The sequence below is a fragment of the Achroia grisella genome, unplaced genomic scaffold (assembly GCF_030625045.1).
Source record: "Achroia grisella isolate CSIRO2021 unplaced genomic scaffold, CSIRO_AGI_Agris_v1 utg862, whole genome shotgun sequence".
In the NCBI taxonomy this organism is placed as follows: domain Eukaryota; kingdom Metazoa; phylum Arthropoda; class Insecta; order Lepidoptera; family Pyralidae; genus Achroia; species Achroia grisella.
The window spans coordinates 685,263-829,441 of NW_026713046.1; the positions used below are offsets into that span (position 1 = coordinate 685,263).

The 144,179-nt window shown below is 35.5% G+C and overlaps 2 protein-coding genes across 5 annotated transcripts; both read right to left on the reverse strand.

Annotated features, from left to right (window-relative positions):
- Positions 1-12,791: 12,791 nt before the first annotated feature.
- Positions 12,792-46,059, reverse strand: LOC131852773 (cholinephosphotransferase 1). Of its 4 annotated transcripts, XM_059203492.1 has the most exons (9): positions 45,723-46,059; positions 41,057-41,297; positions 30,332-30,490; positions 29,608-29,736; positions 27,132-27,263; positions 25,358-25,516; positions 23,590-23,715; positions 22,499-22,619; positions 12,792-13,692 (listed from the first exon to the last, which is right to left on the reverse strand). In XM_059203492.1, exons 1-9 carry the CDS (start codon positions 45,935-45,937, stop codon positions 13,619-13,621), a joined length of 1,356 nt encoding a protein of 451 aa, XP_059059475.1. In that variant the 5' UTR covers positions 45,938-46,059; the 3' UTR covers positions 12,792-13,618. The 4 variants fall into 4 exon arrangements, with proteins under 4 accessions (XP_059059475.1, XP_059059476.1, XP_059059477.1 ...); XM_059203493.1 differs by lacking the exon at positions 29,608-29,736; XM_059203494.1 differs by lacking the exons at positions 27,132-27,263; positions 29,608-29,736 and adding an exon at positions 28,223-28,354.
- Positions 46,060-47,042: 983 nt separating this feature from the next.
- On the reverse strand, positions 47,043-90,934 carry LOC131852783 (ankyrin repeat and BTB/POZ domain-containing protein 2). The gene is made up of 24 exons (XM_059203512.1): positions 89,694-90,934; positions 75,011-75,198; positions 74,596-74,792; positions 67,549-67,701; positions 66,448-66,592; positions 65,471-65,594; positions 64,399-64,530; positions 63,246-63,372; positions 62,295-62,440; positions 61,383-61,570; positions 60,694-60,822; positions 59,889-60,088; positions 58,710-58,927; positions 57,387-57,612; positions 56,282-56,414; positions 55,531-55,700; positions 54,133-54,260; positions 53,788-54,008; positions 52,437-52,564; positions 51,838-51,924; positions 50,992-51,254; positions 50,176-50,341; positions 49,391-49,573; positions 47,043-48,793 (listed from the first exon to the last, which is right to left on the reverse strand). Exons 1-24 carry the CDS (start codon positions 90,911-90,913, stop codon positions 48,596-48,598), a joined length of 5,070 nt encoding a protein of 1,689 aa, XP_059059495.1. The 5' UTR covers positions 90,914-90,934; the 3' UTR covers positions 47,043-48,595.
- Between the last annotated feature and the right edge of the window lie 53,245 nt (positions 90,935-144,179).

Sequence of the window (144,179 nt, forward strand, 5' to 3'; positions counted from 1 at the left end):
TTTTTATTTTTTTGTAAAATTTTTAGTTGGGCTAAAAAGAACTTGTATTCAGAGCCGTAAAATAAATTAATAAAAAAAATGCCAAATTTGTAGCGCAATTGGCCAATTTCAGGTTTAAAGAAAAAACACATACTCTTTTTTAGCATAAAAAAGTGTCAAAAACAATATTTTCGTGAAACGTCAACGACCGAAGAAAATGCTAGTGAAATGAAAAGATGGCGACTGCGGTTTGTTTGTCAGTGTCATTAGAATTTAACGAAATACTCCATAATCCGAATTTTGCGGATATATGTCGTCGACTCGAAATCAATATTTTTTTATGTTTTGTTATTCACATAAGGTTTCGTTCGAGTCTACCGTACCTCTTGATGTAATTATTAATATAGATAAGTAATTTTATAGTGTTAATTTGTTTTTTGGTAAGGAAGAGTGTTTTTAAATGAAACTTGTGACCTTTTCTCGTGAAGCGTCTATTACAACAACATTAAATTTTAATATTACATAGGGGTGGAGTATCCACCCTTTTTATTACTCATGATGTCGCGTGATGAGCGGAGCTTCTCACTGGTCGATTGTGTGATGCCGTTATAGACGCAACGTTTGACGTAGACCAGTGGTGGTTTTTTTTTGTGTATGATAATGGAATGGCGCACCCACCTGCGCTAACGGTTTACGCTGGCGGGGCACCAGTGGAGGATGATAAGATGAGCATGAGGTCAGGTCAGTTAGCCCATCGTGACAAATTCACCAAGAATTCATCACGATGGTTTCCAGGGAGAACCACGTGGAGGTCGACCTAACATGGTACATTGCTAGCAATGGGAGTTACTAGTTCCCATTGCTAACAATCCCCTTCCCCCATGACCAGTGGTGGTTGAGGATGGCGCGTGTGGTATTGAGCCTTATACTGCTCACAGCAGATTTGCTACTACTGTTTTAACAATAGTCTAAAATTAGATCTGTAACATCGAAATGTATACGTATTACGTATGTACAGTAAGTACCTACGCCATGAAACTCATCTAAACGTACAGCGCATGCGCGTCGACCGACCAATAGGAGCGCGCCTCTCGCGCTTCCATAAAGTTCGCGACCAACGGACGATAAAGTAGTACGGCGATCAGTGTTCCAGTGACATTATAATGTTGTTTATTGTTAAGTTTTATTGTAATATACACAATTTCATAATAAATAACGTGTTCCCCCGTTACACATCTTATTAATCGACATTATTCATATTATTAACCGGGTCTTAACTCGAATATTTTTTTGACAAATAAAGGAATCTCGACGTCTCGACCAAAAAATACTATATTAGGTGACATCGGCCAATGAGTATACGGCTATAAAATAACAATGGTTTAAAGTTTGCACTTTCTTAATTGTGGACCAATTAGAATAAAACAAACAAAAAAAATTTTGTCTGTCATGTTAGACTAGACATCCAGACTGGTTGAATATTAACAATAATTTCATTAAAGTTTAGCGCTTAACAAACGCACAGACAAACAGATGAAGTATTTAACAATACTTGTTTTGGGTTGACAGGCCTCTTCCCTAATAGTAGGTATATCTTCATATATCTTTCATGTGAGTGCGACCTATAATATTTTAATATCTTAAATATATATAACTCAAAGGTGACTGACATAGTGATCTATCAACGCACAGCCCAAACCACTGGACGGATCGGGCTGAAATTTGGCATGCAGGTAGATGTTATGACGTAGGCATCCGCTAAGAAAGGATTTTGATTACTTCTACCCCCAAGGGGATGAAAGTTTGTATGAAACTTCGTCAATTTTAAACCGATCGGGCTGAGACTTTGCTTGCATAAAGCTACTATGACGTAGGCTAAGAAAGGATTTTGATAAATTCTACCCCCAGGCTATAAAATAGGGGATGAAAGTTTGTATGAAACTTCGTCAATTTTAAACCGATCGGGCTGAGACTTTGCTTGCATAAAGCTACTATGACGTACGCTAAGAAAGGATTACGATAAATTCCACTCTTAAAGGGATAAATTAACGCGAGCGAAGCCGCGAGCAAAAGCAAGTATGTACATATATATGTAGCGGAGTGTACGTCCGGCTCGTACTACCTCGCCCCTAACGGCCGTCGTCATCGTAAACATAAACTATTGGGGTCACCAGTGTTTATTGTGTGTGTACAACCTTACATTCAGGGGGGAAAGGGATTGTTATTAATGTGGATTGATAACCCCATTGCTAGCAATGTAACATGTCAGGTCGACCTCCACGCGGTTCCCCCTGGAAACCATCGTGTTAAATTCCTGGTGAATTTGTCACGATGGGCTAACTGACCTGACCTCATGATCATCTTATCATCCTCCACTGGTGCCCCGCCAGCGTAAACCGTTAGCGCAGGCGAGTGCACCATTCCATTATCATCCACAAAAAAAAAAACCTTACATTCAACCGACTTCAAAAGCAGCTGGTGCGCAATTCAAATTTGTTTTTATATAAAAAAAATATACTCACCTATTTTAGACCGATGTTGATACGCTTTTATTTACTCAAGCCTTATTCTAATTAAATACAAATTTGATATCATGTATTTTTTCTAAAATAGATAATGAATTTCTCAAATTTGATAATAAGTAAATTCGACCTTCAAATTCAAATAAAAAAATCATCATTACATAGTATAAAACAAAGTCGCTGTCGCTGTCTGTCCGTCCCTATGTATGCTTAAATCTTTAAAACTACGCAACGGATTTTGAAGCGATTTTTTAATAGATAGAGAGATTCAAGAGGAAGGTTTATATGTATAATATTGATAATAAGTAAATTATCAAATTTGAGAAATTCAAATTAAAAAATCATCATTACATCGACCGTCAAATTCAAATTAAAAAATCATCATTAGGTACATAGTATAAAACAAAGTCGCTGTCGCTGTCTGTCCGTCCCTATGTATGCTGTATCTTGTTTTATTTATTTCAGGCAACGGATTTTGAAGCGCATTTTTAATAGATAGAGTGATTTAAGAGGAAGGTTTATATATATAATACATGTACACCCGGACGAAGTCGGGGCGAGTAGCTAGTTGATTCATGTAGGACATTTTAGCCGCTTATGAACAGTAAATTTTTTGTATTATAATTTTTTCTCTACCGTCCAGTTCAGTATAAACATCTGACCTCATGCCCATCTTATCATCCTCCACTGGTACTCCACCAGCTTAAACCGTTAGAGCAGGCTGATGTATCATCCAGAGTGGAATGCACATGCGAAACTCCCAGCTCCGGCATAGGGGCTTGAAGGTACATCGTGTGGTTTTTAGTGGATAAAAATCTTATACACTACTCCGCCATCCCTCCAGCGGAGTAAAGGTCTTTTGAAGATTTTCTACAAGTTAAAAAAAAAGGGATGTACCATTCTATTAAAAAAAAAGGTTAACCTATTTTTTCCCCTACAGTATGACTAAGAATGACATCACTGACTGATTGCTTCGAACTTACCTGCTTTGCAGCACTACGTTATATTTCATTTGATCAAAGCCTTTGTTTCGACGTGGTCTTGTCTATGACAGCAAATATTAATGAGTTTTTATGTCTGTCTGTGTATTTTATCCAACAATAGACTACAATTTTATAACGCGGCTTGTTCTCATAGAAACAATTTTTTTTAGAATAGAATAGAATAACATTTATTACATCACACATCACAACACAATAAAAACGATGCTGACAGCTGCACATAAATTATTATATAAGATAAACGTAAATAAAAAACAATTCATTAAATTAGAGATGAAATCATTATATACAGAAAAAAAAGAGCAAAATAGTAACAAACAAATAAATAATAATAATAATAATAAACCAATACTAAGTAATAATGATAAAGTAAAATGCATTTCCTATCCACCACTGCGGAGCATCGCCACCGCGTCACTGTACTGATGTGTGTGTAAGGGGCCCATCTCAGCATTATGCCATGACAAAAGCCACGACGCTGATTTTCAGTGGAACCCCGAATAAGTGATTCATGGACATATAATGTAATTAATTTAATACAATATCATACATAGTTTAAAGGGGTATGTATAATTAAGTAGAATATGCTGTGTGGATCACATGATTCAATAGCTTATTTCATAGTGAGTGAATGAGTAACCAAAATATTAAATGAAGAAACTGTATAATTAGAGGTATGCAGGCACAAATAAAGGGGTATAAATGCGAGCTAGCAGTATTTATATAGTAATATTTATTCTAATGATATATTGCGCCGACCCCCAAATAATGTTATAAAGGCAAGGCAATGATGATGATGTTGATTTATTATAATCAATCTTTTTGATTATAAAATAACGGTTAACCGTTAACCCTTTTGCAGTTTCCGAGAAAATTATTGTAAAAAAATATTGTAATGGTAAATTGAAGTTTTAGAAATAGTTATAGAGGTTCAAGAGGAAGGTTTATATGAATAGAATAGAAGATAATAGAATAGAATAGAATATCATTTATTCAAATAAACCTAATTTAAGCACTTTTGTGCACGATAGTCATAACATTTTTTTTAATCTACCGCTCATTCGGAAAGCTGTGTCATCACAAGACGAACGAACGAGAAACTTGCGTGTTGCTGTTGTTCACATTTTACAAGTCGAAACGTGTGAATACAAACTACCAACCAGCACTAATTTATTAGGGTCAAATATAAAAACACAATAAGATTAAATCAGTCGTAGTGATAAGAGCAGACCAGTCTCTACAAGCAGCACTCGTTCACGAGTATGACAGATGAGCCAGCCATCACTGCACTCGACCATATTTTAGGGAGCCCAATGACCCGGCCCACCATATATAGGTATGTTTAATACATGCGTGTTTTTTTTTTTTTTTTTATATTTAAATACATTTGCCCACAGACATATTCGTCCGTGCCTTTTTTAATTTACTTTAATATTATTATATTTATTTAATTTCCATTTTTGTACAACTCCAGCCGAGATGTTACAATTTGCCTAACAGTGACACCGAGGCAGACCTTATCCGTCTGGCCCAGAACCACCGCTGGCCGGCCGGGTGAGTTGACAACATGCAGTGTCACCCATCTTTATTTGGAAGATTAGATTTATCAATATGCATATACAATTATATAAATCTTACACTACTAAATACATGCGTGTTATATAGTACAGAACAGAAAACAAAGATTTGTAATGCATCCGTGCGTAGCCGGGCGACTCGCTAGTTTATATTAAGAGATAAATAAAAATTACTCACCTCTGTCCGCTTTCCTCTGAGATTTCGGATGTCTCAGCGTCTCTAGTATACAGAGACACTTTAGCAAGGATTTCGATACCAAGTCTCTTGACCACTTCCATGGTACGTTATCTGAGGGTCAGAAAAAACCGTTACAGATAAGCAATTCTATGAATATGATGTATATTCAGATAATCTAAATATTGTTGGTTTAGATAAAATATAATATGTTGGTCTATATATATATATATATATACAAATTTAAATTCAAAATATCTTTATTCATGTAGGTCTATTACAGACTCTTATGATATGTCAAATCTACCGTCAGTTCGGAATGATATCGAGATGAGAACAACTGACAAGAAACTCAGCTCGTATTCTTTTCAAATTAATATTATATATTATAATAATACAGATTGGTTTATATGTATATATAGTTATTAGTTGTTCCCGAGACTTCGTCCGGTGGAATTTTACTTTTTTTTCCTAAAATAAAAGTAGACTAAGTTACTCCTTATTACATCAGCTACCTGCCAATAAAAATCCCGTCAAAATCGGTCCAGCCATTTTTGACAGACAGATAAAAATTGTAAAAAATGATATTTTGGTACGTAATATTTATATTGATATGCATGTAGTAAAAAACGATTATTTCAATATTACAAACAGACACTTCAATTTAATTTATATGTATAGATTGATAAATCATAAATACTTATACTATAAATGAAGAATATATTGTCATAATTTAAGCACCTTTAAATAGTCATAGTTGTTCTTCTAATCTACCGCTCATTCAAAAAGCTGTCTCATCACAAGAAGGACAAGCAAGAAACCTTGCGTGTTGCTCTTTTAATTGTTGTAAATTTACATTTTTAAGCTGAAATGCGTGAATACAAAATAACAATTATCACTAATATGCTACAGAAAGAACATATGGGACACAGTTACCTAGAAATAATAATTGCATTTAATAATGTCTAGTAAGACAAATCCAATATTGTGTACTAAGCACTGCCGTGTCTAAACTGTGTCACCCCACCTTACATTTTCCTATTGTCATTTAGTATATAAGATCAATATTTATATGTACATATTGTCAGTTAATTATCATCTGTAATATACATCGTCTCAACCAACAACATAGTATTCATTTACCCGCAACAAATATACAATAAGATGAATATCTATTGTATTATCCATGAGCATATATATTCTGGTTATTTATCTAAATATGAGAACACATTTGCATATATAAATTTTCGCGAATGAATCTGTATACTCAATTAGATAGAAAAAACTATTATAATACAAAAAATTAGACGTTCATGAGTGGCTAAAATGTTCTACATGAATAAATTATTTCTAATTTGATTTAGTACATATATAATAGGCCGGGGCGGGTCACTTGTTTTTCATAAATTATAAACTAACCGACTATACAAAGTTATGCAATGTGCGCCTGATGAAATAAATTAGCAATAACAATATACGAATTATTTGCTCTACTATAAATTATTATTATAATTTAATGATAATTTGAGGGGAGAGGTCATTGTAGATCTGTGAGAATTTATTGAGTCAAAGGTTAGGTTATAATAAACATTTTACTCGGAATAGATATAATTCCAATATGTTCCTACAGTCTCAGACGCAAATAAGTACCTACTTCTTTGTACACAACAATTCTGTGACTCAGATAATTAATTTATCACTTGAAATGATTCGTTGTTTTTTCTACATTATTTAAAGTAACTCGAATAAAAATGTAGCGGTCTCAATGGTTTAGTATATTTTTATTTCCGATGGTCGCGGGTTTGATTCCTCGTACGATGCAAACATTTGAATTCATGACCATGATTGTTTGTATTGATTTAGGTGTTTTCTATATATATTATGTATTCAAGTTCCTCAGTTTTTTTATTATATGCTTATTACCTATTACATTCTACTTATTGTACGTTACCCATATATAATTATACATTATTATTTACACTACCTACTAATTCTTATTATTTATTGTTTTCAATTCTTGTACTCCTGTTTTTTTATGGATAATAATGGAATGTTGCACCTGCCCTGGGCTAACAGTTTACGCTGACTCATGCTCATCTTATCATCCTCCACTGGTACCCCAGTGGAAGATGATAAGATGAGGATGAGGTCAGGTCAGTTAGCCCATCGTGACAAATTTACCAAGAATTTATGACGATGGTTTCCAGGGGGAACCGCGTGGAGGTCAACCTGACATGGTACGTTGCTCGCAATCCGATTTCCCTCCTCAGTACTCCTGTTGTATAATCTAAAAGTATTCGTCTATCGTGAATTTGTGGGGCCCAGGGCTAAATCTTAGGAAGCCCACCAACAGTCCCTAATTATATTACTCAAGTAAAAAAATACACCGACCAAAAATAAGCGACCAGAAATTCCCCGTTCCTTTCGCTAGACGCGCACTTGCATGGGTTGATTGATCTCAGGGTTGCCAACCTTATAAAAGTTTTTTAACGTTCTAGATATTTTTTTATATTCTAAATATCGTTTCAGTGGGGACTGGGGGCCCTTTGTATCCACAGGGCCCTGGGCTGCCCAAACAGCCCTTAGGTAGATCCGCCCCTGTTTAGATACCATTATATTTGCGAAATTATCTAATTTTATTTCCATATCTAACTTAATAATTAGGTGTGTACTCAGATTAAAAAAATCAATTTTAGTAGGTCAGATACTGCAAATGGAATGTATGTTAATATTGTACGGTACGGTACAATGTACCTACAGTAGTATGCCACAACGTTAGTTATCATATTCCAAGTACCTACAAGTAATTATAAGAATTTCCACTACTACAGATATAAGTGATATATTAACAGGCGAGATAGGGGACTGTTAGTAATGTAGACTGATGATCTTATTGCTAGCAATGTACCATGGCAGGTTGACCTCCAAGCGGTTCCCCTGGAAACCATCTTCTAAGTGTTGTTTCTTTTACACACAATATCTAACTTGATCTTGATAAAATTATACAGTAATATAAATTATACTCCAGAATAAGACGTAGGCTATAAATTAAAAATATATTATGTAATTTGGGCAAAATATAAAGAGAACTGTTAAGTAACTATACAGACGAAGTTGCGCGGGTGAGGTAGTATTAAACTTACGTAGCAACATTTTATAAAATAGGTAAGCATAGGACTTGTATCCAGAGCCGTAAATTATTAATAAATAAAAACTAAATAACAATGAACATAAAGAATAGAAAATAATTTATTCAAATCTTTTGAATACACAAACAATTTTTTTAAATCTACAGCTTATTCGAAAAGCTGTCTCATAACAAGAAGAATAAGAAGAAACTTGTGTGTTGCTCTTTTAAACAATCCTTGTAAGTTCACATTTTACAAGTCGAAGCGTGTGAATACAAACTACCAACCAGCACTAATTTATTTACGCTCAAATGGAAAAACACAATAAGTCGTAATAATAATAGTAATATATAAAGTCAATAGTCGTAAGTCGTAGTGATAATAGCAGACCAGTCCCTACAAGCAGCACTCGTTCACGAGTATGACGGATGAGCCAGCCATCATTGTACTCGACTATATTTTAGATGGCCCAATGACCCGACCTACCACGCCGCCGCGCTGCCACATGTCTGGACATTTTAGTGAGCATGACTACTCATTCCACTCGACCTTGTCATAGCTACTTAAATTTATTAAATGGTAGTTACAGTATTCATATAGTATAGCGGCTACGTTGGATCATTTACTATATTGGAGTGGCGGTGTATATATATATATATATATAATGTGTTTTGTAGCCGTGTCATATTTATTGTCCATTGATTGTCAAAAATTGGTATATTAATAGCAGTAGAATTTTTAGTAAATTAAAACCATTTATTTAGTAATATGCGGTTTTATCTTATCAATACTGCAAAATTAATTTAATGTAGGTATGCTAATGTTAACTTTTTTGTTAAATAAATTTATATAGTATATATATATATATATATTTTTTATATCTCCCTTTTTACGGGGGTAATACATTCAAACACGCGGGCCTTAACCAAGCGTGGACGAGTTTAAAAGTCATATGAGGATGATAAAAGTGAAGACGACAGAAATTTCCGTACAATACGGCATGTGTTGAGAATGACGGCTTTTTGTAATAGGTCTATTGTAGAGGACTGCAACGTGTCTACGTGTTTGATAAGACTTTTTGGTATAATTCCTGTGGATGACAAAACTATGGGTACTATGTGGATGGTGTGTGCTTTCCATTGTTTTTTTAATTCTGTTGCTAGGTCTGTGTACTTTGTTAGTTCTTCATTGACGGTGCTTTGTATATTGTGTGTGTTTGGGATGGCTATATCTACAGGATATACTTTTTTGTTGAATATGTCTTAATTTATTATTATTATATATTTATATATAATAATTACTCACACTTTGAATATATTTCAGTTACATATGTGTAGTTGTATCCGTAGTAAACTTGATAAGTTATCAGTGTATGTTACATTTAAACCAACAACAAACAGCCCGTATCTACCGAATGATATAGTTAACAGTTTTTATAATAGTAATAATGTAAGTATTTATAGTGAACCGAAAAATGTTTAATGAAATACAACGTAAATGTACTAAACAAAAGGCGGTTTTAGTCAGACATACAGATAACTCGGGAGATCGAAGTTTTGAGTAAAGAAAGGTTGGTGTCACACTATAGTCAAAAATCATTTTATTCATATAGCGCCTGTAATTACCCGCTCATGAACGTCTAGTTTTTGTATTAATATTTTTTCCCTACCGTCCACTTCAGTATAAAAATTCAATTGAAAAAATCTGGCAAGACTCAAAATTTTTTTTTTTTTAAGTTAGATTACTTACATTATTTATTATTTAGGTGTCTATGTCTGACATTAAATTAAAATCCCGTGCATGAACAACTATTGATATGTTCGTTTGTCATTTGTAATCGTTTAGTGAGTAATAGGCTTTGTTCAGTAAACAATTTTTTATCAGATGTTTTAAATTTATTTACTGATAATTCCAGTATACCTTTAATAGAAACATATATAAATACCAAAGTTAAACTAAAATAAGATGCCTCAGTTATTAAATAACTTATCTGAGACTAAACTGACAACGGTTATTTTATGCATTAAACGTCAAAATATCGATTGAAATACGTACTTTTATCGATGTCTTCGTAGCCAGATCTAAAGGCTATCATTGTCACAGATTTTTATATATTAATGTTCAGTAAAACTCACTAGCGACATTACAAACTGTTGGTATACCGACGCCGCGCACTGTACTATGTCACTTTATCAGTATAAGTAATTGTTATTATGTTATGTTAGTTTATTTAAACTTCGGGCTCCCCGAAGGATTGATAATGGAGTCCTGAAGGACGGATAAGCGGTGAATAAGGTGCTTGAGTTGTGATCTCGTATAGGAAACGCATCTTTTATGAGAAATGGAAATGGGCAGGTCACGTAGGTCACAAAGACAAAAGGTAGGCTCACCAATTAACAAAGTGGCTGGGACCGACAGGGAAAAGGCGAGTTGGTAGTCAGAGAAAAAGATGGTCTGATGATATCAAAGAATTTATAATATATTGAATTTGTAATATTGAAATAACCATTTTTACTACATGAATATAAATACTGTACATACACCAAAATAACATATGTTACAATGTTTGTCTGTCTGTCTGTTTGTTCCGGCTAATCTCTGTAATGGCCGAACCGATTTTGAAGGGACTTTTATTAGCAGGTAGCTGATGTAATAAGGAGTAACTTGGGCTACTTTTATTTTAGAAATATAAACATAAATTCCATGCGGAAGAAGTCGCGGGTACAGCTAGTTTATTAAAATAAAACCAATAAACAAGAGTTAATAATCATTTATTCATAAGCAATGATGATAATCAACAGTAAACCAATTGCGGTAAATAACGTCATCGACAGTTAACCGCTGGTAACTTTAATCTGAAGGGCTCGGTGGTATAGAGGTTTACCACCCCACCTTACTTCCGGTGGTCGCGGGTTCGATTCTCGCACGGTACATTTGCATCGATGAGTATGTACCGGCCTGGTTGTTTCCTATGTAAATTTTGTATTTACAAAAAATGTATTTAATTATTTCTATCAGTAGTCTAGTACACTTGTAGATTTTTAATTGTGACGTCACGAAATTTAGTAACCCTTCCACCCCTATTTACAAAATGCCTCTTTGTCCACCATCATCCCTTCCCTTACAACAAGTGAGTAGTTTATGAATGGTCCCATACAAAAAGTCTGGACAGAATTTTCCTTTATTGTTTATGAATGGTCCCATATAAAGTCTGGACAGAATTTTCCTTTATTGTTTATGAATGGTCCCATATAAAGTCTGGACAGAATTTTCCTTTATTGTTTATGAATGGTCCCATACAAAGTCTGGACAGAATTTTCCTTTATTGGTACGTCCGTGTGAAGCCGAGGTGAGCAGCTAGTATTAATTATTTCTGTCAGTCTATTTTATTATTTAGTATATAAGATAGTTGGTTCACTATTAATTTGGAAATATCTTTTAATTAACATTAATTAAGAATAAAAATTTGGGGCACTAGTACGACACGACGGTATCTACACATCTATACATATAAATAAAATTGGAGTGTCTATTTGTAATATTGAAATAACCGTTCTTACTACATGCATATGAATATAAACACGGTACATACAACAAAATAACATTTTTTACAATTTTTGTCTATCTGTATGTTCCGGCTAATCTCAGAAATGGCTGGACCGATTTTGACGGGACTTTTATTGACAGGTAGCTGATGTAGTAAGGAGTAACTTAGGTTACTTATATTTTAGAAAAACAAAGTTAAATTCCACGCGAACGAAGTCGCGGGTACAGCTAGTAGGTATATATAAATAATAAAAAACACTAAAAATACTGAACTTGTAATACCACATATTGAAAGTGCATAACAACTATTATTTTAAACTATCTCAGTGTACGAGGTCTGTGAGGCATATTTTGCACTTGTTACACTTAGATTAAAACAAACACTAGAAAAACATCGCATGCTTACATTCTGGTCAATGTTCTGTTCAACTCAATAGTTTTATTTCAATTAATATCTTATATATAAAATTCTCGTGTCACAATGTCAGTTACCATACTCCTCTGAAACGGCTTGACCGATTTTTATGAAATTTTTATATGCATATTCAGTAGGTCTGAGAATCGGCTACTATTTTTCATACTCCAAGTGATAGTGGTTGTCCACCCCTAACATTATTTTTTTATTTTTTGGGCAATTTTTTTATTTATATTTATTTATAATGTTAAATAAATATAACACTAAATTTTCGCCCTTCTACCATCAACCCCTATTTTCTACCAGCGATTTTAATTTATATAACAAAACAACATTCGCAGGGTCAACTAGTTGTATATAGTTTTTGTATATGACGACTAAAGAAGATAACAATTCGGCTATATTCTTTCATTCTCCACTCCCAAGACGAATGAGGGGCACCGAACAAGTGACCCCGGGACCTAGAGATCCCGGCACTATGGCAGAGAAATACCGTAGTAATTTTTATCCAGTAAAAAACCTACAGTATACGTTTAAACCTCGCGGACATGCCGCAAGGGTCGCGGTAGAAAGTACAAGTGACCCCGGGACCTCGAGATCCCTGCACTATGTCAGAGGAATACTTAGTAATTTTTATACAGTAGAAAACCTGCAGTACACATTTAAGCCTCGTGGACATGCCGCAAGGGTTGCGGTAGACAGCACTAGTGACCCCGGGACCCCGAGATCCCGGCACTATGGCAGAGGGATACTGCTGTTGTTTTTAGCTAGTAGACAACCTGCAGTACACATTTAACCCTCGCGGACATATCTCCTTGATGGATCTTATCCATATTAAATAACCAATTCGAGGTTGGTGGGTCGTGGTAGAAAGCACAAGTGACACCGGGACCCCGAGATCACGGCACTATAGAAGAGGAGTACTGTAGTTGTTTTTAACCAGTAGAAAACCTGCAGTACACGTTTTACCCTTGTGGACATGCCGCAAGGGTCGTGGTAGAAAGCAGAACTGACCCCGGGACCCCGAGATCCCGGCACAATGATAAAGGACTACTGTAGTTTTTAGCCAGTCCAAAAACCAGTACTCGTTCAACCCTCGCGGACATGTCTGCTTGAAGGATATTATCCATATTAAATAACAAGTGATAGATTTTTCCATCATGTGGTCCTTATTGTTTTTTAGTTAGAATGAGAATATGCCGTATGCCTTTCTTTTTGTTTCAATCCAAGGTGTTACATATATTAATTTATCTATTAATATATACCTATATACCATTAACTAACACTTGTGTTGTTGTTAAGCAACGGAGCAGAGTCCTCAGCGTCTGATTTCTCGCTGTCACTCGTCACTGTAAAAAAACAATATTTAACATTACATTTAGTTAAAAAAAAACAAAAAAGCTAGTTTGAAACGTATAAAAAAAGTTAAACGAAAAAAGCGTGTCAATTAAAAAAAAAACAGTTATAAAGCATAAAAAAAAGTTGAACGAAAATAAAAGCGTGTCAGTTAAGAAATACAACGAAACCAGTTAATTAAAGCATGCAGAAAACTATAGCGATAGGATTGGAAACATAGAAGCTGCCCATTTAGTAAGGTGTATCTATAAATTGCGTCACAAGTTAGGAACTGACATCAGTCATTAAGAAGTTACGTTATACGGGCCCATCCCTTAGAACGTAACTCGACAGAGTGTGACAAGGAGTTTCTTAATAACATTTACAAATATGTTTTGTTGACGGGTTTACAGTCTATTATTGTAAAATACCTAAATATATTATTTTTCGGACTACTCTAATGCTGTTGGCCGCAGCTGGCATGGCACTCCAAACGCGCGGAAGGACTATACGACTTTAGTCTGAGGGCACCGCTAGGGGTTCGAACCTCGGCTCAGGCCGTCGTAATATCGATACCCGTTTGAATTGGACGGGGGATCGATCGTGTGAGTGTATAATATACAAGTATGTGATATGTATGCTATTATGCCAGCAGTTGTGACAAAAATGAGTAAAATACCATGGATATTGTGACGAAAATAATATATAAATATAACTTATGCATGGCCTCTAATAAATGTATAAATTAGAAATAGTTACATACAAGTGCCAATTTTTAGGTACGTCTAAGTGCTCCCATATATTTCCGATAAGAGTCGGACGAACCGTGACGTCATCGTAGGATTCGAGCATAGAGCATCGGTTGTTACTCCCTGCCCTGTATGAAAATTCGCCAATCGAACGGCTTCGTCAGCACGGTTCGTCAGGACTGAACCTAATAATCGTTTGATTTTATTAAGATTAAAAAAATTAAACGATTATTTTAAATTTCTCAGCTCAATATTTCAACACTAACATTTCTATTAAAAAAATTACTAACAGTTTGTGCCAAAAAAAATTTTCAAAATGTGTGCCTGCACTTATTTATTATTTGAGCGACCAACAAGACGTATAGACTATGAGGTTACAATTATTATAACTTGCAAAAAGTTCAGGTATATAGTGTTGACTTCAGTACTGGTTGCCACGGCATGCGTAAATGTTTACAGAAGTTTATATATATATATATTTGTTTTTATATTTTATTTTACTTTGTTTATATATTTATTAATTTATTACACTTATTTAGATTAAATTCTCATTTTGTTTAGAAATAATTTATTACCACGGTTGCTTACAATTATCTACGCCTATTTAATGTGCATACAAAATTGCTATATTGCTACAAACATCCAAAGACTTCATTATGGATGTTGTTGCGAATAAAGTAATTAAAAATTGTATATCATGTCAGATTTCAGACAAATCCTGTTACAAAAAATATGTTATTTTACAATAATTCTATATTAACCATAAATTAATATGGTAATTAAAAAAAATTGTAACAAATAATGTAATAGTAAATCCATAAACAATATAAACCAGTCCATATCATGATCTATTTCTTTGTTTACTTCTTCTAAGGTCACAAATGATTGATGAAATGATGAGACGATTTTCACTATGATTTTAAGATATTCTTTACGGCAGGTTTATATTTATAATACATGCATATTTATACAATATTCGTTTCACATACTATACATCCATGCTACGTCTAGTTGGATCGAGAGTTCATAAATAAATTTTCAAACAGCAATCCCAAAATGTAAAAAGTGATAGTCACAAATACGTGTAATGTTAATAATTGTCACAAAAAAAAAAACAATTAAAACTTACTATGTAATATTATGAAAAAAATTTACCATTATATGGAAAATAGCGTGCTTAAAAAATAACGTAAACTATACTGTTTAAAGTGTAACAAAAACCCAAAAATTCACACGTGAAAAAAAAACAACTATAGCACAAACATAGCACTAACCTTAGCCTCCTCACACCTTGTTGCTTAATTATTAATTGGACAATGTTTCTGAAACATTACACACCCAAACCATATATAATTACATTGAATTTAAATTCTATGTACAACGAAAGCTGTTCCAAAAAAATGGCGGGAATTTAAAAATTATGTTATTTGTCAAATGTACCAGAGACAATTTTATTTTATTTCTGTTAAGTGTTAAATGAATATATTATTGAGTCATTAAAAATAGAAAATAAACAGTATTTTATATCTATAAAAAACGGAGTTACCTTGTTCCTAAAATTACGAAAGTACTAAAAATTAAGGAAAACAATTTAAAATTTAAGCATATTTTTTCATCTGATTCCGGTGATTTCTTATCTACAGCCTTATTTAGTACAATTAGAAAATTATAATTATTATCTATTCCAGCAAAGCAATAAAGATAAAAAAAAAATACAGAAAGTGAAAGTAATGATTTTGATAATGGCAATTTAATAGTACTAAAATTTAATGGACAGCTTTCGTAAGTCAGATTATAAATTCCTTAATTTTTATAATGTCACGGCAGGATTGCTAACTGCTTTATTGTTTTAATTGTCTGTAAATAATTAAACAGTGTATTATATTAAACAGCTAACTAGCTAGTACATTTTATTTTCTATTTGTTTTGTACTGAAACATAATTCCCATTCAGAACTATTTATTCTCTGATAAAAATAATATTATAAAATAAAATGTACATCAATGAAAATTTTGTGATTATTTTTTATAAAATCTGGTATACAATGCCTACTGCCAAACAGACCAATACTATGGAGAGACACCTGGCACTGATATAGAAAATGTGTTTTATCGATGGTTATAAATAACAATTTCATTATTTCTATCATAATCATCGTATCATCAAAGGACCAATTAATAATCAATTAAATATATATATATATTAAATATATTGGTAACATTTTAATTATATATTCACAGTATTTAGTAATGAAACATAAAAACATAAAAATCCTTCGGTATGCAAGATGACAATGGTTATCGCACGGAAAAAAAAACAAAAAGTTATTTTTTAAGATACCATCTTTTTAAAATAGTAATTATAATTAGCTTCTGTTAAAATAATATTAATATTAAGGTATAATATTGTATGCCGTGTCTTTTAGCCATGGTCATCCTACTCTATTTTAGGAGGATATTCAAATAATCTAATATTTAATGTAATTGTAGTTTGAGTACATAAATTACTTTATCGCACTCCAAGTAAAATATCAATTAACTCAAAAGTTACAACCTTTGTAATATCCACTCTAAAGCATTAGCATTAAAGTCTAATTTAAAATAAACATATATATATAATTCGAACCTTGGAATATGCACTCAAAATCTTCACTATTAACGTCCAATTTAAAAAATGAGACATACCGATATTTTGGATGATATAAAAAAAAATTACATTACTGAATCAACTCAAAACCTTGGAATATCCACTCAAAAGCTTTAAGGTTAAGGTCTAATTTGATTATTTTATAAATATTAATAAACAAAGTGCAACAATCTTATTTTAAATTCGACTTTAAAGGTAAAGCAATAGAGTGCTATATCATATACATGTCGTAATTTTTTCCGAACGGTAAAAACTGTCATCCGGTACATTAAGCAGGTAATAACATAAAACTGTAACATAACAATGAATGAATGAAACAAATATTCAAAATGTACATCAGTTTATATTTTACATTCATAGAAAATACACGTCAACTATATTATTTGCTCGTGCGCAACATTTCATGTTATTATGCCTAATTATTTACAAACTTACACTACAATCCTAACAAATTACATATACACCTTCCATTCTATACAATACTAATAAACGTGGTCGTCCCTAATGAGAGACTTACAGACCAAGCGCACTACTATGTTAAGGGTCATGTTTGAGTGTAGTATATGTGGGAAAGAGAAGGAAGCATTATGTCGTCTCAGATATACACTACTGATCTGTATAAAAAGTAAAATCAATGAAAAACTAAAACAAGGGATGTAGTATATGTGGGAATGAGAAGGAAATATAATGTCGTCTCTAGCGCACACTGCTGGCATCATGCGTGCATTAAGTTGTGAACGGCGTGTGAGAACAGTGGTCTGAGACGACATTATGCTTTCTTCTCTTTCCCACATATACTACAGTGGGACTGATGTATAAACTGCTTCTTCAGGATTTAAGTTACAATCAGCAGATAAAGATGAACAATGTCTTAATAACAATACATCGAGAAGCTTCCGATGGGAATTAGGTTTAATCCACCGAAATTAAATCCGCCGTTCTTTAATGGCTGTTTCGTAAAATTGTAAGTTTCTATTAATTTTAGATTGTTACAAATACATTATTTATTTATATAATTAAATAATTTGCAGCAGTTGGATTATTAAAAAAAGTATTTTAAGAATTGGATTTGACTGACATTAAATAACTGATTTTAGGTAATTGCTATTTATGAACGTAGTTTTTACTTCGTTTAATGTACTGTCAAAACTGAAACTGGTTTAAAATCACTCCGAAAATTCGGCCGGTCACTAAAACTGAAGAGAGAGCCCGCCTACTTACACTAGTACTCGACATATTTTATTATTAAGGTTTTTAATTTTGCGGAAGTCCATTTCATTACTTAATGGATTTATATTATTTTTTTTAAACCCATATATCGACAAGTTTTTTTTTTCAGACTACTCTATTGCTGTTGGCCGCAGCTGGCCTTTACAGCTTCACCGGACGATAAGGAGCGAGTGCAGATGGCACTCCAAACCCGCGGAAGGACCTATGGAGCGACTAAATGCCAACTCCCGCCTGACGGATACGACTTTAATCTGAGGGACCACTAAGGGTTCGATTCTCGGCTCAGGTCGTAATTTCGATCCGCGCTTGAATTGGACGGGGGATCGACCGCTGGAGATATCGACACGTACTTCGGCGACTAAACGTACAATGCAACTATCGCAGTTTGATCTCCAACAGTCAATACCAGGCTTCGAAGCTGTATTCATTTCCTGATGATGCCTCGTTTAAAGGCGAAACACGTGTCGCAATATGGGTACAGATACAATAACAGTAGGAATTTGATCACCAATAGAAAAGGTCGTAACGCTTCCAGTAGCGGCGGTCAGATTTCCGCGCCGAATATTTGTGTTCTCACACATGCTGAACACAAAATGATATAAATCCATTAAATAACAGTACCCGATACTCCGTAATAACTAAGCGAGTAGTTACATAAACAAAAACAAGTAACACATCTGCAGGGCGTGGGAAGACACGTTTACCTACCTATAGACAATAAATACCACAGAATAATCTTTATACATAAAAATTACGTGTCACGTTGTTCGTTTGCGATGGACTCCTAAACTGAACGGATTGCAAATTTGATTTGCACATTGTGTGCAATTTCATCCAACTTGAAAGATAGGATAGCTTACATCTCAATTTATAGTCGCAATATTATTTTTATATATAAAGAAACTGTCAGCCAGCAAAGCGTGGCCGGGTCTGCTAGTACATATATAGAGTATAAATTTGAGCACTGGCTCAATAAAGATGTAATATTATCATAATTATCACTAACATTCCAAAATGAGCACTGACTGAACTTTCACTCTGTCATATATATAATCCTGTGATCGCTCACACTTACATTTACACTAGAGGGCGTACTAACTTGAGTTACAAATCTATCACCAACATATAATTTACAATCACCATTAGTCAAGTACATCATCAATGACAAGCTGGTAATCATCGCTAGTGATGTCCCGACAAGAGTTTGACAGTGCAGTAATAGTAGATATAGAGAAAGTTAGTTGAAGCCAACACCGAGTTAACGATAGTTATTCATTTTGAGCTTTAAGAAAACGACCATTTTATTCATTTATTATCTAGGAATTATTTTAAAAAATCTAAGTTGTTATATCAGTTATCTAGTACCCATAACACAAGCTCTGCTTACTATAGACTTGATGGGGCTGTGTTAATTGTCCAGAGTTATTTGTTATTATTAATTTGTACAATGTTGTAATTATATAAATTTATAATCTAATATATAAAATTCTCGTGTCATAATGTTTGTAACAAAACTACAAAATAGCTTATTCATTTTTATGAAATTTTGTGAATATTCAGTAGGTCTGTGAATAGGATTGTAAAGCCATTGAAATGGTTAGATGTAATGTAATGGCAAACAAACGGACAATACGTTACGATCTCGTCAAATCTAATATGTGCTTTTTACGAGCTTGGGATTTTACTTTTATTTAGTTAAAATAAATTTTACTATATTTTGCTAAATAACATTTTTTATAATATAAATGTTTACTTACTATATCCTATAAGACTAGCTCAAAAAAAATCGCGTGTTTTTAATTTACCTAATGAATCAGACAGAAGAGACTGTGAGAGTGAGAAGGTAGAGATTTTATAATGCAATTATTAAGCTATCTTCTCAAATTATTATTGAACCAAAATGGGCATAATAATAACAATGTAGCAACATATACATTCAAATATATACATAATTAAGTACGTAATAAAGTTTAGAATGCTGTGAAAAATAAAACGATTCTTAAAGCTCAAAACGGCAAGTATAAAATAGATGAAAAACTTATTACTAGTTTAATAAATTATAGATATCATTTCTCTGTCCGTTAGCATCTCATTGCGATGGAGCTGTGAATATTAAACTATTAAAATTGTCTAGCCACACTATCTACGTACTCTAGCTTCATTAGATTCCAAAGAAATTTCATTTCGTAGGAATTGTGAAAACACTAGAAATATTATAATAATTAATACATTTACAAATTTAACAACCTATCTACATATAGACAATTGAATAAGACTGTTTTGTCAAGTCGTATTCATGGTAATCAGATTATCAGTACGATGGGACTCTTGGTACAATGTCATTTAATTTCTAACAAACCATTTGTTTCAATCAACATCGTTTGTTTTAATTTATACCGTTCACGATTGATGTCATCCAAACAGACATGTGGTACACTTTATCGAAGAGACAAACACCTGCTTTTGTCATATGAATATGTTACCAATAATCAAAATATATAACAATTACTATAGTTTAGCTAAAACACACGAAAAATATAGCGTATAATGTACATTGGTAGGTCCAATTAAAAGGGCATCTATGCAGACTTGGTTTTGTATGAATCTGTTACCAATAATCAAAATATATAACAATTATTATCATTTCGCTAAACACATAAAAACTATAGCGTACATTGTCCATTGGTAGGTCCAATTAAAAGGGCATCTATGCAGACTTAGTGGACTGTGGGAAACTGGAGGCAAAAACTAAGTACCTTAATTCATACACGTTATGTAATCAGTTAATGATTATTTCGGTTTTCACATAAAATTATTTGGCACAATTTTTTCATAAACAACACACTCTCTCCGTCTTTTTTCAACTGGCAATACCGTTGCATAGGTGCCCTGTTAACGTGTAAATTTCATCTGCATATTGCATCTCAACTAAATATTTATAGCTCGTAATACGCCACTTACTGACCCATGTTCCCTATGCATAATTTATGACATCCTAAAACTGGTCGATGACCTACAACAATATACGACATTTTAATTTCATAAGGTCTATAAAAACATTGCAGTTTTTATGAAACAAAGTATAATTTAGCTTGTTCGTATTTGTCAACTGACAGAATGGAGAATAAATAAGATACGGTCAATTCTATGATCTGACACATATTTTCATTATAGTATATTTATTATTTTTAATATAATCTCAACTATTAAGTTAAAGACGATACAACACTGGTAGTCTTCGCTGCCTCTATCAGAGGTGTCACTTTCTATTTTCTCTCATTCAGACCCTTAAGAGAAACCGGCTTATCATTGGGGCAGTATCTAAGATCATAGTTCTCTGTTCCCTCTATCCTATTAATAAATGATTCCCTCTATTCGAACTGCCTCGGAAACTAAGCGATTCAGCTCTAAAAGAAGCTGGCTTATCATGGGGGCAGTATCTAAGATCATAGTTCTCTGCATATTCCCTTAATAAGAACTGCTCCAAAAACGAAGTGTTTCAGATGAGTTTCAGACTGTTTGATAAGGCAACACGACTGTGATGATTTCAGATAGATCGAGGTGACAGTTCCACATTTCAGTCAGCTTATGAGGCAAATGAAACTTCCTTCTTCGTTTCGGGTATAAACATTTATATCGAACCAAAGTAGAAATTGGGTACTCGGGTACGGAGGGAGAGAACGAGAGACAGAGAACGTAGTCCAGATAGAGTGAAGTGACGACTACATTTCGAAGCAGAACTTTCTTCTCTGTTTTGACAATCAACGTTTATATCGAACTATAGTAGAAATTGGGTACTCGGGTACGGAGGGAGAGAACGAGAGACAGAGAATGTAGTCCAGATAGAGTGAAGTGACATTTCGAAGCAGAATTTTCTTCTCTGTTTTGACAATCGACGTTTATATCGAATCATGTTCTGTTTCGGCTATTGACGTTGATATTGTATCAAAGTCGAAGTTGGGTACTCGGTTACGGGGAGAGATTAAAATGACGACTCTACATTTCTGTCATCTTATGAAGCAAAACTTTCTTCTCTATTTCGGCTATTGACGTTAATATTGGATCAAAGTCAATCGAGCATGTACGTACGTTGAAAGAGAAAGAAGGAGAGAGACAGAGAGAGAATGGTAGGTGCGTGTCTCCTAGGAGTAGTGTCGCTTGGCATGTCTGGGAGGCTGCCTGCGCGCGTTCGTACCGTTTCTGTCGGGCGGCGCGGCGCTGGGCGGCGAGATGCGGAACAACTGTATCTTGAGGTGGTCGCAGATCTCCAGGCAGATCTGGCCGCAGTACCTCACCAGGTCTATGCATACCCATATCTGGAAGCATAATTAAGAATATTTCTTAAGTATATATATTTTTGTTCTGTTTATATTTTGTTGCATTTTGTTTACATTTATAATTTTGCACCGCCAACAATTATTCTCTGCACCACCTATGGTTGACTGGTAGAAAATGCCGCATGGTGTTAATTCCGCCAAATGTACTGTACTATATATTATATTGTGTGCATTAATGTTAAATAAATAAATAAATATTTCAACAGAGGTAGGCTGTAGAGTCTTGACACTGAGGTAACATATAACCTGGAGAAGTTACACAACGTCACCTAGTATAAGATATATAGAACTTGTGTTATGAATACTAGAAAACTGATATAAAAATTTAGTTATTTTATTGGTAAACACATTATTACATGGTATAAAACAAAGTCGCTGTCGCTGTCTGTCCGTCCCATATATAGGGATAAAATAGGCTTAAATAGGTAGGTTATATAAATAAAAAGTAGAAGTTATGACATTTTTAACCGTTCTTTATTACACTATGTTTAAAAAAACCTGTCGACATGTTCGGGTTCGGAACTCTAAAAACCTTAGTTTTTGTGTGTCTGGTCATTCTAAAATTTAGAGATGGCAACCCTATATATAGGCGGCAGTTACCACTTACCACCAGCCCTCAGCCACGTGGGCCGTGGCCGGTGACCACTGGAAGAAAAAAGTTTGGGAACCTCTGGTTTAGCGTATCGCCTATACGCTAAACCAGATGTTCCCAAACTTTATTGTGTCGTAGACATCTTGCCATGTTTTTCATGTTTGCCATTAGTTAGAAACTAAACGTAAAGTTTAGTGTTGAAAACATAAAGTAAAAACAACAAGATAATCGCTATCGTAGACCCCTTGCAGTTTGTCATAGACCCCTGGGGGTCGATATAGACCACTTTGGGAATCACTGCCCTAAACAATACATGTTTTATTTGTGGTCGTTTAAGTTGACTATACTTGCACATACCGTACATAACCAGAGTACGTAGTACTCAGGTATTGCGTTATTAAAGTACTGGTTGAGGAACAGCATCGAGGGTCCCAGCAGCGACCAGTCGTAGTACTCCATCTCGCTTTTTGTCATGTGAGCCACCTGGAATATATATACTTATGTTAAAATATTTTATCTTAAAGAAAACTTGTGATAAATCAGATTTGTGACCTCTTCTCGTGAAGCGTTTATTGCAACATTATACTTTAAAATTTAGGAGTTCAGTATCCTTTTGGTTGGTGTTCAAATATAAATAGGATAGAAAATCATTTATTCAAATAAACTTGATTTAAGCACTTTTGAATAGTCATAAAAATTTTTTTATCTACCGCTCGTTCGGAAAGCTGTCTCATCACAAGATGAACGAGCAAGAAACTTGTGTGTTGCTCTTTTAAGTGATCCTTGTAAATCAGCGCTGGAAACCGTTTCCAGCATTGTGCTGTGTTGTGGTCCACATTGACTCTGTTTTGTAATGTGTAAATTGTTGTTTACATTTTTTTTAGGTCATTAGAAATAGAAATAGAAATAATCTTTATTCAAATAAACTTAATATGAGCACTTTTGAATAGTCAAGTTTTTTTTATTCTACCGCTTATTCGGAATGCAGATTCATCACAAGAAGAATAAGCAAGATACTTGTGTGTTGCTCTTTTAAATAATTGTTTTAAATCATTGTTATGTGGAGTTTATAAATTCTTTTCTATTCTATATCGCGCAATGAACGGTGCTTCTTACTCGATACTCGGATAATAAAGGTTTCGTATTTATACTCTTGCGAAACGGCTTGACTAATTTTGATGAAATTTTATATGTATATTCAGTAATCCTCGGAACGGTGAGGTCGCTCCGTGAAGCCTGTGAAGACACCAGGAGCCTTCTGCGCTTTTGGGAGGAGCTTGGCTGGGTACTTTAGTAGTCTGGCTCTGCACGCACAACGGCCCGAATGAGAGGTTAATTGCGGAGACTGGAGTCCAACATACATACATACATATGTATATTCAGTAGGTCTTACAATAGATTTATAACTAATTTTTACACACCTAAGTGTTAAGAGTTTCTCAACGCAATTTTTTTTTTAATTTTCTCGCCAAATTTTCACCCTTAAATCGCCAACCCCTATTTTTTAATAGCAATAGAAAATTTCAATTCTAACACCTTACAATTTTTTTTTTATTTTGTTCTTGCGATGATATGTGCATAGTCTATTAAATTACTCAAATTATACGCTGTTCTTATTAAATTATTGATTGTTGGCTAATAAAGTTTATTATTATTATAATTCAATCACAACAAAATTATATTAATTAAAATAAAAAAGTTATTTTCCACATGGACAAAGTCACTGCTAAAACTTTTTAACTGTATACCCTGAAAAATATTTTTTTTGTTTTAGACAATGTTTTTTTTTGTGGAAAATAAATTTAAAATAAAAAAGTTATTTTCCACATGGACAAATATTCAATTTCAGCAAAATTTTATGAAAACAAAAAAAAAACTTAATTTCCACTTGGACAAAGTCACTGCTAAAACTTTTTAACTGTATACCCTCAAAAATATTTGTTTTGTTTTATACAATTTTTTTTTTTAGTGGAAAATAAATAATTTTCATATTATTAAAAGAAGAGTATGTTTAGATATGACGACCGATAGAGAGCAGTGGAAGAGAATGACATACTGCGCCGACCCCAAATAATGGGATAAAGGCAAGGCAATGATGATTATTAAAAGTAAAAAATACACTCACCACAAGTCTGTTGGTGACTTTCGCAGCTACCATACCGAACGCCATAATATAGAGGGCGGGATGGTTCTCATACACTTGCGACTCGCTCTTTTGGAAGATGATGAAAGCTGGCACCACGACCAGCGAGAACGGTATCACCGGCGATAGGATGCTGGTACCCTGCGAGCAGAGTTATGGGATGTAACTAGCTCTAATTACGTACATATGTTGAAGCGAAATAAAAAACTTTGCACAGATTGAATAAAAAATAGATGTTGCAATTAAGTATAGTTTTATTTTAAGTTTGAGTGTATTTTCTTAGCTAAATTTTTGGGTTCTTGGTTTTGCATATCATCATCTGCTTCTTCCTTATCCCATTTATTTGGTCGGCGTGATATGTTTTTCTCTTCCATTCATCCCTGTTCGCAGTCATCTCGTTATTAGCTTCCTTTCTTATTATATATATATTTATATATAGGTTTTTAAAATACCAAGTGTTAATAATAATAATCTTAGGACAATTCACACAGCGCCATCTAGACCCAAGTTAAGCTAGCTAAAGCTTCTGTTATGGGTACTAGATAACTAATACAAGTACATAGATAATTTTTTTTCGTAAATACATACATATTATACATAGAAAACACCCAGACCGATAAAAACAATCATACTTCATACTCATGAATACAAATGTTTGTGCCGTGCGAGGAATCGAACCCGCGACCATCGGTCGTAAAGTGGCGCGCTAGACCGCTAGACTACCGAGGTCGTCGTCAAGTGTTACTATAATATAACTTTCTGAATAAATTATAACAAATTTATTTTTATTCGTCCTTACTAATATTATACATTCGAACGTAACTCTGTCTGGTTGTCTGTCTGTCGTGCTTTCACCCCAAAACTATTGAACCGATATAAATGAAATTTGGTACATAGATAGTCTAAACCCTGAGAAAGGTCATAGACCTCTTTTCAATGCGAAAAAAAGGACTCGAATGGGTTGAAAGGGGAAATGAAAGGTTGTATGGGTTAATCGCCATTTATAAATGTAGTAACTTATTTTTTAATTAAATATAAATATTTATAACATTCAAAGTTTGTAAAATGTTACCCTTAAAGGGGTAAAATAAAATAGATGAGGAAAGTTTGTATGAAAATTCGTCATTTTGAAGTTAGAACGACGAAACTTATTTTTTTGGCTTTTTTGGCCAAAGAAATAAGTTTCGTCATTACTACGTAATGATGAACTTGTTGCTAATGAAAATATTATTAAATATTTTCATTAGCAACTAATTCATCATTACATAGTATAAAACAAAGTCGCTGTCGCTGTCGGTCCGTCCCTATGTATGCTTAAATCTTTAAAACGGAAACGGATTTTGAATCGGTTTTTTTAATAGATAAAGTGATTCAAGAGGAAGGTTTATACACCCGTGCGAAGGGGTGTACCCGTACCCGGGGCGAGTAGCTAGTTATACTATATATATACAAGTGTGTTTGCAACATCTATTTCTTTCTATGTCTGTGCACAAATAATATAAAAAAAAAAATCAAGCTACAATCAAAGCATGCGCTACATTACAAGCGAAAGTTAGTGAAACGAACTACACGTATGAAAACAGCACAATCACAACACAAACGTTATTGCCGATGATGATGATTGACAGGGAGCGTGTGGGCCCGTCGCTGGGCGTTTGTTGCTGGCAACACCGCGGCGTGACGTCATCACATTAGTATGTCAACATTGTGCTGTTTCATGTTAGTGTTAACACACCAATGGTAATAAGATTCTTACAGCAACTGTGGAGCCATTTTTCCCCACTCCGCCCCTCATTATGACATTTACGTATCCAAGTATAAGGTACGCGGATAGGGCGATCACTCCGTAATTCGATAGCAGACTGATACTCGTGTTTATGGTCGGTATCTTTTGTTAGACGGCATGCGATGACGTGAAACGTACGTAGCGCGGCGTCGCGGCGTACGGCGGCCAAAAAAAGAAATAACATGCCATTAAAATGTATGCCATTAAATAACTGAATGGAAAGAAAAACTGCGTGTGCTGTCTTCACTCATTTCCTTTAACTGAGCAATATCACCGACGCTGCTGTGAACCATAGCCGTGTGTAAAATTGTAAATACAACCCCGCCTGAAGCACTCGTTGAAAGAAACTGTGTTTTAGCAGGTGTACCCTATCGTGCATTGTTAATCACAGTGATTTAATACAAACTCAGCAAACGTAGGATAGATAAGAGACGATTCAGTCAAATAGCATTGTTGGAAACCAATTAATAACCCCGTTAAGAAAAGGAGACTACAAAATATAAGTTAATAATACAATAAAAGGGTGCGCCTGAGTCTGTAAGTAATATTATTTGTTGTCTAAACTAACTAATATGAGTTTGAATTTATTATTGAACATTTCAATTTAAATAAACCATTAATGGCCCGCGAGCCAATAATAGGTCAATGAGACCAATTTCCTCCTGGTAAATAAAACTTCTAAAATTGTTAAGGTAAATTATAAAGACTTGATTCAAGACTATAAAGATCTTCATAAATATTTTATAAATAAAAATAGACCTCATGCTCTATAACTTTAAAGTTAATTTAAGTTTTTATGTAGGAAATTAATTTTAAGGTTAGATAATGTAGAAGTTTTCGGCCGAGAGGAAATGATTGACGAAATTAGGCTCTGGCTCGGGGACTATGATAAATTAATTTAAATTAACAGATCAATATGAATTAATAGTTTAAATTTAATATTGAATCCACCCAACTTGATAAATGAAAAAAGACAAACTATCGCTGCTGACTGGCTCGTCGTCTATATCCGATATGTAGCAATAGATTACGCTTGATAATACACGTGGTGGTAATCTTACGGCGACGGTGGATCCGTTTTTGCCGCAGCCCCTAACCCGGAATGTTGAACTGAAGTTGATCACAAACAAGAACTGTGCAGCGTAACACATGGAGCTCATCAGGAGGCACCACGGCGCTCCCAACGCCGGCATCTGCGGTACCACCACAACACTCCAACGTCACAACCAACCAATATCACCTTGCGCACAGCTAGGTGGTGTAGCTCGACCATAACAGACGCTAGTCCAGTATAGACAGTTAGCTTCGATATTAATTACACATAGGGACTTGATTCACATGTTAATACAGGTACATCCAATTTTATAGGACATGCTAATGTTAAATTTATTAGTATACACATAACGACTAGGACATAAAGTGAACATATACTTAGTCTAATGTTAGAATTCGACAAACGGCCATCAACGGTACAACTTAGTTTACTATCTAAACCATGGTATACTAAAACTAAAGAATGAATCACAATGAGTGAAGACCCACATGAAGTTGAAAAAATCAAGATCATTGACGTACCATCCATACGTATATCTACTTTATAAAGTTACCATGATAATTTTAAAGTAACGGAACCTATGGATCATGCTCATGTTAAACAAATAATATCAAATAATAATAACAGTGAGCATAACCGCAAGTTTACGTGGAGTATTCATGCCATTAAAAAAACCCACATGATAAGCAATGAACATATCTGAGACAACGATACAATAGAAGGGGTCTCAGATTTGGCTGTTACAAACAAAGCAGTCAATAACAAATCAAACTTTGATCACGCTGAATAGAAGTTAATGAAAATATAATAAAATAATAACAAAAGTAAAATATAATTTTTGTTGTTTTTACATAAACATTGTTTGTAAGAGCCAATTTACAATGGTTACCGATAATTACTACATTAAATCTAATCCTATAACTAACTCAGACGATGACTTCACAATAGAGAAATTAGAAGCCCAACGCATTCATGAATTCGAACTAAAACACTTGGCCGGTGGCATGGGAGTGTAAATAAATGTATCTTTAATAACTATAAAGTTTCAGAGAACTCATAACAGAAATAAAATAGGAAATATGTAGTTCCAATAAATAAAAAAAATGTTATTTTAAAAGAATTGAGTATGTGCACAGAAGGGAATCGAGTTAGGAGTATTATCAACTGCCATATATATCCCATACTACTGTAATAAATCGTAAAAACAGCTACTTGACAATAATTGAGTATCTCAAAATGTGTATTTTGCTTTTAAATATAAGAAGTTACTGAGCAAATTGCACTTTTATCCTATTATGTACAGGTTTACAGAAACGTTGTGTATGATGGATGATTTGTTCTCCCAGACCCCCGGCAGTGTGACCAGGCTATTGTAAACGAGCGGGGTCTCACAGCGACGGTAGAGCCGTTCTTTCCAACGCCGCCAGTCACGATTGCCGCAGCTAGGGTGCCTACGGTGAGGAAGGTGCCGGTCACCGCGGCCAAAGCCAGCGAGTACCGTGCTTCTAGCGCGCCTGCGATCTAATCGGTCATTTGAACGGCGAACAATAAAATTAACATCGGTAACATAAATCGGTATTACAGATTTGTATCTAGTGATTATGTTAATAAAATTAATGTAAGGGACCTCTTAATAAACATCACTTGGGAGGATGCAATTAGAAATTACGAATGTTAAGAGGTAGGTAAATAAGAACAATGCAACTTGCAAGTTACTGACACAACACCGATCAATCATCTGGTGTTAATAGCCCTACTATAACTAACAATAGTTTTAGGAAATTATATAAAATAAAGTATATGGATCAAATAACTTATAACAATACATGTGGGTATTTTTAAACTCTTTCTATATGAAATTTAGAATTATAGTAAGACTGTATGTAAGTTTTATCTCGTACTATTTGCCTTGTTTGATTCAAGGTTATTGACATAGTACGATTAAAATGCATAATAAAATTCTGCTCATATCCAATAATAAAACTGTGATGGTGATGAAATGATTTTTCTTCACCCATCTTTATCAAAACTAAGAAATTGATTACATGGTACAGATTTTCATTATTAAATAGGTACGTAAAATATTAATCTTCTAGAACATCGAGGATAGCATTACCTGAGTGGACCAGAAACCGGGTCCAAGTGTGGCGGAGACGAGATGAATAGCAATGATGGAGTACTGAGCCTCGGTGACGTCGATACGTCCCATCTTGAGTGTACCCGTCACGTAGGCCTGCCAGTGCGCGCAGTAGAACAGGGTCATTGCGCATATACACTAGAAAAGAAAATATTCATTATCAATATTGAAATTAATAAGGATTTCATTGTAAAATTTCACTCACTAACTGAAGTTGATTTCGTTTCTGAATTTCACCATGGTACTGCCCGTCAGAAACTAAATTACCATCCTAATCATCTGGAAGAATGGCGGTTCTCTACCGTGCCTTTTACTAGAAACTTTGCTACACACAAACACATTTTGGAATCACCTTCCAGCAATGATATTTCCGAACCGATACGATATTGAAATCTTCAAGTAAATACCTTATTCCTTCTTACAAGGCTAGCAACGCATTTGCAATTCTCCTGGTGTTGCTGGTGCTCATGGGCGGCGGTAATCACTTACCATCAGGTAAGTCGTAAAATCATGTACCCTATGCTACAAAATAAAAGAAATATGAAATATAGTAGTTTCTTACTTGTGGGCGACTTAATGACTCAAGAATGGTAAATTTTTTTGTACTACGATGGTGGCGAACAAGCATTCTGCCCATCTGATGGTAAATGGTCACCGTAGTCTATGGGCGCCTGAGATACCAGGGGTGTCAATTGCGCGTTGCCGACCCTTAAGAAACCTTAATATACCCTTTTCTTTGACATGGATAAGAAGTGTCAGGTTACTTATGATCCCTTTCTATCAATATATCCCGGCCACACAAGAGCTCGTGACATAAAATCATAAACGAAAATTAATCTATTTAATCGAATTAGGTGTTATTTTGGGGTCCATTTCATTACTTGATAGATTTACATTATTATTAATATTCTGGTGGAAATTTGATCACCAATAGATAAGGTCATACGCTTAGCTTAGGCCAGTAGCGGTGGTCAGGTTTCCGCACTGAATATTTGTGGTCTCACACATGCTACTTGTAGCGGAATTGAACAAAATAAAATAAATACATCACGTAGCGAAAATTAATCATCCTTATACAGATCACGTCATACTTAACTTAATAATGACGTGCGAAATAAATGTATACATACAGCTGTGCTGATAAAGACATATTTAGACATGATACGGCGGGTCAAAACGTAATAATTAAACATATAGTAGTATATATAGATAACCAAGTAGATATATATAGATAACTAGCTTACCAGCGCAACTTTGTCTGCATCACACTTACTTAACATTTATCATTATACTAGCTTTTGCCCGCGGCTTCGCTCGCGTTAGTTTATTCTCTTACGGGTGGAATTTGTGAAAATCATTTCTAGGGGATTCCTACGTTATAGTAGCTTTATGCATGCAAAGTCTCAGCCTGATCGGTTTAAAATTGACAAAGTTTCATACAAACTTTCATCCCCTATTTTATCCCTTTGGGGATAGAATTAATCAAAATTCTTTCTTAGCGGATGCCTACGTCATAACATCTACCTGCATGCCATATTTCAGCCCGATCCGTCCAGTGGTTTGGGCTGTGCGTTGATAGTTCAAAAGCTAGTTATTATACTTTCACAGCTTAATAACTTTAAAACTAGGAAATAAGTTATCCGTAACATATATTCACCTTGCCATATGTACACTTTATTTATGTGCATTGAAGTTAAATAAAAATAAATAAATTCGCCCAATTTACCTAATATCATTTTAAATTATAGTCGCTGTCTGGCCGTCCCTATACATGCTTAAATCTTTAAAACTACGCAACGGACTTTTTTTTTTTTTGTGGATGATAATGGAATGGTGCACCCGCCTGCGCTAACGGTTTACGCTGACAGGGCACCAGTGGAGGATGATAAGATGAGCATGAGGTCAGGTCAGTTAGCCCATCGTGACAAATTCACCAGGAATTTATCACGATGGTTTCCAGGGGGACCGCGTGGAGGTCGACCTGACATGATACATTGCTAGCAATGGGGTTATCAATCCACATTACTAACAATCCCCTTCCCCCCCGCAACGGACTTTGAAGCAGTTTTTTTTAATAGATAACTCTATCTATATATATTCAAGAGGAAGTTTTATATGTATAATACATGTACACCCGGGCGAAGCCGAGGCGAGTAGCTGGTAAGCTATATTACTGTAGTTTCATCAAAATCCGTTCGTTAGGTATTGTGAAAGAGTAACAAATATCCTGAAGTTAAATAAAAATAAACATTTCGCCCAATTTACCTAATATCTTTTTAAATTATAGCCATTCTGTTATTCTGATATATAAGCTATATTACTGTAAAGTTTCATCGAAATACGTTCGGTAGTTATCGTAAATGAGTAACATACATAAATACTTACAAACTTTCGCATTTATAATATTAGTAAGATAGTTATAGCAGATAATAAATAATGTTTTATTATAGCTAAACATACTACCGAGGTTAGCTCAAAGATAGATTAGATAGTCCGGCTATGGCTGGATTATATGACTGACAGTGTTACGAAATTTCATTTGAAACGTTTCAATTGAGAACATTTGGGTAACTGGAAATTCATCCAAATATTCTCAATTTAAAATAGAAATATAAATTTATTGCCTGGACATTGCACATAACGCCATCAAGTCCCACGCTAAGCAGAGCTTGTATTATGGATACTAGACAATTATTATAAATATTTAAATACTTTTTTGGCATAATAATAATAATATAATGACCCTGTACAATTCCCATAACGCCATCTAGTCCCAAGATACGCAGAAATTCTATTATGGGTATTAGACAACTGATATAAAAACTTATAAAATATGTTTTGGCAAATATAAAATACCCAGACCAAAACATACAAATATACTCATGAATAGAAATGTTTGTGTGTGCGAGAATCGAACCCGACCATGGGAAATAAAGCGGCTATATTGCTAGACCACCAAGGCCGTTGGAAGCAATTAAATATGCACGTATGACCATAGAGGGAAGGGGTGGTGTAGTTAGTACTACTGGCTGTATAGCTAGCAACGTCAATGTTGACTTTAAACCATCGTGATTAATTAGTCACGAAGGACATATACCATGTAATGTAAGGGCGGTAGCACTACACTATAATTGTACATTAAAAATACGCTAAGCATATAATAAAATACTATCAAACCACAATGCAAGTTACGATAACCACGTACTCTTATCTATAGTTACCTAATTTGAAATAACTCGAGTGTTAAGGATTTTGGATCGTACGATCGGGCCGCTCCTATCTAGCCACCAGTCATTTACTGGTAAAAACATCAATACAAAAACGATAAAGTATTAGAAATGACCACGCTGGTAAATGGTAATAAATGCACGGTTTTGAGAAACAACCGTGTAAATAGAATTTGTATATCTTAACAGAATAGCATGGCTGACTGACATTCTTCAATCGTAGTGACTAGAACCAGTACCGTAGCCTGACGAAGTCAGTCATTAGTGCGCTCAATCATATTTTAGACCCAATGACCAGACCAAAGAAGCAGTTCTGTTGATTTTCTACGAACTTGATTTCAATTTTTATTAGGTTTCACCTATGTTTAATAATATGGCATAAGCCGAAGAAGGGAAACAGCAAGATATTCGGGGTTCCACTGAAAATCAGCGTCGTGGCTTTTATCATGGCATAATGCTGAGATGGGCCCCTTACACACACATCAGTACACAGTGACGCGGTGGCGTTGCTCCGCAGTGGTGAATAGGAAATGCATTTTACTTTATTATTATTACTTAGTATTGTTTTTTTATTCATCTCCCCTCTTAAGGAGAGGAGATGGCAACATTATTTGTTTGTTACTATTTTGTTCTTTTTTTTTGTATATAATGATTTCATCTCTAATTTAATGAATTGTTTTTTATTTACGTTTATCTTATATAATAATTTATATGCAGCTGTCAGCATCGTTTTTATTGTATGATGTGTGATGTAATAAATGTTATTCTATTCTATATTTTTAAAGGCGCTCTAAATCTTATTGAGGAAAATACATCACAAATTTAAAACATTGTAAGCGATTATATAACCGGTGGATATAACAAACAGGTGGACTAAAATGTGCTGCTCGACGGTTTAGGTAAAAACTGAACGGTACGGATTGGCATCAGTCCAGCCAACGATTTGGCCAGACCGGCCCCTTGGCAAGACTCCCGAATAAGAATTTTCCTAGAACTCTACAGTTGCTGCCCAGGATGCTACCAAAATTATCAATTCAAATTAAAAAATTCAGATTTCTAATTCAAAATATCCTTATTCAGACTCTTATGATATGTCAAATCTACCGTCAGTTCGGAATGACTTCGAGATGAGAACTGATAAGCAACTCAGCTCGTATTCTTTTCAAATAAATGTTGCACATGTTTACGATAGTACAGATTCATTTAAATTCTAATTTGGGAGAATAGAGTGACCACCAGCATATGCTATTGCAAAAGCAAAAAGTCTAAATCAGTGTTCGTAACCAGAACAGACCAGTCCCCACAAGCAGCACCGATGAGCCAGCCATCATTGCACTCAACCATTTCAGAGGGAGCTTATTTTTCACAATTGCGAAGGAGTGATTCATCAATCTTATTGTAACTGCTACATGCAGGATATATTGGCATTTCAATGATTTTTAGAAGAATTTCATCAAAAATGGTTGGGCTTCAACACTTCTATCCTTGACTTTCGTTTACTTGAACCTTTCATTTGCGTCGCGTCGGTAATAGGATAAATATAGATATAGTTTCTAATTACTTGAGATTGTGTATCAGTTACGCGGTGAAAGTAATTAGTAATTTCATTAATACCAGATAATATCCTATCAGTGTTTAGAGAATTATTAGTATTGAACTGATCGCTTTGTACCCACAATCGTACATAGCATTTTATTTATTAACTAGTTGTTACCCGTTACCCGTGACATCGTACGCGTGAAATGTAACTTTATTTTTCTAAAGTAAAATTAGCTTAAGTTACTCCTTATTACATCAGCTACCTGCCAATAAAAGTCCCGTCAAAATCGGTCTAGCCATTTCAGAGACTAGCGGGAACAAACAGATAGACAGACAAAAATTGCAAATAATGTTGTTTTGGTGTATGTACCGTATTTATATTCATATGCATTATTAAACGGTTATTTCAATACTACAAACAGACACTCCAATTTTTTTTATGCATAGATTTATACATTCTAAATGACTGGACCGATTTGAATGAAATTTTGTGTGCATATCTTAATGGGTTCCTGTATACTTGTTGAGGCCTCGTTCAAAGGCGAAACACGTATCGCAATATGGGTGTAGACTCAATAACGGTCGGAATTTGATCACCATTAGAGAAGGTCGAAACGGTAGTCAAGTTTCAGCACTCAATTTGTGGTCTCACATATGCTAATTGTAGCGGAATTAAACAAAATAATGTAAATCCATTAAGTAGTGAAATGGATTTCCGCAAAATAACACTTCATTACAGAGTATAAAAGTCGCTGTCACTGTCTGTCCGTCCCTATGTATGCGTAAATCTTTAAAACGACGCAACGGTTTTTTTAATAGATAGAGTGATTCAAGAGGAAGGTTTATATGTGTAATACATGTACACCCGGGCGAGTAGCTGGTAAGTTCTATAAAATATACTTTCTAATCAAAACACGGTATGTAGTTATATTTCTTTCGAAATATTCTAATGATGTTCACCGCAACTGGCTTTTACAGCTTCACTGAACGTTAGCGGGTGGGGCTGATGGCATTTCAAACCCGACGAAGGATTTAAGTAGCCAGTTTGGTTTGAGGACTAACTCAGCTTGGGATTCAATATTATTCGATAATTTCGGTCCCCGTTTGAAATGAATCGAGCGGAGAAGCATGTAGTTATCTGTCAAAAATTGTTATGCCCAATTTACACTCAGCCCGAGTGGGCAGGGAAGTGAGCAGCGCGAGAGTGTAAACACGAGTGGAAACACTTCCCATGCCATTGGTGCGCCCGGCGCTCTCTCGATTGTCGGTTTTTCGTGCGCGAGTCAAAGGACTGGCAGCGCGAGTGGCAGCGTGTTTTTACATTCAGCCCTCTCGCTCAGTTGTCGCCCGGCAATATTTCCCGCAGCGCGAGTGGCAGGGGAAGCGGCTGAATGTAAACGTAGCATAACCTAATCGCAAAATTGAAAATTTCTACGTCAAATTCAGAATTGTATTGTTTAACATACTTTATTCATTTGTCCACAGCATCCCGTATACAAAGAGGATACAGATTCTTCAATTTTACAATGTTTGCATCCAATTATACAATCTGGCAGCCCTGCCAACTATCAGTACTGAATGAATATGACACAACGACCGTTCTGTACTCATCAGATCGTAAAAATTAATATAGATAAGCACTTTTGAATAGTCACAGTTATCATTCTTTTAATCTACCGCTCATTCGGAAAGCGTCATCATAAGAAGAACAAAACATTAAAGATAGGGCAGAATTAAACAAAATACTTTTAAATTGTGTAAATTGATTACATAGACAAAGTCGCAGGTCGCAGCTAGCAAACAACAGTATGCGATTGCTAACAGTAGGTATAAAGGGTAATTGTTTGTTTGAAAATAATTTCAAGTACATACACGGCTCATACAAAATTTTATTGCATGATAAAAGTTTAAGATTAAATGATAAGAGAATTTTATTTAATTAACGTTTTTATGTGACAGACAAGAAAACGAAGCTAACGACGTAAATGACGGAAAATGTATGACGCCAGAGACAACAATTTTTACGTAATTGGAATTGCACAAATTTAAGAATATCCTTGAATTCTTGGTCTAGGTCGCGAAATCCAAAAAAAGGCAAGCACAATAGATCTATGTACTGCTACAGGTATCTTTACAATCCTTGGTCTAGGCCGCGAATTCTAAAAAAAAGGCGAGCACAATAGATCTTTGTACTGCTACAGGTATCTTTACAATCCTTGGTCTAGGCCGCGAATTCTAAAAAAAAGGCGAGCACAATAGATCTTTGTACTGCTACAGGTATCTTTACAATTCTTGGTCTAGGCCGCGAATTCTAAAAAAAAGGCGGGCACAATAAATCTTTGTAGTGCTACAGGTACCTTTACAATTTTTGGTCTAGGCCGCGAATTCTAAAAAAAGGCGAGCACTATAGATCTATATAGCGCTACAGGTACCTTTACAAATCTTGGTCTAGGCCGCGAATTCTAAAAAAAGGCGAGCACAATAGATCTATGTAGTGCTACAGGTACCTTTACAATTCTTGGTCTTGGCCGCGAATTCTAAAAAAGGGTGAGCGCAATAGATCTATGTAGTGCTACAGGTACCTTTACAATTCTTGGTCTAGGCCGAGAATTCTAAAAAAGGGGGAGCGCAATAGATCTGTACAGGTCGTAGTGCTACAGATCTCTTTAGCGCAGAGTAATAGGCCAAAGCCTAATAAAAGAAATGGCAAAAGAGCAAAAACTGCCCACTTTCTCCTTATCCATATAAATTTACTGTCACATCTTATAGTACGCTACTTAGCGAAAGAAATACGTAAATACCGTAATTCATTCCGACAGCTTTCCTTGAAATTATATTATGGAATGCAAAACATGAGCAAGATACGGATGCAACTATATTAATTTTTTTTCGGACTATTCTATTGAATTTGATCGCAGTTGGCCTTTATACCTTCACCGTACGATAGGGGGCGAGTGCAGATGGCATTCCAAACCAAAGGAAGGATTTATAGAGCGGATGAAGGCCAACTCCCGCCTAACGAATACGACTTTAGTCTGAGAGCACTGCTTGGGGTTCGGACCTCGGCTCAGGCCGTCGTAATTTCGATCCCCGTTTGAATTGGATAGGAAATCGATCGAAAGTTCTCACAAAGGACAAGGCATGAGTATACCACGGTCAAGATTTTTATGTGCATATTGCTGTTCATGAATGAGACACTTGCCAGTTGCCACATTGTCAGCTAGTTCGTCAGTTTACTCGCCTTTTTAATTACATTTAAAAATAACTAAACTTATCTAAATGACAATAATAATCTTGTTACGTACATGAATACGTAATTGCACTGCAGTGTTATAAAGTTAAACTAGATTTTCTAGCTATTCACACATCTTACTAATATAAACGCGAAAGTTTGTGAGTATGGATGGATATTTGTTACTCTTTCACGCAAAAACTACTGAACGGATTTTGATGAAACTTCACAGTAATATACCTTATATATCAGAATAACACATAGGCTATAATTTGAAAATATATTATGTAAATTGGGCGAAATAAACGTTAAATATCGAGTAGTAAATTACGACATTCGTAAAAGGAATCTGAAAAGTTTTGGAATTTAGGCAATAAAAAAAATAGAGAAGGAAAAAAAAAAGAGTTGTAAATTGAGAATATTTATATTTGGATAATAAATTGCGACATTTAGAAACGGCGGATGAAATACAGCAAGGGAGTTTAGAGAAGAAAAAAAAAAGAGCTTCGTCATTTGGGAATATTTATATTTGGAAAATAAATTACGACATTTGGAAAGGGCGGATGAAAAAATGAAAAGGAGTTTAGAGAAAAAAAAGAGATTTGTCAATTGGGAATATTTATATCGAAATATATATAACTCAAAGGTGACTGACGTAGTGATCTATCAACGCACAGCCCAAACCACTGGACGGATCGTGCTGAAATTTGGCATGCAGGTAGATGTTATGACGTAGGCATCCGCTAAGAACGGATTTTGATTAATTCCACCCCCAAGGCGATAAAATAGGGGATGAAAATTTATATGAAACTTTGTCAATTTTAAACCGATCGGGCTGAGACTTTGCATGCATAAATCTACTATAACATAGGCATCCCCTAAGAAAGGATTTTGATAAATTCCACCCCTAAGGGGATAAGTTAACGCGATCGAAGCCGCGGGCAAAAGCTAGTTTGGATAATAAATTGCGACATTTAGAAAGGTCGGATGAAATAATGAAAGGAAATTATTTTGCGCGAATAAAAGGAAACGTCGATACGAGCGACCCTACACGGACGTCCGTCGACATCCGTAATTTAGCGTTTTATTATCTCAGGAGTGAGGCCTGTCTCCCTGATGCAATTCCAATTTAATGAAATCGTCATCATTGTGATTAATTGCTTTAATTCTTATTTTTTTAATTTTATTCTTAATTTAAAATTCTTAATGGCAATAGAATAGAGTTATATAATATCTTTCTAATATTATAAACGCGTTAGTTTGCGAGTATGGATGATTGTTTCTTACTCTTTCACGTAAAAATACTGATTGGATTTTGATGACATAGTAATATAGTTTATACATCATAATAATATACATTTAAAAAAAATGTGTTCTGCACTCTTTCTCTATCTATACGGATTACGGAAACGGTTATTTCAATATTACAAACAGACACTCCAATTTTATTTATATGTATAGATGTATAGATTGTGCGTGCTGAGAATGCAAATAAAATAATGATCCATCTATCAAAATTCAAAATATCTTTACCATGTAGGACTATTACAGACTCTTACTTTCAAAAAAGTAAAAATTAAATAAAGTTGCTATTTAATGGCCATAAAAATATATAATAAAATCCCCCGTCACTTTAAAGAATTGACCATAAATTCTTTTAAATACCAAATTTCGAAATTGGTTAATTGACAATTGTTTTATACCATAAATGAATTTTTCGCTAAAAGCTAGGAGTTATATGTAGAATTATTAGATAATAAAATTAATAGTATTGTTTGATATATTTGTATAATATTGATTGACACCTAACTAAAATAAATGTCACGTATCTATCTATATTTGACATATAATACAATTTTTAAACGTTAATTCATTAATTCTACTGTATAATTTGTATATTACTAAAATGTTTGCATGCCAAAACAATGGCGTTCAACATTCTTTTAACCATTCTTGTAATATTTATACCATATTTCATGTAAATAAATACATTTCATTTCAAATCTACCGTCAGTTTGGAACAGGGATGTTAGGAAGCTCCGTAACGGTAACCGAAACTATCGGATATCCGATATAAAAAATATTCGTAACCGTAACCGAATCCGAAATAAAAGTTTCGGATAGTATCGGATAGGGACGGAGCCTAATTGAGATATATTTTGTAACCATTTTATTAGCTATTTATATTTTACTTTTGAAATTCTTTAAAAAAATATTAACCGTAACCGAAATTATCCGAAACTAACGGATAATCCGAAATAATTTCATATCCACATCCATATCCGTATCCGGTATAATAATCATTCCTATATCCGAAACCTATCCGTATCCGATATTTCATATCCATAACATCGCTGGTTCGGAATTATTTCAAGATGATTCTCATCTTGAAATAATTCCGAAGAACTGACAAGAAAGTCAGCTCGTATTCTTTTCAAATATATGTGTATATGTTTACAATAATACAGATTCATTTTTAAATTCAAAATTTGAGAGAATAGAGTGACCACCAGCATATGCTATTGCAAAAGCAAAAGGTCTAATCAGTGTTCGTAACCTGAACAGTCCCCACAAGCAACACTCGTTCACGAGTATGGCGGATGAGCCAGCCATCATTGCACTCAACCATATTAGAGGGAGCACAGTGTAGAGTGACCACCAGCATATGCTATTGCAAAAGCAGAGTTAATCTATCTTAGAACTCACCTGAAAGAACATCCACGTGGGATATTCTCCAAGTTTGACTGCTATGCACGCGCCAAGAGCTATAAAAACAGTGGATATGCTATCACAGCCGTGGTCGAACAACTCGCCCAATGGTGACTGGCTGCCGGTCCGACGCGCCTGCTTGCCGTCTATGGCATCCAGACTCTGGTAGATGAAGACTCCTAGTGCGCACAAGGCGAATGACCATCTCGGCGGCTCTTGTTGTGCGTCTGGGCTGTACCTGCAAAATGTATGGGTGTTTTTTTTTAAATTCATTCATACATTGAGATCCTTGGAGATCTGGAGTCATACTGCCTTAATTCTAAGTTTGATTAGAAAGGTACGCAGGAAGTATTTTTGAAAATGATTGTTTGTTCTGGTTGTTTTCTCAGTGGTCTAGTGGTTTAGCACTCCGCCTTACTTCCGATGGTCGCAGGTTCGATATTTCGACCGGTACAAACATTTATATACATAAGTATGATTGTTTTTACTGGTCTGGGTGTTCTCTCGGTAATCTAGTTGTTGCACACCAAACATTTTCATTAGACAATGTAAATACAGTGGCTTTAAAAAAAAAAAAGAAATCGATTTGAGTTTCTTGCCAGTTTCTCTCAATTTCTCAATTGAATCTGTACACTGAACTGGGTGATAGAAAAAAAATATTATTAAAAAAACTTGATGTTCATAAACAGCTAAATAAGAAATACTTAAATGGAGATAAATTAAATTAAATTTCTAAAATAAAGGTAACCTACGTTAATCTTTATAACATTAGTTATCTGCAAGTGAAAGTACCGTTAAAATTGGTGCAACCATTTCAGAGATTAGCAGGAACGAACAGACAGACATAATTTTTTAAATTATGCCTTTGATATAATTACTGTATATACATATATGGGTTTAGTGAAACGCTTGTAATTTGAAATTACAAGCAGATGCTTCAATTTTATTTAGTTGTACAAATTGTTGTATTCAAAACAAATTGTGCCTACACTTGTAATATTTCTGTCGACACTTGAGACCCTTCCACTAGTTTACGTCTCCACTAACAGATTTAAGTTCAATGTCACATCATTAAATAAACTTACTAATGAACAATAAACAATATATTATTGACGACCTCGGTGGTCTAGCGGTCTAGCACGCTTTACGTCCGATGGTCGCGGGTTCGATTCCTCGCACGGCACAAACATTTGTATTCATGAGTATGATTGTTTGTATCGGTCTGGGTATTTTCTATGTATAATATGTATGTATTTACGAAAAAAAAATTATCTATGTATTTGTATCAGTTGTCTAGTACCCATAACACAAGCTTTGGCTAGCTTAACTTGGGTCTAGATGGCGCTGTGTGAATTGTTTTGAGATTATTATTTTTTTTTTTTTCTCACTTTTGCTGGTCTTCTCCACACTTGTGTGCGCTTGTATGTATGTGTGAGTGTGTATGTAAGTATTATTATTATTATTATGTAGCAACACCACGTCATATCACATATAACACTACAGTGGTGAGGTGATGAACACCATGCGACATAATAATATATTATATTATTAAACAAAAGCATTTTGCCTAAAACTAGTACAAAGTGTAGTATTACACTAATCTCTTCCTGATAATTCTTTCTATTATTTATTATAAGTGTTATTAATTTCATATAATCCCCTTGTTTCCTTTAATCCATAAACACCAATACAACTAATGTCGATATAATTAATCCATATTTATTTAAAAGAGCAACACATAAGTTTCTTTCTCATTCTTCTTGTGATGAGTCTGCATTCCGAATGAGCGGTAGAATAAAAAAACTTGACTATTCAAAAGTGCTTATATTAAGTTTATTAGAATAAAGATTATTTCTATTTCTACTTCAACACAAAGCTATAACCAACATTTTCTATTATTCTTATCCTTACTTAATATTATAATTGCGAAAGTAACTCTGTCTGTCTGTCTGTCTCACTTTCACGTCCAAACTACTGAACCGATTTAAATGAAATTTGGTACACAGATAGTCTAGACCCTGAGAAAGGACATAGGCTACTTTTTAGTGCGAACAAAGGGTTGTAAGGGGTTAAAAGGGGGGATGAAATGTTGTATGCAAGAATCGTCATTTTTGAAGCTAGAAAATTGAAACTAATTTTTGAGGCTTTTGATTAAATACTAATAAATATGACATTCAAATTTGTAAAAATGTTATCCTTAAGGGGTAAGAAATTTAACCTAAATGGGATTCAAGTATGTATGGATAATCGTTAATTTTATTTGTCATTTTTGGGTTAGGTTATTGAATATTTTTTCTTTGTTTGGTCGAGGTCACTAGACCACACGGACGAAGTCGCGGGTACAGCTAGTGTATTATAAGTATTATGCATTTCATATAATCCCTTTGTTTCCTTTAATCCTTAAACACCAATACAATACAATGCTATAACCTAATAAGTGTTTATTGTCCTTTATTCATTAATCAGTTTCAGAAATCATTACAAGCAGTAATCAGTCATATTTGTTATCTATGTCTATATCATAAATGGATAAAAATAATACCAATTTGAACAAAGTGATTATTAAATTTGAAAATATCTAGTTAAAAATGCAAACAGAAAATCTTTGCATTTTCAATATAATAAATATAATTATAGATTAATAGTTATTTACACATGAAACTAGTCAATTTTTTTTATAAATTACTAGCTGTCCCGGCAAACTTTGTTTTGTCATATAAATTAATAATGCTATAAAAATAATAGTGGTTGGTGATAGAAGGGTGAAAATTTAGGGAGTATGTATTTTTTAATGACGTCGAAATCGCGCGTCGTCGCGTCTTAATCTGTCCAGCCATTTCAGAGATTAGCCGGAACAAACAGACAGACAGACAAAAATTTTAAAAAGTCGTTTTTGTGGTGTATGTATCGTATTTATATTCATATGCGTGTAGTAAAACACTATTATTTCAATATTACAAACAGACACTCCAATTTTTTTATATGTATAGATGATTTATTATAGAGAATGATAACCAATACTCTATTGCATTTATTGTTTAATTTTAGATCTCTATTGTAATGTTAGTCTGACCACAATCTCAAATAGTGCTTCCTTATCCATAAATAATATATGCTCCTTCAAGCCCATTTTAATAATTATTGTGTTAGGTAACATAAAGTTTCTTGAAACTATCTGACTTCCTCTGTGTTTCATTTCCTCACCTTTTGCAATATTTTTCATGCAGCTGCTTTCCTATTGGTCATAATGTAATGTTATATAGCTTAAACCCTTCCTCGACAAACGGATAGTCCAAATATATTTTTTTAATTCGAACCAGTAGTTCCTGAGATTAGTGCATTCAAACCAAAAACCTCTTCAGCTTTATAATGACTAGCTATTCCCCGCGGCTTCGATTGCGTTAATTTATCCCCTTAGGGGTGGAATTTATCAAAATCCTTCCTTAGGGGATGCCTACGTCATAGTAGCATGATGCAAGCAAAGTATCAGCCTGATAGGTTTAAAATTGACTAAGTATATGTTTCAAACGGTTCACCAAGCCTTTAGCAGATTTGCTGTGGAAATCTGTTGACGGGAGACAACTGTACCGCCAGTGAGGAAACTGTCTCAATTTGTTTTCCAAGTCAATTCACACAATGCCATCTAGTGAAACTGAAAATCAGCACTGGAAACTATGTTCCCAGCAGTATGCTGAGTTGTGGTCCACATTGACTCTGTTTTTTTAAAATGTGTAAATTATTCTTGTAGTCTTATGTTATTACTGTATAAAACGAGTTAATAAATTATATTCTATTCTAGTTCAAAGCTAAGCTGAGCTTGTGTTATGGGATGTAATACATGGATTAATTTTTTTGTAAATAAATATATATAATACATATAAAACACCCAGACCAATACAAACAATCAGACTCATGAATACATATATTTATACTGTGCGAGGAATCGAACCCGCAACCATCGGATAGTAAAGCGGTATACTTAACCACTATACCACCGACCACTATCATATTTTACTTTACTGTATTTTTTCTTAGTGAAAAACATATTAAATTTTAAATATTAAAATAGTAAATTTAATTGAATAAAGATTATTTTTTTGTACCTCTATTTGTGAATAACTGGTTAATACATAAGTACAGCAATATCATTAAGTATTGTATTAAATTTTATAAAGAGGAGGATACCAAGACACTCATATGATAGGGAAACATAGTTGAGAATCCTGTCTGTCCGTCATCCCGTCCCATAAAATGTCAAAATTTTATTGTTATTTATAAAAAAAAAAGAGGAAAATCTTATTATATAATATAAAAAAATAAATAAACTCAATATATAAATGGTACTATGATAACAGTAAGTACAGTATGAATAACTGTATCCAGTTACCAGACAGTACAATCTTTATGTAAGTATCTAATCGAAAACGAGTGGCGCGACATTACGGCTGGCCAATCATAAAACACGACACTAGTGTGAATATTCAACTATGTAAACAACGCACAACGACTAGTTATAATAACTGAATAATCACTTAACTTACTTCTACAGACATAAAAAATTACGCCTCGAGAGAAAGTCTTGAATTCGAATCAAAAACGAAAGTCGTTCCGCGCGTTAGCTAAATGTGACACTAATTTTTATTGTAACCTTCAAAGTACTTACCAAACTAAAATTAGTGTGGTGATTATATTAACTATTAAACCTAGGATAGTGATGAGATTCGGTGCCAGCCAAAGCGGTGTCTTTGAGACAAGCCAGCACCACCACGGCTGAAGTAGAGCATCCAGAATACTGTCACTTGTACACGAATACTTGTGTTCACTCAGTCTTTTTAACTGTGCAGCATTGAGAATTTTCTTTTCCCTAAAGAACTGCATTTTGATTTCACTGTCACGACATCAATATTAAAATTCCACTATACATATAATATTAAATCACTTCGCAAATTATTAATTATCAACTACATGAATCAGTAGACTCATAACATTTCCAACACCATGCGGACTGTAGACTAAATTATTGTTTTTTTTCTGCGAAACACGACTTACTGACATTGACAGCCAAATACGTCAATCATAGCCACATAGCCGCCTATATTGACATTATACGTCAGTTGACAGATTGACGTCTTAAAATAAACATAGACAGTGATATTTAATTTCTGTGGCGTTTTTTACGATCTTGGCGTCTAGGATCCTTATTTAATTATGAATTTATTTAATATACATGCGTAACAATTTTATTTATACACTGTACCATTTTTCTACTGTTTCATTATAACTGTACCGCTATTACTTTTCCATTAAAGAAAATAGTACAACGTAAATGTATACGGAAGCTGTGAAACGGGAGTAAAACTTGTAATTTATATATGTTTATTCTTTTTACTATTGTACTATTCCAGAGTGCTTAAATAATGTTTATTTCTATATTATTTCAATAGATAGAAATATTTGTCTACCTACTTCAGTACAGTGATACCATGTTAGATTTTAAATGAGGCCAATCTGAGTCTACTAGATTTTAATGTCTTAGTTATTGTTTTAGAAATTAAAGAGATTTAATTTGTATGGAAATGGAAATAAATGATTGCTATATACAGGCTATATATCTTTATTGATGTATTATAATTACTAATACGGTTGAAGGAAGGAGGGAATTGTTATCAATGGGAACTAATGGTTGCATTACTAGTTAATTATATATCACTCACTCCCTGTGGCCCTAATGCCACCATCGTGATTATTTTCTGATGAATTTGTTAAGGTAGAAGGTAGATTTTAATAGACAAACCGACTTACTTTTTGTCTTTTATCTATTACTTACCTTATCATATCATCCTCCACTGGTGCTCAGCTGGAGTATTTATATCGTTAATGCAGGCGGGTTCACCATTCCAAGTTCATCCATACAAAACATAGTCTATTGATAAGTGGCAACACCAAGGAAACATAATTTTGAGGATAACAGTGACATTTCATGTTTACAACAAGCTTTATTTCAACAATACATAATTACATTTTTGTTACAATCATAATACTTTTGATTTAATACAATAGTTTAGCAAAAGTTGATCAAAATGACAGATATCGTATTATTTAATACAAACATATTTTATTGTACTCTCTCTCTGTACCTATAAATTCTACTTACGTATCTACATATTCATAATTATATCTCCACTGAACGTTACAATAAAGTTCAAATTTCAATACACATGTAGCCATTGGAATTATGGTTATCTGTAAAATTAGTACAAAACGTTCGTTCTACGTAACAGATTAAAAAGTCGATAGATTTGCGCGACACCTCACATAATAGAAAAAATGAGTCTGCTATTTTCTTTCGTTTTTTGGGACAATTTTAAAATTTTGTTTCGACAAGAACCATTCTTGATATTTAAGAAATATGTTTAAAAAATGCCTAAATGAGTTCAACCATTCTCGAGTATTATGCTTACCTTATACTTATATAAGTATGTAATTTATTATTTATATTTTAGATTTTATTAATAGTTGTCAGCCAACATTAGAGTTACCTTATATTATAGGCAATCTGTTTATTAGCCAAATGGCGTTTTAGGTATGATTGCCGTAGTGGCATATTTCATTTCAGGCAATTTGCTTTTTAATCAATTAGGAATTATACTAGCATGTAACATTTTAGGCACTGCGCCCATAACCTGTTAATAGCAGTTTAAGAAGATAACATCGGTAGATTGGCAACTCGTAATTCTTTTGTATACATAATTTTTATGTTATGTATACAAAAATGTATTTGCCTGAAGGACTTGTATCCATGGTCAAAAATAAAGCATTATTAAAAAAAATCGTTCACAACAATTTTAACACACCGACATTCTGCAGATTTGTTTGGAAGTGTCCCGCATAAAGTTTATAGACTATATATATTTCAACGTGCTCTATTCTTTGTATTTTTTGAGTATTCATTCATATTTTATATAAACAATATAAGCCCTGACCAGAATGCTAAAATAGCGGTTCAATAATACTTATAACTTATGGTTGTGTTCAAAATACCAAAGTTTGAATTTGGAATAAAAGTGGTAATAATAAATATGCATAATTAAAAAAATAATAATCAGTTCTTGTCACATCTTAATTACGTAATGTTCAACGACATATGAAAAAAAAATTACATAATTATTGATTTATTTATGGAATTATGTGGTGTCAACTTGTGATTCATTACGGAAAAATCATTGACACTAAATCGTAATGTTGCAAGTAAAATAAATTATTACTAAAATAGAAGTTTTTATTACATTTCGTCGTTCAAGTTTATTATTTATTAATGTTGCAAGTAATATAAATTACTGCTAAAATAGCAGTTTTTATTAGAGTTTCTGGTCAGGCTTTTTATATTTATAATGAACGACACTAATGGTAATAATTTAATTAATTACAATATAAGTAATTATAGAATAGCTACCAAACAGTATGCAATACAACTGTGTAGTTCTATTACATGTGGCATTTTTTTTATTAATTGTATGCACTTAATTTAAATTACTGCTACCTAGGTTTGGCCTGATTTTTCCTGGCTTCAATGCGTTTCTGTAAAGTAGTCAATAACGCTCCAAGGACGTTATGTCCGGGCAGTCGTTTTCCAAATAATAATCTTTTTACTGAGTCGTCGTAAGTGAGCAGAGCTACCATATTTTGCAGGAGGAATCCTTGACAATACTCTAGAAGTTGGGTTGCACCGTAGACCTGGAAAAATTTTAAACCTTTAAATCTATAGTCAAGTAAATTAAAAATTCTTAGTTTATGTGAATACCAGCTATATCTCGCGGCACGCTTGGGGGAAAGGTGATTGTTAGTAATATGGATTGACGACCCCAATGCTGGCAATGTCAGGTTGACCTCCAGGCGGTGCCCTCTAGAAACCATCCTGATAATTTCCTGGTTAATTTGTCACGAAGTGCTAACTGACCTGCCCTCATATTCATGCTCTACTGGTGCCCAGCCTATGCTAAAGGTTTACGCTGGCTGGAATCATTCCATTATCATCCACTAAAAATTACAGCCATTTTTTTTATGGACTACTCTAATAGTGTTAGTCGCTGCTGGCCTTTACAGTTTCACTGGATGATAGGGGGCGGGTTCCGCGTGTTTGAAGTGTCATCACTTCAAACACGGAGCTTCAAACAAGGACTTATGGAGCAGCTGAAGGCCAATTCTCGCCTGACAGATATGACTTTAGTCTGAGGTACTTGGTTTGGAAACTCGGCCTTGAAACTCTGATGGCGAATTGTCCTGAGATATAATTATTATTCTAATCACATAAAAAAAGAGTGTTTAATTTACCTTCGCATGAATATAAACTGAAACAAGATTGTGCAGGTCAATAGTCTTCGCAGCGCGAGCCTCGCAGAACCGTTGCAGTGGCAACAGCTGGAAGAAGGAGGCGGCTGCCAGCACCTCCAGCACATCATTCTCAGGTATATCCAGGCCGGAGCATCCGCCGGAGTACAGGTACTTCATGACTTGCTGTTGGAATTATATTATTTAATGACAGGTACAGATGAGGTAGTGTAAGTGAACAAGTTCATAAATCTAATAATTTGATTTAAAACAATACAATACAATATAATGAAGGTCCCGGTGGTCTGGTGGTTTAGTATACCATTTTACTTTCTATGGTGGTAAGTTCGATTCCTCGCATGGTACAATCATTTGCATTCTTGGGTGTTTCCTGTATATACTATGTGTGTATTGAAAAAAATGTATCTATGTATTTATATCAGTTGTCTAGGACCCATAACATAAGCTCTGTTTAGCTTGGGACTAGATGGCACTGTTTGAATTGTTCAGGATTATTTTTATTATTTCTCTTCTTTCATTTGGTCTAAAAGAAGATATAGAAGAAGATACACACTCCACATGGGCATCAGCCAAGTGTAAGAGATATTACGGAAATTATTATTATTTGGCGGGTGAGTCCGCGCTATTATCGAGTGATTTATGATATCACCTGGTATAACTGGGGGGTTATTATTTATATTAATATCTTAGGGTTTAAATTATGACAGTTCACTACACGGCGACACGGGACACGGCGCTATCAGCATTAGAAATTATGTAGAATTTACCTCGAATATGTGGTATCTGATATCATTGATCTGCACAAGAGGTGGCGTGGCTCCAGTGGGCGACATCGCGTCTGCAGCCGGACGTGCTGGCGCCAGCATCGCACGCAGTCGTGGCGACTCTGACACTAGCACTATCTTGTGTCCATAGAACAGTCTCCCCTCAACCCTGCATAAAAAAACTCATTTAAGACACAGATCTCCTGTCCACTTTAAATAGGGATCAAAATTACGATGGTCCACGCCGAGGTTTCTACCCCTAGCGCTGCTCTCAAACTAAAGTCTTGTCCTTTAGGCAGTATAGTTATATACACACATTTAAGACACGAATCTCCTGTCTAATTCAAATAGGGATCGATATTACGACGGTCCTCGCCGAGGTTTCTATCCCTAGCGGTGTCCTTAGACTAAAGTCGTATTCGTTAGGCAGGAGTTGGCCTTCAGCCGCTTCATAAGTCCTTCCGGGTTTGGAGTGCCATCTCCGCCCGCTATCATTCGGTGAAGTTGAAAAGGTCAGCTGCGGCCAACAGCATCAGAATAGTTAAAAAAACCTGAGAAACTCGAGGAAGAAGGGGAAGGAGATCGTTAGTAACGTGGGCCATGTCAGGTTGATCTCCACACGTTTCCCTTGGAAAACATCGTGATAAATTCCTGGTGAATTTGCCACAATGGGCTAACTGACTTACCTCATTATTATTTCATTATCTTCCACTGGTACTCCGTCAACGTAAGCCATTATGCACCAATCAATTATGATCCATTCAATAAACCACTTACAAGGGCGGCGGGTCGGCGGTATGACGTGTGGTGGGTCTGTACCTGAAGGTGACGTCAGCGAGCGAGGGGTTGTTGACGTAGGAGGGGTCGACCCGCGAGGGTGCGGGCGGCGGGTCGGCGGTATGACGTGTGGTGGGTCTGTACCTGAAGGTGACGTCAGCGAGCGAGGGGTTGTTGACGTAGGAGGGGTCGACCCGCGAGGGTGCGGGCGGCGGGTCGGCGGCCGGGCCCGCCACCGCCGGCACCGGCTCCCAGCCGTAGCACGCGCACAGGATGTCCGCCAGCAGCAGCACCGTGCCCTCCTTCTGTCCACATTACACCACGCCGCTTATTAATATAATAATAACCCTGAACAATTCGCACAGCGCCATCTAGTCCCAAGCTACATCTGTTACAAATATTTATATACATAAAATTATTTTTTTTGTATATACATACATACAAAACATTACGACAAATACAAACAATGGTACGTTTACATGCTCATTCTTTCCTGCGTGAAAGCCTATTTGCGCGTGAAAGAAAGAATGAGGCTGCTAATTAGGAAATAAATTCAGAATCTAATCATATTTTTTATTAATTTGTACGTCAAATTTATTCATTTATTTATTTATTTATTAGCATACAAAACAGATTACAATCAAGACAATAATATAAATAGGAGCGTGTAGTTCGGTACAAAACTGGATTGTAATCCAACACTATGTATGCCTAAAAGCTAAATTATATAGACACATTTAATATACGCTAGATAAGGTTATATAATAAAAAGTAAATTAAATAGAAAATAATATATAACTACAAATTATATAGGTAAATAATTTCTAATATACATATAGGTTTACAGTATGATCATAAGAGCATTTCCAACAGTCACCATTGACTTACCTTGCTGTACCGTAAAATGTTGAACAGCAGCGGAAGACATTCGTAAATGAATTGTTTACTATAGTGGCTGTCATCAGATGGACATACCTGAAATAAGTAACCATTAGTTAAGTATTTTTAAGGACGAATCACACGCTTCCGCAATTGAGTAGTGCGACATAGGTCGCCCTAACAACGAGATGGGGCTTACCCTACTAGGCTCAATCACACGCTTCCACAAATGACTAGGACGAAATAGGTCGCCCTAACAATGAGGTGGGGCTTACCCTATTGGTGGCCCTAACAACGACATAGGGCCTACCCTACTAGGCACGATCACACGCTTCCACAATTGAGTAGAAATAGGCCTTAACAAGGTAGAAGTAGGCCTTCTTATCCACATATATTAGTTGCTACTTGCAGCTATATGTTTTTCCAATAAAAAAATATTTACATATAATTAAATGGTAATCAAGCTAATGACGAGCTATCTGATTGAACGTAACTATGGTCATACAAGAAACACCAATGCCAGTTTTTGTGTAACTCCAAGAACAATTTCTAAGGTACTGTGTCTTGTAAATCTGATTGACTAATATAATAAAAGAAATAAAGTAAACCTGCAGAAAATCTTGTAGTAATTGATCAATAACGTGATCCAGCGAGGCGTCAGCTGCGGCCGCTAGCGACAGCGTCCACGCGTGCAGAGACCACGGCACGCCCAGCGCTCGCAACTCCAATGTCATGTCTGAAGTAACAAATGTTATTTTACTAATTATATCTCACAATTAGCTGGAACTAAATAAGAAATGAGGAAGTTTTCTTATACTACATGATAGTACGGTGGTGGCAAACAAGCATACGGTCCATCTGATAGTAAATGGTTACCATAGGCTATGAACGCCTGACATCAGGGGTGTTAAGTCCGCGTTACCGACCCTTAAGAAACCTTAATATAGAAGGGCTAAAGACAAGAGACAGAACATAAATTTTAATAAGAATACACGGGGGGAAATTTTTGGACACTTGATACTACACGAACTTATGAATAATATTATCAAAGGAAAAGTAGAAGGACAGAGAGGAAGGGGAGGATCAAAACACAGTTATATCAAGCAGATTAAGGAAAAAGTTGGAAGTCGTATCAACAATTATAGAGATTGGTAAGGGTTAAAGAAAAGAGATAGATCATAAAAATTAATGCGGGGGGAAATGTTGGGAGTGTCCCAATATTTTCCCCAACGTATTAGATACGACACGACGAATAATATTATCAAAAGAAAAATAGAAGAGAAGAAAATAGAATAGAAAGAAAGGAAGCGGAAGACCAATCTCAGCTATATCAAACAGATTCAAAAGTTGGAGTCGTGTCGTATCTAAAACTAAAGAGGATAGGATAAAGATAGGATAGGATAAAGAGGATAGATAGGAAAATGGCAAGAGCTCCAATGAGCGCGGCTCTTAAATTATGAATGAATAAACGAATTCCACAGTGTTGCCATACTGAATTTTGATGAAAGTAATGCTCGCCAGCGACAGGGAATTCATCCCACGCTGGATCCTAAGTGGTTTAAGACAGTGTGGTTTCAAAGGAGCTTCCTTCCGCGTACTCTTAGATCGTGAATAAACTACCTGCTGAGTGTTTCTTGAGAGATTACAACATGTGGTTTTTAAATATAAGAAAGGTTTCTAAAGGGTCGGCAACGCGTGACTCCCCTGGTGTTTTAGGTGTTCATTCTTAGTAATATGGACTAATAACATTCCTAGCAATGTCTTATGTCACGGTTGTATATAGGTATATATTGACCTTCACATGGTTCCCCCATCATCGTGATAAATTCATGGATTTACCACAATGGCTAACTGACCTAACCTGATCTTATCATCCTCCAGTGGTGCCCCGCCAGCGTAAACCGATAGCGCAGGCGGGTGCACCATACCATTGTCATCCACATGAAAAAAAACTGTTACCGAGGTGGTCGGTCTCCGCGGAGCAGTACATGGCGTCCTGCAGCGCGCGCTGCTGCAGCTTGGAGAGCGCGGGCGGGCGCGGGGAGGGCGCGGGCGCGGGGGCGGGGGCGGCGCCCTCCGCCAGCACCTCCTCCAGGGAGAGCACCGCACGCGCCCCCCCGCCCCGCACCGCCGCCCGCAGGCACGCGCGCCGCCCGTGCGTGCAGCACACCGCCACCGCACTGTCAATTACACACGTGAATAGCAATTAAAATTAACCAAAATTACCATAACCAGTTCACATAGAAAAACGTTCCGAGGTAAAGGTCCTTAAACAATACCTATTTTAAAATTTGTGACAGTCACCTGTAGCATCCGTACTGGGCAGCGGCCGAGTAGCACAAGGCATCGTTGAGCTGGGTCGAGAGGAACGGGTCTGCTCCGTGGGACAGCAACATCTGTACTAGCTCCAGATTACCAACTCCACATGCCACCTGTGGGAAAAAATAGTCATTTCAATAGTTGACAAGTACATTCACGCGCGATCAGAAGCGAGCGCTGTTAATGCGGGAAAGCCAGCGCAAGCAAACTTGAATTCATGCGCGTGACTCATCTCATACTTTTTTTTTAATTGTATTTCATATTTCACAGACTTTATTATCTCTATTGAAGGACGCGGGAACGCACTAGTTGGCAGCGCACGCGCTTTCTTTCTCATACTCTTTACTTGCACACTTTTTCCTGCGTGAAAGAGCCTACGTCGTCTCCCCAGGTGGGCACGGCCGGCTCTTTACATCCTACAGCCCCCTACACCATCGCGGAGTGAGTACGTCACTTGCAAAGGCGTGGTCGTCTCCTAAAGCGGGCACGGCTGTCCAATACACTCCCGCGGAGTAAGTATATCACCTGCAGAAGTATATCGCGTGCACACGTCGTCTCCCCTGGCGGGCGCGCCGCCCACCCGCGCTCCAGCCGCCGTGCACACTCCAGCTCCCCGCCTCCACCCCCGCCCCCGCACTGAGTACGTCACCTGCAGCGGTGTGAGCGTGCACACGTCGTCTCCCCTGGCGGGCGCGCCGCCCACCCGCGCTCCAGCCGCCGTGCACACTCCAGCTCCCCGCCTCCACCCCCGCCCCCGCACTGAGTACGTCACCTGCAGCGGTGTGAGCGTGCACACGTCGTCTCCCCTGGCGGGCGCGCCGCCCACCCGCGCTCCAGCCGCCGTGCACACTCCAGCTCCCCGCCTCCACCCCCGCCCCCCGCACTGAGTACGTCACCTGCAGCGGTGTGAGCGTGCACACGTCGTCTCCCCTGGCGGGCGCGCCGGCCGCCAGTAGACGTCATGCACACTCCAGCGCCCCGCCTCCACCCCCGCCCCCGCACTGAGTACGTCACCTGCAGCGGTGTGAGCGTGCACACGTCGTCTCCCCTGGCGGGCGCGCCGTCCACCCGCGCACCAGCCGCCGTGCACACTCCAGCTCCCCGCCTCCACCCCCGCCCCCGCACTGAGTACGTCACCTGCAGCGGTGTGAGCGTGCACACGTCGTCTCCCCTGGCGGGCGCGCCGTCCACCCGCGCACCAGCCGCCGTGCACACTCCAGCTCCCCGCCTCCACCCCCGCCCCCGCACTGAGTACGTCACCTGCAGCGGTGTGAGCGTGCACACGTCGTCTCCCCTGGCGGGCGCGCCGTCCACCCGCGCACCAGCCGCCGTGCACACTCCAGCTCCCCGCCTCCACCCCCGCCCCCGCACTGAGTACGTCACCTGCAGCGGTGTGAGCGTGCACACGTCGTCTCCCCTGGCGGGCGCGCCGTCCACCCGCGCACCAGCCGCTAGCAGGCGCCGCGCACACTCTAGGGCGCTGCCCCCGCCCCCGCCGCCCCCTCCACCCGCTCCGCCGCCACCACTGCACGCGTAAACCAGCGCCGTCCAGCCTGGTAACAAATAACCTCATAGTCATTGCTTTCAATGGTCACTTATTCATTCATATGGTACTTCAGTCGTCCTCTGTTTCTTGTTTCACGTCACAAGTTTCTTGCTTCTTCTTCTTGGGTTGAGTCTACATTCCGAATCAGTGGTAGAATAAAAATTATGACTATTCAAAAGTGCTTGTATTGAGTATATTTGAATAAAGATTATTTCTATTTCTGTCACCACTTATCTCATTGTACATTTAATCTCGTACTTAGATCATGAAATCTATACATATAAATAAAATTGGAGTGTCTGTTTGTAATATTGAAATAACCGTTTTTTTCTACATGCATATGAGTATAAATACGGTATATACACCAAAATAACATTTTAAAAAATGTTTGTCTGTCTGTCTGTTTGTTCCGGCTAATCTCTGAAAAGGCTGGACCGATTTTGGCGGTACTTTTTTTGGCAGGTAACTGATGTAATAAGGAGTAACTTAGGCTACTTTTATTTTAGAACAATTCTTTTGTTTTAGAAAAATAAAGTTAAATTCCACGCGGACGAAGTCGCGGGAACAGCTAGTCATAAATATATTTACCAGCGGTAGGAGCAGTGTACACGGGGGCATTCTGCTGTGTGTTTGGCGATCTTGGGGATAGGGGCATAGCGCAGTGGGCCGCACAGGTTCCGCCTGTCTCTATGTTCGGATCTGCGCCTGCCTCCAACAGCATCTGCACACAGTAAATCATATTGGAAGGCCGAGTCGCATCACGAACATGCACCTGATTACAATGACTACAAAGATCGTCATTATACCCAGTAATTATTAACCGGGAAAAAATGTAGGGATTAATACATTCAAAAGCATCCAATAGTACTCCAATAGATTAATGCTAATGAGTAAAAACAATATACTGCAAATTGAATAAACACATGGCAAATTTATGCCTGTTCCCAACAAGACTGCAGATTTTGCCAAGCTGCTTATTTTGTTAAAATCTTTCTACAATTTTAGAAAAGTTTTAAATTCTTTCTATAACATAACTGTCTTATGGATTTAGCAATATAGCTAATTCTCTACTCAGCATAAGATACAAGATAATAATTCGATAAATCACTAAGCAGTGCAAGAGGGATATACAACTCACCAGAATAAATCAAGTTAATTAAGGGAAGAATTATAGAGAAGAACGAAGATTTTTCAATTTTATTATTAACTTTGTTAGTAATCAATGTATCATATCATGTCATCAGCAACCCTTCCTTCTTCTCCCGCCCGGCAGCATTACGATGCGTCACCGTCGCCGTCAGCATTTTACACCGCTCCGCGTCCGTATATTACGCCCACACATACCATTTTCCCTTCAGTACATCAAATACTCACAAGCAAGCATCAGTCCACACTCAATCATCGTGTACTCAATAAATCAAGTTGGAAAGCAGCCCGGATTTATAACTTATACATCAGCATCCAGATTGTGTGGGTCACAGCAGACTCATACAAATGTTATAGTTAGGAGAAAAGTTCTTATGAAAGAAAATTTAAGAATTTTGCGCGAAACATCCCAAACGTTAAAAATTATATCAGTGCGATATTTAATATTCATATTTAAGTATGTCGGGTTAGCTTGCTTGTAAGCTATAAGAGAAATAAGACCAATTGAAAAAATTGTTCCATTAGCTTCAATTAAAACGTCACTTACTGCAACGATCTGGTCATCTCCTGCTAACGCAGCCTTCATCAAAGCTGTAAGTCCAGCAGCGTCAGTTGCGTCGATACCAGCCGGAGGTAGCAGTGGTCGTACTCCTCCCACCAGCTCAGCTCTACCGCTGAGTAATGCTCGCTGAGCCAGGCCCAAAGCAGCACGACTCAATTCGTCGGTGCTTCTAGCGCAGCGCGACCAGACTGGCTCTATAGGTTCTTCTAAGCTGTGGCAAGGGGGTAATCGGATTATTAGTGATGTGAACTGTGGCCTCTACTAGCAACAATATATATTGCTGGGGGTAAGATTGACTTTCACGCGGAAACCTGGAAACCAACACGATAAATTCCTGGTGAATTTGTCACGATGGGCAACTGACTTGCTCTCATCTTTATCTTATCATCCTCTACTGGTGCCCCGCCAGCGTAAACCGTTAGCGCAGACGGGTGCACCATTCCATTATCAAGCATTAAAAAAATACGAAGACTTGTAGAATATCAAACTACTTTTACATGTTTGTAAAAGTAGTTTGATATTCTACAAGTCTTCGTCAAATATGGTGTGCTAAGAGTCCAAAAATACTTCTTTGATAGATAATCCAGGGTTACCCCAATTTTGCAGTTTCATGATCACAGAACATGTTTGCCTATATTTTTAGATTTGACCAAAGAGAAAGAAATAAATACGGCTCTTGACTTTGAAATGCAAGATGACAGATGCGTAACATTAAAACCCAAACCAAACTTAGGTTATAAATACAATATTGACGTCACTCAAGTGCCGTTTGACGAAAGTTAGTAATTCGTTTTATGAAAATTGCGTAAGGTTTTACAACACACTCCCAGAGTCTGTAGTCAATTTGCCAGAAAAAAAATTCAAATGTGTTATAAAATATTTTCTTCGTAAAAAAGCTTATTATAAAATTGAAGAATTTATAAATGAAAATAATGTTTTTGTAGAAAATATCTAACTTAAAATTCATAGCGCTGACAATGTTATCTGATTGAACAGAGATTAAGTGCGTAGAGGTTTCCATGTTGATTGTCGCATGCCTAATCCTTGTTGTTAATGAAATATAAGCAAATCAATATTTATTTAAAAGAGCAACACACAAGTTTCTTGCTCATTCTTCTTGTGATGAGTCTGCATTCCGAATGAGCGGTAGAATAAAAAAACTTGACTATTCAAAAGTGCTTATATTAAGTTTATTTGAATAAAGATTATTTCTATTTCTATTTCTACTCTGCTTATACCACAATTATGACGACACGAATAACTTATATACAATACTTGTCAAATCAAATTGTGTAAAACTTCACTTACGTGATAGGTCTCGGTGGACAGTCAGCATGCGGAAGTAGCAGCCTTGCAGCTTGGAGTACATCATCAGCGTCGGGCAGAGCTGGTGGTGGGCGGAGACTGGCGTGTGCGCGCAGCACTCGAAGCCACTCAGCCAGCGGAGGGAGTGCACCAGCGCCACGTTCACCCCATAGTCCGGATGCACCACAGCTGCCGCCTGATGCACCGCTGTTGTGTTCCAACTGCAATAAAAAAAAATCCATCTAACTGAAAAGAAACTCAGCTGCTTTTTCTTGCAGCTCAATTCTTTTCAAATGAGTTTGTAAATGAAACTGCAAAAAAAATCCATCTAACTGAAAAGAAACTCAGCTGCTATTCTTTTCAAATGAGCTTTTAAATGAATACAAAAAAGCAGATTCATATTTAAATTTAATTAGGGAGAATCTAGTAACCTCTAGTAACCGCTATTGTTTTTTGTCAGAAGGTAACAATTTAATCATTAATCAAGCAAAAAGATACTCCCTATGAAAGAAGCTTATCGTCGACCTAGACGTTTTGCTTATTCAGAAAATAGGACTTCTCTTCTCTTCTATAAGTCATAACATGTTGGACAAAAGTGAACAACAATTTGCAAATTAAAGTCAAGTTTTGAGAACATTCATAGAAGAGCAGCAGAAAGCACTGTGCCCGCGGAGCACGCATATGTCACCAGCAGCATCCTTTCGTCCTCCTTCCTCTTCCATCTACAGAGCGCACATAACCTACCTGCGAGCAACTCATAAAGTATTAGAGCGCGCGCACGTCATCAGCACCCCCTCCTCCCTCTCTCTCATGCCCCCTCTTTCCCTCCCCCCATTCCCCTCTTCCCCACACACAGCACCTTCTCTTCTCTTCTCCTATAAGTCATAACATGTTGGACAAAAGTGAACAACAATTTGCAAATTAAAGTCAAGTTTTGAGAAGATTCATAGAAGAGCAGCAGAAAGCACTGTGCCCGCCGAGCACGCACATGTCACCAGCAGCATCCCTTCGCCCTCCTTCCTCTTCCATCTACAGATCGCACGTGACCCACCTGCGACCATCTCATCAAGTAGTAGAGCGCGCGCACGTCGAAGAAGTAGAGCGATCGCACGTCGTCAGCAGCACCTCCCTTCCGCCCCCCCATGCCGTCACCCTCCTTCGCACACAGCGCACGCGACCCACCTGCGAGCACCTCATGAAGTAGTAGAGCGCGCGCTCGGCGGCGGCCGCGAGCGGCGGCAGGCGCGGCTGCACGCGGCGCAGCACGGCGCGCAGCTCGCCCGCCGAGCCCGCGCACGTCGTCAGCAGCACCGACGCACACCCCGCAGAACCCCCTGACCCTCCTGAGCTTGTGTTCGACCCTGCCGACGTGCCGGACCCACCTGTAATTACCATTCCTAGTTTAGAATCTACAACACAAAGTACGAGAGGGAACCGCGTGGAGTCCCTCCACTCGGTTCCCTTTGGAAACCATCGTGATAAATTCTTGATGTTAGGCAGGTGACCATTCCATTATCATCCATAAAAAAAACTACGAGGGGAGAAGGGATTTCTTAGTAATATGGACTAATAACCCCATTGCTAGCAATGTACCATAGCTGGTTGACCTTCAAGTGGTCCCCCTGGAAACCATCGTGATGATTTCTTAGTGAATTTGGCACGATGGGCTGGTCCCTGACCTGACCTTATGCTCATCTCATTTTCCTCCACTGGTGCCCTGCCAGCGTAAACCAGGCGGGTGACCATTCCACTATCATCCATAAAAAAAACTACAAAGGAGAATGGAATTGTTAGCAATGTGGACTAATAACTAACTAACCCCAAACCACCAATGTAACTACTTAAGTAAGGCAGAGTATGTAATGATTTATTCAAATTTCTACCAACGCTCTGCCACCGCTCCTTAGAATTAGGTAATAAACCAGCGCGGATTTGCAAGAGTGTTATCCCAAGAGCTTACAGATAAAAAAGACAAATCATAACTTACCCGAACCATTGGTAGTGATCCCTGAGTCTTGACTGAGTCCAAGTTGCCTGTGCTCTGGTCTAGATACGCCTGATGATGATCCGGAGCCAAGAGAACTCATCGATTCCCACCGAGAAAGTGACAGTGCCCCTGTAAAACATGTAGATCTAATTCTTTTTTCATAACTTAATTTCTACCTATAATCTCAGGACAATTCACACAGCGCCATCTAGACCCAAGTTAAGCTAGATAAACCTTGTGTTCTATGTACTAGATTACTGATACAAATACATAGATTTCTTTTCGTAAATACATACAACTATACATAGAAAACACCCAAACCGATACAAACAATCGTGCTCATGAACACAAATGTTTGTGCCGTGTGAGGAATCGAACCCGCGACCATCGGAAATAAGGCGGTATGTTAAACCGCTAGACTAGAGGCAGCTGCTATGCTTTAGATCAAGGTTCCCAAACTTTTTTGTGTCGTATACCCCTTGCCATATTTTTCGGTTTTGGGTAGACCCCCCATTCTTACCTGGCATTGATTTTTTGTTAATTTCAAACTGTCGTAAAGTTTAGTGTTAAAAACATCAAGATGTCATCTGTCGTAGACCACTTGCAGTTTGTCATAGTCACGTCGTCAGAATCACTGCTTTAGAGATATCAGTGTTATTGTAAATAAAAGACTGTTCTTTTCTGTTTACCTGACGCTATCCTGCCGGCATTTAGATGGCTATAAGGCTGTAAAAGTCCCCAGAGGTCAGCACAATTAGCAACGGCGTGGTCCACAGCAGCAGGAGTAATGGGTCCATTACTTGCGCCACTGCTGGAGATCAGTGCTATCTCTTCTAGCAACGTCTCTATACCAGCACATAGATATATAGCTGCGTATCTGTGGATGAATTGAGTACGTCCATATGTACATAGTGTAACTTTAAAAAAGAAGAGAGAAGAAACAAGTTAAGTCTATTTATCTGGTATACTGCAAATTTCTACTATGATGGATAAAATAATCTATACATATAAATAAAATTGGAGTGTCTGTTTGTAATATTGAAATAAGCGTTTTTTACTACATGCATATGAGTATAACATTTTTTACATTTTTTGTGTCAGATACGCAAAAATTGACAAAAATGTTATTTTAGGTTTGTCTGTTTGTTCCGGCTAGTCTCTGAAATGGCTGGACCGATTTTAACGGAACTTTTATTGGCAGGTAGCTTAGCTACCTAATATAATAAGGATTAACTTAGCTAATGTAATAAGGATTAACTTAGGCTACTTTTATTTTAGAACAATAAAGTTAAATTCGACGCGGATGGCGCTGTGTGGATTAATCTCAGAATAATCCACACAGCGCCATTTAGACCCAAGTCAAGCCAGCTAAAGCTTGTGTTACGGGTACTAGACAACTGATACAAATACATAGATATTTTTTCATAAATACATGTTATACTAAGAAAACACCCAGATGGATACAAACAATCACTCATGAGTACAAATGTTTGTGCCGTGCGAGGAATCGAACCCGCTATCGGAAGTAAAGCGGTGTGCTAGATCAGTGAGGTCTAACGTTGGATAAAATGAGAAAAGTAACGTTGGATAAAATTACTTACTCGTGTACAAACGAAGCAACGCGTACATCCAGCATCCACCTCTGAAACCGGCCTGGGGCAAGGCTGGTCCTCGCTCTAGCGGCGGAACCGAGCCGCCTCGCTGCACTGCCTGAAGTTGCATACATAGTTGCAGCCCGTTGACAACCCTGGTAAATAAAATACATAAATATGTCTTTCTGATTAAAGTTTTCTCTTAAAAAATCACTGCATTATTAATTAACTTGTATAGAATATCCGACGATCTGGTCAAGACGGCTGGAAGGCATTGGATGCGAGCAGCCCAGGACCGATCGTCGTGGAGATCTTTGGGGGACGCCTATGTTCAGCAGTGGACGTCTTCCGGGCTGAGATGATGATGATGATGATAGAATCTTCTTAGTAGTTTTATTTAGTGCTGTACTGATGACCTGAACTGTACTAGATCTTAGACCCTTTAGGTAAATGAAACTCTAGGATAGTACTGAACTGTGTATATTCCGTAATAAGATATTTAGTGCAGTACTAATGATCTTAACCGTACTAGATCTTAGGTAAATGAAACCCAAGGATAGTACAGAACTGTCCTCTCTTTCTCTCTCTCTGATTACAAAAGGTACTATGTCATAAGACATAATGCAAAAAGATCTTGCCACAGCGATGTAGAAATTGTACATATAGACACAGCGACATCTAGTTAACATTTTGGAACTAATATGTATTATAACTAACTAACAATTAGATTAAAGAAGTTTGGTAGAACTTTAGTGACTATTATATTAAAGTACATAAATCCTCGTATTGATTCTAGTGTTTCCATCCGAATATATATAACGATGACATCTTATAAAGTGCTTATTCGGCCATAAAACTTATTAGCCTTAATCCTTTTGAAACTCAATCACCGACATCAGCTAGGCTAGTCAGTACCCTGCCTAGGAAGAGAAAGAAGCTGATGATATAATAATATATTACCTTTATGCAAGAGTCAGCTAACGGTGTGCTCAAAACAATTCTGAAGGCGCCAGCGATCTCATGTTTCGAACAAAAGCCGAAGTTTTGCGACAGTCGCTGGGCTTCCCGAGCTATTCGCACCAGTGCCCTGGAGTATTGTGAAGATAAAATTAAAAGATTATTGTTACATACAAAGTTACTGTTAGTAAATATACTGTTGGTTCACGGACATAATAGATGACAAGAAACTCAGCTCGTATTCTTTTCAAATAAATGTTGTACTTGTTTACAATACAGATTCATTAAATTCTTAGTAACTATGATAAAAAAGTTTTGGTTCTGCTCTACAGCACTTTTCGATAGGACATATGTAACAAGTCTTTGTTAAATGGTAACGACCAGAGATTCTTTTAGATGCAGTTTAACATCCAAATTATAAGTGCTAATACACATTACAGATTTAATATGATATTAACAATATTCTCATTAAAACTGTCTAACCAATATATTGAAATTGGGATATTGCGTCCTCGTTCAATCTTAGGCGCGTGCAAGTTCTGGTTCTGCTCTAAAGCACTTTTCGATAGGACATATGTAACAAGTCTTTGTTAAATGGTAACGACCAGAACTTCTTTTAGATGCAGTTTAACATACAAATTTCCAGTGCTAATACACATTTTACAGATCAGATCAGATCAGAAATTCTTCTAGATGCAGTTCAAGATTACCTGAGAATTGTTTGGTGAGTTACATATGAATTAATTAAGAAATACGACGAATTTAACGACCTCGGTGATCTAGTGGTCTAGCGCGCCGCTTTACGTCCGATGGTCGCACGGTTCATTCTCTAACTTTTAGGAAGCGACGGACTATTGCACATGTATCTAAGATAACAGCCTTTTGTAGTGGAATGTAGATTCGTTATATATTTTTTTTTTCCAAAAATTCTCATCTCCCCTCTTAAGGAGAGGAGATAGCAACATACCCCTGGCAGAAGCACAGTCGGCCGGCGTTCAGGGCCCCAGGGAGAGAAACCAGCGTACAATGCGGGCAGAATCTAATCTTAATCTTATTATTATTATATGAATTTATGTCATGTAACCTGTTTTTACATGGCAAATAAATAAATCTAAAAATCTAAAAAAAATCTATTAATATTGTTATTATTAAATACCTCTGTAGTAGATAGGCTAGTCGAGGCGGCGTGTCCGGAGCCATTCGATGTGCAATCTCTCTGCAGCGTCCCGCTTGAAGAGCACGGCTCACTTCGCTTGCCGTCCATGGTACGCGCCGCAATTCAACTAACCTACAACATAACACTACAATAATTCCTTAACCACGGTTTTTATTTCTTGAATAATAATTTGAAACATACTACTTGGTGTCAAGTTAATTTAACGAAAATTAAAATATACAAAAATTTATTTCATAAATTCATGTTTTATTTTTTTCAAATTCAAATTCAAAATATCTTTATTCATGCAGGTCTATTACAGACTCTTATGACATGTCAAATCTACCGTCAGTTCGGAATGATTTCGAGATAAGAACTGACAAGCAACTCAGCTTGTATTTTTTTCAAATAAATGTTGTACATGTTTACAATAATACAGATTCATTTTATATTCAAATTTGGGAGAATAGAGTGACCACCAGCATATGCTATTGCTAAAGCAAAAAGTCTAATCAGTGTTCGTAACCCGAACAGACCAGTCCCCACAACCAGCACCCGTTCACGAGTATGACGGATTGGTTATTACTTTATTGTATTTATTTATACATTAATTCTTATACCGATTTATAAATCGTTTTATTTTCTTTTGTTATCTGAATGAATGCATTCTTTGGTGGCTCCACTGAAAAGCGCTGTAGTATAAGTTACATCACATAGCACAATTTATTTGTACTCATGAGTATGATTGTTTGTATCTGTCTGGGTATTTTCTATATATATAATGTATGCATTTACAAAAAATATTGATGTATTTGTATAAGTTATCTAGTACCAATAATACAAGCTGTAGCTAACTTAACTTGGGTCTTAATGGCGCTGTGTGAATTGTCCTGAGATTTAACATGAATATTGATGTAATGCTGTATAAATATCTTTATTATTATTAAATTATAATGGCGTGTGCTTTTTCATGTAAATACAATTTCTCTCGTTCAGAAACTTATTATTTAGTGCTATTTTTAGTACAATGTAGATAATGATAATATTAAAGAAGGTGTTTTTATGTACAAACCTGTTATGTGAGTCCACCCACACGAATTCATCTGCGCTTGTAACGTTGGTACAGACGGTGTCGAGCGACGGCTGCCTGACCAAAGGTGCTCGGCGCCGACGAGCTTCTGCCGCGCTACCACTCTCTGAAATAATAGCATCCTCTATATAACGACTTCCTTTCTCGTTAAATATTATTAGTCATATGTTATATTTAGAACCACATACGCTAAATTAAAAGGTCTACCTTTTTTCTATCTATCTACAAAGCTTCAAATATATTTTCAAACGGTAATTTATGCCTACCTTACTTCATAACCCTCTAATACGCTACAAATTTATTTTAAAATACTAAAATTTAAAAAAAAAATTTTGCTTAAATTTTTTAAAGTTTTGTAGCATATAAACTAGAGGTCAAACGGACATCCTGTATCCGGCCTATCCGGTGGCTTTAATACTATCCGGCCGAATATCGGATGACTACTATACGGCCGGATAGGCATGCGGCCGAATTAAAAAAAATATCTGGCTAAAAACAATTATTTTTTTAAGTAATTATGTGCTTTATTTAGTTAGTCTTAGTATTTACTTAAGGAATAAAATTAGTTTTAGTTTTAAATTTTTAATCACTCAATAGTAAATGACTGTTATAGAAAGAAAATGAATTTATTAGTTAGATAAGTTCCGCCGGATATCCGGCTATTCGGTCACATGTTTGGCCGAATATCCGGTATCCGGCCAAACTGCTATCCGTTTCATCTCTAGTATAAACATTTGCTATGACTATACTTAATAATAATTCTTCTTTAATACATTTTATTTTTAATATCTCTTGTCTAAATCGCATAATCTCAAAATCAGTGTACATAAACATTGCTACTTATTTGACATTCTTATGGCTAATGTTTTTCGTCTGACATTATCTTTAATGATAATAATAATCTTGTGCTTGTATAACAATTCTTATGAATATAATTATATTATCTTTAATAGACTTACCTTGTGCTCCATTGTTACTCCCGCCACCCGCACTGGAAGCACCACTTGTGGCTGTACTGCTACTGTCACGAGATCTCAGTGTCAGCTGCTTGATCGCCGATCTGATATCTTCGAGACCTCCACCCCCAGGCCACGGCGACTGCAGCTAACGGAGTATTTAATTTATTAACAATAGTTGTTCATGCACGGGATTTTCATTTAATGTTAGACATAGATACCTATATAAATATACATTGTAAATAAACTGGCTTTAATTTGTCAGTTCTTCTCAATTAAATCTGTATCTGAACTGGATGGTAGGGAAAATAATATTAATTACAAAAATTGACGCTCACACGTTGCTGGATGGATGAAATGTCGACAGGTCGGTAACGGTATGCGACCCTCGATTGCCCTTGAAATTAAAGGGTAAAGTTTATAAATATATCATAAGACCTGTCATTTTGTATGGATCTGAATGTTGGCCCGTAAAGGAGATCGTGATGGAAAGGCGTGTGCATGTGGCAGAAATGCTAATTCTGGGATGGCTTTTTGGGGTAACCAGGGTTGTCAGAATAAGGAATGTGTATATAAGAGGAAGTTTGAAAGTTGTGCCAGTTATAGACAAGTTGCGAGGTAACCGATTGAGATGGTATGAGCATGTTATGCGGAGGAACGAGGATCATGTCTTAAGGAAAGTGTATAATATGAACGTGGATGGGGAAGATGGAAAGGGAAAGGACGCCCTAAAAAAGATGATTGTGTGAGCGATGATATGAATAAAAGGAGAGTATGCTCAGATTTGACGGCCGATAGAGATCAGTGGTAGAGAATGACATTCTGCGCAGAACCCAAATAATGGGATAATAGCAAGGCAATGATGAATGACAAAATTTGTCGTTCACAAGCATCTAAAACGTCTTCATGAATATTTTTGTTTGATTGATTTATTTTATTTGATTTCCAACATTATATTGCTACTATTACACATATCAATATGATCACATGCAAATTTAAACACTATTGAGATGTGACTGGGAACATCAACTTTTGAGTTTAGTCATGAACTCAGAGTGACTAAAGAGAATATCTAACATCCGGATTTAATTGTGATAATAATACCTTGCCATGTGGTCGATGTTTAGTTCTGGTGTGCGGTGGCTGCCGATTCCTCCTAGGCTCCTCACGCCCGGCCTCGGCTCCTCCACTGTCAGACATAGACGCATGTCCAGAGGAACGATTCTCATCGGAACTACTGTTGCATTCCCGACCATTCTGTAATCAACAACGTAGCCCTTTGTTCTGCATTCCGAACTTCCTTAGTCTAAGCAGGTTGTATCACCGGCTTGCTTACTGGAGCAATGAGCGCTTGGTAATACTGGCTACAAATAAAAATATGTGGCCACTTAAATTTCGAATATAGAATAAAAAAACAATTGAAAAAAAAAAGAACTGGAATAAAAGGACGCTCCGTATTTTTAACTATATAAAACAATGAAATTATTGATTTAATTATTACAATATAATTGTTTTTATTAAGATATACACTCTGGAGTACGTGGCCACTAAACTGTACTACACATCGGGACGTTCCTGAACGAAGGTGAGTAAGTTTGGTGTTACATTGCTTACTTTGGGGTGTTTTGGTTTCGGAGTGTGGAATACGTTTTTCCCGGGTGAAATCGTATTTCTCCTTCCTTTTCCAAAAATTACTTTCTTTTCAATAAATACAGTCCACTTTCTATTTTATTTATTACTTTATAAGAATTCATAATCCAACACCCTTAATATAAAATAAAACAAAAATATATCGATGCCACTTCTAGCGTTGTTAAGTCATGTCTGCTGATTGAATTAATTTTGTTAAAAACATATTTACATACTACAAATTTGTTACAAACATATTAATAAATATTATAAATGCGAAAGTTTGTAAGTTTATGGATGTTTGTTACTCTTTCACGCAAAAACTATTGAATGGAATTTTGATGAAGGTATACAGAAATATTACTATGCATCAGAATAACATAAGCTATAATTTATATTAAAATTTAACGTGGATAAAACTGTGAGCACAACATTTCATATTTTTAAAAGAAGATACCCTATTAAACAGATGGTTATCAAGCATTTCTTAGGTAATTGGTTAAACAAACATGTATAATAAGTAGGTTCTGTTATTATTTTTAAAGCTGGCAACATTTTCTTAAACGTAATAATTCTTATAAAATTATTGTAATCGTAACATTGCGACTATTGTCGCACTTTCGCTTTCAGACAATTTTTAAACTTCCCACCGATTACGCTTTTCCCTATCACGAGATCGTGGGATCCAGAGACAATGCTCATTTATTTTTTGTGGCAACACTTTCGCCGTTACGGAGCGGGTAATTATTGTAATAATTGGTGCGATGGTGGCTGTTAATTAATAAGATGCTTCAAGTGTTATTACTTCTAAATAAACTGTTCATTCATTCTACTATAAGAAAGTACACGAAGTTACTTAAAGAAAAACATTTTCGGACTACTCTAATGCTGTTGGCTGCAGCTGGCCTTTACAGCCTCACCGGGCGATAGGGGGCAAGTGCAGTTGGTACTCCAAACGCGCGGAAGGACTTATAGAGCGGCTGAAGGACAACTCCTGCCGGACGGAAACGAGTTTAGTCTGGGGGCACCACTAGGGGTTCGAACCTCGGCTCAGGCCGTCGTAATTTCGCTCCCCGTTTGAATTGGACGGGGGATCGATCGGAGGGGGGGGGGGGGGGGGGGGGGGGGGGGGGGGGGGGGGGTAGAAATACCGTAGCACACGAATTAGAAAGAACTAAGTTAACTATTTATTATTTAATATCTATATTATATAATCTAACTAGCATACCCGGCCACACGATGCTGTGGCTAAGGTTCTTTAATAAAATAATATTGCGACTATAAATTGATATTCAATTTCAAATTCAAATTCAAATTCAAAAATCATTTATTCATGTAGGACATTTTAGCCGCTTATGAACGTCAAGTTTTTACATTAGAATTTTTTTTCCCTACCGTCCAGTTCGGTACACAGATCCAATTGAGAAGAACTGGCAAGAAACTAAATTGAATTACTTTTTTTTTAATTCAATTTTTTACAATGCATAGGTATTTATATAGGTGTCTATGTCTAACATTAAATGAAAATCCAGAACATGAAAACTATTGCCATGCACGCTCGTCATACAAGTAATCGTTTAGTGAGTAATAGGCCTTGCTCAGTAAATATGATTTAACAGATGTTTTGAATTTATTTAAGGGTGTAAGATGTAAGCTATAGCTATATCTTTCAAGTTGGATCAAATTGCACACAATGTGCAAATCAAATATGCAATCCGTTCAGTAGTTTAGGAGTCCATCGCGGACGAACAACGTGAGGGGCGAAGGCGATTGTTATTAATGTGAATTGATAAACCCCATTGCCAGCAATGTACCATGTCAGGTTGACCTCCACCTGGAGACCATCATGTTAAATTCCTGCTGAATTTGTCACGATGGGCTAACTGACCTGACCTTATCTGACCTGAGTTAACATCGTCCACTTCCTCGCCAGCGTATACCGTTACCGTAAGCGATGACACCATTCCATTATCAACCATAAAAAAAACAAACAACGTGACACGTAATTTTTATATATATAATATAGTTATGCCATTCACTACTTCTTATTACTTTTTTTTAAATTTGTACATAATAGAAGTGGCAAACTAGCTGACGTCCCATCTGATAGTAAGCGATACCTATACCAAAAAACAAAAAACAGCAATATTCATAATATTAATACTAGATTTAAAGACAAACTTACTGTCCCCAAGTATCGTTTAGAAAAAGTCAATAGGTCTTTTATGGGAATAGGTATAAAAATTTACAATAAAATACCAAAGGATATATTGGAATTACCCATAAATAAATTCAAAACATCTGTTAAATCATACTTATTGAGCAAGGCCTATTACTCACTAAACGATTACTTGAATGGCGAGCGTGCATGGCAATAGTTTTCATGTTCGGGATATTCATTTAATGTTAGACATAGACACCTATATAAATACCTATGCATGGTAAATAAACTGGATTTAAAAAAAAAAGTAATTCAATTGAGTTTCTTGCCAGTTCTTCTCAATTGGATCTATATACCGAACTGGTCGGTAGGGAAGAAAAATATAATGTAAAAACTTGACGTTAATAAGCGGCTAAAATGTCCTACATGAATAAATGATTTTTTAATTTGAATTTGAATATAAAAGCAATAGGAACATCACAGGATGTCAGAACATCTTAGTCTTAACTTTCGGTTGTAGAGTGCAGATGCCATGAAATTATAGGATAAAAGGAATCACAATTTCATCCTCTACTCGCATAAGTGGTATAACAAGTGTCATAGATACCATTATCAAGTAAGGTCGCCAACCATACTTTATAATAACGCATCCTACTTTATTTTTGGTAATTATACACTTTACATACAAATAAAGTATGCAAATATACTTTATTTTCAATCTTTACTATGCATAAAACAAAGTACTCATTATGGGTACTTAACGATTTATAATTACTGAACGAAATGTTACATGTCAATTGTGAGTTGTGACATTTGTCATAAGTCTAGTGTTAAAAGCACGCAAAAATACGTTTTTAAAGCAATAAAAACATAACATTTCGAAAAATACTTTATTTTCCAAATACTTTATTTTTTTCCTATCCAAACCAGTTTAGTTTTTTTTGTCAAAAAATGTTGGCAACACTATTATCACGTGACACCCGTGCGACCAGAGGACTAAGACGTTATGCCTCTTATCCTCATTGCCGAATCTGCACTCTATAACCAATATACAGTTTAAAATACTAGCTGCTTGGGTGGAATAGGTGAGAATGAGTTACCCACGCAAGTTTTTCTTTGTTACATTTATAGTTATCCTCCTATAAATGAACGATACATTTGATGTCATATGGAAATAAAATGTAATCTTTGAGATCTTTAAATGTTAAAAAGTTTAATGACGCGCACCTGTTATGGAAACCCTCATGTAATTTGCAGAAATTAACTTTATGATCATATCGTTAAAATGCTAATTGGAACCTTATAACACTGAGTTAAGTATCTAGTTATTTGATCAAAGGAAGTCACTCTGTTAAGACTTAATTTTTTGTAGGCAAATAACATAATACGGTCAACATATTAGCTACTTGATGGATTTATATTATTTTGTTTAATTCCGCTACAATTAGCAAGTGTGAGACCACAAATATTCGGTGTGGTAACTCGACTACCGTTACGACCTTCTCTAACAGCGATCACATCTATTTAGTCGCAGTTTGGTCGCCGAAGAGTCAACACTAGGCTTCCAAGCTATATTCGAACTCTATTCAATGCTTTATAATCCCTCGTTCAGAGACGAAACACGTGTCAAAATATGGGTGTAGATTCATTAATGGACGGAAATTTACTTGCTCTACTCTTACAGTAGAGCTTCCTGATTCAGACAATATTATGCTTAAGAGAAGGCTTCAATAACTATATATAATTACTAGCTATATTACTACCCACCCCGGCTTCGCACGGGTGTACATGTATTATATATATAAACCTTCCTCTTGAATAAAAAACACTTGAATCACTCTATCTATTAAAAACCGCTTCAAAATCCGTTGCGTAGTTTTAAAGATTTAAGCTTATTTAAATCTTTAAAACTACGCAATGGATTATGAAGTAATTTTTAGTAGATAGAGTGATTCAAGAGGAAGGTTTATGTATATAATACATGTACACCCGGGCAAAGCCGGGGCGAGTAGCTAGTTAATAATAAGTATATAGTGCAAAAAAACAGCTACAGAATAATAACCCATAGGCACAGACAGCGACAGCGACTTTGTTTTATACTATGCAATGAAGTAAACATGGTGTTAACGAAATAAATTTTGTTGATTTTTAATATTACTTTGTTTACTTTTACTGATTAAGTATGATGTTATACATCATACTTAATCAGTAAAAGTAAACAAAAACCGTCAAAGAAGTACAGGTCTAAAATTAAACCACATTAGGCGTTAAATTTGACTAGCATGCAACCTGAATCTGCCAAAAGCCTATTTCAAAACAAAATTGATCGATAATAACAGAACACTTGATCATAATGATCTGTTCACCGTTGGATCCCGTAATACTGATGGCCGAATAGCGTGCGTACGAGCAATCACCGAATTACTCTACTAAGCATGCGGCCCGGCGCAGTGACCCGTTGACATCGATACTAACAAACTTAGACGTTATTACAACTAAATATAAATTATAATTGAATGACAATATAATTATAAAATCAGTACAGAATTGAACCAGTATTCGAATAATGTTGGTGTCTAAGACGTTAGATATTGTTACTTACAAAAGTATGCAACCTGTTTGAAACAGTTTATTTTTAAACTATTAAAAAAAGAACAAACTGATTTTACCTAAACGTCGTTTGGCTAAAGTTAGTAATTCGTTTTAAGGCAATTGCGTAAGGTTTTACAATAAAATACCAGAGTCTGTTATAAATCTGCCAGAAAAAATACTTAAATGTCTAATAAAACAGTTCCTTTGTAAAAAAGCTTACTATAAAATTGAAGAATTCGTTAACGATAATAATATTTTTATAGAAAAACTTTATATCCATAGCACTGACAATATTATCTGATTATACTAATAATGAGTGCGTAGCGATTTCTATGTTGATTGTAGCATGCCTCTTACTTGTTATACTGTAATTATTTATATAAAAAAACATCTATTAAAAAGAGCAACACACAAGTTTCTTGCTCGTTCTTCTTGTGATGAATCTGCATTCCGAATGAGTGGTAGAATCAAAATATGACTATTCAAAAGTGCTTGTAATTAGTTTATTTCTATCACCAACCCCTATTTTTTAATGGCGATTTTAATTCATATAGCAAAACAACGTTTGTTGGGTCAGCTAGTTATTATATAATATTCAGTGCATTCTTTAAATGAGATCTTGTGACCACAACCTTGAAACCACAAGATCTGTGATAGTTTAGTTGACACATTATAAAGAATAGATCCAATTACCTAATAGCAGTAAATCATGTATGTAAACCAGATAACACCACAAAGGTCGCTAAGAGTCTGTGGTCAATGCGGTTCTATGATGTAGTTTTTAAAGTAACCTTTTAAAGTACTTACGGCTTGGAAAGAGGTCAATTAGCCAATAATTTCATACTGTCACACACTGGCAGCCTTACCTTACCCATTGCTAGGATCCGGAATTTGCGAGGGCCTACGTGAAAAGTATGTGATGCGAAAATTTTCCGCTGATTCAAAAAGACTATGCCGTATTGTACATTCTTTTTTAAATAGTTTTTTTTTAATTTATATTTTGGTGTTGGTAATTTTGTTCATTTGCGATTAAATGCCCAAAATTGAGAAGTTTTTGCAACTTGCCACTCGGCAGAGTGTCACTCACTGTTTGTTTAAAATTTGCTTTGGTTATGCGAGGCCCCTGCAAGAGCCAGAGAGCGAGATTGCCCTGTTCGCCACACTCTAAGGCCACCCCTGCTGGCACATCATATTATACTGTACTTTTAAAGACTAGATTTCCGTTTATTTTGAGAACAACCAAAAAATATAACGGTGACATTAAATTATTCGTGGTAAGACTCCACAATTGCGTAAATTTGTTAAAAATGAATTAAAATTTTTGAAAAAACTCCCGGTTTGGAGTTTCCCTCTCTGCCAGACGATGGACCCAGCACGGTGAATTCATGGAGTGCTAAGAAGTTCGATCCCAACCCTCTCTCTCTTTCCGTCTCAGTAAATACATGTATAAATTATTAATATAATTAATTATAAGAACGGCTACACAGCAGTCCATTGTACAACGTTCTTGTACAGCCAAACACCGTACCAGGTGGAGGCAAATTGCAAGGAGCTCTGCCAAGGACCACAACGATACAATACCACAAGATATACCATCATGAAAGCCACAACCACTCTGCCAAGAGCGAACGATTGAAGAAGAAGAAATCCATGGAATGGTAAGAAATAGAAATAGGTCATTCTTTTCTAAAAAGTTCGATCCCAACCCTCTCCCTCTTCCAGATTCAGTAAATTCATGGAATGCTAAGAAGTTCGATCCCAACATTTACCTGAACAGCCGGCACAGTCTCCAGAGACCGATGATGATGGTCATGCTTCGGACGTCGCTCCAATGCGTAGCTGCTCTGCGCTGGAGCACTCCGTACTGGGGCACTGGCCACAGTCAGCTGCGACACAGCACTTACAGCCTTCAGCTGAGCAGTGCTTGGGGTTTCCGAAGTCACTGCTGGAGGCTCTTCATGGTGGGCTGTGGGAATGGTGCAAAGTTTTAGTTGGTAATTGTAATGACGGTGGTCTAGCGATGGTAATAAGGAGGTAGCTGATGTAATAAGTAGTAACTTAGGCTACTTTTATTTTAGAAAAATAAAGTTAAAATCCACGCGGACGAAGTTGCGGGTAAAACTAGTTGTAAATAATAACTGAATGGGGATGAATTGTCCAAGCTAAGAAAAAAAAAAGAATTACGTTTATTGGGCGAAGAGGGCGGCGGCGGGGTGGTGGCGCGGTGCGCGTGCGGCGGGGGGGACAGGCGGCGCGCGTGGGCCGGCGCGGGGGTCGCGCCCGCGGTCGCCACTCGCACGCGCAGTGCTCGCGCGCCCGACACGCCGCCGCACCACGCACTCTCTTCAGAGGGTCGGCAACCGCTCGATGGCCTGGTGGAGAAACGTTTAATGTATAGTTTTTTTTAATGATACGGCCTCGGTGCCTTCGTGGCACCGCCTTACTTCCGATGGTCTCGGGTTCAAACATTTTGTATTCATGAGTATGATTGTTGGTATCGGGTATTTTCGATTTATAATATGTCTTTACGAAAAAAAAATCTATGTATTTATATCAGTTATCTAGTACCCGTAACACAATCTTTAGCTAGCTGAACTTGGGTCTATATGACGCCGTGTGAAATGTCCTGAGATTATTATTATTATTTATACTATTGTAGCATTTTCTCAGCTTTTGCTGGTTTTTTCACCACACTTACGGACCGAAACCAAGTAAGTGTGTGTATTTATTTTTAGTGGATGAAAATGGAATAATTTGCATTGACGGTTTACGCTGGCGGGGCACCAGTGAGAGATGATAGGATGAGCATGAGGTCAGGGTAGCCCATCATGACAAATTCACCAGGAATTTATCACTATGGTTTCTAGGAGGAACCGCATGGACATCAACCCTCATTACTAACAATCATCTTTCCCCCCTTTATCTGTGTGTTTGTGTGACTTATTATAATTATTAATATATAAATACAAGTACAGTTTAGCTTGGAACTAGATGGCGCTGTGTGAATCGTCCAGAGTTACTATGATTGTTATCAAACATCTGCCGATTGCATATTACTAAACTCAAAGATTGTGAAACAGTAGGTCATTTAACTATTGTTAAATTTGGTTAAGGAGATTGGGTATAATAAACGAATTGATAAAGATAGTATCGCGTGACCAACACCGGCACAGACAATCTCACAGACGGCGAGGCGGATGGCGTAAGGCGAATCTAATCGTAAATTGCGCCTGTGACCTGCAATCTTCACCATCAGGTGCATTACGTCGTTTGTGACACCTGCTGAATGACTGCTACTTTACTGTTTTACCATTTTATTTATTTATAAAGAGCAACACACAAGGGGCCGTTCAAGTAATACGTAAGCACTATAGGGGGGCGGGGGGGTCTTTTCTTTGCTTATTTTGGATGACATGGGGGTGGGGGAGTCTGTATGATGATTACGTCATCGGTCGTAATTTACTTTTTTACACGAATGGCAACCCTCACATTGTCTTTGTTAAAAAAACAATACATTAATTGAGAGATGTTTACGTAAGCATGGGGGGAGGGGTAAGAGCTTTGCTTACTTTTGCTGACAACGGGGGATGAGGGGTAAATAATTGTGATAAATCTGCTTACGTAATACTTGAACAGCCCCCAAGTTTCTTGCTCGTTCTTCTTGTGATGAATCTGCATTCCGAATGAGTGGTAGAATCGAAATATGACTATTCAAAAGTGCTTGTAATGAATTTATTTGAATAATGATTATTTCTATTTAATTTTCCTATTTTACTATTTACTTTTGCAATTTAATGTCATAAAAATAAAAAAAAATAAGTATATTTACCTAACCTTTAGGCCATTCTTAGTCATAATGATTAGACTATTTGCTCTTGCAATATCATACGCTGATGGTCACTCAAATTTGAATTTGAATGAATCTGTATTATTGTAAACATGTACAACATTTATTTGAAAAGAATACGAGCTGAGTTTCTTATCAGTTCTTCTCATCTCGAAATAATTCCAACCTGACGGTAGATTTGACATATCATAAGAGTCTGTAATAGACCTACATGAATAAAGATATGACGACCTCGGTGGTCTAGTGGTTTAGCACACCGCTTTACATCCGATGGTCGCGGGTTCGATTCCTCGCACGGCACAAACATTTGTATTCATGAGTACAATTGTTTATGTCGGTCTGGGTGTTTTCTATGTATAATATGTATGTATTTACGAAAAAAAATATCTATGTATTTGTATCAGTTGTCTAGTACCCGTAACACAAGCTTTAGCTAGCTTAACTTGGGTCTAGATGACGCTGTGTGAATTGTCCTGAGATTATTATTATTATTAAAGATATTTTGAATTTGAATAAGCTAGTAATAGGATAAAGGAAAGTTATTGATGATTCTTATAATTTACGTAGTCACAAACAAACATATATTAACACTAAGCAGCACGTGGCCGTATCTTCACGTGTTATATTAATAATGTATTCAACACGTATAAATTAACTTCATTACAGTATATAATTGCGGAAAGAAATGCTAATACGGAAGTATATTATTGTCTGTACATATGCATTTCCAGGAAAGATAAGTATAGAAATGTTACTGACAACCAAACAGACATTTTATATATAACTAGCTGTACCACGGTATCATATGGATTACATCTATAACTTATATGTTATTCTGATGTATAAGCTACTAGCTACATCGCCCGTGTGTACATGTATTATACATATAAACCTTCCTCTAGAATCACTCTATATATTAAGAAAACTGCTCCAAAATCCGTTGCGTAGTTTTAAAGATTTAAGCATACATCACTATGTATGCTTAAATCTTACTGTCTCTCTGTCTGTCCATCACTATGGACAGACAGCGAGAGCAACTTTGTTTTGGACTTAGGATGATAATGAATATAATGACTAGCTATGCGAGCACTATCACCCGGATTGAATTTATAGCTTATGTGTAATTCTAATGTATAAGCAACATTACTGTAAAGTTTCAACAAAATCCGTACAGTAGTTTTTGCGTGAAAGAGTAACAAACATCCATACTCATACTTTTATGTATATAATATTAGTAAGATACAAGCTTTATCTCGTCGCGCTACCTATGACAATACGAGTAAAATTGACACAGGATCATGTAATGAGAGTGAAAGTTCAGTCAAAATCGGTCAAGCCGTTTCAGAGATTAGCAAGAACAAATATTTATTTTATCGATATTTCCATATAAATTTTCATCTTCCCTATCAACCCTTCACAACCCTTTATTCACATTAATAAATAGCCTATGACGTTTCTCAGGGTCTAGACTATCTGTGTACCAATTTTTATTTTAATCGGTTCAGTAGTTTTGTCGTAAAAGCGAGACATATAGACAGACAGAGTTGCTATCCCATTTATAGTATTAGCACAGGTAACATAATTAGTATTAGTAAGGATTTTATGAAGGAATTATTAAATTCCAAGAACAAAAAAATATTAAATAAAATAATTTCCATAGACACATAAACCATAGAGACGCGATCCAAGAAACTAGAAGAAAGGGCGCGACGAAATATGAAAGCGTAACTGACACGTACAAGCAGGCGGCACCAATTGATTTCTCATTCTTGATAAGAGGCCATCCAATCTGCTTATAAACGTACAGATCGTGTTCTATTGGATTTTCTTGTATTGTTATTTATTATATGAAAATTATTAAAAGAAAATAACATAACATAAAATGAAGCAGCTGAGTTTCTAGCCAGTTCCTCTGAGCTGAAGCGGACGGTAGGGAAAGTGGTAAAAAATTATTCAAATTCAAAATATCTTTATTCATGTAGGTCTATTACAGACTCTTATGATATGTCAAATCTACCGTCAGTTCGGAATGATTTCGAGATGAGAAGAACTGACAAGAAACTCAGCTCGTATTCTTTTCAAATAAATGTTGTACATGTTTACCATAATACAGATTCATTTAAATTCAAATTTGGGAGAATAGAGTGACCACCAGCATATGCTATTGCAAAAGCAAATAGTCTAATCATTATGACTAAGAATGGCCGAAAGGTTAGGTAAATATATGTATTTTTTTTAGTTTTATGACATTAAAATTGTTCGTTGCTACTTAAGTAAGAGATATCGCTGTAATTTAACATGTTATTAATGACGTAGACACAAACTCGAAGTCAAATTCTTTTTTTTTCGGACTACTCTAATGCTGTTGTTCGCAGCTGGCCTTTACGGCTTCACCGGACGATAGGGGGCGAGTGCAGATGGCATTCCAAGGAAGGACTTATGGAGTGGCAGAAGGCCAACTCCCGCCTGATGGATACGATTTTAATCTGAGGGCACCACTAGGGGTTCGAACCTCGGCTCAGGCCGTCGTAACATCGATCTCCGTTGTATTGGACGGGGGATCGATCGGAGGGGAAGTCAAATTCGTGTAATTTTATAGTTTTATATGTTTGCCGCTTGTGGGAGTCTGCTTTGGGCTTATGAACAGTGTTGCCATGTCAGTGTACTTATACTAAATTCCCCCAAAACACAGTTTATGAAAAAAATCGCTTCAATATTACTAGCTGCTGATAGTCGCGCTACCCGCCAGAAACTAAAATATCATCCTGATCATCTCGATGAAAGGTGGTTGCCACACATAATCACATCAATCAACTTCCTTATAGAACATCACTATATATTATTTTTTTTTTAGTTTAAGTTTACCTTTTTTTTATACTAGTACTGGTGGAAACCAGCATACGGTCCATCTGATGGTAAATGGTTACCATAGCCTATGGATGTCTGAGACACCAGGAATGTTACGTGCGTGTTGCTGATCCTTTTTTTTATTGGGGTGCTTTGGGCTATTGTCAGGTGCTAAGATCTGTAACACTGCGACCTGTATAGATCTATTGTGCTCGCTCTTATTCAAAGTTCGCTACCTAGACCCGTGAGGGACAAGAATTGAAGGATATTCTTAGGAGCGATGGTTTTTATCTCCTCAGGACATAATGTAAACTTTCTAAAGGAGATATTTCGTTTATGCATTAGTGGGCTACAACCACATAGGATGTCCATTGACGTTTCTCCTTCTGCTTGGCAAATTTAGCAGATTATTTAATAGATTACCTAAGGCCTAATTTCGCCATGTGCTTATTCACCTTGCAGTGTCTAAAGAGGGCCCTAGTCATGAAGCATATATTATATATGCCGTCCCTTAAGAAACCTTAAAATATCTTACAATAACAAAACAAATATTCACAATAGGTGAATGCTGAATAAACTGAAAATGAGCAAGAAACTGTATTTTTCAAATAAACGTTGAGTTACGAGTACCTATTATACAATCCTACATGTTTCAACTTTCTATCATAAACAATTGTATACACAACAATTGACGACGGCCTCGGTAGTCTATCGGTTTAACACACTGTCTTACTTCCGATGGTCGCAGGTTCGATTCCTTGCACGGCACAAACATTTGTATTAATGAGTATGATTGTTTGTTTCGGTCTGGTTGTTAGGAATGTATAATGTGTACTTACGAAAAAAATATCTATGTATCTGTATAAGTTATCTAGTACCCATAACACAAGCTTTAGCTAACTTAACTTGGGTCTAGATGGCGCTGTGTGAATTATCCTGAGATTACTAATTGAGTTATGTTACAAAAACCAAGTTTAAAATGAACGATTCAATTCGAAATATAAAGTCAGAACGTTAGTTAATCTGTGATGTAACAGAACATCACTAATTACAAGTGAAAGTACATTAACTGATAAATAGGCGTAAAGTTTGCAATATGAGATGAGTGCAGAACAAACAAAAGAATGTTCTGCCATTAAGGAAGTGCCCATAGTAATAGGTATGGGAAAACATTCTTAAACATCATGTTATTCACATGGTATAAAATCTTAAGCTTGTTTACTAGGTACTAATATGGTTACGATTTAATTCTTTGTGCATTATTAATTTATTGTATAATCTAAATATATAACTCAAAGGTGACTGACATAGTGATCTATCAACGTACAGCCCAAACCACTGGACGGATCGGGCTGAAATTTGGCATGCAGGTAGATGTTATGACGTAGGCATCCGCTAAGAAAGGATTTTGATTAATTCTATCCCTAAATGGATAATATAGGGGATGAATGTTTATATGAAACTTTGTCAATTTTAAACCGATCAGGCTTTCTTGAGACTGTGCATGCATAAAGCTACTATGACGTAGTCATCCCCTAAGAATGGATTTTGATAAATTCCATCTCTAAGCGCGAAACCACGCGAGCGAAGCCGCGGGTAAAAGCTAGTATTATATATAAAATTCTCGTTTCACAATGTGTTACTATACTCTTCTGAAACTTATACTTCTGATTTTTATGAAATTTTATATGCATATTCAGTAGGTCTGAAAATCGGCTACTATCTATTTCATACCCCTAAGTGATAAGGGTTGTCCACCACTAACTTTTTTTTTATTTTTTGGATTAAATTTTCAATTTCATGTTGAATTTTTTTATGTAGCATTAAAAATACATACATAATTGTCACCCTTCTATAACTAACCCCTATTTTTAATTACTAATCTATATAACAAAATAACGTTTGCTGGGTCAGCTAGTATGTTTATAATATTCTCAGCACTATGAATTATGAGTTAGATTTTTTCTACAAAAACATTATTATAATTTATTATTACAACATATTCCATTTTTTTAGTAATAACTTAGTAAACAAAGTCGCTATCGCTGTCTGTCCGTCCCTATGTATGAAATTAAGATCTTAAATCTTTAAAACTACGCCAGTTGATACATACTTGATGTAAGACAGTGTTTTGTTGAATTTTTTCCTGGCAGATTTAGGACAGATTCTAGCATTTTGTTGTTAACCTTACGCTATTTCCACAAAACGAATTATCACTTATAAACTTTAGTTATACGGCTTTCAGGTAAAAAATTGTTTAATGCGAAATTAAATGTTTGTAACATTCAACAGTACCTTTTGAAAGCCAGTAAAAAATTCAATGATGTAATGTGATAACATGCGTCATAAATTATTATTTAAAAAATATAAGTATTTAACTTTTACTGCCACAGATAAAATTGCAGCGAGTTATTACTTTCAAAAACAAGAAGTTCACTAAACAAGAACGAAAGTGGAGGGACTTGATTTTCGATGTACAGCTCTGTACCAGAACTGGGAGCACTATAGTGTAGACTTGCTCATAATAGTTCGTAGTTCGTAACTGAAGTGACTTAGTTTAGTTCGCGGCTCTCTTGCGAATTAGTTCGTCTTCTTTGTTCGTTCGCTGTCGACATGAGTCAACTTCAGTTTGCTGGTCAACTTCTAGACTTATATTAATACTAATATATAAAAATCTCAGGACAATTCACACAGATCTATCTGGTCTCAAGCTAAGGAGAGCTTGTGTTATACGACTGTAGTCTACCGAGGCCATCTTATATTATAAGTATTTATTCCCGCCAAATCGAATATCTTCATTGATATTCTGTTACAGATACGAGAGATCAAATCTACTGTCACTTTTTAAAGTAGTTCTCGCCAAGAAGAACTAACAAGAAACTCTGCCCTCATTCTCTTCAAATGTCATAATGTGTTCTTGTTTTGTCCAATAAAACTTTGCCTTTTCCAAACAAAACTCACGAACTAAAGAGCGAAAGATTTGCGAACTAGTTCATGCAGTTCATCTTTAGGAGTGTTCTTCCGAACTTTCGATTGTCAACTACACAACCCTACTGCAGTTCAACCCACACTCGAGTCAGAATTATGTAAATGCTAATTAATTATTAAATACTAGGTGATCGCTCAACTTTGTCTACGTCACATAAGAGTACCTGGTATTGCAACATTTTTCATTAAAGCTGCCTGCAAAATTTGTAAATGATAATAATGTTTTGATAGAAAAAACTTAAAATTTATAACCCTGTGAATATTATCTGATTGCACAAATAATGTGTCTGTTGATTGAGATAATGTCTATGTTGATTATCGCATGCCTCTTACATGTTATTGTGTAATTATTTATTTTAAAAAACATTTATTTAAAAGAGCAACACGTTAGATATTGTTACTTACAAAAGTATGCAACCTGTTTGAAACAGTTTATTTTTAAACTATTAAAAAAAGAACAAACTGATTTTACCTAAATGTCGTTTGGCTAAAGTTAGTAATTCGTTTTAAGGCAATTGCGTAAGGTTTTACAATAAAATACCAGAGTCTTTTATAAATCTGCCAGAAAAAATATTTAAATGTCAAATCACTTCCTTTGTGAAAAAGCTTACTATAAAATTGAAGAATTCGTTAACGATAATAATGTTTTTATAGAAAAACTTTAAATTTATAGCACTGACAATATTATCTGATTACACTAATATTGAGTGCAAATTCTATGCTGATTATCGCATGCCTATTACTTGTTATACTGTAATTATTTATATAAAAAAACATCTATTAAAAAGAGCAACACACAAGTTTCTTGCTCATTCTTCTTGTGATGAGTCTGCGTTCCGAATGAGTGGTAGAATAAAAATATGACTATACAAATTTTCAAATTCAATATCAAAAATGTAGGTGAGACCGAAGTGCCGAAGAGGACTTTGTACTAAGAATTTTTACTCACCAGATCATCATTGTAACGCTTGTGCTAGTAATGGTTAAATTATGTTGAACTGATTAGAATAAGATAAGGTATTATGAGACAAGTGCTTATTACATTATACTTCGATTACCACATAGTTCTAATCGTATCAGACTACTAAAGCCGTAGTTTCCTCGCAGTAAATGATTAAATAATCAAAATTGGCGCGAAAGTCAACGTGTAAAGATAAATCATCAAATTAGAACATTAAAAAGTGAAGTAAACAGTTACATCATAGATACACAAAAACAGGGATGCCAACCGTATCAGAATCTCAGTGCAGTACAAGTTCGAGTACGAGATTTTTGGTCTTCGGTACGAGGACAATTTCATCCTCGTACAAGTGGGTACGATTTTTGTGACATAAGGAATCAGCTCATGACCACGGCTAGTACAACCCAGTCGAAACGTAGGTACGAAGACCCAGTTAACAATATAAATAGTGTGTAATAAATACGAAACTTTAAAAATTACTGAGAAAATCTCTCTAAATACTAAGTATAACTTAAAAAGCCCAATTAAACCAAAATACGAAGTTTTGAGTTCTTCGTACTAAGCAAAATTGTTACTTTTCTTCGGGATACGAATCGAATGGTCGAAATTCGACCATAATTCATTTAAATTATAAGTTTGAACTTTATTAAGGTTTTATGTGAAAAAACGTGCGTGTATGTGTCAAATGCACCGTACATTATTATAGAATATGTAATATTATTTTATTAATTTAATGTATTTAAAAATAAATAGTATCTTGCACTCTTCTCTATATAAATTATAAATGTGCGAAATTTCGTACTCCTCCATCCACGCAATATTCGTAAGAATATTGTTATATTTCATTATAGCAGAAACGTTGTACCCCAAGTTTCTGCTATAATGAAATATAACAATATTCGTACTGTAGTATATGTACTTTCATAGCTGGCAACCCTACACAAGAAGCGAAGTGTGATGATTGTCATCCATGCATGAACACAATGATGCGAAGTTACAAACAAACGCGAAACAACTACCAACCACACTGTAGTGATTCTAACGAATATCTACTCTATGGCTCTGGTATTTCAGTTACATTTTGCTGAAAATGACTAATTGTTTTGTTGAATGACAGACATTATATCTAATGTACCGTCCTTGGATGCCCTTCACGGCCTTCTGTGTGTTTTGATGACTTACAACATAGCATAGCATCGTTTTTTTTTTTAAATAAGTTCATAAACCATAGATATACGAGCATAGATAAAATGATATTACGAGTCTATAACTAAAACTCACAGTTTCAACGTTAAACTAAGATGTTTGAACAAATATGGTGAAACGATCAAAGTTTTAATTACAGAAATAAAACTATATTAATTATCTACTGAATTAAATAACGCAGTAAAACATGAAAAAAACTAAGGGTACGCTTATCAATATCAGCTTATCAAAAAATGATCCAGAAAACACTCTATAAATTGCGCTAGAACTACTTCGAAAATCCTTGCCAAACTATCATATGTATGTATATCCCATCTCCTGCCCTGCACTCGATGAGGCGATCATCCCGCTTGAAGGCAGATCTTAAGACAGCATCCGGCTATATAGAAACAGTTGGTTATATATTCAATATTTTTTCTAGTTGACTATTTAATTGAATTAGTGCTAATTGGTGGTTTGTATTCACACACTTAAACTCAAAAATGTAAAGTAATAATAAAATTATTTAAAAGAGCAACACGCAAGTTTCTTGCTCGTTCTTCTTGTGATGAGACAGCTTTCCGAATAAGCGGTAGATTAAAAAAATGTAATGACTATTCAAAACTGTATAGTGGTATTATATATAGTACTAGCTTTTACTAGCTTTAGCTATTATACTATATATAATACTAGCTTTTGTCCGCGGCTTCGCTCGCGTTAATTTATCCCCTTAGGGGTGGAATTTATGAAAATTTTTTTAGGGGATGCCTACGTCATAGTAACTATATGCATGCAAAGTCTCAGCCCGAACGGTTTAAGATTGACAAAGTTTCATACAAATGTTCATCCCCTATTTTATCCTCTTGGGGGTAGAATTAATCAAAATCCTGTCTTAGCGGATGCCTACGTCATAACATCTACATGCCAAATTGCAGCCCGATCCGTCCAGTGGTTTTGCGTTGATAGATCACTATATCAGTCAGTCAGTCACCTTTGAGTTATATATATTTAGATTACATTAATTATGAATAGAGTAAGTATTCATAATACGCAATTTCACAGCGAAAATACACCCTTATTTAATATATTTATAAGTAAAACATAATCAGACCAGAGCCAACATAACATACTAATTAGTGATTGTAACAATCAGGTGGGTGTAAACATTTCTGTATAACTTATTCAATTCTAACAATGCCAGGCAAGAAAGTAAAGATAATTAAGTAGATATAAAAACATTACAACTATTATATAACCACGGAGGAATTTCATGAATCTCATGTTTTTTAATTGCTAACAGATATGTTCACTTATTCTCATTCATTCATTCATAATTTGAGAGCTGTGCTCTTGTCGGTGGAGCTCCCGCCACCTTCCACGATCTTCTATCAGTCCTTCTAGCTGTTGATACGACACGACTCCAACTTTTTCTTTAATTTGCTTGATATAGCTGTGTCTTGGTCTTCCCCTTCCTCTCTTTGGGTCATTGGGCTCCCTAAAATATGGTCGAGCGCAGTGATGGCTGGCTCATCCGTCATACTCGTGAACGGGTGCTGCTTGTAGGGACTGGTCTGCTCTAATCACTATGACTGATTTCCTCTTATTAATAGTTTAACCAGTTGGTTATGTATTCAATATTTTTTCTTTTTGAGTATTTAATTGAATTAGTGCTAATTGGTGGTTTGTATTCACACACTTAAACTTAAAAATGTAAAGTAATAATAAAATTATTTAAAAGAGCAGCACGCAAGTTTCTTGCTCGTTCTTCTTGTGATGAGACAGCTTTCCGAACGAGCGGTAGATTAAAAAAAATGTAATGACTATTCAAAAGTGCTTCAATGTAAGTTTATTTGAATAAATGATTTTCTATTCTATTCTATTCTATTCTCTTTCCATCTATTTTTCCTTCGATAATGTTATTAATTAATTCGTCACGTCGTACCAAGTACACCAACATTTTTCCCCGCCTATTCTTATTCTCAGGGAAGTTAAATATTGCAAAAACTTGCGTATCCGATGCATATAATAGGAAATGGCAGTAATCAATGCAATCGTTAGACGCTCATAGATTGAACATAACTTTATGTTATATCATAAGTTAGATGTGATGGTTTTATAGGTTGTGGTTTAACTGGTGTTGATAACAAAGTTTAAGTAAACTTGATTAACCAACAAATAAACAAAAAAATGTACATATGAAGCCACTTGACTACATTTTTTTTTCGAAAGATATATATTAAATCTATACATATAAATAAAATTGCAGTGTCTGTTTGCAATATTGAAACATCAATATAACATTTTTTTTTAATTTTTGTCTGTTTGTCTGTCTGTCTGTTTGATCCGGCTTATCTCTGAAATGGCTGGACCGATTGTGACGGGACTTCTTTTAGCAGGTAGCTGATGTAATAAGAAGTAACTTACTACTTTTATTTTAGAAACATAAAGTTAAATTCCACGCGGACGAAGTCGCGGGTGCAGCTAGTATATTATAAAATAGAAAATTGGAAAATTGCTAATTCAATTCAATTAAAAATATCTCTATTCATGTAGGTCTATTACAGACTCTTATGATATGTCAAATCTACCGTCAGTTCGGAATGATTTCGAGATGAGAAGAACTGACAAGAAACTCAGCTCGTATTCTTTTCAAATAAATGTTGTACATGTTTAGAATAATACAGATTCATTTAAATTCAAATTTGGGAGAATAGAGTGACCACCAGCATATGCTATTGTATAAAACAAAAAATCTAATCAGTGTTCGCAACCTGAACAGACCAGTCCCCATTAGCAGCACCCGTTCACGAGTATGACAGATGAGCCAGCCATCATTGCACTCAACCATATAAGAGTGAGCACATCGACCAATATCAATCAAATGTTTCATTATTATTTAGTTTAATTACTTATTTGGGAGTGTATGAACAAAGTTATTAAACATTCCTAGCGGACGGCCTATGTGGTATATCGGTTTAGCAGAGTGCCTGAATTCCGATGGTCGCAGGTTCGATTCCTCACACGATATGAACATTTGTATTCAAAAGTATGGATGTTTATATCGATCTGGGTTTTCTAAAATATTGCATCTCTAGAACCTTTATGAATGAAAAAAATGTCAAATGAGTTTCAGTAGTAAGAATGCTAATATGGCAACACTGGTAACGTTGCTTTATCGAACAAAAATTTTTCAAATGCACTTTCAGTAGTAAGTATATGGCAACACTGGTATTATTAACGTTGGGAATATTCTGCTTGTAGTCGTAAGGTGTAGCCATTATTTCTACCATTGGAGTACAAAGCAAAGAAGGTCGCATGAGTTCGACGACCACTACTAACTGATTGTTATCCGGTTCGCCTGTAATTAGTGCCAACATCTTTCCGACTGTGTGGTTTACATAACTTGAGAAATTAGAGGCTTCTGTTATAAGATAATAATGATGATGAATTTTATGACTACACAAGCTGTAGTGACTTCATCCGCGTGGAATTTGACTTAATTTTTCTAAAATAAAAGTAGCCTAAGTTACTCCTTATTACCTCAGCTACCTACCAATAAAAGGCCCATCAAAATCCGTCCAGCTATTTCAGAGATTAGCCGGAACAAACAGACAGACAGACAAAAGTTGTAAAAAATGTTATTTTCCTGTATATACCGTATTTAGATTCATATGCATGTAGTAAAAACGGTTATTTCAATATTACAAACAGACATTCCAATTTTATTTAAATGTATAGATGAGTGAGGTAGTTGTTTACTGCGGCGTTACATGCGTGAATCTGTTATCTCGATTTCCGCGGAATTTTCAGTGAACAAAAACACAGAACATCTTTATTTATGTAGGTCTATTAAGAACTGACAAGAAACTCAGCTCGTATTCTTTTCAAATAAATGTTGTACATGTTTACGATAATGCAGATTCATTTAAATTCAAATTTGGGAGAATAGAGTGACCGTTCTTAAGGAATATATGTATGTAATAATATAAAGTTATAACAGAAATTTTAAATTTATATCTCTAGTAGTTTATAGGAATTAAGTTCTATTAATCACTATCATTACAAAGTATAAAACGAAGTCGCTATCGCTGTCTGCCGTCCCTATGTATGCTTAAATCTTTAAAACTATGCAACGGATTTTGACGCGGTTTTTTTAATAGATAGAGTTATTCAAGAGGAAGGTTTATATGTATAATACATGTACACCCGGGCGAAGCCGGGGTGAGCAGCTAGTAATATTATAAATGCGAAACTTATACCTATGTATCTATGGATTGTTAATCTTTCACGCCATAACTACTGGATGAATTTGAATGAAAATTGTGTCACTGATAGATCATATCTTAAATTACTATGTAAGATACTTTTTACGTATTTTTTTTTAGTTTACAAAAGACAAAATAATGATAGGTCACTAAGTTGGGTGATTAATGCAACGTGATTCTGCTGCATATAAATTATTATTATAAAGGAATGTAAGTGATATTGTGGTGGATAATATTATATGTATTGTTTGTATGTAGGTTCTTTATGTGCAGAAAGCTATTGCATCTACTCTATAACTATAACATAAATCGATGCAAAAAAAGAGTAAAATAAAATACATATATTTTCTTGTCACAAAATTAACAAGTCAAATTTATACAATACTTTTTAAAGGTAATAAAAGTGGCTTTTAAATGGCCAGTAATTAACTATGAAGTCCACAACAGATATCAAACTTCCTAAATATTAAAATATCTAAACGCATATATTCTTTATTTCTTATATATTACTGTGTAAAAAAAACCAGTGAGTTCATCGACTAATTTAAACTAAATTGCATTGACTTAATTTTTATAAAATAGATATTGTGTTAGTTTGAGTGTATACTTATATTAAGTTATGTTACATCAAGTCGTTAATGAACGACAATTTAGCATCGTAACTGTTAAATTGATCTAATACAGCTATTAGAAAGAAGCGGTGGCAATTGAGGTCAATCTGTACCGTCTCTACTTTTTATAGCTATAACTAGGTATTATAAATAATATTCTTACCGTTTACGCCAGTCTTGAATGAAACTCCAGTCACACAGCTCATCCTCATCAAGAACTGTAGCCTCGTGATGGTCAGTGCCTCCTCCGTGGACAAGGTCCACCAGTTGCCGAGCCCTCTCGAAGTTACCCTCAAATTCAACCACCAAAAATCCATCAGAACTCACTGTCCCAAACACATCCTTCTTATATGTAGCGTCATTTATGGTCACAATATCTGAGACAGCTTTAGTATCTTCAGATTTAACTTCAGCATAAATAGCTTCAGGTATTTGAATCTCGGAAACCATTTGTGTTCCTCCACCCTTGTCTACTTCTTTGCTTAATCCTAAATTAGCAGTCTCGTCTAGCAAACGATTGGCATAAATTGCTTCCTCTTTTTGTGGTGTGACCTCGTTCTGTTTATTTTCTTCCTTCTTTTGTTCACTATGCTTACGAATAATAGAATCACCAAAATATATAACCACTTTATTGTTATTTTGTGTAATTTTATTTGCTAAACCAATTTCCGAAATGGGCAGGTTTGACTTCTTGTTTTTTTCCTGCGAAAGCCTCTGAGCCAGCTCTTCATAACAAGGCGGTCGGTTGTTGTATATTTTCCTGTCAGAGACTGATCCTTTTTGATTTTCTTCATTCGTCTTTTCCACACTTTGGTAAACTGGAGGTCGACAACAATCATCGAACTGTCCATTCCAGTGTCTAGGTTCGCTGTAGATGTGCTCAGGTGTCGACAACTGAGGTAGCGGTATATATTTTTCATGAAGGTTCTTAGCGTTTGAAACGTCGCTTTTTCTAAAATTTAAAACACTCCGTTTTGTTTTCGATTCGGAAGCGTCACTGTTACTAATTTTCTTCAGCCGTGAATTACCGAGAAGTTTGAACAATGGCTTATGTTCCGTTTGTTTCACTCTGTCTGTGCTCGGTGCTCTCCGCATCCCGAACGGGCCCATATCCTCTTCGGAGGGATGAGGGTAGAGTTGCTCGCAACTGGTAGACTTATGTGTTGTAATTCTCGCCTTAGAGGAGCTCACAGGTTCCCTATTCTGCCAATGTCTCACCGAGAGTCGAGCAGCCCCTCGAATGAACTTCATCGGCTCCCAGGCCTCAGCCTTTTTAAGTATGAAGTTGTCGCACATATTTTTCGGGGGTTTTCTCGAGTCGGCAGCGCGGCAGGACTGCAGTTCGCGGCACAGGAAGCAAGAGCAACGAGCCGGGCACAGCATGACTGCGCGGTTGTGCCGGTCGCACTGACGGCGTCGCGGCCGCCGTTGCCGCTACCGAAGGCCCCAAGAAGCATTGTTACCACGCGCCCCGCTACAATCTCACTTCTTACCTCGACACGGCCGTGCGTGTATTTCACGGATTTATGATACCGTTTTTGGATTTATGAACGCTAAATTTTTCTGAGTGGCAACCCGTTATTGACCGGTCGTGTACGTTTCCCCGGTATTAATTGTGAGTGCATTTACATAATGTCTAAAGTAACTGTAGCATCGTAAAATATGAATGCCAATTGAGAGGTAGTACACATGCAACGCATCTTGGAAGTGAGGTGAATGGAACTATAAGTCGTTTGCTAAATATAGAGCACACGATGCACTAAAGGGTTATTATAGAGTCGGAATCATGTTTGACTGTCGATCGAATTGATTCTGTAATTGGGCTGTAACATCAAACTCAAACGGCAATTATTTCATATTTTGGCCGCAGGTCATTTGATCATTTCGGAGGGCGTTGCGTTAAATATTTCGCTGTCGTTATTTCGGTATAAATGACTTCAGGGTGTAGTCACATTCCGAATATCTACAGATATGTGGATTCTTGAAACGTGAATAATTTATTGATTAAAGTAAAAAAAATATATATAAATTGAGCCCATGTAAAGTCAGACGGACTTTGCTTGGGCTGTATATATCTGAATACATATAACTCAAGGGTGACTGACATAGTGATCTATCAACGCACAGCCCAAACCACTGGACGGATCGGGCTGAAATTTGGCATGCAGGTAGATGTTATGACGTAGCATCCGCTAAGATAGGATTTTGATTAATTCAACCCCCTAAGGGATAAAATAGGGGATGAAAGTTTATATGAAACTTTGTCCATTTTAAACCGATCGGGCTGAGACTTTACATGCATAAAGCTACTATGACGTAGGCATCCGCTAAGAATGGATTTTGAATTCCATCCCTAAGGGGATAAATTAACGCGAGCGAAGCCGCGGGCAAAAGCTAGTTTTTTTAATAAAATACAACACATTTAACTTGTGGATCATAAAGGTTTATATAGCTGATAAATGGTTAAAGATCGTTGAGTATTTTTTAGGTTTATTTATTACAAATAAATAAAAATATTTTTCCGCTTTATACTTACGATTTGTCCGTCTATTACTGTAGTTTTATATAGTATACTTTTGTATTTTTTTTTATTGGGCTGTCTGGGCTACTGTCAGGTGCCTGAAGCACCGCACTGCGACCTAGATCTATTGTGCTCGCCCTTTTTCAGAGTTCGCTACCTAGACCCGTCAGGGACAGGAATTGAAGGATATTCTTAGGAGCGATGGCTTTTATCTCCTCGGGAAAGACTGTAAACTTTCCAAAGGAGATATTTCGTTTATGCGAGTGGGCTAACCACATAGAAAGTGTAGTGGCAAAATCTGCAGATTCAAAGCTTTTATATCCGAACTATCCTACTTTTGTATCCTGATGTATACGTCGGCAACAAACATGTTTCCTGACAAAAATGTGCAAATACAATGAAGTTAGAACAGTTCACCTTTCAAAACAGATCCTATTCAACAGAATCTCTTTTTACTTTATATTTACCAACCTGTGTATACTTTAAAAACGATTTTATAAAGCGAAATACTACATTAAAACATTCATTTTTTTTGTATTTTAAATCGCCATATAGAATCATGTCTACTGATGGTAATAAACTGACGGTAGATTTGACATATCATAAGAGTCTGTGATAGAATTTATTTTTACTTTATATTTATCAACTTGTGTATATTTTAAATACAATTTTATAAAGAGAAATATTACAATAAAACATTCATTTTTTTGTATTTTAAATCGCCATATAGAATCATGTCTACTGATGGTAATAAACTGACGGTAGACTTGGCATATCATAAGAGTCTGTGATAGACCTACACGAATAAAGATATTCTGAATTGATTTGACACGAACATATGGTATTTCCAGCAGGTTAATAAAGTAAAAAAAATTAACACACACGTAACAAAAAAAAAATCCTTAATAAAATAAGTTTAGAAAAGAGCTTAAAAATATGGCTACTGGATAATGGTACTGCTATGAGAGGTACAAAATATGGCTACTGGATAATGGTACTGCTATGAGAGGTACAAAATATGGCTACTGGATAATGGTACTGCTATGAGAGGTACAAAATATGGCTACTGGATAATGGTACCTATAAGATATTCCCTTTCCTCTATATGTCATTGAATTTTCTGAACAATTGAAATCTATGAGTATTTTAATATTCTACACAAGTAATTGATGTATTTATATAATGCACAGGTAATTCCGTGGTAGAAAATTAACCTCCAGAATACAATTTAACACTGTGAGTAGAATAGAACTAGTTAATCTTTATTTATATACTAGCTGTTCCCAGCGACTTGTCCGTGTGGAATTTAACTTTATTTTTCTAAAATAAAGAATTTTCTAAAATAAAAGTAGCCTAAGTTACTGCTTATTACATCAGCTACCTATCCAAAAAGCCCATCAAAATCGGTCCAGCCATTTCAGAGATTAGCCGGAACAAACAGACCGACAGACAGACAGACAAAAATTATAAAAAATGTTATTTTGGTATATGTACCGTATATACATTCATATGCATAGAGTAAAAAACGGTTATTTCAGTATTACAAACAGACACTTCAATTTTATTTATATGTATAAATAACTTATATAACTTTATTATTGTGTATACAAAAGGTAAAAGTGCATTTGGTGGCTTTATTCAACGAGGCTTAAGTTAAAAACGCTTTTGAAATGTGTCGCTTAATTCGTAGAGCAGGTATTGCCAAGAAGAATGGGCAAGGAACGCCTTTCAAATAGAGCCATGTGTATTATTATTACATTATATCAAATAAATTATATAATAGAAAAGAATATTCCTAATTTAAATAAACTTAAATTTAAACACTTTTGAATAACCTTATTTATTTTTATTTTTTTATTTATATAACTTCAATGCACAAAATACCAAGGTAAAAGTACATATGGCGGACTTAACGCCTTAAGGCATTTTCTACCAGTCAACCACAGGCTGTGTATATAAAAACTGTAGGCGGTGCAAATATAATCAATAATAACAATAAGTAAAAAAAAAAATTATACGTATACTAAAAGTAAATACATGTAAACACATGCATATACATACACAAATACATATATATATAATATATATCAATCTATAAATAAATATAAAATAAAATATATAAATCAAATATACATCATATAACATAGTCTGACAATGAAAAAGTGAAAACAGAGAGTGAATGTAACTAGGAAATAGAGACTAACGAAAAAAAAGAAAGAGAAAAAAAAAAGACAATTCTGGAAGCTACCCCATCAAAAGAAGATTAAGTTGAATACGAACTACCAACAATACTAAACAAGTGATGCAAATTTTTTTAGGACACGATTGGTTTTTTTTTTAATTGAAACTCGATGTTTTATTTATTTTACATAACATTTAATATTAATAAATTGTACAGAGCAAGAATCTATAAGCATATATTAGTCCACTGCTGGACGTATGACTCTTGCATAATTTTCCACTTTTTTTTATCTGTGACGCAACTTTTCCAGGTCGGCTCTACAGTCTTCCTGGTGTCATCAGACCATTCAGCAGTTGGTCTGCTACGCTGCTCAAATTCGAAATATCTTTATTCATGTAGGTCTATTACAGACTCTTATGATATGTCAAATCTACCGTCAGTTCGGAATGATTTCGAGATGAGAAGAACTGACAAGAATCTCAGCTCGTATTCTTTTCAAATAAACAACGATGTTGCTGCCGTCAGCAATAATTATTCCAAATCACTTAGTATTAAATAAAAAAAAATCATTACATAATTCATAGTAACAACAACAATAATAAAAGTAAAACACAAAACGAAATCCATATATGGCCATTCGTTTTCTGAGATTTCCATGCGAAAACAATGGTTGAGTAAACTTGAATTACTCCAAGGACTTTCTCCGTCACCCTGGGATGGGAACATCACTAATTATCATCAGAACCGATGAACAATACCCAGAGACGAGCATGTTTTATGCAATGAAAGTAACTGTTACTACTTTACAATTTCTTAGCAGAAGATAGCACTCGTGGGAGTTACGTTTTTATTAATTTAAATCCACTCTGACAAAAGGTTCGTTAGACAATACGAACTAACTTCTATGAACAGTTCAACTTGTCACGTTGAAATTGGTTTATAACAATAATAATCTCAGGACAATTCACACAGCGCCATCTAGACCCAAGTTAAGCTAGCTAAAGCTTGTGTTATGGGTACTAGATAACTGATACAAATACATAGATAATTTTTTTTTCGTAAATACATACATATTATACATAGAAAATACCCAGACCGATACAAACAATCGTACTCATGAATACAAATGTTTGTGCCGTGCGAGGAATCGAACCCGCGACCATCGGATGTAAAGCGGTGTGCTAGACCGCTAGACCACCGAGGTCGTCGTTTATGACTACAATATTGTATGAAATTTATAGCCTATGAGTTATTCTAATGTACAAGCTATATTACTGTAAAGTTTCATCAAAATCCGTTCAGTAGATGTTGCGTGAAAATATAATGAACATCTATCCATCCATACTCATAAACTTTCGAGTTTATAATATTAACTAGCTGTTCTCGCGACTTCGTCCGCGTGGAATTTAACTTTATTTTTCTAAAATAAAAGTAGCCTAAAGAACTAAAAAATATTTTATTCGTAAAATAGCGTAAATAGATCGATTCGAATACAGGACAGAGTCAGTCCCCCCGGGACATTTTAAACAAAGCCTAAAATACGGGACGTCCTGGGAATTATGGGACGTCTGGCAACACTACTTAGCAAGTTGCTTGGCGGCTGGTATAAGTGAGACTGTATTGCTCTTTTTTTTATATATATATATTTAAATACATTTTTCCACAGATATATTCGTCCGTGCCTTTTTTAATTTACTTTAATATTATAATATTTATTTAATTTCCACTTTTGTGCAACTCCAGCCGAGATGTTACAATTTGCCTAACAGTGACACCGAGGCAGACCTTATCCGTCTGGCCCAGAACCACCGCTGGCCGGCCGGGTGAGTTGACAACATGCAGTGTCACCCATCTTTATTTGGAGGTATTGCTCATGCAGAAGATTTTTTCAGTCTACCTCTCTGCTGACATGCTCGACCGATCTTTACATAACCCTTTCCTATTTCACTACCTTCATATCACAGATCAAGACAGGCCTATATTTACCTGTCGATTGTTCAGAGACGTTACAATTTCCCCACGAAAGAGATTAAACATTGTTTTGAAGAATGAAAGTAAGCAACAAATGAGATATGTTCGCCGGTATCAGGGTTGCCAACAATGCCCCGGATACGTGCGCTTCCAAAATGGAGTAGGGCGAGATAGGTCGCCCTAACAACTTGGGGCTTGCAATACAACATCAGTGGAGACTTTTTTTATTAGAGAGAAATTTAATTTTTGTATTTAGCGTATTGATTAGCTTGTTTAGGGAAAACAAAATTACTTAGATAAAACTTAACGTTCCTAAGCGGCTAAAATTATTTTTAAATTTAAATTATATTTTAGCGTATTGAAATTTAAAAGTAAAAGTTTCTATCGTTCCCAAGAAAACCACTGTATTTTTGTAAAACTCTCATCATGGACGCCCAATCTGTCTCCAGTTATAAATTGTAATAAAATATGGAGTCAGTGGAGACGCGGTAGAATGCTAACGAGACCTCGCGACTACGGCACTGGTGCTTGTACTACAAGCACCAGTGCCGTATCGGCATGGGTGGTTTTTTATTGGGTAAGAATCTCACACACCCCCTTATCACTTCTTTGGGGGAGGGACTTGAAGATTTTCCACACAATAAAAAAATGGTTGCTAACTGTAAAACTTAGTCTTAACAAGGAAATAAAAATCTAATAAAATAGTTCAATTGGGATCTTTAACCTAGTATATAGTACTTCGACCGATTTTTGCAGGTCAAATATTATAAATATCCTGAACAATTGACGTAAGGTAATTAAGATAAGCAGAGCTTATTTTATGGGTACTAGACAACTGATATAAGTAGTTAAAAATTTTTATATATACATACATAATATACATAGGAAACACCTAGAACGATAAAACAATCATACTCATGAATACAAATGTTTGCATCGTATCCAATCGGAAGTAAAGCGGTATGCCAAACCATTTGACCACCGAGGCCGTCAAAATCTCATACGAACTTGAAAAAAAGCACGAGGTTTTTCGTAGTTGGCAACCCTGGCTGGTGCCGTTAACGATGGATCTTGTGTAATTGCAGACTCGCGTAATGAATGGATGCCGCGTCATAGTCATACAGTTTTTGTGCGGAAAGAAAGGTGTAGAGTGAGGAACATTGTAGACATAAAGATGTTATCGATGAACTCTTGTGACCTCTGCATGTACTTATTGCTGGACAATAGAAAATAGAAATAATCTTTATTCAAGCACTATCCTTTTGACCTTAGGAACATAAAAAAATATTTTGTACTATTGTAGAGAATTTGTATTTTCCCTCCAATGATTCAGTTAAGACTGACATATTTAAAATTCAAGCGGTCTATAGAAATAGAAATAGAAATAGAAATAATCTTTATTCAAATAAACTCATTACAAGCACTTTTGAATAGTCATATTTTGATTATACCGATCATTCGGAATGCAGATTCATCAAAAGAAGAATGAGCAAGATACTTGTGTGTTGCTCTTTTTAATAGATGTTTTTTTTATATAATAATTACAGTATAACAAGTAAGAGGCATGCGATAATCAACATAGAAATCGCTACGCACTCATTATTAGTGTAATCAGATAATATTGTCAATGCTATGGATTTTAAGTTTTTCTATAAAAACATTATTGTCGTTAACGAATTCTTCAATTTTATAGTAAGTTTTTTTGCAAAGGACCTGTTTTATATGACATTTAAATATTTTTTGAGGCAGATTTATAACAGACTCTGGTATTTTGTTGTAAAACCTTACGCAATTGCCATAAAACGAATAGCTAACTTTATACAACTAGATTCTGCGACTTCGTCCACCTCATGATTTTTCGCGATAAGAAATCTCTATCTATCTCGGTGGTACAGTTGGTTAGACACCGCTTAACTTTCGTTGGTCAAGGGTATGATTCCTCGCACAGTACAAAACCTCTCTATTCTTGACTATGATTTATTGTATCGGTTTTTATTTCTTTTTTTTCAGACTACTCTAATGCTGTTGGCCGCAGCTGGCATTTACAGCTTCACCGGACGGTAGCGGGCGAGTACAGATGGCACTCCAAGCCCGCGGAAGGACTTATGGAGCAGCTGAAGGCCAACTTCCGGCTGACGGATATGACTTCAGTTTAAGAGCACCGCCAGGGGTACGAACTTCGGCTCAAGCCGTCGCAATTTCGATCCCCGTTGGAATTGGACGGGGGATCCACCGTAGGGGCGTTGTATCGGTCTGGGTATTTCCTATGTATTTACAAAAATATGTATCAATTATCTAGTACCCATAACACAAACTCTGTTTAGCTTGAGACTTGATAGCTCTGTGGAAATTGATCAGAAACCAAGACTCGCTACAAACTAAAGTACAATATTGATCATCTGGATGAACGCAGTCCTCCGCAGTGCGGTCTACTAGAAATTTTTAAGAAAATATAGTTTTGGGTGAACCATTAACATTTAAGCGTATAACAATTAGTTATAAACCTATTCTCAGACCTACCGAATCTTATATATAAAATTCTCGTGTCACAATTTTCGTTCCCATACTCCTCCGAAACGGCTTGACCGATTCTCATGAAATTTTGTGAGCGTATTGAGTAGGTCTGAGAATCGGCCAACATCTATTTTTCATCCCCCTAAATGTTAGGGGTAGTCCACCCCTAAATTTTTATTTTTATTTTAAGGCAAAACAACATTTGCCGGGACAGCTAGTATACATATAAAATTTCAATCGTCCAATTAAAAATCGTTCAAGCTGTTTCGAAGGAGTATACCCACGAAACCTGTGATACGAGAACTTTATATGATGTCCATCCAGGCCGATTTCGGCACGGCGACTATCTTCAGTTCCGATTTTGTCGTTGATGTGCTCGCATGTGACTTATGTAGCCTATTTTGTGTGTAAAAATTACATTTAGAGAGAAAGAAAGAGAGACAAGAATATATACCAAAATGTAAATCAAAAGAAAATTTATTAGTCTACATAAATACAGGACACGATACATATGTTATTTTACTGATTCGCTTTATTTATTATCACGAGAGTAATAAGCCGTACATGGCGATGTTTTCTAATAATTATATGCAATCTAATAAAGTAGCTGATCTCTCCGTATCTACCTTGCAGTCTAATCAAAGAAAATGTACCAAGATTATGTAATTCACTGTACACCATAATCTGGCGGACATAAAACGAATGACCCCGTATTCCCGAGCCGTGCAAGTAGCTATAGTAGTAATTATCGAAAGAATTTCCAGCAGTATCATATCAGACACGTTAACTCGTAATTTGTTGATATCTACGCAGCTAGGGATGTGGCAAATCGATTATTAAAAGAATCGAGATAAAAAATCGATGTTAGTGTTAAATAATTTTTGTGTTTTTATGTACCTAGTTAAACTGGTAACGAAATTGACGATTCATCTAATGCTAAGCGCTAACTGTCGCATTTTTACATGTACAACCGATTTTGCCGTTGAAGTTGCCAAGTTATCGTTTAAACGTATTTAGGTTTACATTTGACACGAAAGAAGAACGCATCGTAACGCACCGCAACGCTACGCACGAGATCGCGCGACCTTTAGCAGCAGACCCGTACTATAGCGTACGTATCTTGTCATCGTGTCGCCTCTTGATTAATTACTCACCGACAAGACTTAACGGTCTTTGTGTAAATTATTGCCGCTTGCAGAATAGAAAAGATTTACCTACATTACTTGTGCTGAAAATTGCGCTGTAGCGATACAGCCGGTGCTGCATTATGTGGACTTTTTCGATGGATGCTTTAATATACATACAGATACACACACATCGCGCATGCACACACACACACACACAATATAACGTGAAGGCGTGCGCAAAAATTTTTATATACTACAACCAGTACGTCAAAAGTATTTCTTTTTTTGTAATGTTTTAAGTTTTTTGTGTTTGTTTTGTGTGTTTTTTATTGTTTATGTTCATTTTATATTAAGTCGATGCAACTTTGTGTGTCGTGTGTTTAAACATCTATCTACTAAATACCATTTCATTTAATTTCATTATAATTTAATTAGCTTGAAAAATATCAACTTCTTCATTAGTTTTTATTTGAAATAATAACAAACATCTCTATATACACAGAAGCTGTACCGTTTCAAATAGAATTTACGGCTTTGGTGGTCTAGCGGTTTAGCCCACCACTTCACAACACCAGCTTCACTTTCCATAGTCCTTATCGTCGCGGGATTCAGTATACAATAAGAAGAAGTATAACGGGTTTAAATAGTAATATTAGTAATTATACTACAGTTTAAAATTTAAATCAACACAATCATTAATCACAGTTAATCAACACACAACATTTAAATCATTACAGTTTAAATCAACACATATAACAATGTGACATGTGTTGATTTAAACTGACATCCACTATATAGGTTAAGCCACAGGACATGATCATTATATTTGAATTTAAATATAAATTTGCAACAAGTGTTATATTACTAATGTAACGCATCGCACCGCACCGCACCGCACCGCTACGCACGACATCGCGCGACCTTTAGCCGCTGTCCTGTACTGTACCGTACGAGTATCTAGTATCTTGTCATCGCGTCGCCGCCTGATTCATTCCTCAGCGACGCGACGTAACGGTCTTTGTGTAATTTATAGTCGCTAACTTCTGACCCCGGCGACTGCTGCTTCATTACGCGAATAAATAGTTTGTTGATAGTTTTCTGTCGTTTGGTTTTAATTGTAAAACAGTTTGCCAGAGGGAGTGACATATCGATCAGTCGTGCTCGTTGTCATCAATCGTTCCTATAGAATAGTTGACATAAGAAATGTTAAACTAAAAAATATTAGTCCCAATCCAAGCAGAGAGCAAAATAATTTGTAATCGAAAAGCAGAAGGATGAGCATCGAGATCAATACATCAGTCGTTCTTTTTCTCATCAACTGGTCACATAAACTAGATTCAGAGGACGGAAAAGAGCATCGAGATCTATTATCAAACATTGCTAAACTAAAAAATTATAATATCTCATGACAATTCACACAACGCTGATCAGAGCTAATCTAATCAGAGCTTGTGTTATGATTTAAGATACGTAATATGCATAAAAACACCAAAACCGATGCAAACAATGTAACAATCATCAAGAATACAAATGTTTGTAACGTGCGAGGAATCAAACCCACTAGTCCCACGGCAATTGGAAGCTGTGTGCCAACCGAGGCCGTCAGTGATAACATGCCGAGGTGATGTCTTTGAAGCTATTCAGGACATCACACCACCGTCAAACATACCAACATCTGTATTTTCTCGTCAACTCAAAGGTTATCTAATGTTCGTTTAAGCGACGAGGCCGCCTCTTGATAATATGAATATTTTTTGTACAACTCCAGAATGAAAATGTTAAATGATTGTTGATTCTTGTCTTATATATAAAACTAGCTTTTGCCCGCGGCTTGGCTTGCGTTAATTTATCCCCTTAGGGGTGGAATTTATCAAAATCCTTTCTTAGGGGATGGCTACGTCATAGTAGCTTTATGCATGCAAAGTCTCAGACCGATCGGTTTAAAATTAACAAAGTTTCATATAAACTTTTATCCCCTATTTTATCCCTTTGGGGGTAGAATTAATCAAAATCCTTTCTTAGCGCATGCCTACGTCATAACATCTACCTGCATGCCAAATTTCAGCCCGATCCGTCCAGTGGTTTGGGCTGTGCGTTGATAGATCACTACGTCAGCCACCTTTGAGATATTTAGATCCTCGTGTCACAATGTTAGTTACCATACTCCTCCCAAACGGCTTGATCGATTTTTATGAAATTTTATATGCATATTCAGTAGGTCTGAGAATCGGCTACTATCTATTTTTCATACCCCTAAGTGATAGGGTTGTCCAACCCTAACATTATTTTTTTATTTTTTGGGCAACATTTTTTATTTATATTTTTTTATTATGTGTCATTAAAAAATACCACCCTAAATTTTCACCCTTCTATCACCAACCCCAATTTTTTTATAGCATTATTAATTTACATGGCACAACAACGTTTGCCGGGACGGCTAGTATAAATGTAAGAAATTGTTACATTAACAAATATATGTGGGTTAATGAATATGAATCAAGTTTCTGTCTATTTATTGAACTATCTTTAAACCGTCCTTATACTTACTTATAGGACGTTCGTTTTCTCTCTGTGTATAAATAATGTTATCTGTGTATAATAAAAGTTATTTACTCCTTAGGGAGTAATCTTCCTAAGGCATAAATAGCTTTTTATTATATTTAGAGTAGTCATGCTCACTAAAATGTCCAGACTTGTGGCGGCGTGGTGGGCCGGGTCATTGGGCTCCCTAAAATATGGTCGAGCGCAGTGATGGCTGACTCATCCGTCATACTCGTGAACGAGTGCTGCTTGTTGGGACTGGTCTGCTCTTATTAGTGATCTTATGACTGATTGAATCTTATTATATATTTATATTTGACTCAAATAAATTAGTGCTGGTTGGTAGTTTGTATTCACACGTTTCGACTTGTAAATGTAAACTTACAATTATTTAAAAGACCAACACACAAGTTTCTTGCTCGTTCTTCTTGTAATGAGACAGATTTCCGAACGAGCGGTAGATAAAAAAAATTGTTATGACTATTCAAAAGTGCTTAAAATTAAGTTTATTTGAATAAATGATTTTCTATTCTATTCTATTTTCTACTTAAAAAATAAATCCTGGGATTCGGGGAATATCGATATTATTATATCATATGGCAAGTACATAAAATAACTCTACCTAAGCTACTCCGTTTACTGGTAATAAATAGAAATAGAAATAGAAATAATCTTTATTCAAATAAACTTGATATAAGCACTTTTGAATAGTCAAGTTTTTTTAATAAATAAATACCTTCTCGGTTTCGGTCTGAGTATCTCGTGTGGTGCGGGCTGCCGGCGCGGAGACCAGGCGGCGCACGCGCAGGCTCGCTCGGGGCGCGGCTCACCCCCGGGCCCGGTCGCGCCACCGGTGCTCAGCGGCGCCGCCTCAGCCCGGGGCGTGCACGCATCTTCACTGTACCATAGATATCACGGTAGTTAGACCACAGTTATATTTTAAAGCGACCCATTAAAAACCCATACAAAACGTGCGTACTACATACAAAATTAACATTTTCTACAATAACTTTAATACTCGAGGTTCTATTCATAGCATAAAGCAACTCTGTCAACGTTTCGCAAGAGACAGATTTTTTTAAACAAATTTGTTTGAGGTCTCTGGTCTATGAATAATAATAATAATAAGATTCTACCCGCATTATACGCCGGTTTCTCTCCCTGGGGCCCTGAACCCCGGCCGACTGTGCTTCTGCCGGGGGTAAGTTGCCATCTCCTCTCCTTAAGAGGGGAGATGAGATTTTTTTTAAGTTTAAGAAATAATAATAATAAATAAATTTCATTTCATCTCCACAAATTACATAATGCGAGTTGTATTATATAAATGCCAACAATAAAAATCACAAATATAATTTGTGGGAAATCTGGAGTCCAAACTAAGTCATAGCCTGTACCTTAGACATCAGGTCTCCCCTTCATATAAATTAGTTATACATATAGTTTTAAGTTTAAACGTGGAGTGTTTTGAAGATGTGTGTATGTGTGTGTGTGTGTGTATGTATACGTATGTGTATGAGTGTGAGTGAGTGGGTGATCTATGATCTAATACCTACATCGAAAGGAGACCTACATTGTAGTTCTAGTGCGTGGAAACACTCCTAAATATAAATTATAGGGAAAAAATATTAATACAATAATTTTAACGTTGATAAGCGGCTAAAATGTCCTACATTAAATCATTTTTTATTTGATTGATTATATTTACGACCCTTGCAGTCCAGGGTCAATGATCCAGCACAACATTGTACGTCATTTTTTGTTAAACTATCTTCTTTATTTACGTTCTGGATAGACATACAAACAACGAAAATAATAAATATACAGGAATAGTTAATACTAATTGTTAGCATATGAAACCTCTTTTTTATATAAAAGACATAAAATAATTGTAATTTATACATATAAATAAAATTGGAGTGTCTGTTTGTAATATTGAAATAACCGTTTTTTACTACATGCATATGAATATAAATACAAAAGTTGAAAAATTTTTGGTGTATGTACCGTATACACCAAAAATTTTTCAACTTTTGTCTGTCTGTCTGTTTATTTCGGCTAATCTCTGAAATGGCTGGATCGATTTTGACGAGACTTTTTTGGCAAGTAGCTGATGTAATAAGGAGTATTTTAGAAAAATAAAGTTAAATCCCACACGGACCAAGTCACGGGAACAGCTAGTTAAAAATGAAATAAAAACTTCTTTTCTTTCTGTCAACACGGTCTATCATTTATTATTAATTTTATTGATTATAAATGCATTAAAAATAGATCTCAATAAGAAACTCAAACACTATTCTGATAAAGAACCATTCGAATATATAGAAATAAGTACAAAATCACGTAAGTAGCATATCAAAGGATAACGGATATGTTAGGTATGCAGCACATGTGCGCACGCGCACAATCGGTCTCTATGCGGCGCGGTAAATAGGTCGGGGATGCGCAGGCGCATATCGTCGAGGGAAGACGCTGTCTCTTGAGCTTTACTCGTAAAGGAATGAACCTTATACAGTGAATAATATTAACTGTTCACAATACATTAATAATTTATCTATTATTATGGACCATCATTATTATTCTGATGTATGAGCCATATTAATGTGAAGTTTTAACAAAATCCGTTTAGTAGTTTTTGCGTGAAAGAGTAATTAACATACATCAATCCATCTACACATCCCTATTCACAAGTTTCGCCTTCATTATAATATTAACACAGATAAGATAAATATTAGTAACATAATGACTGTAGATAAACATTAACAGGAAACTATTGCAATATACATTTTTTTTTCGGACTACTCTAATGCTGTTGGCCGCAGCTGGCTTTTACAGCTTCACCGGACGTTAGGGGCGAGTGCAGATGGCACTCCAAACCCGCGGAAGGACTTATGGAGCGGCTGAAGGCCAACTCCTGTCTGACGGATACGACTTTAGTCTGAGGGTTCGAATCTCGGTTCAGGCCTTCGTAATTTCGACCCCCTTTGAATTGGACGGGGGATCGATCGGAGGGGGATGCAATATACAAAATAATCTTATCGTTATATCGGTATGTACTACAGTTGTGTTCCTTTAATTTTCTATATAACTACATATAACGTTTAATCTATACTAACATTATAAAAGAGGAAAGAGGAAAAGTTTGTTTGTTTGTATTGAATAGGCTCCGAAACTACCGGTCCGATTTGAAAAATTCTTTCACCATTAGAACGCTACACCATCCCTGAGTGTCATAGGCTATATTATATATCAAAAAAAAAAATTAGAAATCCTTGCTAAAACTCCAACAATGTAACCCAAGGGATATAAAAATTATATAAAAAATACCTAATACCGCATGCTCTGCGAAAACTATTGATGATTTTTTTTTCGTACTACTGTGTTTTGATCTTAAAAAGCTACGCGGATTTTGTTTCGTTTTTGTTTAATAGACAGAATAGACAGACTCAAAGGAAGGTTTAGGAATATAATGTCCCACTACAGAACACGGATCTATAAACGAGCGATAACCAATATATCCTATGTACATGCGGGCAAAGCCGCAGGCGGATAGCTAGTGTATAAATAATTTTAAAAGCTTTCGTAATTATCGATTGTAAAATTGTAAAGATTAACGGATTATCTGCAAGCCACTGGAATTAATTATGATACAGGTACTTCCCGTAGTCGATCATACGGGTAAACTAATAATGATTTTCTTAAAAGCGCAGATCCACTGTAATTGTTGTATATATATCGAAATAGAAATAGAAATAATCTTTATTCAAATAAAATCAATACAAGCACTTTTGAATAGTCACATTTTTTTATTCTACCACTCATTCGGAACGCAGATTCATCACAAGAAGAATGAGCAAGAAACTTGTGTTTTGCTCTTTTAAATAAATGTTGTTTTAAGTAGATTTACATTAACAAGGATTAGGCATGCGACAATTAATATAGAAACCACTACGCACTCGTCTATGGTCAAATTAAGAATAGATTAATATTGTTTGTCTTTAATATTAGTTCTCTGTAGTCTTGCTGAATGTTAAATTAATTATGGTCAAATTTCGATCACTGGGCGACGTCTAGTATTCAAAAATATATAATATTCAAACTATATGTTAAGGAATAACATATAGTTTACTTAAAACATACTATATAAATTTCTTTCCAGTTTTAGTAATAGATCGCACATCTAAATACAAAAAAGGACAAAGGGCAAAAACGTCCTATAGACTTTGAATTTATAAAATGAAACTAATTTATAAGAGGGGGCAAGAGAATTGTCAGTAATGTGGACTTATGACCTCGTGGTGCCCCCTGGAAACTATCGTGGTGAAATCCTGGGGAATTCACCACGATAGGCTAACTATCAGATGGCAATTGTGAGTAGCTTTGACGTGGTCTAGTGTTTTGAGTAGTCATGCTCACTAAAATGTCCAGACTTGTGGCGGCGTGGTGGGCCGGGTCATTGGGCTCCCTAAAATATGGTCGAGCGCAGTGATGGCTGGCTCATCCGTCATACTCGTGAACGGGTGCTGCTTGTAGGGACTGGTCTGCTCTAATCACTATGACTGATTTCCTCTTATTAATTGTTTAACCAGTTGGTAATGTATTCAATATTTTTTCTTTTTGAGTATTTAATTGAATTAGTGCTAATTGGTGGTTTGTATTCACACACTTAAACTTAAAAATGTAAAGTAATAATAAAATTATTTAAAAGAGCAACACGCAAGTTTCTTGCTCGTTCTTCTTGTGATGACAGCTTTCCGAACGAGCGGTAGATTAAAAAAAATGTAATGACTATTCAAAAGTGCTTCAGTGTAAGTTTATTTGAATAAATGATTTTTTATTCTATTCTATTGTGACCTGACCTCATGCTCATCTTATCATCCTCCACTGGTGCCCCGCCAGCGTAAACCGTTAGCGCAGGCGGGTGCACCATACCATTATCATCCATTAAAAAACTAATATATGAGAGTTGAAGACTACCAATTTATTCATCCAAACAGATTCCCAACCAATGTATACGAAGGTCGTTGACCTTAGGACTGTCGAGAAATACTCAAAAACATAATAGCCAATGTTTCTTAGAAGAATGCCCATAGATATTTTTGGGTCAGTTATTTTTTTTTGTATTGGAAGCATTTCGCAGAAAGGATTGTTCTATGTATTGAAAAAAATGTTTTTTTTCTATGTTCTATTTTGTTATTATAGTTGTAAATACGACGGCCTCAGTGATCTAGCGGTTTAGCACACCGCTTTACTTCCAATGGTCGCTGGTTTGATACCTTGGGCAGTGCAAATATTTGTACTCATGAGTATGATTGTTTGTCTGGGTGTTTTCTATGTACGTAATGTAAGTATAAAAAAAAATATTTATATCAGTTATCTAGTACCCATAACACAAGATCTGCATACCGTGGTAGATGTAGCTGTGTTAATTGTCCAGAGTTATTATTTATTTATTTAAATTAAATAAGTCTTATTCAAGCGAAGAGCATCTGCTTGAGAGTCAAAGTCAAAATTATTTTTTCGTGTAGGATTTTTGATGTAATTTTATGATGTTACTAGCTTTTGCCTGCGGCTTCGCTCACGTTAATTTATCCCCTTAGGGGTAGAAGTTTAACAAAATCCTTTCTTAGGAGATGCCTACGTCATAGTAGATTTATGCATGCAAAGTCTTAGCCCGATCGGTTTAAAATTGACAAAGTTTTATACAAACTTTTTTTTATCCCCTTGGGGGTAGAATTAATCAAAATCCTTTCTTATTTTCATCTACCCGCTGCTCCTCACTTTACCCGTTATCATGGTGGTTGAAACACTGCCGAAATATCGGGAAATCAGCAAATAAATATAAAACGTGGTAAGATCCCGTGATTTTTAGCAATTATATGTATAAATAATGACGGAGTCAAATTTAAAACAGTATATTATCACTATGGTTTCCAAGGGGAACCGCGTGGTTAAACTGACCACATTACTAACAGGGCCCTTTCCCCCTGTTGTTTGTATCAATTACCACAGACAACATATTATATAACATTACTAATAAAGCTATAATTATTTTCCCTACAATCCAATTCAATTGAGAAGAGCTGGCAGGAAACTCAATTATAAAGTTAGGTATAGAAGAAAAAGTAAAAATATACCGAAGCAAACTGATAATCTTCAATCCTAATCAATTTGAATAGGTAGGTATGGCATCATCCAATTGTAGCTAACAATAGAAATAGAAATAGAAATTATCTTTATTCAAATAAACTTATTATAAGCACTTTTGAATAGTCACATTTTTTTATTCTACCGCTCATTCAGAATACAGATTCATCACAAGAAGAATGAGCAAAAAACTTGTGTGTTGCTCTTTTGAATATATATTATTTTATATAAATAATTACACAATAACAAGTAAGAGGCATGTGATAATCAACATAGAAACCGCTACGCACTAAATCAGATAATATTGTCAGCGCTATGGATTTTAACAATATCAAGAATATCATAACATAAGTCGCTGTCGCTGTCTGTCCGTCCCTATGTATGCTTAAATCTTTAAAACTACGCAACGAATTTTGATATTTTCGGATAGAGTAATACTAGCGGAAGGTTTATAATACATGTACACCCAGGCGAAGCCAGGGCAAGTAGCAAGTCTACTAATAATTTACAAATGAGTGTATTCACAACCATTGAGTAATTTAAAAGAGAAATGACATAGAGGACAGGACAAAGTGGCACACGACAGTGACCGCCGATGCCTGACGATGCAGGGTTCAGTTCCCGCGCATTGTTTTCTACCACGGACGATTGGGTATCGAGGTGTGGTTTCCTTGCCGACCCTTCAACAATCAATTGTAATTAGCTTAGAAATTGCTACAGAGCGTTTCCCTTTAGTCTGACGTCAGCACAGAGTAGGAAACAGACAGTCCGAATCTTGACAGAAAAGGGCATTTGTTATTTCACAATTAGCGTGATTCCAGTTACGTCGAGTACTAACGACAACACTTTTATAGATTTGTGCGTTTGTTACCAAATTCTTTTTGACTATCAAAATATAATTACACAATAATACAGTGCACCCGTGGTAATCCGGCCCCTGTATAATCCGGCCCCCCTTGTAATCCGACATTGTCTATTATTTGTTATTAAATATTACTTTGACAATATACTTCAGAGTATATACATACATACATATATAACATAGAATCTTATCACTGGATCTGTAATTTGTCGGATTACAAGATACTCTTTTGTAAAAAATTCCGGACTATAAGCAGAGGACCCTTAAGCAGCACTCTATAATCCGACAAATACGATGGTCCGACACTGCCCTGTATGTATATAATATAAAGAATCATCATTGGATCTATAATATGTCGGATTACAAGGTACTCTTTTGTAAAAAAATTCGGACTATAAGGGGTCTTAGGCAGTAAATTCGATAGTCCGACACTGCCCTGCAAAATGATTGTTGGACTACCGGGGTCCACTGTATATATATTTTTTTATAACACTTATTAATTATTACGTAAGTGTTTAACATTACCATCAGGTGAACCGCATTCTTTTTTATCCCCTATAAAAGAGAGTGCGGCTCACCTGATGGTAAGTGATTCCCGCCGCCCATGAGCACCCGCAACACCAGGGGAATTGCAAGTACGTTGTCGGCCTTTTAAAAAGGAATAAGCTCTTTTCTTGAAGGTTTCAATATCGTATCGGTTCGGAAATACCATTGCTGGAAGGTGATTCCACAATGTGCTTGTGCGAGGCAAAAAGTTTCTAGAAAACCGCACTGTGGAGGACCGCCATTCATTCAGATGATCGGGATGGTATTTTAGTTTCTACAAGCATATACAAGCACCATTTTAGCTACCGGTCGGGTTGGTATTTGCCTTCCGACGAGCATAATTACCGAGCACCAGAGCATCATTAATCACACGTGACTGGGATTCCGTCGAATTCGAGCGATTACTCGGTTGATGGCAGTGTTGCCAGATTTGTGGTTTTTCAACTAAACTGGCGGATTGCAATAGTTAATTTTAAACTTTCGTGTTTAATATACATTATTTAAATTATTAACCGGGTCTTAACACGAATAATTTTATGGCAAATAAAGGTATTTACCTCTCTCCAACCTACTGCTACTACTAGTGCAACCTAGTCGAAACGTCGAGAGAGGTAAATACCTTTATTTGCCATAAAATTATTCGTGTTAAGACTCGGTTAATAATTTAAATAATGTAAACTGGCGGATTTTACTCTTGAGTAGATAAGATTTGTTTCTGGTGGTCAATGCATTTTTTAATCGTCATAGACAATAATAATTGAAAATAAAAAATATTTCACTTGAAAATTTAAAAAAAAAATATTTTATAGTAACTTTTCCTAAAATAAATAAACTTTTTAATGTGTATTTAATATTTTGACTCTAATGAATTAGTGCTAGTTGGGAGTTTGTGTTAACACGTTTAAAAATGTAAAGTTACATTACGTAGTGTACAATAGTGCATAGCGGTTTCAATGTTGATTATCGCATGCCTCTTACTTGTTATTGTGTAATTATTTATATTAAAAAAAAACATATGTTCAAAAGACCAACTTGCTAATTCTTCTTGTGATGAATCTTCTTTCTGAATGAGTGTGTATTGAGTTTATTTGAAGGAAGATTATTTCTATATATACTTAAAAGAGCAACACGCAAGATTCTTGCTCGTTCTTCTTATGATGAGACAGCTTTCCGAATGAGCGGTAGATTAAAAAAAATAGATATAACTATTCAAAAGTATTTAAATTTAAGATAATTTGAGTAGAGAATTTTCTATGCTATTCTATACTCATAACTTAAGAGATTTTTAGTGATTTAAGGAGAAATAACCAGTGGGCTTGATTAATCTATTCTGGCAACACTGGTCGCTGAACGTGAGCGACTTATGCCACGAGTCACGGTCACGACATGACTTCGAACAACACGGCAAATGGCAAAATTATTGAAGTTTGTTGTTTGCAATTCTTAAGTGCATTTTTTTTTATTTTATTGTAACGCGAATAAACTTATACATGATAAAAAGTAAATTTTTACTAATATTATAAATGCGAAAGTAACTCTGTTTATCCCGCTTTTACGTCCAAACTATTGAACCGATTTAAATGAAATTTTGTAGACAGATTTTGAGTTGTAGTTGTAGAGAGAGATTTGTGTCTAGACCCTGTGAAAGGATATAAGGCTATTTTTTAATGCGCAAAAGTGGTTGTAGGAATTAAAAAATTATTTCACTACTCAATCAGAAATTAGACTCATCTTATCTCAACATACTTTCAATGGTCGTGCGTTCGATTCCTCGCACTTATTTAAAACTAGCTGTACATGCGACTCCGTCCGCGTGGAATTTAACTTTATTTTTGTAAATTAAAAGTTTTTCTCTAAAATAATGGTAGCCTAAGTTATTCAGTATTACATCAGCTACCTGCCAATACAAGTCCCGTCAAAATCCGTCCAGCCATTTCAGAGACGGACAGACAAAAATTGTAAAAATGTTATTTTGGTGTATGTACGGTATATACACCAAAATAACATTTTATTCATATGGATGTAGTAAAAAACGGTTATTTCAATTTTACAAACAGACGGTCCAATTTTATTTATATGTATAGATGGAAAGAGTTGAATATAGCCACATAATAGAGCTGGTCTTAGACGTTGACTATCGGCCATTATCTAATAAATATTAACGATATATAAATTGTGAAGATCCTGTACACGCACTGAATGGTTGCACCGACATACAAATATACTAGTTAATAAAATAATTCAATTGGAGCCAGTGTGAACTGGTTTTAATCGACTGATACCCATATAATACTATAAATGCGAAAGTTTGTAAGTATGGATGTTTGTTACTCTTTCACGCAAAAACTAGTGAACGGATTTTGATGAAACTTTACAGTAATATAGCTTATAAATGAGAATAACATATAGGCTGCATATTTCATGCGAGTGAAACCGTGGGCACAGATAGTATAAACCTAACAATGTGCAGTGGAATTTTCTTTAGCTTCAAATACATAAATATCTACTTCAAAAGATACGTTGTACAATAAATAAATGACCCTGGACAATTAACACAGCGCCATCTAGACCCACGGTAAGCAGAGCTTGTATTATGTGTACTAGACTATAAATACTTAGATTTTTTTATATACATAATATACATAGAAAATATCCAGACCGATACAAACGATAATACTCATGTTTGCACCGTGCGAGAAATCGAACCCGAGACCACTGAGGTAACATCATACTTCATACATAAATTCACATTTTATTCTCAATTTGACCATAGACTAACAATAAACAATAGAGTATATGCACATGTGCGTCAAATACATGGTATAAAAAGTCATTAAAATAAAAAAAAACATTACGCATGTTTTTTTATTTTAACAAAAAACAATATCAGTGTTATTATATGTTATTATTAAATTGTCCTCAACAAAATAGAACCGAAACTCCAATTTTAGATGGAAACTGGCAGAAAATGATCATCTTCGTGGAATCCAGTCATAAATAAATTCAAGCAAAGGTCAGTAGCATCAATAGTCAATAAGTGTACGGATACCGTGAGTGCTGTGTGTTGCGAACTTTCGTTGAACAATCTAGTGACGGTAGATGAAGAAAAAACTGCTGTCACCTATCTACATTGACATCGCTGTTACTCCAGTCAGCTCGTGACCACGGCTAGTGCAACCTAGTCGAAACGTCGAGAGAGGTAAATACCTTTATTTCCAATAAAATTAGTTCGTGTTAAGAACCGGTTAATAATATATATCTTATATATAAAATTCTCGTGTCACAGTTTTCATTCCCATACTCCTCCGAAACGGCTTGACCGATTCTCATGAAATTTTGTGAGCGTATTGAGTAGGTCTGAGAATCGGCCAACATCTATTTTTCATCCCCCTAAATATTAGATATGTGTATATATAAATTATTGCGTTTAAAAAATATCGTGTACCAAGTGAGGTACGTTAATTACGTTTATGACTTGACACTTTAATGCGATCTGTATATCGAAGACATGTATGAAACTTGATATCTTAAACACCCGTTGTGTGATAAACTGAGCCGTTGGCACTGGCTGAGAAATTGGCACGGTACAGTTCCAATACTCGAGGACTATCTATACCTGGCACTGTCTGAGAAGTTTTTTTTTTATAGATGTTAATGATTCATATCCTGGAGCTAGAAGATCGGCAGTAGCTCTGGGATGCAGATGAGTAAGGTTTCCAATGGGAAGCCGCTCACAAACATGATAGCATCACAGAACATATTCGCTTATAGTCCTGGGACTGATCGCAAATGTACTCGGAGAAAAAAAAAAAGATGTTAATGATATAATGCACCCGCCTGCGCTAACGGTTTACGCTGGCGGGGCACCAGTGGAGGATGATAGGATAATCATGTAGTTAGGCCAGTTAACCCATCGTGACGAATTCACTAGGAATTAACCACGATGGTTTCCGGGGGGGACCGCGTGGAGGTCGATCTAACATGATAAATTATTAGCATTGGGGCTACTGTTCCCATTACTAATAATCCCTTCCCCCCCTGTCTGAGAAGTTGGAACGGTACAGTCCTCGAGTTCCAATACTCGAAGACTATATCGTTCCAACTACTGAAGTATTTGTAGGGGGTTGTAGGGGGAAGAGGATTAGTAATGTGGACTCATGACCCCCATTACTAGCAATGTACCATATCTGATTGACCTCCACGCGGTTCCACCTGGAAACCACCGTGATAAATTCTCAGTGAATTTGTCACGATGGGCTAACTGACCTGGCCTCATGTTCATCTTATCATCCTCCACTGGTGCCCCGCCAGCGTAAACCGTTATCGCAGGCGGGTGCACCAATCCATTATCATACATAAAAAAAACTACTGACTTGTTCAAAATTCAAATTAAAATTCAAAATATCTTTATTCATTTAGGTCTATTACAGACTCTTATGATATGTCAAATCTACCGTCAGTTCGGAGTGATTTCGAGATGAGAACTGACAAGAAACTCAGCTCGTATTCTTTTCAAATAAATGTTGTACATGTTTACAATAATACAGATTCGTTTAAATTCAAATTTGGGAGAATAGAGTGACTACCAGCCTATACGATTGCAAAAGTAAAAAGTCTAATCAGTGCTCGTAACCTGAACAGACCACACAAGCAGCACCCGTTCACAAGTATGACGGATGAGCCAGCCATCATTGCACTCAACCATATTAGAGACCATTGACCCGGCCCACCACGCCACCACAAGTTTGAACTTTATAGCGAGTATGACTGTATCAAGATACGCCACTACGTCATTTATATTATTTACAGCATTTTTTAATTTGAATTCTATTTATTCCCTTAATCCAATTCTACTTTCTATTTAGTCTATGTGGGATTTCGGTCGGTCAACTCCAAAAAACCCTTCATTATACCCCGACAAATTGTTAACAAAGTGGCAACACTCTATTGTGTATTGTCTTCGTAGAACATCCAAATTGTAGGTGTGTTTTTTTAATAAATTATGTGTTGGAATAGACAAATGTAACGGTCGTTGACATTTTCTTCACTAGTTGTAAACAACTATATTCACAATCCGTACAGATTAAAAAAAAATACGGTTTTGACAAATTTCATTAAGTTTGTACTGCCTTTGCTTCTATTTAATTAAAAAATATATATTATCGTATTGCCTCACAACATTTTTATCAATTCAAAAAAAGAATTCCTCAAATCAAGTAACGAGATTTAAAAATAGAATTAGTTTTGATTGATGCTAATATAATATTTTATAAATTAAAATATACACTTAATTTTAACAATTAAAACAAAATGTAAATTGTTTATCGATAAATAAAAAAAATAAAACATACCTGGTTAAAAACCTTTGGATATATAAATACCTACATAATATCACTTATCACCATTTCAAGTAAAAAAAACAAATTTATTTTGCCAATCATGCCTTCACAATCTTCCTAACTTTTATAAATCCGAAAATTTATTAATATAGATGGTTAGATGGGTGGATGTTAAAAGTTTTACGCAAAAACTACTGAACGAATTATTATGAAACTTTACAATAATATAGCTTATACATCAGAATAACTAATAGGTTATGAAATTCAAGCGAGTGAAACCGTGGGCACAGCATTTCATGTGGCTGAAATCGCGGGCACAGCTAATTAACAATAGCTAATAGAAATTTTATAACAGTCTTTATGAAAATATAACTTACACCTTCAAATAACATGTACTGAAATAAACAAGGAAATATTTACTCAATCACATCGGCAAAACATTGTGGTATTTACATACACCTACGCGTAATTACGCAGAACTTTCATAGTAAAATGTAAATTTATTAGCATCAGTAATAATAAAAACAAAATGGACAAACTATACAATTAATAGCAATGACAATGCAAGGAAAGAATTCAATAACACGTCAGTTGTCGAGGATGGCAATGCGTGAGAGTACCTACATGATAATGTGATGGCCTTCATTAGCTTTTTTGCCATGTGGCATTCCAGTTACATAAAAAAAAAACAGCTTTATTTGCCATACCACGGTGATGACTATCACACGATGATGTCCGTGATGTTATTCATCATCTGTTTCTGCCATTTGACATTCCAGTTATTGTAAACATGTACAACATTTATTTGAAAAGAATACGAGCTGAGTTTCCTGTCAGTTGTCATCTCGAAATCATTCCGAACTGACGGTAGATTTGACATATCATAAGAGTCTGTAATAGACCTACATGAATAAAGATATTTTGAATTTGAATTTAAATTTGAGTTACAGAAAAAAACAGTTGCGTGAGTACCACGGCCATCACACTATGAATAATTAAATTAATGAATCACAAAATAGGAATAATACCACAGAATATAGGAACAATAAAGAATTTCATTCATAATTGTGTATAAAATGTTAAAAACACAATAATAAACAAAACAAAGAGGTACCAACGGGCGGCCATATCGCTAAAAAGCGATCTCTTCCAAGCAACCTTAGGATGGAGAGAAGTGATTGGACTTGCGTCTGGTAGAGGTGTAACAATGGTAACAATTGTAACATTATTTGTTAATTATAATTTATTTTATATAAAACATACATATATTTAAAATAGATATTTATTCGATTAATATAATCTATAATGTTAAATCTTATCTTCTAAAAATGTACGTCAATTTGACATATATCTTTAGAAGTCAATGTCATTCAAATCGACAGATGTCATTCTTTTAAATAAAACTTTATGATCAAAACGGGAAAATAACAGGATGGTCAGAAATTTTGTCGGTTGAGATATGAACGAAGTGAGGAATAAAGACAAAGAAATAAAGAAAAAGCAATTTATATTATCGATTATTAAACAGCTGTTTTACAATATTGAAAGAAATGTTATTAATATAAGTATATATACAATGTTGGCAGTTCGTTTCAAAGACCTAACTAAAGACCTAAGATCAACGATATTCGAGGTATGGAGGAAGATAAACCGATTCTTCAAGTATCGAGGAGTTGAAGAGTTGTAAAGAATGGTATGAAGAAGGAGAGAAGAAAGTCAGTATTCGGACGAAAACGAATCGGAAGTCATTTGAGTTTAGTGCCAAACTCGAAAAAGTGATCATTCAAATTCAAATATCTTTCATGTAGGTAGTACCACAGATAACATAATATTACATAGTAGTACTATTCATGTAGGTCTATTACAGACTCTTATGGTATGTCAAATCTACCGTCAGTTCGGAATGATTTCGAAATAAGAAGAACTGACAAGAAACTCAGCTCGTATCGTATCATCTGAGACCGAAAATAAATCTGATAACAATATTTTGAATAATCCGTGATGTTATTAATTTTTTTGCCATTTGACATTCCAATTACGTAATAAAAAAAGTTGCGTGTCAGTGTATTATTTGATTACGACCCCAGGGCAGACTGGCCCGTTCGGACCAGGAGCAATATTACGATATTACTGTGTAGACCGGTAGTTCTCCGAAATTATTACTTGGTAGTGTAACTACCGTCATATTCCATGGAATTAAAGTTGATGATAAATTACTGTCCATTCTGACATTTGTGGAATGCGTTTTATAAAAGGTTTCTAATAAGAAACTGGTTAGAAGGAATTGCGTTACACTCATTTTACATTCTTAAGTATATTAATCTATTGATAAAATATTGTTTATATATATCATGTTCTAATAATTTTCATCCTTCTATAATAAAAGTACATGTATTGGGAAGAAACTGGCTTCTGACATACGGACTACACATAAATACTAAAGGGATTGATATTGTCTGGAATGTGTACCTATTGTATAAATAATATTGTAACGATCCTTCTGCATTTAATAAAGATTATTATTATTATATTATTATTATTATTATTAAAATTAATGATTCAAATTGATTCATTTGAAGGTCATCAGTATGTTGTCTGATGACCTTGGTGATTAGCAGTTTTGATTTTTTTAATTACTCTATTGATGTTGGCTATGGCTGGCCTTTATGGTTGCAGACAAAAATGACGGCACTCAAAGCCCTTGGAAGCACGTATTGAGCAGTTATAGGCTGTTATTTTAGTCTTATGGCACCACTATTGGTTTGACCACAAATAAGATAATATTACGATCGATATTGCTGTAGTAATTTCGACCATAAAATTATAGTTTTCTGAATTTAAACGAAATAATTGAAAAATTCAATAAATCATATATATAACTAGCTTTTGACCGCGGCTTCGCTCGCGTTAATTTATCCCCTTAGGGGTGAAATTTATCAAAATCCTTTCTTAGGGGATGCCTACGTCATAGTAGCTTTATGCATGCAAAGTCTCAGCCCGATGGCTTTAAGTTTCATAAAACTTTCATCCCCTATTTTATTGGGGGTAGAATTAATCAAAATCCTTTCTTAGCGGATGCCTACGTCATAACATCTACCTGCATGCCAAATTTCAGCCCGATCCGTCCAGTGGTTTGGGCTGTGCGTTGATAGATCACTATGTCAGTCACCTTTGAGTTATATAAATTTAGATAAATCTACTTTTACCTAAGCCACAGATAAGATAATATTTACCTAAGACTACTAACAACTGGGCGAATATCTTATTATAAAGAGGTAAAGTTTGTATGTTCGTTTGTTCGGGTTAACTACGGTTCTGCTGATCCATTTTATTTAATTCTTTTACTATTTGACTAGTATATTATTGTTTTTGATTGTTATAGGCTATATAACATCACTCACTACTAATAAAATCGGAGCAGCAAATGTGGCAAAAAATATTCATTTTGAGTTCTTCCATTGCATGCGCTGCGTAATGGTTAAAGATATGCAGAAATAGTTCTCGTATAAACATCTATACCTATAAATAAAAGTGGAGTGTCTGTTTGTAATATCGAAATAACCGTTTTTTATTACATATGAATATAAATAGGGTACATACACCAAATAACCACTTTTTACAATTTTTGTCTGTCTCTCGGTCTGTTTGTTCCGGCTAATCTCTGAAATGGCTGGACCGATTTCGACGGGACTTTTATTGGCAGGTAGCTGATGTAATAAGGAGTAAGTTAGGCTATTTTCATTTTAGAAAAATAAAGTTAAATTCCACGCAGACGAAGTTGCGGGTGCAGCTAGTTCTAAATAAAAGTCCGCGGCAACATACGTGTATTGTGATGGTAGGCGGTGGTGACAGTAAACACACAGTAGGCTGGAACTTGTATATTGACTGTTACATCTTGAATTACTCTACCTTAGTCTAATTACATACACACTATATATATTAACAACAGTGTGACCTACGTGTCGTTAGATAAAACGTACGCTGCCACAATCCACTATCGAACGTTTTTTTTTTTTTATAACACAGGGGACAAACAAGCATGCGGCTCACCTGATGGTAAGTGATTACCGCCGCCCATGAGCACCCGCAACACCAGGGGAATTGCAAGTACGTTGTCGGCCTTTTAAAAAGGAATAAGCTCTTTTCTTGAAGGTTTCAATATCGTATCGGTTCGGAAATACCATTGCTGGAAGGTGATTCCACAATGTGGTTGTGCGTGGCAAAAAGTTCCTATAAACACGCACTGTTAAAGACCGCCATTCATCCAGATGATCAGATCCAGATCATCAACGTGCTGATTTGCATCACTATAATAATATCACGATATATTTTAAAGATAACTCACTATAACCTTTTTTATGGTAATCAATTTTTTTTCTAAAATAATTAATTTGATGACCTCGGTGGTCTAGCGGTCTAGCACCGCTTTACGACCGATGATCGCGGGTTCGATTTCTCGCACGGCACAAACATTTGTATTCATGAGTATGATTGTTTGTATCGGTCTGGGTGTGTTCTATGTATAATATGTATGTATTTATTGTATTTTTTTATATCAATAATGGTTGTCAATAAATGTTTTTCTTTCTTTCTTTACTTACAAAAAAAATATCTATGTATTTATATCAGTTGTCTAGTACCCATAACACAAGCTTTAGCTAGCTTAACTTGGGTCTAGATGGCGCTCTGTGAATTGTCCTGAGATTATTGTTATTAATTTATTACCATAAATAACATTGTTTGCGAAGGTGTTTTTTCTACTAATGTCGAACAGTTTAATAGTGTAATATTGGGCCCGTGCGAAGCCGGGGCAGCACTAAATAAACTTAATGATCGAATAAAAATAAACAGAACAGAATCAATAGCAATTTACACTCAATACGATCGTATGCACTGATTTATGTGGACGCAGTAAAAATTTGTTGGATCCTGCTTTTTATTGGTTTAAAACAAAACCATATCGAGTTTGAAATCGGAGGCTTTTAAAACTCATTAAACCGAATGAGCGGCCGATCTAAATTTCGATCAACAACAATCGAAATCAATTAACTACAGTCCTGATACTCGATAGCAGATGGTCCTATACTACCATGACCACAATTTTAGTACTCATCACGGATGAATTTTGTATTATTAATATATTCTACTTTTAGTTGACTCAATTTGCCAGAAAAAAACGTCTTATACAATATTTTCCTTGTAAAAAGGCTTATTATAAAATTGAAGAATTTATAAATGATAATAATGTTTTTATAGAAAATATGTAATTTAAAATTCATAGCGCGGACAGTGTTATCTGATTGAACAGTGATTAAGTGCGTAGCGGTTTCTATGTTGATTGTTGCATGTTAAATCCTTGTTAATGTAAGAGCAACACACAAGTTTCTTGCGTATTCTTCTTGTGATGAATCTGCATTCCGAATGATAGGTAGATGAAAAAAATTTACTATTCAAAAGTGCTTATATAAAGTTTAATATTTGAATAAATATTATTTCTATTTCTATTTCTGTTATTTAAATATTTAGTTATAATTTTAAGGTTACTTTTAAAAAGTCAGGGATGAATTTTGTAAAATATTTTAATTTTCTGTTATTCATCTGTTATTAAAATATTTAGTTGTAATTTTATGGTTAGTTTTATGAAATAATAAAGTTTTTCTATCTGCCTCAAATAAATTGAGCAATAAATGTTAATAAGATCTCTAGGTATATTTGTAATGTTAAATCTTAGTAACAAATTATATTTATGAATCAAGATATGTTATTTCATCGTCAGTTCGGTATGATTACAAACTAAGAAGAGCTGACAAGAAACTCAGCTATTATCCTTTTCAAATGAGCTTCTAAATTAATACAAGAATACATATTTCAAATTCAATTTGGTAGAATATAGTGACCACCATTTTTTTTAATAAAAATAAATTGAAAACACATCAAAATGCCTATAATAACTTGATTGGATCAATAAATATTTTAGTACACAATATCAAACGACGATTCGAACTTGCGACCATCGGATATAAAGCGGTGTGATAAACCGTTAAAGCACAGCGTCGAACAAAATCTATACATATATATAAAATTGGAGTGTCTGTTTGTAATATTGAAATAACCGTTTTTACTACATGCATATGAATATAAATACGGTACATATACCAAAATAACATTTTTTGACTGTCTGACTGTCTGTATGATTGTTCCGGCTAATCTCTAAAATGGGTGGACCGATTTTGACGTGACTATTTTGGCAAGTATCTGATGTAATAAGGAGTAACTTAGGCTATTTTCATTTTAGAAAAATAAAGCTAAATTCCACGCGGACGAAGTCGCGGGTACAGCTAGTAATAAATAATAATCGTACATCGTATTGCGAAAAGAGTTTCACATGATGTAACTGACATTATTATGTATAAGTTATCGATTTAGTACGGTAGAACTTTTGTATCCATATTTATATGCAACGTGGGGTCCCCTCGTGTCCCGACTGTGGCTTGCAGCGTGGCGACCGTAGCGTATACCTAACGTGACCTTTTATTCTTTGACTCAAAATGGGACATTGGTTTATTTATGTCAATTAATAGACAATCAATGAAAGAAACAATATCTTAAATCTTTTTAAAAAAAAAACTTAAAAGATAAGTATTATTGGATGAACAATTTTGCATTAATATACCTAGCAAAGCTTTTAAATAAGACTGAATGTCTTGGCACGTTTTTTTATATTTATTTTAATTACCAACAATAATCAACATCACAACCGGTCGACTACACAAATTTTCGCGGACTTACGACGGACGAATATGAGACAATTTTGCGTCCCAGAGTTCATTTTGGGGACCCGGGTCTCATAATTATAGAAAGGGACAGTCCCGTTTAAAACGGGACGTCTGGTCACGTTACGTACCTGACACAATGGCATCCAAAAACGCACAAAAACTCGCCGATGGTAGATTTATGCATCTCCGCGTGGCGTGCCTCGAATTTCTCGACCTGCCCGATGTAGGGTTAATTCCGCATTCGAGATATTTTATGTAACATTGTTTTTTTAAAACGCGTCTTCTAAGTTTAATATTGATAAGTTTTTAGGTTTTTGACTACGTGGAACGTGTATTAGATATCTGTAGGCCTCGGTAGTCTTTTAATTCCGCATTCGAGATATTTTATGTAACATTGTTTTTTTAAAAGCCGTCTTCTAAGTTTAATATTGATAAGTTTTTAGGTTTTTGACTACGTGGAACGTGTATTAGATATCTGTAGGCCTCGGTAGTCTTTTAATTCCGCATTCGAGATATTTTATGTAACATTGTTTTTTTAAAAGCCGTCTTCTAAGTTTAATTTTGATAAGTTTTTAGGTTTTTGACTACGTGGAACGTGTATTAGATATTTGTCGGTAGTCTTTTAATTCCGCATTCGAGATATTTTATGTAACATTGTTTTTTTAAAAGCCGTCTTCTAAGTTAAAATGATAAGTTTTTAGGTTTTTGACTACGTGGAACGTGTATTAGATATCTGTAGGCCTCGGTAGTCTTTTAATTCCGCATTCGAGATATTTTATGTAACATTGTTTTTTAAAGGTCTTCTAAGTTTAATAAAGGTTTTTTACTATATTGAAGGTGTATTAGATATCTGTAGGCCTCAGAAGTCTTGTGGTGTAGCATACCGCTTTATATCCGATGGTAGCGGATTCGATACCTAGCACAGTACAAATATTTGTCATGAGTATGATATGATATTATACATAGAAAACACCTAGACCGATACAAACAATCATACTCATGAATACAAATGTTTGTGCCGTGTGAGGAATCGAACCCGCGACCATCAGAAGTAAGGCAGTGTGTTTAACCACTAGACCACCGAGGTTGTCAATTTTAGTTTAATAACCAAGTACAAAAGCAACCGATTTTGATTCCAGTTTTTAACATAATAAACGTTGTTTTTACAACTTTAACAAACGAAGCAAAACTCATCAATCAAACGATGTTGAAAGGAAACATAATTAAATATAAATTAATTAACTTAAATAATGGAGTTGTTAAGAGTTTTTTTATCATCACAAATTCATATTTTTACATTTTTGTTTTGGTATAACTACATAGCTCCTCATCTGCGAAGGAACCAATTATTGGACGCGGACACTATAGCTCCATCTCTAGTGCATCCTATATTTTTTTAAATCTCTGTTTCGAAAATTATTGTATACTCCACTGATGGGCCCAGAACCCCCATATGTGAGAAGTCCTGCAATTGATCTCACAGATGGGGCGTTAGTGTGATTTTGATAGCTAACAATTGAAAGGTTAAATACATTTTTTCATAAATTCAGGTTGTGTTGAGGATCTATATATATATATATACCCATATCATAGTATACACCTATATAACATAACCTCTGTTTAGCTTGGGACGAGATGGCGTTGCGTGAATTGACAAGGGATATTTTTTTTATACGGACGTAGCTTAAACAAACTGTTATCATAGTTGTGCAATTAAATAAATATATTGTACAAAATAGTAACTAAATTTAGGTTTATTTCCCATAAGAGCAATGCCAACTTCAAATCTACTTTACTCTGTTTATTTACATGTGACAGTACACATAATCAATCTACCGATTTTAATGCAGTTTACATCAATAGATTGATTGATTCAAGAGGGAGGTTTATATGTATAATACATGTACGTTCTAGTATAGAACAAGCCGAGATAATCGAAGAATTGTATTGCACCGTGCGAAGCCGGGACGGGACTATAACTGTCTAATTAAAAAATTAATTAGTGTGATATGCTGCACCCACTTATAGTATACGGAGGCACAGTACACCTGTAGATGATATTAGAATGAGCATAAAGTCACGTCAGTTAGTCCATAAAGTACTCGTTGAAAACAAAACTGACATATCGACAGGGTTGATACATCAGTCGATATGTCAGTTTTTTCCTAATGAATGATAATGGATTGATGCACCCTATATATCGGTTTACGCTGACGGGGCACCAGTAGAGGATGATGAGCATGTGGTCAGGTCAGTCGTAAGAAATTCATCAAGAATTTATCTCGATGGTTTCCAGAGGAACCCTGTGGAGGTCAACCTGACATGGTACATTGCTAGGAACGGGGTCACCAGTCCACATTCCTCAATCCCCTTTTCTCCAAGTAAGTCTGTTTACACTTATAGATTATTAGCCGAACTTTGAACCAATAACAATAGTTTATGACCTTTCTGATATATACCAATATATAACCGATTGGTATATAACCAAAACAAAGTTTTAACCGAAGCCTATCATAATATTATTAAATCCGGAACTAAACTGGTTAAGCTGTTTCAACATGCACAAACGGACTGACAAACAGACAGGAATTCTATTAATCATTATTTTAGGTATTATTTTAGATTGTTATATTGATAACTAGCTAGTCGCCCCGGCTTCGCCCGGGTGTACATACATTATACATATAAACTTTCCTCTTGAATCACTCTATCTATTTAAACCCGCTTCAAAATCCGTTGCGTAGTTTTAAAGATTTAAGCATATATAGGGACGGTCAGACAGCGACAGCGACTTTGTTCTATACTATGTAATGATGAGGTTTTTCAATAATGATTTTTCTCACATATCTTTCATGTACAGACAGATCAATTTCATTTTTATTGTATATACAGATAGTACATATTAATGGACCAAACTCGACATTAAAAAGTTATATTCCCAGCACGATAAACTCTATAACGTATTGATGTTCCGTTCCCGTGGGATCGTTGAACTATTAAAAGTGCACCGTACCAAATTATTGGTGTTCACTAGAGTTGCCAACCGTTCTCTTTTCCCAGGACATGTTCTAGTATCTGAAGTGTCCTGGGAAGTTAGTCAGTTAAGGGAAGTTAGTTAGTTAGTCCTGAATAGTTATTTGGCAGCGTACTGGGTTTTTATTACACGCGCCTCTTAATTACTGATTGTTAACAGTATAATGTTATCAAATACTTTTTTTTAAAAACCTATGTTTGCGTTCGCAAATAGCCATTTAATATATTTTAAAAATCAAATTATATAAATTCAAATTTGGAACGTCAGGCACAGAACATCGATGTTATTTTGTATACAATTTTGCACTCCTTCTCGAACATTCCGTGGCGTCATTATTAAAATCTGTATACAATATATTCTAAATATTTTATTTATTACAATTAAAACAAATTAAACATTGTAATATTCCTCCAGCAAACAACCTGATTATATTATTTACTTGAATTTTAGTATATAATAATTCATAAATTAATTAATTAAATAATTAATATAACTATTGCAACACTATTACTGCGTTCTGTTTTTAAACCGGATAGTCCTGGTTTTTTTAACATGCAAATAGTCTGTTATAAATCTGCCTGAAAAAAGATTTAAATGTCATATAAAACACTTCCTTTACAAAAAAGCTTACTATAAAATTGAAGAATTCGTTAACGACAATAATGTTTTTATAGAAAAACTTAAAATCCATAGCACTGACAATATTATCTGATTACACTAATAATGAGTGCGTAGCGATTTCTATGTTGATTATCGCATGCCTCTTACTTGTTATACTGTAATTGTCATATAAAAAAAAACATCTATTCAAAAGAGCAACACACAAATTTCTTTCTCATTCTTCTTGTGAATGATGAATCTGCATTCCGAATGAGTGGTAGAATCAAAATATGACTATTCAAAAGTGCTTGTAATGAGTTTTGAATAAAAATTATTTCTTTCTTTCAATCCTGTTTTTTTAAATTTGGGCTTGGCAACACTGGTGTATACACAGTCGATTTTAATCAAATACCACTCAAGATTTAGTGCACTCGACTTATGATCTCGAAACATTTAAAACAAACCGTGTACTTCAATCTGTACTAAGATACAACTGAGAGTTTGTTTGTTTGTTACGCGCTAATCAAAACTAAAACATCATCTGGATTTCAGTTCATTACAATTCTTTTTGCAGTTGATAATCAAATACTTGAGGAAGGTTAAGTCAAAATGAATATAAAATCATTTATTATTATATTTATTACTAGCTGTACCCGCGACTTCGTCCGCGTGGAATTTAACTTCATTTCTATATAATAAAAGTAACTACCTGCCAAAAATAGTCCCGTCCTAATCGGTCCAGTCATTTCAGAGATTAGCCGGAACAAACAGACAGAGAGATAGTGGAATTTAACTTCATTTCTATATAATAAAAGTAACTACCTGCCAAAAATAGTGCCGTCCTAATCGGTCCAGTCATTTCAGAGATTAGCCGCAACAAACAGACAGACAAATAGACAAAAATTGTAAAAATGTTATTTTGGTGTATGTACCGTATTTATATTCATATGCATGTAGTAAAAAACGGTTATTTCAATATTACAAACAGACACTTCAATTTTATTTATATGTATAGAAGATAAGAAGTTCCCGAGCGATTCACACACGTCACGTGGCGCGTGCGCTGGCGCAAATCGTGATGTGGTCGGACTCGACTGTCAGAGGGTCTTGGTTGTCATGGGCATGCCACAGTGGCGGATTCACGAGGTTGATTACATTTGACATTTCCAGATTATAGTCTTAAATAATAATAAACAATACTAAATTCAAATTCAAAAATCATTTATTCATGTAGGACATTTTAGCCGCTTATGAACGTAATTTTTTTTATATTATATTTTTTCCCTACCGTCCAGTTTAGTATATAGATCCAATTGAGAAGAACTGGCAAGAATATCTATTGAAACTCTTTTTTTTAAAGTCAGTTTATTTACAATGTATATTTATATCCGTGCATATGTTAAATCATATTTACTGAACAAAGTTTATTACTCACTAAACAATTAGTTGAATGACGAGCGTGCATGGCAATAGTTGTTCATGCACGGGATTTTCATTTAATGTTAGACATAGACACCTATATAAGTGAACAATGTAAACAAATTGGCTTTAAAAAAAAGAAATTAAGTTGAGATTCATGCCAGTAATTCACAATTGCATCTACATACTGAATTGAATGGTAGAATAAAAAAATATTAATAAAAAAAATGTGTTTATAAAACTAAACTGCCTTACAAATATACATATACCTATACAACTATTTTTTTTTATCTCAGGACAATTCACACAGCGCCATCTAGACCCACGTTAAGCTACCTAAAGCTTGTGTTATGGGTACTAGATAACTGATACAAGTACATAGATATTTTTTTTTTCGTAAATACATACATATTATACATGGAAAACACCCAGACCGATACAAACAATCATACTCATGAATACAAATATTTGTGCCGTGCGAGGAATCGAACCCGCGACCATCGGACGTAAAGCGGTGTGCTAGACCGCTATACCACCGAGGTCGTCAAAACATATGTGTGTATGTTTATGTCTTAATATTTAGGAGTTATATGAATTTTTGAAAGCAATGCTGTCAACAAATATCTTCTTTCTTTTATTTCTTTAGATGAATAAATGATTTTTTTAATTCTTTATTATGAACGAATTAAATGAAACAAACCGAATATCTATGTAAGTTATGTTTAACAATATGTCTTTACGCAGTTACATCGGACCAGACAAGATAAAGACATAGAGCTTATTCTAACCAATGATTACATAGTATAAAACAAAGTCGCTGTCGCTGTCTGTCGGTCCCTATGTATGCTTAAATCTTTAAAACTACGCAACGGATTTTGAAGCGGTTTTTTAAATAGATAGAGTGATTCAAGAGGAATGTCTATATATATAATATATGTACACCCGGCCGAATCCAAGGCGAGTAGCTAGTAAAATATAATGAAAGTAAGTTTGTTTGTCAATTTGTTATGCTTTCACAACTTAACTGCCTAACCAATCAGCATGAAATTTATTGTAGCGTTTGAACGTAGACTTTTTATACTGGTCAAATATGCAGATGAAATCGAAAATAGTATTAGTTTATATTATAAAAAGGAACCATGCCTAATCCTTGTTAATGTGTATTTATTTAAAACAAGATTAATTTAAAGAGCAACACACAAGTTTCTTGCTTAGTCTTCATGTGATGACTCTGCGTTCCGAATGAGTGGTAGAATAAAAAATATGACTACTCAAATGTGCTCATATTAAGTTTATTTGAATAAAGATTATTTCTATTCAATTTATTTCTACTTCGGTGAAGTTTGTAAATTAACGTAATGATTAGAAATGAAATATTTCCACTTAATATTGTTAGTTATGATTAGACAAATACCTGCGAGATGCAACATCGTAGTGCAACGAGCATCGAGATTTAGATACTGATTGCAATTGTAAATGTTGAACACCCGCTCACTGACATTTATTGTTCAATGTTCAAACATCATAACATATTAACTTGTTTTACTTTATGAGAAAATCAATTAAAATTTTAAAAATAGGAATAGGAATAGGAATAGGAATAGGAATAGGAATAGGAATAGGAATAGGAATAGGAATAGGAATAGGAATAGGAATAGAAATAGAAATAGAAATAGAAATAGAAATAGAAATAATCTTTATTCAAATAAACCTAATATAAGCACTTTTGAATAGTCAAGTTTTTTATTCTACCGCTCATTCGGAATGCAGATTCATCACAAGAAGAATAAGCAAGAAACTTGTGTGTTGCTCTTTTAAATAAATATTGATAACTGTTAAATACACCTACGTACTTATCCATATTCAATAGACGAAGGAATCTATCAATTGTGTGAAAGAGTAAAGTGAATGGTGATCAGAAGTGAGTGGTGATGAATACATGTTGAGTTTAATTATTTATATATATTTTATTTTATTTTGTATTTGTTTTTATTTTATCTGTTGTAACTGGCTAATCAGATATGTATTTTATATTCTAAATTTGTATTTGAATTTATAGTTCTTTTATATTACATTCTTGTTTTTAATACTTCAATTCCTTCTTTCTGTTCCTAATTGTCAGTAGTCTATATTAATATATTTTCTCCGTTTACCTAGTCTTTTTTCTTATTACTACAACACTATCTATAGAATTGAAATAACCGTTTTTTACTACATGCATATGAATATACCTAAATACGGTATATATTATTATATCAAAATAACATTTTTTACAATTTTTGTCTGTCTGTCTGTTTGTTCTGCTAATCTTTGAAATGACCGATTTTAGGAGCGATGGTATTTTCTTCTAAATATAGCCTAAGACACACAAGTTTCTTGTTCATTCTTTTTGTTATGAGACAGCTTTCCGACTGAGCGGTAGATTGAAAAAAATGTGATGACTATTCAAAAGTGCTTCAATGTAAGTTTATTTGATTTTCTATTCTATTCTATACTGGACACAGCTATTCACACACTATTCAAATAAATCCATTTATACATCTAGAACCCAGATTCTAAGTAATTTAAAAATAACACCGCTTGCAAAATCCCGCAGCACAAATCCCAAGTGTTTCGAAGATATTAAATTATACAGAAGCCCATAGAAATAGGTACGTTGCGCCTCGTAATATTGCAAAACAGCCGTGGATTGTAGCTCATAACTACGTAAGTTGCAAGCTTCCATTTGATTCGTGTAACCTCGCGGCAACGCGACAATCAAACTGTGAGTAGGCGGATGATTGTGAGGGCTTTACTTGTCCTCATAAAGGCATTAGATATACTAACTTACAACTAGCTGTACTGTACAGCTAGTTGCACTGATTTCGAACTTGTTAGGTAAAAGTCAATAGGTCTTTTATGGGAATTTACAACAAGATACCAAAGGATATATTGGAATTACTGAGGGCTTTACTTGTCCTCATAAAGGCATTAGATATACTAACTTACAACTAGCTGTACTGTACAGCTAGTTGCACTGATTTCGAACTTGCTAGGTAAAAGTCAATAGGTCTTTTATGGGAATTTACAACAAGATACCAAAGGATATATTGGAATTACTGAGGGCTTTACTTGTCCTCATAAAGGCATTAGATATACTAACTTACAACTAGCTGTACAGTACAGCTAGTTGCACTGATTTCGAACTTGTTAGGTAAAAGTCAATAGGTCTTTTATGGGAATTTACAACAAGATACCAAAGGATATATTGGAATTACTGAGGGCTTTACTTGTCCTCATAAAGGCATTAGATATACTAACTTACAACTAGCTGTACTGTACAGCTAGTTGCACTGATTTCGAACTTGCTAGGTAAAAGTCAATAGGTCTTTTATGAGAATTTACAACAAGATACCAAAGGATATATTGGAATTACTGAGGGCTTTACTTGTCCTCATAAAGGCATTAGATATACTAACTTACAACTAGCTGTACAGTACAGCTAGTTGCACTGATTTCGAACTTGTTAGGTAAAAGTCAATAGGTCTTTTATGGGAATTTACAACAAGATACCAAAGGATATATTGGAATTACTGAGGGCTTTACTTGTCCTCATAAAGGCATTAGATACACTAACTTACAACTAGCTGTACAGTACAGCTAGTTGCACTGATTTCGAACTTGCTAGGTAAAAGTCAATAGGTCTTTTATGAGAATTTACAACAAGATACCAAAGGATATATTGGAATTACTGAGGGCTTTACTTGTCCTCATAAAGGCATTAGATACACTAACTTACAACTAGCTGTACAGTACAGCTAGTTGCACTGATTTCGAACTTGCTAGGTAAAAGTCAATAGGTCTTTTTTGGGTATTTCCAACAAGATACCACAGTATATTTTGTTTTTACTGAGGGCTTTACTTGTCCTCATAAAGGCATTATATATACTAACTTACAACTAGCTGTACAGTACAGCTAGTTGCACTGATTTCGAACTTGTTAGGTAAAAGTCAATAGGTCTTTTATGGGAATTTACAACAAGATACCAAAGGATATATTGGAATTACCCTTAAATAAACTCAAAATATCTGTTAAATCATATTTATTGAGCAAAGCCTATTTATTACTCACTAAACGATTACTAGAATGACGAGCGTGCATGGCAATGTTCATGCACTGGATTTTCGTTCAATGTTAGACATAGACACCTATATAAATATACATTGCAAATAAACTAGCTTTAAAAAAAAAGTAATCCAATTGAGTTTCTTGCCAGTTCTTCTCAATTGGATCTATATACCGAACTGGACGGTAGGGAAAAAATTACATATAATGTAAAAATTTGACGTTCATCAGCGGCTAAAATGTCCTACATGAATAAATGATTTTGAATTTGAATTTGGATTAGAATTTGTTACCTACTAGAAATAAATAATTTATTCTTATTTATATGATATGAATATGATATGGTACCAAACTGGTGTTGTAATATTAAATGCATTATTATAAGCCTGTAATGATAGTTGCGTATATAAATAAATAAATCAAGAAAAATCAAACCCAAAAATGTGTTATTAGGAGTTCGATAACAAAACTCGATATGATACTCGATATATATATATATATATATATATATATATATACTAGTAGACCCGGCCACGCGTTGTGGCTAAGGTTCTTGAATAAAATAATATTGCAACTATAAATGGAGATGTAAGCTATCCCATCTTTCAAGTTGGATCAAATTGCACACAATGTGCAAATCAAATTTGCAATCAGTAGTTTAGGAGTCCATCGCGGACAAAGAACGTGATTTTTATATACAAAGATATATTACGATCTTGAAGGCAATAAAAGCAAGAGTAAAAGAAATATATAAAAATGATAATACCATAAAAAAGTCAATGTTTATTAATAAGCAAAGAGTTTAGTATACAACGCTTGGAGTTACGACCTATTCTGATTAATGTAGACAGAGACACTGTAAAGCTGTTTTACTTCTAACATAGTTCAAAGCTTCCGCAACATTAGATAATCGGTACACGTTATAATACAGACCTACATTTCCCTAAAACATTTGTATCAACTCGTTTCGTACTTCTATTATTGACTAAAATGACTTCATGACTGATGTATAAGTTTTTTAAGCGTTTTGTGCACACAACTAGTGCTTAGACCTATAGCACTGCGATCTATATAGATCTATTGTGCTCGCCCTTTTTCAAAGTTCGCTACCTAGACCCGTCAGGGACAGGAATTGAAGGATATTCTTAGGAGCGATGGTTTTTATCTCCTCGGGAAAGAGTGTAAACTTTCCAAAGGAGATATTTCGTTTATGCATGAGTGGGCTACAACCACATAGGATGTGTAGTGGCGTTTCCTCTTCAGCTTGGCAAAATCTGCAGATCATTTTTGAGCAAAACAATACAAGTATTTGTTTCTTGGGTTTTCATTCAGTTTAATAGGCGTCCGTCCTCAGCTGAACAGTGATTACCTACTTATAGTAGAAATAGAAATAATCTTTATTCAAATAAACTTAATATAAGCACTTTTGAATAGTCAAGTTTTTTTATTCTACCGCTTATTCGGAATGCAGATTCATCACAAGAAGAATAAGCAAGAAACTTGCATGTTGCTCTTTTAAATAAATATTGATTTACTTATATTTAATTAACAACAAGGATTAGGCACAATCAACATAGAAACCGCTATGCACTAGTTCTCTCAATAACAATAAGAAATAAGTACATTACTAAGTTAGTGTTATAATAAATATTTTTTTTCTTTATTTAAGTATAATAAAATGAGTACATATATCTAGAATAGAATAGAAAATCATTTATTCAAATAAACTTACATTGAAGCACTTTTGAATAGTCATCACATTTTTTAATCTACCGCTCATTCGGAAAGCTGGCTCATCACAGGAAGAACGAGCAAGAAACTTGCGTGTTGCTCTTTTAAATAATTTTATTCTTACTTTACACTTTTAAGTTGAAGTGTGTGAATACAAACTTTTTTTTTCGGACTACTCTAATGCTGTTGTGCGCAGCTGGCCTTTACAGCTTCACCAGACGTTAGGGGGCGAGTGCAGATGGCACTCCAAACCCGCGGAAGGACTTATGGAGCGGCTGAAGGCCAACTCCTGATACGACTTTAGTCTGAGGGCACCACTAGAAGTTCGAACCTCGGCTCAGGCCGTCGTAATTTCGATCCCCGTTTGAATTGGACAGGGGATCGATCGGAGAGGACCAATTAGCACTAATTCAATAGACATCTAAGAGTAAAGTAACATATTTTTTAGAATTACACAGACAAAATTATGTTACTATAAGAGAGATTACCATCTTAAATATATTGGTGGTAAAATAGAACAGTGACTTTATCTATTCCTACTGCCTCACTACACGGAGTAAGATAAAATAATAATTTTCAATTCTTTATATAATCGCAAGAGGTTTTGTATCATTATGAAACATTACCTATAGATCAAATACGCGCTTAACGAGTTGAAAACCGGTGTTGTGATGACATCAACGTACGTATGTGAGATTGAAACCTCTTGTATGGTTTAAAGTAATCTATACATATAAATAAAATTGGAGTGTCTGTTTGTAATATTGAAATAACCGTTTTTTACTACATACAAATGAATATAAATACGGTACATACACCAGGCATTTTTTATAAGTTTTGTCTGTCGATCTATCTGTCTGTTTGTTCCGAGTAATCTCTGAAAAGGCTGTACCGATTTTGACGGGACTTTTATTGGTAGGTAGCTGATGTAATAAGGAGTAACTTAGGCTACTTTTATTTTAGAAAAATAAAGTTAGTTTCCACGCGGACGAAGTCGCAAGTACATCTAGTATGTAATATAGTTTTTGCGAACATTCAAATACTCATCAACAATATTTTCAACTGATTCCAAAACGGATGTACTCTCAAATTGAGAATATACATACTTTCTTTTTGTACATATCATGTATTAGGTCCTAACATATGAAATTGGCGTTTTGTAAAGAAGTAACCTAAAGTCGATTTTTCAAAATATAATATACTAATAGCCCGGGTGTACATGTGTTATATATATATAAACCTTCCTCTTGAATCACTCTATCTATTAAAAAAACCGCTTCAAAATCCGTTGCGTAGTTTTAAAGATTTAAGCATACATAGGGACGGACAGACAGCGACAGCGACTTTATTTTATACCATGTAATGATTTATTTAATCAAAGTACCATTGCTATTTATGCACTTTTGCCATCTCATAGGTAGGTCATTGATCCCGTTACTAAAAAAAACATTTGGGCGGGAATGAATAACATCTTTGAAGGCGTTTTGGACTGCTCAATCGAGGTTGAATTGGAAATGTGAACTTACAAGGATTGTTTAAAAGAGCAACACACAAGTTTCTTGCTTATTCTTCTTGTGATGAGACAGCTTTCCGAATAAGCGGTAGATTTAAAAAATGTTGACTATTCAAAAGTGCTTAAATTAAGTTTATTTGAATAAATGATTTTCTATTCTATTCTATTCTATTCCCTTGCAAGAAGAAAATAACAAGTATCAAAATTGTTTCAACATTAAACTATCAAGTATATTTACTTGTTGAAACAATTTTGATAATTATATTTTAATTATAAGAGATTATAGACCGTGTGATAGATGATGTGTGTGAGAAAGGAAACTAATAACGAGATGACTGCGAACAGGGATGAATGGAAGTCAAAAACATTACGCCGACCACAAATAAATGGGATAAGGAAGAAGCAGATTATGATTTAAGAGATAATAGACGTATTCTTTTATATTTTAATTTATTTCTTGACTAATTAAAATTGTAACATTTTACTCTTGAAATGAGAATATTTATCTTCTAAGGGACACAGTTACCTAGAAATAATAATTGCATTTAATAATGTCTAGTAAGACAAATCCAATATTGTGTACAAAGCACTGCTGTGTCTATACTGTGTCACCGCACCTTACATTTTACTATTATCATTTAGTATATAAGATCAATATTTCTATGTACATATTGTCAGTCAATTATCATCTGTAATATACATCGTCTCAACCAACAACATATACATTCACCCGCAACATATTTCTTTAAAAGATATTAAAGTTTGTAACTATTGAATGTGATAGGTAAATTCTTTTATTTAGAGATAGCTACGAACTATGGCTCTACATTGATATAGCCCATATTACTGGCTGATGGAGTAACTTTCTATGGATATATTTTTAATCAATATATTTACTTGTCTTTATTAGTCATAAATAAAAATAAAAAAATTCCAGCTTACAATACTTATTAATTGCAGAGTCTTTTTACAATACTTATTAAATTGCAGATTCCATTTACAATACTTATTAAATTGCAGAGTCTCTTTACAATACTTATTAAATTGCAGATTCCCTTATTCCACCAAATCACATAGCATTTCAAACTTTTGAATTTCGAACGTGTAACTGACAATCGCACTTGCTCACCCCCCACTTTCGCTTATCACGAGCAAACAGTGGAGGTATTTACCTCGCCATCCATTCCAGTGGTCACGTCTGTTGCACTACTGTCACACTGCACTCGAGTCGAACGTTTGTTGGCACGACACGGATGATGGTGAACAACTCTCGTCTGTTGGCGCTCGCGTGGCGGCCCGCGCTCGACACTGCGGCGGCCCGCGCCCGTCTCTCCTATAAATTCTTTACAAGACTCGTGCCCGAGCCCTGGCCCTGTGGTACAGTCGGGTGGACATGTGTTCGGAAACCCTTCGACCTTTTAATTTCATACCCGAACATTTAAGATATTTTTTAATCCTATATTCAAACAAACATAGTTTAAGTACCTTTGAATAGTTGTAGTTATCATTTTTTTAATCTACCATTCATTCGGAAACTTGCGTGTTGCTCTTTTAAATAATCATTGTAATTTTACAGTTCGAATCGAAACATGCGAATACAAACTATTTATAATATATTACTACTATTACTAACAGTAATTTAATAATATATATATAATCACCAGCCACTTTCATTAAAAGACAAAGAGTAAAACTCCCGTCTAATCGGGCCAGTATAACAAGAAAATACTGTAGACAAAATTTTTTAAGTTATTTTTTTGGTGAATTTCTGTATATTTTAATTATTTCATATATATTTAGTGAAAAGCTGTAAATTTGTAATTACAAACAGATATTTTATTTTTATTTTTATGTATATAATTACCATGATAGTTTCTAAAAGAGATAAAGTGGAGATCAAATTTGAATTTAAAAATGAATCTGTATTATTGTAAACATGTACAACATTTATTTGAAAAGAATACGAGCTGAGTTTCTTTACAGTTCTTCTCATCTCGAAATCATTCCGAACTGACGGTAGATTTGACATATCATAAGAGTCCTATATGAATAAAGATATTTTAATTTTTTTAATCGACTAAAGATGGTACACCAAATTATTCAAGCTGTTAAAATAGTTAAAGATTTTTTTATAATAAGCTTACAAATATCACACAATGTAATGTATAAAAAAATTAACAATTTAGGTAGGCATTTTCAAGTTTACCCTCTAATATATTGCAATTTATTCGTGCTGTAACGTATTCATTAATTTGCTGCCACAAATCATTAAATACTTGGTTCATATGTTAAAAGCACGTGTTTCAATTAAATATTAAGAATAAGATTGTACACTCGGCGCGCGCGCAGCCTCCGGTCGACGCTCGGGACCAGTCGGACCGCATGCTGGCCGCCTCCCGCACACTTCTGTCCCAAACTCCCAAAACCACACTCTCAAAAATACCCTACCTACCTACTTTAAAGACCATATTCCTTTACACCGCACTGTTAGTTAAATCATTACGTTTCTGAAACGATACATCTCTGCTATTTCGTACATGCCATGCAGGGTTTTCTAGATGTTTGCCCGAATATGGTCCATTATGGACCTTATTGGGTAGGTTTAGGGATGTTTTCGGCAGCGGGTTCCGTGGAATGCACCTGCGGCTGCTACCGGCCGAGATGATCGCAACTACAACAATAATATTTACCGAGATTCCTTAAATACTATCCGGTGATCATTAGAACACGTGGGCAGAGATCTAGTCAACAAAACATTGCAATAAATACATTATAATTGTAAGAATAAAGTATATTCTTGTCTGAAATATCAAAAATATACAAATTGTATCGATGTAGAAACGAGTCGCCAAATATACAAATTGTATATTTGGCGACTCGTTTCTACATTGCACGGATGTATTACAAATCTTTAAAATTTTCGTCTTATTCTACATTGTAACACGTATATTATACATATAAACCTTTCTCTTGAATTACTCAATCTATTGTTGAATGGAAATATTATTTATTTCAACACATCCTTTTGGGTTTTATGACAAACTATATTAAGATGTGTGCTAAGCTCGAAAGTTTAGAAGCAATACAATGAAAAGTTCAAATCTGACTTTAAACAAAGTATGTAAGTATTTGATATTTAGACTCTAATGAATTAGTGCTAATTGGTAGTTTGTGTCCACGTAAAAATGTAAAATCACAACAATTATTTAAAACAGCAACACGCAAGTTTCTCTCTCGTTTTTCTTGTAATGAGAAAGCTTTCTAAAGGAGCGATAGATAAAAAAATTATAAGTATGACTATTCAAAATTTAAGTTTATTTGAATAAAGAATTTTTGTTCTATTCTAGCATACCTATTTGTATTTATATACTTTATTTTGTTTTATTGTATTTGATTTTAAAAAACAAAAATGTTTTTGCTCCACCACTGACCGAGTTCAGTTTAGTGGAGAAAGGATTGTTATGTACATAGATTAGTGATCCCATTAGCTAGCAACGTGCTAAGTCAAGGCGATTTCCAGTCGGTTCAGTCTAGAAACTATTTATTTATTTATTCTTTTATTTAACTTATAATATTGTACAATTTGGCGAGCTTAATGCCATATGCAAAATGGGAGTCGTGTTGTATCAAGAATTAAAGAGCATGATGGAAAATCGCGGAAAGTGTGCAAGAGCTCCACCGACAAGAGCGTAGCTCTTAAATTATGAATGAATGAATGAATGCCATATGGCATTCTTTGGCAGCGCAGTGATGGCTGGCTCATCCGTCATACTCGTGAACGAGTGCTGCTTGTAGGGACTGGTCTGCTCTTATCGCTACGACTGATTTAATCTTATTGCATATTTATATTTGACCCAAAAAATTAATGCTGGTTGGTAGTTTGTATTCACACGTTACGACTTGTAAATGTAAACTTACAAGGATTATTTAAAAGAGCAACACACAAGTTTCTTGCTCGTTCTTCTTGTGGTGAGACAGCTTTCCGAACGAGTGGTAGATAAAAAACAAATTGTTATGACTATTCAAAAGTGCTTAAATTAAGTTTATTTGAATAAATGATTTTCTATTCTATTTCCTTGACATTACAGACAGAATTGGAGTTGGATTTACTATAGACTAAATTATATAGGTAATATCTATTTTTTTATATTTCTATTTGTTTTATCGATTAAACGCGATCTTTGTCATATTGATGTTATTGACCAATTCAAACATATTCACTTAATAATAAGAAATTGTTATTGTGACAAAGTACAAGTACAGATTACTGTTCGCTAATATACCTACATCTGTATTAGTTTGTTTCGAATCAATGTATAAATGATATGTTTCCGTAATGGTAGAATAAAAAAAATGTGACAATTCAAATGCTTAAGTTAATTTGAATAAAGATTATTTTTCTATTCTATTCTATTCTATTTACCAGCTAACCATTAGGTAAAGAAAGCGGTTGATGGGCAGTGGTAGGAAAGAACTAATCTATAATTTTACCTAACATGGGTAAATAGTGATGCACTGCTGTGATTATTCCTGGAGAATTTGTCACATAGAGCTCTATAACCATGCAATTGAATCAAATTAATTTCACGTACTAATAAACGAATTACACACACATCAGTACACAGTGACGCGATGACGATGCTCCACAGTGGTGGATACGCATTTTTTTTCGCTTTGTTATCATTGTTTTTGGTACATGTGTTTATATATATATATATATTTTTTAATTTTCTTGTTCGCTTTTTTTTCTCTTAATGATTTGTATTGTATTTATTATTTCTATTTATATGTTATAATAATTTATATGCTGCTGTGAGCATCGTCATTGTTGTGTTGTGATGTGTGATAGTAATAAATATTATTCTATTCTATTCTAATTGAATAAAATGTGGTTACTTTATATGCGAACGTAGTGACAGCGACAGGTATGCCAGCGAAATATCTATACAATCTTCTAAAAAATCTTAATCTGTCTAAAACTGCAGTAAGTTCTATATTAGAACGTGAACGTTATCCTATCAGATTTAGCTGAAAAGGGAGAGAAACGTGCGGTGAAGGTGATAGTGAGGTGCTAGTATAAAAGTGGTGTAGAGTGTTGACTTATATTGGCAAGTGGCCTATTAAACCTACACCCAGGTCACAAGTCCTAGGAACTCCTCGGAGTTTCCCTCTCTTCCACACGATAGAACCAACCTACACCCAGGTCACAAGTCCTAGGAACTCCTCGGAGTTTACCTCTCATCCGCACGATAGAACCAACCTACACCCAGGTCACAAGTCCTAGGAACTCCTCGGAGTTTACCTCTCATCCGCACGATAGAACCAACCTACACCCAGGTCACAAGTCCTAGGAACTCCTCGGAGTTACCCTCTCTTCCGCACGATAGAACCAACCTACACCCAGGTCACAAGTCCCTGGAACTCCTCGGAGTTTCCCTCTCTTCCGCACGATAGAACCAACCTACACCCAGGTCACAAGTCCTAGGAACTCCTCGGAGTTTACCTCTCATCCGCACGATAGAACCAACCTACACCCAGGTCACAAGTCCCTGGAACTCCTCAGAGTTTCCCTCTCTTCCGCACTATAGAACCAACCTACACCCAGGTCACAAGTCCTAGGAACTCCTCGGAGTTTACCTCTCATCCGCACGATAGAACCAACCTACACTCAGGTCACAAGTCCTAGGAACTCCTCGGAGTTTCCCTCTCTTCCGCACGATAGAACCGGCACCGACTTTAAAACTACAAAAGTCCTGGGAACTGTGCGAGCAATTGAACCCACGACCACCAGAAGTAAGCTGCTGTGCTCAACCACTAAACACCGAGGCTGTTAAAAGATTAAAAATTTTACGTAATGGTAGATTTTATTACAAGAACGGACATACTCTATCTTTTATCTTTAAAAAAGCGGACGAAGTCACGGATAACAACTAAGCCCGTATGAACGCTATGGACTCACTTTCATGGAGCTATGAACATAGGGCGTGATTAATATAATTAAGAACGGTCATTCCAAGGATGACTATGACACATGGTTTTTATATTGATGGGATTTTATGACGGTTCACGGGGTTATTGTCCTCAAATATTACTATCAAAGCGGGAAGTCTAGTCTCTTAACAAGTAAGAATAGATTTGATTTAAGAAAAGAATATTTTACATGTAAAGATAATTTACGTGCCTATATTCTTAGTAATATTATAAATGCGAAAGTAAGTCTGTCTGTTGCGCGTTTCAGACACGCCAAAATTACTGAACCGATTTAAATGAAATTTGGTACACAGATAGTCTAGACCCTGACAAAGGACATAGGCTACTTTTTAATGTGAAAAAAGGGTTGCAAGGAGTTGAAAGGGAATATGAAAGGTTCTATGGAAGTATCGTCATTTTACGAGAACGAAGTCGCGGGTGCAGCTAGTAATAAGTATGTGTGCAAAATTCTACACTCCACCGTCCGCACAATCTTTGTAAAAAGAGGTACAAAGTTCTTGCTTTTATCTTTTCCTTACATAATATAAAAAGAAGTCGCTATCTTATGTCTGTTCCTCCCTTCGATCGATCCCCCGTCCAATTCAAACGGGGATCGATATTACGACGGCCTGAGCCGAGGTTCGAACCGCTAGCGGTGGGGGGGGAAATGGAATTGTTAGTAATGTGGACTCTACACCCCATTGCTAGCAATGTATGTAATCTCCCTGGAAACCATCGTGATAAATTCCAGATGAATTTATCACGATGTGCTAACTGACCTGACCTCACTCTCATCTTATTATCTTGCACTGGTGCCCCGCCAGCGTAAACCGTTAGCGAGGGCTCCATTCCATTATCATCCATAAAAAAAACACCTAGCGGGGCCCTCAGACTAAAGTCGTATCCGTCAGGCGGGAGTTGGCCTTCAGCCGCTCCATAAGTCCTTCCGCGGGTTTGGAGTGCCATCTGCACTCGCCCCCTATCGTCCGGTGAAGCTGTAAAGGCCAGCTGCGGCCAACAGCATTAGAGTAGCCCCAAAAAAAATGTCTGTTTGCTTAGATCTTTTAAACTACGCAACGGATTTTAATGCAGTTTTTAGCAATAGATAGAGTGATTCAAGAGGAAGGTTTATATGTATAATACATGTACACCTGTGCGAAGCCGGGGTGGGTAGCCAGTAGATAATAAAAATGCTTTGTAAGTCATATTAGCATATATTATTTAAAGAAAACAAAATCACTATTATAATCCGAAACCATACTTTTATGTTAACAAGGTTTTGGTTTAGGTTAGGTTTGGTTGGGTTATGCCCAGGGTAGGCAGTCCCCCAATCCAAAGGCCCCGGAGGTGTGCGCGTGTACCCACACGCCTCCACAATGGAGTAGGGCGAAATAGGTCGCCCTAACCACAAAACGAGATGGGGCCTGCCCTACAACATCTACAGGGCGGGCCGTCGCCGTCGGAGCTGGGGTAGAATGCACTTGCGAATCCCCTGGCTCCGGCATAGGCGCTCGTAGGTACACCGTGTGGTTTTTTAGTGGGTACAAGTCCCACACACCACCTCGCCATCCCTCCGGCGGGGTGACGGTCTTTTGAAGATTTTTCCACACGTTAAAAAAAAAAAAAAAGGGTTATGCCCAGGGTAAGGTTTATCTATCCAGCTAGGTAGATCCAATTTCGAGAAAGAGGTCAATCGTCGAATCCAACTCGGATGGGCAGCGTTCGGGAAGCTCCGATATATCTTTTCGTCCAAATTTCCGCAGTATCTCAAGACGAAGGTTTACGACCAATGTGTGTTGCCAGTGATGACTTACGGAACAGAGACGTGGTCGCTAACTATGAGCTCCATCAACAAGCTCAGAGTCACTCAGAGGGCAATGGAGAGGGCTATGCTCGGAGTTACTCTGCGTGATCGAATCAGAAATCAGAAGAACCAGAGTGACCGACATAGCCCGAAGAATTGCGACTCTGAAGTGGCAATGGACAGGGCACATAGCTCGTAGGACAGATGGCCGTTGGGGCAGTAAAGTCCTCGAGTGGCGACCACGAACCGGAAGACGCAGCGTGGGAAGGCCTCCAGCAAGGTGGACCGACGATCTGGTCAAGATCGCTGGAAGGCATTGGATGCGAGCAGCGCAGGACCGATCGTCGTGGAGATCTTTGGGGGAGGCCTATGTCCAACAGTGGACGTCTTCCGGGCTGCGATGATGATGATGATGATGCCCAGGGTAGGGTTTCTTGAGACCTTCGCACGACCACGAGGGTTTGTTCTTTGGTACCAGATATTCTTCCTTTCTGCTAGAAAACATTTTGTAGATCAGAACCATCAGCCCGGCGCCTACTGCGACACCGCCTGTAATTTTTTTATTTATTACTCTTTATTACACCCGAATTGTAATAGAATAAAGATTATTTATATAATACTAGCTACTCGCCCCGGCTTCGCACGGGTGTACATGTATTATATATATAAACCTTCCTCTACAATCACTCTATCTATTAAAAACACCGGTTCAAAATCCGTTGTGTAGTTTTAAAGATTTATTCCCTATATATATAGGGACGGACAGACAGCGACAGCGACTTTGTTTTATACTATGTAATAATGAAGAAGGTACAAAAAGCAGATTTGAATATGGTCAAGCGCAGTGACGGCTGACTCATCCGTCATATTCGTGAACGAGTGCTGCTTGTAGAGACTGGTCTGCTGTAATCGCTACAACTGACTTAATCTTATTTAGTTAACCAGTTGGTTGCGTATTTAATATTTTGACTCTTTGAATTTGAATGAGTAAGTGCTAGTTGGTAGTTTGTATTCACACATTTCAACTTAAAAATGTAAAGTTACAACTATTATTTAAAAAAGAGTAACACGCTAGTTTCTTTCTCGTTCTTCTTGTGATGAGACAGCTTTCCAAATGAGCGGTAGATTAAAAAAATAAGTAGAACTATAAGGAGACTGTAGGAGTACAAAACAGCTTAAATTATAGTTTATTTTAATAAAAAAATCTAATCTTTTCTTGTATACCTATTTGTAATTACATTCTTTACTTTGATTTTTGATATTTTATTATTATATATTATTATATTTCTTGCTCGTTTTTTTTATAACAAAACAGCTTTCCGAATAAACGGCATATTAAATAATATGTATATGAGTATTCAAAAGTGCTTCAATTTAAGTTTATTTAATTAAAATATATATATATTTATATATAGATGGAAGAAGTACATCATAATATTTACAACTTAATGTAACGTAAAATCTAGTGCTATATTTAGAGATTTTTATTGGTTAGTTTTTTTTTTACCAATACGGTATTCCTTCCATCTGACACAGAGTAATGACGAGGTCGCTTTAGCATTATAGAGAAAAACGTAGACTTACCAATCACCGGTAGCCAGCCTCCTATTCCATCACCACTATCGTTGTTATCCGGCGACTCATTCTATTCGTACATCTCTACTTATATTAAAGATTAGAATGGCTGAGGCCTGTCTTGATAGGCTGATGAGTAAGTACACTGTACATTGTAAAGTTTGTTTCAATATCTGATTTTTTATGAATATAATTACATTATTACATTTTCATTATGAATTTAGTAACGGTTTCAGATGACATAGACGTATATATGACAGTTCATGACTCAAAAATGTAAAATGGAAATAAAAAGAATAAAAAAGAAAATGATACAAAAGACGGCTGTATAGGCTTAGACCCTTTGCCTTGCCTATAAGTTTAAAAAAAATTAAA

Excerpts from the sequence above, each read along its gene's own strand:
- LOC131852783 (XM_059203512.1), bottom strand. The coding sequence starts at position 90,913 with ATGCTGTGCCCGGCTCGTTGCTCTTGCTTCCTGTGCCGCGAACTGCAG. Across the intron at positions 58,928-59,888 it reads ACTTCATGAGGTGCTCGCAG|TTGGAACACAACAGCGGTGC; the intron begins GTGGGTCGCGTG and ends TTTTTATTGCAG. Across the intron at positions 50,342-50,991 it reads CTCGCTGACGTCACCTTCAG|GGTTGAGGGGAGACTGTTCT; the intron begins GTACAGACCCAC and ends TTTTTTATGCAG.
- LOC131852773 (XM_059203492.1), bottom strand. The coding sequence starts at position 45,937 with ATGCAGTTCTTTAGGGAAAAGAAAATTCTCAATGCTGCACAGTTAAAA. Across the intron at positions 29,737-30,331 it reads CCGGTTTCTGGTCCACTCAG|ATCGCAGGCGCGCTAGAAGC; the intron begins GTAATGCTATCC and ends ATGACCGATTAG. Across the intron at positions 25,517-27,131 it reads AAAATGGCTCCACAGTTGCT|GGTACCAGCATCCTATCGCC; the intron begins GTAAGAATCTTA and ends CTCTGCTCGCAG.